This window comes from Lissotriton helveticus, chromosome 8 (genome assembly GCF_964261635.1).
Source record: "Lissotriton helveticus chromosome 8, aLisHel1.1, whole genome shotgun sequence".
Classification (NCBI taxonomy): domain Eukaryota; kingdom Metazoa; phylum Chordata; class Amphibia; order Caudata; family Salamandridae; genus Lissotriton; species Lissotriton helveticus.
Genome location: NC_136069.1, coordinates 550,570,594 through 550,710,312, shown reverse-complemented (window position 1 = coordinate 550,710,312; position 139,719 = coordinate 550,570,594). Strand labels below are relative to the sequence as shown.

The following is a 139,719-nucleotide window of genomic DNA, read 5'->3' as shown; positions in this document are numbered from 1 at the left end:
CGGGCCCGGTTCCTGCCTTCCCCTGATTCAGAATTGCCGGAACTCATGGAGGTATGTCTGACCCTCTCCCTAGTAATCTGGAGGAAAATTACCCCCTTTCTTGTAATCCGTGCACAAGAGGTGACAGAGGGGACCCAAGGCGCGAAAGTACCTGACCTCCTTGAGCCCTCCCTAGATCCGGGAGGCAAATGGCACCTCATCAGGACTTCCAGGGAAGTTCGGCCATCTGGTTGCCCCAGAGGAAAGCATTGCGGGTGACTAGATGACCGAGGGGATCTGGACGACCAGATGGCCGGGGACGAAAGGGAAGCCATCTGGACACCCTGCGCCCCAACGAAGGAGTGAGTGGGCGCCAGTGCATGGCCTACTGGAGGTCCAGGGCCCCAGTTGGTCCCCAGTCATAAAGTCTGCAAGGGGGGCCCGACAGGCCCTCCTACCCGGGGCCCGCAGACACCTTGACAAGCAGGGGAGGCCTGCGTGGGACCGATGGACCCCAGTCCTGGGCCCTTGGTAATATATATAATAATAATAATCCACATTTGTATAGCGCACAATCACCCGTTAGGGTCTCTAGGCGCTGGGGGCCGTCGGGAAGATTAAGCAAGCTATTGCCCAGAGTCGCATGGTGCTGGGCTAACCTGCCGCCGGAGCCGGGGATCGAACCCTGATCCCCAGATTCCAGCGTCAGTCGCCCTGGCCGCGGCGCCACACCTCTCCCAGCATCCCAGGTGACAGGGCCCTGGGCCCGAGCACTCGACCCGGGGCCCGGCCGGGCCCCTGGACCCAGCCAGGCCCCTGGACCCAGCCGGGGCTCCCAGGCCCGGAGGCACAGGAGAAGCCTTCCCCGGCCCTCCAGACCACGTCCCGGGCACCCTGCCATGTAGCAGGACCCAGGACGGAGCCCAGGGTCAGGAGACGGCCCTCCCCGGGGCCCTCAGGGGCCCCGGCCGGAGCTCCTGAACACAGCTAAGCAAGGGGAGGCTGCCCCAGCACAAGAGAACCCAAACCTGGGCCTTTGGCAGTGCAGCAGGCCGGGGGACGGGGCCCAGGGCCGTAGCACCTGTCCCGGGGCCCGGCCGGGGCCCTGGACCCAACCGGGGCTCCCAGGCCCGGAGGCACAGGAGAAGCCTTCCACGGCCCTCCAGACCGCGTCCCGGGCACCCTGCTATGTAGCAGGACCCAGGACGGAGCCCAGGGTCAGGAGGCGGCCCTCCCTGGGGCCCTCAGGGGCCCCGGCCGGCGCTCCTCAACACAGCTAAGCAAGGGGAGGCTGCCCCAGCACAACAGAACCCAAACCTGGGCCTTTGGCAGTGCAGCAGGCCGGGGGACGGGGCCCAGGGCCGTAGCACCTGTCCCGGGGCCCGGCCGGGCCCCTGGACCCAACCGGGGCTCCCAGGCCCGGAGGCACAGGAGAAGCCTTCCCCAGCCCTCCAGACCGCGTCCCGGGCACCCTGCCATGTAGCAGGACCCAGGACGGAGCCCAGGGTCAGGAGACGGCCCTCCCCGGGGCCCTCAGGGGCCCTGGCCGGACCTCCTGAACACAGCTAAGCAAGGGGAGGCTGCCCGAGCACAACAGAACCCAAACCTTGGCCTTTGGTAGTGCAGCAGGCCGGGGGACGGGGCCCAGGGCCGTAGCACCTGTCCCGGGGCCCGGCCGGGCCCCTGGACCCAACCGGGGCTCCCAGAGGCGCAGGGGAAGCCTCCCCGGGCCTGCCGGACCCCGTTCCCGGCACCCTGCCACGCGGCAGGACCCAGGGCGGAGCTCTCAGGGGCCCCGGATAGAGCTCCTGCACCCAGCCAAGCAAAGGGAGGACGGCAGGCGGGGGGACAGGGCCCAGGGCACAGGGCCCGAGCATCTGGCCCCTGGACCAAGCCGGGGCTCCCAGGCCCGGAGGCACAGGGGAGGCCTCCCCGGGCCCTCCGGACACCATCCCAGACAACCTGCCACGTGGAAGGACCCAGGACAGAGCCCGGGGTGGAGAGGCCACCCTCCCCGGCGCCCTCAGGGGCCCCAGATGGAGCTCCTCAACCCAGCCAAGCAAGGGGAGGCTCCCTGGGCACAACAGATCCCCGTCCTGGGCTTTTGGCAGCAAGGCAGGCTGGAGACAGGGCTCAGGGCCCGAGCACCCGACCCAGGGCCCGGCCGGGCCCCTGGACCGAGCCGGGGTTTCCAGGCCCGGAGGCACAGGGGACGCCTCCCAAGGTCCTCCGGACCAGATCCCGGGCACCCTGCCACACGGCAGGACCCAGGACAGAGCCCGGGGTGGGGAGGCCACCCTCCCCGGGGCCCCTGGACCCAGCCCATTAGGGAAGTCTCCCCAGGCCTACGGACCCCATCCAGGGCATCCTGCCACTCGGCAGGCCCAGGGACGGACCCAGGGCTGGGGCGGCATCCTGGCCCATCCAGCTGCTGGCTGAGGACCGCTAGGCCAAGAGGGTTACAAGAGTACCTTGTCCCTAGTAATCCACATGAAGGCTACCCATCTTTCGGGAACCTGTGCGCACCGCGAGGCTAAGGGGACCCTCGGCGTGAACGCACCCGACCTCCTGGAGCCCTGGCTCAGATCGGGGAGGCAAACGGCACCTCATCAGAACTTCCAGGGAAGCCCGGCCATCTGGTGGGACCAGATGGCCGGGATCGAAAGAACTCCCAGCTGCCCACCCGAGCCTTCGTGGTAGGGCTTCTGGGCACTCGACCATACCGTTGGCCCTGGAGGAGAGAGCCCCAGGGGCCCGGGGGAGGACTGCATGGGACCCATGGAGCCTGTCCCAGGCACTCTGCCATGCCATTGGCCCTGGAGGAAGGAGCCCTGAATGCCTAGGGAGGTGTTGCCCAGGCATAGCTCATTTGGTCCCCAGCAGAGAACCTCTGGCCTGGGAGGAGAGTCTGGGCATACCCTGCCCCTAGTAATCCAGAGGAAGGCTACCCCTCTTTCTTGGAACCCACGCGCACAGAGTGACAGAGGGGACTCAGGGCGGGGATGCACCCGACCTTCCTGGAGCCTTCACTGGGATCGGGGAGGCAAATGGCCCCTCATCGGGACTTCCAGGGCAGTTCAGCCATCTGTTCGCCTCATTGGAAAGCATTGGGTGCGACCACATGACCAAGGGGAAAGGTGCGACAAGATGGCCAGGACCGAAGGGACTCCCAGCTTCCAACACCAAGCCTTCGAGGTAGGGCTCCCGCCTGCCGACGCAGGCCAGGGCTCTGGGGCTCTGCTTCCCGGGGACTCTGGGACCCCGGCTGGGCCTCAGGCACAGGGAGGACCACCGGAGCTTTTGGGCCCCAGACGCCCCGGGGAGGACTGCCTGGGACCCATGGCGCCTGTCCCGGGCACTCAGCCATGCTATTCGCCCTGAAGGAGGTAGCCCTGGACGCCCGGGGGAGGACTGCCCCATAACCATGGAGCCCGCCCCGGGCACCCGGCCATGCCTTTGGCCCTGGAGGAGGGAGCCCCAGACGCCCGGGGGAGGACTGCCCGGGACACATGGAGGCCATTCCGGGCACACTACCATGCCGTTGGCCCTGGAGGAGGTAGCCCTGGATGCCCGGGGGAGGAATGACCAAGACCCATGGAGCCTGTCCCGGGCATTCAGCCATGCTATTTGCCCTGGAGGAGGTAGCCCTAGGTGCCCGGGGGAGGACTGCCCTGGAACCATGGAGCCCGCCCCGGGCACCCGGCCATGCCATTGGCCCTGGAGGAGGGAGCCCCAGATTCCCGGGGGAGGACTGCCCGTGCCCCATGGAGCCCGTTGCGGGCACTCTACCATGCCGTTGGCCCTGGAGGAGGGAGCCCTGGATGCCTAGGGAGGTGTTGACCAGGCATAGCACATCTGGTCCCCGGCAGAGAACCGCCAGCCCGGGAGTGTCTGGGCATACCCTGCCCCTAGTAATCCAGAGGAAGGTTACCCCTCTTTCTTAGAACCCGCGCGCACCGAGTGATGGAGGGGACTCAGGGCGCGGAAGCGCCAAACCTCCTGGAGCCCTCGCTGGGATCGGGGAGGCAATTGGCCCCTCATCGGGACTTCCAGGGCAGTTCAGCCATCTGTTCGCCTCATTGGAAAGCATTGGGTGCGACCAGATGTCCGAGGGGAAAGGTGCGACCAGATGGCCGGGACAGAAGGGACTCCCAGCTTCCAACACCGAGCCTTCGCTGTAGGTCTCCCACCTGTCCACGCAGGGCAGGGCTCAGGGGCTCTGCTTCCCTGGGACTCTGGGATCCCGGCTGGGCCTCAGGCACAGGGAGGACCACCGGAGCTCTTGAGCCCAGTTGCCCGGGGGAATACGGACGCCCGGGGAGGACTGCCCGGGACCCATGGAGCCTGTCCAGGGCACTCGGCCATGCTATTCGCCCTGGAGGAGGTAGCCCTGGGCGCCCGGGGGAGGACTGCCCGGTACCAATGGAGCCCGTCCCATGGAGCCCGTCTTGGGCACTCGGCCATGATGTTGGCACTGGAGGAGGGACCCCTGGATGCCTAGGGAGGTGTTGCCCAGGCATAGCCCATCTGGTCCCCGGCAGAGAACCACCGGCCTGGGAGGAGTGTCTGGCCATACCCTGCCTCTAGTAATCCACAAGGAAGGCTACCCCTCTTTCTTGGAACCCGCGCGCACCGAGTGATGGATGGGACTCAGGGCGCGGATGCGCCAAACCTCCTGGAGCCCTCACTGGGATCAGGGAGGCAAATGGCCCCTCATTGGGACTTCCAGGGAAGTTCAGCCATCTGGTCGCCTCATTGGAAAGCATTGGGTGCGACCAGATGGCCGAGGGGAAAGGTGCGACCAGATGGCCGGGACTGAAGGGACTTCCAGCTTCCAACACCCAGCCTTTGCAGTAGGGCTCCCGCCTGTCCACACAGGGCAGGGCTCGAGGGCTCTGCTTCCCGGGGACTCTGGGATCCTGGCTGGGCCTCAGGCACAGGGAGGACCACCGGAGCTCTTGGGCCCGAACGCCCGGGCGAAGATGGCCCGGGGCCCATGGAGCCTACCCCGGGCACCCGGCCATGCCATTGGCCCTGTAGGTGGTAGCCCCGGACGCCCGGGGGAGTACTGCCCGGGACCCATGGAGCCTGTCCCGGGCACTTGGCCATGCTATTCACCCTGGAGGAGGTAGCCCTGGGCGCCCAGGGGAGGACTGGCCGGGACCAATGGAGCCCGTCCCGGGCACTCGGCCATGACGTTGGCCCTGGAGGAGGGAGTCCCGGACGCCCGGGGGAGGACTGCCCGGGACCTATGGAGCCGGTTCCCGGGAACTCCACCATGCCGTTGGCCCTGGAGGAGGGAGCCCCGGATGCCTAGGGAGGTGTTGCCCAGGCATAGTCCATCTGGTCCCCGGTAGAGAACCGCCAGCCCGGGAGGAGTGTCTGGGCATACCCTGCCCCTAGTAATCCGGAGGAAGGTTACCCCTCTTTCTTGGAACCCGCGTGCACCGAGTGATGGAGGGGACTCAGGGCGCGGATGCGCCAAACCTCCTGGAGCCCTCGCTGGGATCAGGGAGGCAAATGGCCCCTCATTGCGACTTCCAGGGAAGTTCGGCCATCTGGTCGCCTCATTGGAAAGCATTGGGTGCGACCAGATGGCCGAGGGGAAAGGTGCGACCAGATGGCCGGGACTGAAGGGACTTCCAGCTTCCAACACCCAGCCTTTGCAGTAGGGCTCCCGCCTGTCCACACAGGGCAGGGCTCGAGGGCTCTGCTTCCCGGGGACTCTGGGATCCTGGCTGGGCCTCAGGCACAGGGAGGACCACCGGAGCTCTTGGGCCCGAACGCCCGGGCGAAGATGGCCCGGGGCCCATGGAGCCTACCCCGGGCACCCGGCCATGCCATTGGCCCTGTAGGTGGTAGCCCCGGACGCCCGGGGGAGTACTGCCCGGGACCCATGGAGCCTGTCCCGGGCACTTGGCCATGCTATTCACCCTGGAGGAGGTAGCCCTGGGCGCCCAGGGGAGGACTGGCCGGGACCAATGGAGCCCGTCCCGGGCACTCGGCCATGACGTTGGCCCTGGAGGAGGGAGTCCCGGACGCCCGGGGGAGGACTGCCCGGGACCTATGGAGCCGGTTCCCGGGAACTCCACCATGCCGTTTGCCCTGGAGGAGGGAGCCCCGGATGCCTAGGGAGGTGTTGCCCAGGCATAGTCCATCTGGTCCCCGGTAGAGAACCGCCAGCCCGGGAGGAGTGTCTGGGCATACCCTGCCCCTAGTAATCCGGAGGAAGGTTACCCCTCTTTCTTGGAACCCGCGTGCACCGAGTGATGGAGGGGACTCAGGGCGCGGATGCGCCAAACCTCCTGGAGCCCTCGCTGGGATCAGGGAGGCAAATGGCCCCTCATTGCGACTTCCAGGGAAGTTCGGCCATCTGGTCGCCTCATTGGAAAGCATTGGGTGCGACCAGATGGCCGAGGGGAAAGGTGGCACCAGATGGCCGGGACTGAAGGGACTTCCAGCTTCCAACAACCAGCTTTTGCAGTAGGGCTCCCGCCTGTCCACGCAGGGCAGGGCTCGAGGGCTCTGCTTCCCGGGGACTCTGGGACCCTGGCTGGGCCTCAGGCACAGGGAGGACCAGCGGAGCTCTTGGGCCCCAGACGCCCCGGGGAGGACTGCCTGGGACCCATGGTGCCTGTCCCGGGCACTCAGCCATGCTATTCGCCCTGAAGGAGGTAGCCCTGGGCGCCCGGGGGAGGACTGCCCCAGAACCATGGAGCCCACCCCGGGCACCCGGCCATGCATTTGGCCCTGGAGGAGGGAGCCCCAGACGCCCGGGGTAGGACTGCCCGGGACACATGGAGCCCGTTCCGGGCACTCTACCATGCCATTGGCCCTGGAGGAGGTAGCCCTGGATGCCCGGGGGAGGAATGCCCAAGACCCATGAAGCCTGTCCCGGGCACTCAGCCATGCTATTTGCCCTGGAGGAGGTAGCCCTAGGTGCCCGGGGGAGGACTGCCCCGGAACCATGGAGCCCGCCCCGGGCACCCGGCCATGCCATTGGCCCTGGAGGAGGGACCCCCAGATGCCCGGGGGAGGACTGCCCGTGCCCCATGGAGCCCGTTGTGGGCACTCTACCATGCCATTGGCCCTGGAGGAGGGAGCCCCGGATGCCTAGGGAGGTATTGCCCAGGCATAGCCCATCTTGTCCCCGGCAGAGAACCGCCAGCCTGGGAGGAGTGTCTGGGCATACCCTGCCCCTAGTAATCCGGAGGAAGGCTGCCCCTCTTTCTTAGAACCCGCGCGCACCGAGTGATTAAGGGTACTCAGGGCGCGGAAGCGCCAAACCTCCTGGAGCCCTCGCTGGGATCGGGGAGGCAATTGGCCCCTCATCGTGACTTCCAGGGCAGTTCAGCCATCTGTTCGCCTCATTGGAAAGCATTGGGTGCGACCAGATGGCCGAGAGGAAAGGTGCAACAAGATGGCCGGGACCGAAGGGACTCCCAGATTCCAACACCGAGCCTTTGCGGTAGGGCTCTCGCCTGGCCACGCTGGGCAGGGCTCAGGGTCTCCGCTCCCCAGGGACTCTAGGAGCCCGGCTGGGTCTCTGGCACAGGGAGGACAACCGGAGCTCTGGGGCACAGACGCCCGGGCGAAGACGGCCCAGGGCCCATGGAGCCCGCCCCGGGCACCCGGCCATGCCTTTGGCCCTGGAGGAGGTAGCCCTGGATGCCCGGGGGAGGACTGCCTGGGACCCATGGAGCCTGTCCCGGGCACCCAGCCATGCAGTTGGCCTTGGAAGAGGGAGCCCCGGGCGCCAGGGGGAGGACTGCCCAGGACCCATGGAGCTCGTTCCGGGATACTCGGCCATGATGTTGGCCCTAGAGGAGGGAGCCCCGGACGCCAGGGGGAGGACTGCCTGGGACCCATGGAGCCTGTCCCGGGCACTCGGCCATGCCCTTGGCCGTTGAGGAGGGAGCCCCGGGCGCCCGGGTGAGAACTGCCCAGGACCCATGGAGCCCATCCTGGGCACTCGGCCATGCTGTTGGCCCTGGAGGAGGGAGCCCCGGACGCCCCGGGGAGGACTGCCTGGGACCCATGGAGCCTGTCCTGGGCACTCGGCCATGCCGTTGGCCCTGGAGGAGGGGGCCCCAGACGCCAGGGGGAGGACTGCCCAGGACCCATGGAGCCCACCCGGGCACTCGGTCATGCTGTTGGCCCTAGAGGAGAGAGCCTCGGGCGCCCGGGTGAAAACTGACCGGGACCCATGGAGCCCATCCTGGGCACTCGGCCATGCCATTGGCCCTGGAAGAGTGAGCCCCTGCACAACCGGGGAGGACTGCCCGGGACTCATGGATCCCGTTCTGGGAACTCTACCATGCCGTTGAACCTGGAGGAGGGAGCCCCGGATGCCTAGGGAGGTGTTGCCCAGGCATAGCCCATATGGTCCCCGGCAGAGAACCGCCAGCCCGGGAGGAGTGTCTGGGCTTACCCTGCCCCTAGTAATCCGGAAGAAGGTTACCCCTCTTTCTTGGAACCCGCGCGCACCGAGTGATGGATGGGACTCAGGGCGCGGATGCGCCAAACCTCCTGGAGCCCTCACTGGGATCAGGGAGGCAAATGGCCCCTCATTGGGACTTCCAGGGAAGTTCAGCCATCTGGTCGCCTCATTGGTAAGCATTGGGTGCGACCAGATGGCCGAGGGGAAAGGTGCGACCAGATGGCCGGGACTGAAGGGACTTCCAGCTTCCAACACCCAGCCTTTGCAGTAGGGCTCCCGCCTGTCCACACAGGGCAGGGCTCGAGGGCTCTGCTTCCCGGGGACTCTGGGATCCTGGCTGGGCCTCATGCACAGGGAGGACCACCGGAGCTCTTGGGCCCGAACGCCCGGGGGAAGATGGTTCGGGGCCCATGGAGCCTGCCCCGGGCACCCGGCCATGCCATTGGCCCTGTAGGTGGTAGCCCTGGACGCCCGGGGGAGTACTGCCCGGGACCCATGGAGCCTGTCCCGAGCACGTGGCCATGCTATTCACCCTGGAGGAGGTAGCCCTGGGCGCCCAGGGGAGGACTGGCCGGGACCAATGGAGCCCGTCCCGGGCACTCGGCCATGACGTTGGCCCTGGAGGAGGGAGTTCCGGACGCCCGAGGGAGGACTGCCCGGGACCTATGGAGCCCGTTCCCGGGAACTCCACCATGCCCGTGGCCCTGGAGGAGGGAGCCCCGGATGCCTAGGGAGGTGTTGCCCAGGCATAGCCCATCTGGTCCCCGGCAGAGAACCGCCAGCCCGGGAGGAGTGTCTGGGCATACCCTGCCCCTAGTAATCCGGAGGAAGGTTACCCCTCTTTCTTGGAAATCGCGTGCACCGAGTGATGGAGGGGACTCAGGGCGCGGATGCGCCAAACCTCCGGGAGCCCTCGCTGGGATCAGGGAGGCAAATGGCCCCTCATTGCGACTTCCAGGGAAGTTCGGCCATCTGGTCGCCTCATTGGAAAGCATTGGGTGCGACCAGATGGCCGAGGGGAAAGGTGCCACCAGATAGCCAGGACTGAAGGGACTTCCAGCTTCCAACACCCAGCCTTTGCAGTAGGGCTCCCGCCTGTCCACGCAGGGCAGGGCTCGAGGGCTCTGCTTCCCGGGGACTCTGGGATCCCGGCTGGGCCTCAGGCACAGGGAGGACCACCGGAGCTCTTGGGCCCGGATGCACGGGGGAAGACGGCCCGCGGCCCAAGGAGCCCGCCCGGGCACCCAGCCATGCCATTGGCCCTGTAGGTGGTAGCCCTGGACGCCCGGGGGAGGACTGCCCGGGACCCATGGAGCCTGTCCCGGGCACTTGGCCATGCTATTCGCCCTGGAGGAGGTAGTCCTGGGCGCCCAGGGGAGGACTGGCCGGGACCAATGGAGCCCATCCCGGGCACTCGGCCATGACGTTGGCCCTGGAGGAGGGAGCCCCGGACGCCCGGGGGAGGACTGCCTGGGACCCATGGAGCCCGTCCCGAGCACTCAGCCATGACGTTGGACCTGGAGGAGGGAACCCCGGACGCCCGGGGGAGGACCGCCCGGGACCCATGGAGCCCGTCCCGGGCACTCGGCCATGCCATTGGCCCTGGAGGAGGGAGCCCCGGATGCCTAGGTAGGTGTTGCCCAGACATAGCCCAAATGGTCCCCGGCAGAGAACCGCCAGCCCGGGAGGAGTGTCCCGGCATACCCTACCCCTAGGAAGGCTACCCCTCTTTCTTGGAACCCAAGCACACAGAGTGATGGAGGGGACCCAGGATGCGGAGGCACCCCACCTCCTGGAGCCCTCGCTGGGATCGGTGAGGTGAATGGCTCCTCATCAGGACTTCCAGGGAAGCCCGGCCATCTGGTCGCCCTATTGAAAAGCATTGGGTGCAACCAGATGGCTGAGGGGAAAGGTGCAACCAGATGGCCGGGACCAAATGGACTCCCAGCTTCCAACACCGAGCCTTCGCGGTAAGGCTACTGCCTGCCCACGCAGGGCAGGGTTCAGGGGCTCTGCTTCCCGTGAACTCTGGGACCCCGGCTGGGCCTCAGGCACAGGGAGAACCACCTGAGCTCTTGGTCCCGGACGCCCGTGAGAGGACTTCCCAGGACCCATGGAGCCTGCCCCGGGCACTTGGCAATGCTGTTGGCCCTGGAGGAGGGAGCCCCGGACACCTGGGGGAGGACTGCCTGGGACCCATGGAGCCCGCCCCGGGCACTCGGCCATGCTATTCGCCCTGGAGGAGGTAGCGCTGGGCGCCCGGGGGAGGACTGCCCAGGACCCATGGAGCCCCTCCATGAGACTCGGCCATGCCATTGGCCCAGGAGGAGGGAGGTGTTGCCCAGGCATAGCCCATCTGGTCCCGGGCAGAGAACCGCCAGTCCGGCAGGAGTGTCCGTGCATACCCTGCCCCTAGTAATCCGGAGGAAGGCTACTCCTCTTTCTTGGAACCCATGCGCACAGAGTGACAGAGGGGATCCTGGGCGCGGAAGCGCCCAACCTCCCGGATCCCTCGCTGGGATTGGTTAGGCGAATGGCACCTCATCAAGACTTCCGGGGAAGCCTGGCCATCTGGTCGCCCCATTGAAAAGCATTGTGTCTGACCAGATGGCTGAGGGGAAAGGTGAGACCAGATGGCTGGCATCGAAAGGACTCTCAGCTGCCCACCTGAGCCTTCACGGGAGGGCTCCCACCCCGCCTGCCCTTGTAGGGCTCCGGGGCTGCAACACTCGGGGCTGCAGGGCTCGTGGGCTGGAGGGCTCCGGGGCTGCAAGGCTCGGGGGCTGCAGGGCTCCGGGCTGCAGGGCTCAGGCTGCAGGGCTCTGGGGCTGCAGGGCTCTGGGGCTGCAGGGCTCTGGGGCTGCAGGGCTCGTGGGCTGCAAGGCTGCGGGGCTCCGGGGCTGCAGGGCTCAGGGGGGCTCCAAAACCCCACTCTGGGCCTCAGGCATGGGGAGGCCTGCAAGCGCTCCTGGGGCCCAGCCGCCTGGGGGGCACTGCCCGGGAGCCTTGCAGGTCTCCGGGGCTCTGCACCAGGGACCCTTGTCCCTGGGCAGATGGACTCTTGGCAGGCCGTAGGACGGGGGATCTGAAACCCAGGCCACGGGGCCGGTCCCTCCTTTCCAATTCAACCAGGCTGGGGGGATCAGGGAGTCCTCCCAGGCATGAGGGACCCCTGTCCCGGGCACACAGACCCTCAGGACGTGCCCTTGTTTTCCACACATTTTTTCCAAAATTCTGCGTAGTGTGCATAGTGGCGCTACGCAAACTACGCCCAGCCCTGGTTGTGAAATACAGACCACAGGTCTCACTTCTGTCTTCTTTCTTTCCAAGGTTGGCCAAATGTTACAACTATATTGATTATTAGTAACATCTGTAATTCACAGGGCTTAAAACACTGTGAAAAAGGTGGTATTATTGCCCATATAAAATAAATTATGGCATTTCCTCATTATCAGGCACTTAGTGGCCTAGCAAATAATTTGGTCTTGACTACAAACTCAGTCTGCGATCCTTGCACTACGCCAAAATGTGCTTATAAAAGTCACTAGTGGGGGGCGAGAACAACTATCATGGCCAAACGGACGTAACTATGCTCAGCTCCACACCAGGCCTGATGCAGTTTGCCTGATCAGACGCACAATTCCTCCTGCAAATGTCCGCAACTGGGTTCCCCAAGCTGCTGGAAACCGGGGGGGGGGGGGCCCTCAGAGGCAAAAATATTGCTTTGGAGACCGTCTGGTCAGCAGTATGGTCCTAGGCTGCGGGACTGACTCCAAAATGGCGGCCCGGACCTGAACAATGACTGGAGGCTCCATTCGGGGGGATGCGGCTGTGCCTGCGAAGGGCAATTAATCCAGACAAGGTCTGAAGGGTGGCCTGCCCGATAAATTACATGGGAACCTTCACCGCTGCTGCCCGGCCGGATAAAGCGAGGCCCCCAATGGGCACCCGAGGTGAGGTGCTGGAGCCCACAAAGTGCAGAGGATGTCCTTGGGCATAGCACTGCCCACCGCTGTGCTCACGGGGGCAAAAAAGGGGTTCCTGGCATAACTACCTCTGTAGCAGAACTCTATAACTTGGATTGGAGATAGAGCACCTCAGAGCTCCACGTTCTAGTTTACACATGTTATTGTTGAGTGTGTTATTGGTATCACAGATCTCTTCGATCAGTTTATTGTGTTAGAGATGGGGTGGGGAGGCTTCTGGGGAGGGGGGATTCTCAGATTCTCATAGATGGTCTCTGAGGAGTAGAGGAGAGTATCTCTACATGAATAATGTCGGTTAACTGCTTATCTTGGAACATGAGGGGACTCAACTCCTCTAAAAAGAGGCATAGCATGTGGAACTATACTAGACCATAATGTACACATTATAGCCCTGCAAGAAACACACCTACCAAAAAAAGATGAACAGTGGCTGAAACACAGGGCTTTGCCACAGTGTTTTCGTTCTTCTGCTGAAATGAAGCATAATGGGGTTGCGATCCTCTTCCACTCCACTGTGCTATTTCTCCTACATGAGTTAAAATCTGACAAAGCAGGGAGATTTCTGATGGTCAGGGGTGGGCTAAGGGGCAGACCATGTACTGTCGCAACAGTCAAGACACTCTAACAAAACTCCCTCATGACCTATATTTCTTTTTCTATGATTCAACTATGAATTCAAACATGGGCCATTCATAAGATGAACCACAGTAAATTCCATAAACATGTCTATTATAATATTTGACTTTGTTTATTTTTTTTTATTTGATTTGATTTGATTTGAAAGTAATTTGTATCGCGCAAACCAAAACCCTAAGGTGTCAGGGCGCCTAAAAGTAAATCAGAAAGATGGCAAATCAAACTACACATATGCGAGCGCAAAAAGACGAGTCTTCAGGGCCTTTCTAAAAAGCTGCAGGGTGGGGAGGGATCTCAATTCCGTAGGAAGAACATTCCACCACTTGGGTGCCAGATTGGAAAAGGCTTTACCTCCCCATCTGGCTTTCCGGATACGCGGGACCGATAGGAGAGCCTTGTTAGAGGAACGTAGGTTCCTACAAGGATTATAACAAGACAGGATGGAACCGATTCCTATAAGGCTGTTTCTTGCTAGAGCCCTATCGATTAAACACAGGGTTTTAAACAGAATACGATCCTCCATGGGGAGCCAATGAAGCTGTTTCCTAGCCAATGTGGCCGAGGTGCCCAGTGGTAGATCCAGAGCGAACCTAGCCGCTGCATTCTGGACCACCTGCAAGCGCTGCAGCAGGCTTTTGTTCAGTCCCGCATACAGCGCATTGCAGTAATCCAGGCGAGAACCCACTAAAGCCACTGCCAGCTGTTTCCTAGCCTGCTGCGAAAGGTTTATCTCTTATCAAAATTATTTTTAGAACATGTTTTATCACTTGAACATACCATACTAAATATTGTCAGCATATACAGAAATCTTTACAATGTGAAAACGTTTTTAATATATCAACATCATCCACCCCCAGGTAGAGAAACAATACAAACATACCAACCAACTCTAATACACTCATACCTCTTCTAATACATTCATAACCCATTCGCAACTACATATATCTGCAAAGTGTGAGACATAGAGTTGTTTTCAGTCTCCGTGACCATTTGGGGCAACTGCATGTAGCAGGATCTGGATAGCCTTGTCGCAGCAGTCTATGCACCCAATGTTGGGCAACAGGAATTCCTGAATGCATTTCTGGTTACATTGAATGGATTCACATCGGGGATATCTTATTGTTGGGAGAGTTTAACCTGTTCTGTGCTCATGACTGAGCTGAGCTCGTCATGAGGCTCAGTGCTCAGGCGCTCATGACGAGCTGAGCTCGTCATGGCCCGTGGAACGCTCACACGTGGGGATAATTCCTCTGCTGTGCTGAACGTTCCATGGGAACGGGTGTGGCCGTGACGAGCTCAGCTCGTCATGAGCACCTGAGCACCGTGCCTCATGACGAGCTGAGCTTGTCATGAGAATGGGGGCGCTGTGCGTGCCCCCCAGCACAACGGGGGGACTTACCCACGCATTCAAGGGGTTAACTCTGTTTGGGACCCGCATCTAGACACTACCCATCCACATAGTGCAACAGGGGTAGTGTTTAACAAGACACTCAAAGCAGCATTACAAGGCTTTGGGTCTGGTGGATGCTTGGAGGGACCTGAACCCAACAACAAGGGACTTCTTCTTTTTCTCCCACTCTCACAGGACCTAATCAAGAATAGATCATGCATTCACTAGTCATTCCCTATGCCACACGCTCTCAGGATGTCAGTTCCATATGATCTGTCTCTCGGACCACACTCCCTTAGAGCTGGTTTTAGATTGGCCACCCGTGTGCTAAACAAACCAGATGGTATTTCCCTAACTTTTTTAAGCAGAGATTGTCTCTTTAGGGACGAATTAAGGAACGCAATCATTGAATCCTTTGACCTCAATGACCCCGCAATGACTTCTGTTGCCAACTATTGGAATGCCTTCAATCCAGTCATTAGGGGTACATGCATTGAATTGGCAACTACAATAAAAAACCAGTGCAAGGGGGAGAGGATACTTCTAGAGGAGGAACTACAAACCGCAGAACGGGCCCATAAGGCCAACCCCTCGATCCAAAACCTATGAAAAGTCACACAGCTTAAAGGAAAATTGCAGGCCATCTATACCAATGGGGCGGAAAAACCATCCTGCGATTACGAATCCAAAATTACGTAGGGGGTAATAAGATGGGCTCCCTTCTGGCCAGACAACTAAGAGCGAGGCAGGAAAAAGAGTATATAGTGCAAATTGTAGATACAAATGGGGTCGTTCATAGAAGTGAGGAGGAGAAGGCTAGAGACTTTGGGGAGTTCTACTGGTCAATATACACAGCAGGCCCCCTGGCAGCTGAGGGCCAAGAGAAATATTTAGAAGCAATGTCACTGCCCCAGATCCCTGTCTCCACGAATGAGGACTTAAGCAGTCCCATTTCCAGTAAAGAGGTACAAAGGGCAATAGACTCACTTAAATTGCAAAAAGCTCCTGGCCCTGATAACTTAAATGCTCACTTCTATCGTACCTTCACCCGAGCTGGTTCCCTGTTTGGTGTCCTTATTTAATGATATTGCAACCACACAGCAGGTGACCTCATCCATGGGAGAAGCGTTAATCTCTGTCATCTCCAAACCAGGAAAGGACCATTCAAATTGTCCCTTTTACAGACCTATTGATCTTCTGAACCTCAATACCAAATTATACTCTAATATTCTGGCCACGCACTTGGAGAGTGTCATGCCATACCTCATTAAAGCGGATCAAGCAGGGTTCAGAAAGGGGAGGCAAACACATGACAACCTAAGGAGAGTCATGGCTTGGCATTTCGGGCTGGACTGTTCCCATGAGGCACAGGGTCAGACTGATTTGCATATGGCCATGTCTGAACTGGGGTGGCAGAGTGGGCTAAAGAATGGTGATGGATCAAACCCAGATCTGTAGACTGGGTGTGAGTGTTTGATTGGTTCAGATGCTCCGTCCATCACCACCCCCTTTTGTAACCTGAGGAGAGTAGCACATCTTATTGAAATAGTGCAGAAAAAAGACATTCCTGCAGCCCTTCTCTCGCTAGACACAAAGAAAGCCTTTGATTGGGTTGATTGGGCCTTCTTGTTGCTGACAATGAGGAAATTTGGCTTCAACAAGACCTTTATAGGTATGGTGCAGGCTACTCCGCTCTTCGATCGCGGGTTCCGGTAAATGGGGTGGATTTGGAACCCTTAGGTCTTTCGTGGGGAACCAGGTAGGGTTGCCCGCTTCCCCCCACTCTTTGCCCTCAGTATTGAACCCTTCGCGTAATGAATCAGGGATAATCCAGACATATGTGTGGTGCCTTATGGGACAGAAGAACACAAAATCTCCCTTTTCACATACAACGTGTTGCTCCCAATCACAAGGAAGATGTCCTCTCTCCCGGCCATCCAGAACAAGCTCATCTCCTTGGAAAAAGCCTCGGAGTTTAAAGATTACTTATCAAAATCCTATCTCCTTAATATGACAATGCCCAGAGAAACCATGAGAGCTGTGGAAGACCTGTCCCCTTTTCAAAATATGCAAAAAGACATCAAGTACTCGGGCATCAAACTTACTCCTAGGATATCGAAGCTCTAAGGAGATAACTATCCTCCCCTGCTTTGGCAGCTTAAAGACCTGACCAGGTGGAGAAACTCCTATACCTCCTGGATAGAACCCATCAATGCCGTTAAATGAATGTGCTGCCTAGGTTACTTTACCTCTTTCAGGGCCTTCCAATACCTGTGGAGAGGACCCTATTTGGGGACTTGAATAAATAATCAGTAAATTCATTTGGCTAGAGCAAAGGGCTTGATATCCTACCTGTTGCTCACTAAGGCGAGTATGGAAGGGGAACTGGCACTCCCGGACTTCTTGGGCTACAATAGGGTGGCACAACTCCGGGTGATCTCAGACTGGTCTCTCTGCAAATGGGAAAACTTTGGCTCCATATTGACCGACACATAGTGGGTAGGACAATCTGGGATCTCCTTTGGAAGTCAAAACAAAAGCGGCCATTAAATGCATAGATTTACACCCCCACATCTACCACTCTACGTATATGGGATGATCTTTACAGATCACTTCCGCTGACCACTTTCCCTTCTCCCTACACCCCATACACTATAATTTTGACTTCACTCCAGCTCATCGAGAGGGTCAGTTCGAAGCTTGGCAGGAGGAGGGTTGCCCTATGACCTCGGATCTCTTTAAGGAGGGAAGTTGCTGACCTTTGAGGAATGCACCAATACCTTTAAGCTTCAGCCCAGTGAAACATATCACTACATACAACTTACGCACTGGGTAGAACAACCCCAGATCCGGCTAGCCGCAACCACAAGACTTACTGCCAAATGAAAAATTCGCCCAGTTGGGGGCTTTCTCAAGGGGGACCATCTCTTTCCTTTACTCATACGGTTGGTGGGTCCCCACTCCACCCCTAGACACCAAAGATTCTGGGATTTTCTTCTTAATACTCTGGTGGGGGTAAAAGAGTGGGGCTTCTTGTATAAAGATATCTCCAAATGCAATCGCTCGATGTTTCTCCGAGAGGCCCTCTATAAAATTATATTCCCTTACACCTCCGATAGATGTTGGAGAGTTGCGGCCTCTTGGGATATCTTAAGCACATATGGTGGGACTGCCCCTCTAACCAGTCCTTCTGGAAAGACATTTTATCCCAAATCAAGTCGATGCTGGGGTACCCAATTACCGCTACACTAAAGCACACTCTGGGACCGCTCTGTTATGTGGTTGTGCTTAGGGGCCGCCAAAATGGCAATAGCTGCAGTGTGGAAGAAAATGGAGGACCTTTCTGACACAATGGCACGCTAGGCTATGGTTAGCCCTGGCAATGGAAAGAATGGTGGACATCGTAGATGACAAGAGAATAGGGTTTAACTATACTTGGGCCCCACTAGTTGAGTATCTGTCTGCAGCTCTGCCTCTGTTCGCTTGTGGCCTCAGGTTGAATGCTCTGCACCTTTTTCATATCCAGCACCTGAGATGAATGTGGAATAAGAGGCATGGGGGATCTGTCTCTGTTCCTCCTCACGCCACGGATCAACCTCAACTTTTTGATACTGTGATACTATTGTTTGTTTTGTTCTGTTTTTTGTGTTATCGATGAAGAATTGTTCGGGGTGGGAGTCACTAGCTCCAAGTTGACACCAAGTCTCACGCAAGGAATTAATAAACAAGATATTTCTTAACAATTTATTATGCATCAGGAGGATGTATACAATGTTTCTAGATATCACAGGTCGAGTCCTAGTCCACAAGATGAACATGTCGATTGAGCTTCTTTCTTCTCTTTATCTGTACGATATGCTGATGTCTCCCACTGCTTTTTGTTTGTATGTGTTTTGCAAAACTGAAAACAATAACAAAAATATTTTTAAGAAAAAGTCACTAGTGGTAGGGTTACCAGATGAGACAATCAGACCACCACTTATACAGCCTTGAGCATTCTTATAACAATAAAGTGGATTCTAGGTTTTAAACCTTTCAATTAATTCAATTAGACTGTGGCACCTAATAAAAGTGTTATGTCTATAAGCCGATTCAGTTTGCGAAATTTTCTAAATCAACATGACTGAGGCAAAATAATTAACATGCTACTGAAGAATGTATGATTGCTGGATCGCACTGGGATGACTGATATAGGGTCAAGCTGTAGCAGTGTAATACAAAACCAATTGATTTTTCCTTTTCTTGTGCACTGGTAGAGGAGAACAAGGCTCTCAAGATAGATGAGAGCTCTTATACTGTCATGTGGCAATAGTATGGCTCACAATGTTACAAACCCACCAATGACATTTACTGTTGAATACAGACCATAAGTCTCACTTCTGTCTTCTTGCTTTCTGAGGTTGGCAAAATGAATCCAACTACATTGAGTATTAGTAACATCTCTAAAACACTGAGAACATGGTGGCATTATACCCCATATAAAAGAAGTTATGGTATTATACTCATTATCAGGCACTTAATGGCCTAGTAAATAATTTGGTCTTGATTACAAACTCTATTTATCACCTTTGCACGATGCTGGACTGGACTTCTAAAAGTTACTAGTGGTAAAGTTACCAGATGAGGCAATCAGACCACCACTTCTACAGTTTGGATTATTCATATAACAATTAAGTGCATTCTAGTTTGTAAACTTTTCAATCAATTCAATCAGACGTTGGCACCTAATAAAAGTAATATGTATATACAGCAACTCAATTTGCGAGATTTTCAAAATCAACATGATTAAGACAAAATAATTAACATGATGGCATGTTGCGTCTAGATACTTACCAATGTGACAGACATATGTATGGTCGCCTGATCGCCCTTGGAGGACTAATATAGGGTTAAGCTGTAGCAGTGGAATAAAAAAACAATTGATTTGTCCTTTTCTGGTGCACTGGTGGAGAAGAGCAAGGCCTATCTTTTAGTGTTTTCACTATTAAAAGATAAATGCTAAACTGTGTTTTTTTGTGATTTTGAGAATTGATATTCCGTATCCCACACAGGTTTAGTTAAAACCTGCTCCAAATTTATTTATTTGAAGAGTTTTATATAGAGTGAACACGAACCTCGCTGGTATCAGAGTGCTTCACAATTGTTAGAGAGGATGTAGTTATACAATGAAACATGAAGAAAAATTAGAATAACTAGAACAATACAAGATACAGCAGCACCCCAATAAGAGGGTGGTGGACTTTCAGTGTTATGATCAATAGAATAAACGAGACAATACCATAATAACCATGTAGTAAAAATTGTGTTATAATCTAGAACAGTACAGTCTGAGACAACATCTTGGTTGAGGGTGGTATCATCTCTGTGATAGGACAATTAGATCAGGAAAGACAAAAACATAAAAGGAAGCAGTGATCATAATATCATAATCTAGCACAGTAAAGGATTTAACAGGCAGCATCCCATATAAAGATGGGGTCAACTCAGTGTTGACACAAAGAAATCATAAATGCAATAGTGAAACAGGCTAGAGGTCATCTTTAGGCGTGGTTCATAAATATGGACTGCTCAGAGAGTGAGTTACTGGGGTCCAGGGCAAACATTTACTCATGAGTAATAGTTTAACTCCTTTCTTGAACGATGTGGTTGAAGGGTGTATCCTTAGATGCAGGGGGGAGGGAGTTCTAAATTCTTGGTGCGATACCCAAGAAAGCGCTGTTATGGATTTTCCTTTCTAAAGAATCTCTGAGGTTTCAGTAGTAAAGTGTGGGAACTTCTAGAGGATCTAGGAACGCCCAAAAGTTCAAGCTTCTGAGCAAGGTAGCTTCGGGTATTGAAGTGTAGAGCTTTGTGGGTAATGCAAGCAATTTTCTCTTGAATTATTGCTTCATAGGGGATTCAGTTTAGGGCTTTCAAATCAGGCATTCTTTTTGATCCTGTGATGAGCCTTGCAGCAGAGTTGAGGGAATCTCTTAATGGGGCTGTTTCGAATTTGGTCAGACCGCAGAGGGTAGCACTTCCATAGTTCAACTTGGGACTCACTAGGGCTTGGACTCCAGACTTGAACACATTTTTGGGGCAACATCTCTTCGCGGGTTAAAAATAAAATGAGGGTTCAGTGTTAGACCTGTCAGTCTTAGGGTTGTCCCCCCACAAACCTATTGCATATTTTCCATTTTTTAGCAGAAATTCATTCTTGTTGGTCTTAGGACTCTGTGCACGCATAACAGCTAACCAATGCTAAAGTGTGTTTGCTCACTCTCCTAAACATGGTATGATTTGCCTCACCTAATTGGCATATTTAATTTACTTATAACTCCCTTTTAAAGTGGTAAACCATATACCCAGGCCTGTATATTAAATGCTACCAGTGAGTCTGCAGCATTGTTGTGCCACTCACTTAGGTAGCTCCTTAAAACATGTCCCAGGCTTGCCACTTCAGCCAAAATGCAGTTTTAGACTGAAATAAGTAAAGGGATGAAAGGAAAAGATCAGTTGGATCTCCAAACTTCCCTAAAATTTCCTATAAATTAAAACAAGGGATCTCCTATGAGTCGCGTCTATCTGGGCGGGACTGGCACATGCGTTATTTTTACAATAACACTCTCACCCTTCAGTAAAACCTGAAGACATGCTTCATCATAGAGCTTACGCAAACTAAAACTTCCACCGCATGCTTCAACTTGACCTATTTCAGGGTGCACTTACAGATATTTCAAGGCATCCTGGCTTTAAATAGTTAAAAGGTTGCATGAAGCATACCTGCAATAAACTTTAGTATCAGAATATTGCCTTAGCTTTGTTAAAAATAAATGCAGACAGTGTGGCGTTTAATGGTAATCGCCTTGTCGAAAGATTAACAAGACCAGAGATCAGAGAAACTCAGGAGGAGATCGGATAGTCTTCTCCCTTGCCACTTGTTTGCCTACAGGGAGGTTCCGCAGAAAGGAGTAGCAGTTCATCCCTTTGAGTTACTCTTTAGGTACCCTGTAAGGTGTCCCCTAAGCTTGGTAAGGGAAGGGAGGGAAAGAGCCGAAACAGGACATCCTAGATTATGTACTAGGCTTTCGCTCAAGGATGGCTGAATACATGAAAAAGGCAAGCAGAAATTTGGAGGGCAGCCAGGAGCTTGTCAATCACTGGTATGACCAAAAGGCTTCCCTGGTATACCAGTCTGGGCAATTGGTTTGAATGTTGGAGCCTCTATCACCCAGAGCCCTTGAAGACAAATGGTCTGGGTCTGATCCTATCTTGGAAAAGAAAAATGAAGTCACATACTTGGTGGAATTAGGTGCTCCATGAGACCCTCAGAGGGTGATACATGTGAATAGGCTCAAGTTATATAATGGCTGCTAGAAAGGGGATCTCTTTTTGGCCTCGGCTGGCGCCAAAGCCAGGCAGAGACCACCACTCTAGCAGGGCAAGGGAGTTACACGCCAAAGATAACCCCTGCTCACCCCCTTGGTAGCTTGGCACAAGCAGTCAGGCTTATCCTGGAGGCCATGTGTAAAGCATTTGCGCACTCACAAAGCAACAACATCCCAGACACACTACAAAAGGAACTCCACACAAGGTTATATCAAAAATAGCCTTTGTATTCTCAAAACACATTATAATAGTAAACACATAATATACATGGTGCCACCTGTCACTGGGTCATATCTACAAGGGAATTACTTACACGTGACAGGGCCCACTGGACCACTGTCAGAAGTATCACAAAGCGAATTTAGTAGAAGTAAAACGTACAACCAGTAAACACTAGTAATCACTGTACTTAGCATCTGCCTGTACCATAAACTACATCATGCACAGTATCACATCAGGCGCGAATTACATTCTGCGCCAACCTCACCCGCATAAACACATTATGTAATCATCTCAGAAGTCTAAACACATTAGACCCTAACCTCCTAAGCACAACTCACAATAGGGGCGTAAACCACACCGTAAAACATAATCTCACTAGCATAAACCATAATATGCAAAACAACCTCATAATCATAAAACTACATTTAGAGGTATTACACAGGGTGCGTAATCATACTACATACATTACATTTCGTAGCACCACATTACATTAGGGCCTGGTGCCCTACAATTCTAACAGTTCCTCTTTCCAACTGGCCATCTCAAAAAGGGGCTCAAATGCCCTATGTCCAAAAAGTCAGGGCTGCTGCCTATGCAGCGAAACTCAAGGGTGCGTCACTGCACAAACCTAAATGTAGCAGATGCCCACTACTTGCTGGGCAGCTGGGAAAGAGTGGGGCAAAGGAGAGCATCTCACTCCTAAATTCACAAGAATTGCCCCTAACTATGGTAACACCTAGGATCTTAAAATGATTGGGCCAGTGTTGGAGCTACACGGGCTCTGTAGAACAAATGATGCCCCATCGTGGAGCCATCTGGCTCTGAAAATAATCATACCCACGTATGGAGCGGCCCTCTTGCAGGGGGGGCCGCTCAGGGGAGAGGCACTGACCTTGGGTCTCGAAATGCAGGAGAACACGGGTCCTAACAACCATCTGGCCATGGAGGGCGGGCATCGACTATATGCCCCAACATGCCCCTCCTTTCAGGGACTCTAAGAATAATTGCCCCCATCGTTGGAGCAGCCCGCAACGGCGGGTCCGATCAGGGAATGCTGCGGGGATAGCCCTATGCCTCGAATAGGCACACACAGAGAAGCACTACGAAGCCCTACTCACCGGCTCCCACGTTGTGCAGCTCCGGTCTCCTCTCTCCGCATGCGGTGGGGGCAGGCACCGGCAATGTGCCTCGAGCCCCTTCCACCTGCAGTTTTCAATTGCTGGCACCCGCGGGGCTCTCCCTCAGCCATGGGAGCCCCGCACAGGCAGGCGCCATCTCCTTCACCCCGGGCGGCTTCTCAGGCGGCGGTGAGCGCGGGACTTCATTTGCAAAACCGAAAGTCCCGCCCGCCACCAGGCACATCGTTACCTGACTTCCGCCCTTGTCGCGACTCGGGCCGTAGCAGTGATTTCTTTACGGGCAGTAAGAGGGGTAGGCTCCCTCGTAATTAAAAAAATACACCGGGGTGGGCACCCGCTTGGGCTCTAATAAGCGGGGCGGGCACCCGCATTAATTAAAAATAAAAATGAAGATGTAGGGTGGGCACCTGCGCAATGAATTCCAAAAACAAGCGGGGTTGGCACCCCCGCTGCAGGCATTACGGGGGAATCCCTAATCTGGGGATTCCCTCTGTCTCTCTCAGCAGCGCAATGCTGCACAGCCCCAGCTCCTCTTCCTGGGGAAATTAAAATAAAAGCGCTCACCAGGCGCTAAAAGGGGAGTCCTTAAGAAGTCTTCAGGGAAAAAGGGGCAGGCAGGGCCCAGGGAGGCCAGCCCTCCCCTGGGCCCCCCAGCAGCAGCGTGCCCCGCAGGAACAGCACAACAAGAGTGGACATTTACATGGGGTCACAGCCCCTTCTTTTATAACATGTAGGGCAAGGGGAGAACCAGATTCAACTGGTTCAGGGGAGCTTTTGAGCACTTTGTTTTGCTCAGCTCCTCTCTCCCTTTCACAGGACAGGCCAGGGATATCAGACGCACCACAGGAGGTGGAGCCAGCATTGGAGGGAAGGCACAGCCCTTTTCAGGTCCCAGGTGCAAATCCTCCCTCCCATCTACATGCAGATCTCCCTATTCACCACTAGGCAGACTCATCCTGGCTCCTGGAGCCATCCACATCAGCCAGCACCTGTCACTCACAAGCCAGACAAGCAATTCACATCAGGCAGGCAGACAAACAGCACACAGAAATGCCAACTCTAAAAGTGGCATTTCTAAAATAACCACAATAAATCTGCGCACACTATTGCGCAGCATTTATTCTCACGAGTTCGAACATACTAGACTTGACCCTGCACTCCCCTCATAATCAGAAATAACCATGGGCACACATTTCCCCCATGCATTCCTAATGGGAGGGCAGGCCACTCTCACCACACGCACTCGGAGCTCAAGGCAAAAAGTTCAGGGGTGAACCTGCCAAAAGGGCCAAGTCCAACAATGGCAGAGCAGACATTACGCTGCTTATGCTGACAGACAGTGGAGAAGAGGAAAAAGTGACCTCTCCCAGACCTCATGTCAAACAATGTCAAAGATGGCTCAGTGGAGGGAGTAGTTCTCTCTACTACTTTAAGTAGTCAGCAGCAGAGAGACTGTTACCACTTGTTTGGACAGTTTAGTGACTTGTTTTCGTTGACCTCAAATTTACCACATGGGGCATACATGATGTGGACGCAGGTAACAGTTTACCTGTCACAAGTAGAATATACAGATTGTCAGAGCAGGTTGAGGCTAGCATCAAAGCACAGGTTGCCAAGATGCTAGAGTTGGAGGTGATTGCGCCCTCTAGTACTCCCTGGGCCAGCCAGGTAGTTATGGTGGCCAAGCCAAATTCAAAAGAAGGAAAGCCATAATTAAGATTCTGTGTGGACTACAGAGGCCTGACTACAGTCAGCAAGACACCCCAGACCAAGAGCTGATGAGCTCATTGATACGTTGTCGCTGCCAAATATCTGAGCACCTTTGAAGTGACATCGGGCTATTGGCAGATATCTCTCACACACGGAGCCAAGGAGAGGTCTGCCTTTTCATCACCAGAAGGCCACTTTCAATTCAAGTGCAACTCCACTTTCCAGAGGTTGTTGAATAGAACACTCTTTGGCTTGGAAAGCTTTACTGCAGTATATCTGGATGATATTGCGGTCTTTATTTCTACCTGGTCGGATCACCTGATTAGCCTCAAGGAAGTGCTTTAAGCACTTCAGCAAGCAGAGCGGACTCTGCCAGATAGGCCAAGGGTCTGTAGCGTACTTGGACCATTAAATAGAAGGAAGACATGTACAACTTCTTCGGGCCAAAATCCAGACAATTATGGCCTGGGAAGCTCCAAAGACTTAGACCCAAATCAAATCCTTTTTAGGCTTAACTGGATACAATAGGAGGTTTGAAAATGACATGGTATTATAGTGGTACCTTTAACAGAGTTGGCCTCCAGGAAACAGCCAAGAAATGTCATATAGACTGACTTATGTTAAAAGGGCTTTGACACACATAAAGACCCTTTATGATTAGCACCTGTCCTAATATTCACCTGACTTTAGCAAAGAGTTTGTTGTCCAAATTGATGCTTCAGAACATGGGATTAGGGCAGTACTATCACAGCTGAACGGGGAACATCCTTTACGACGCAGATGTTACCCCGCGCTACCATTACGACGCGTCTCTCACAACGCAAGTCGTAACCACGACTTGCGCTGGAGGGCGCGCAAGGGCAAGGAATAGTTAATTTACTATTCCAACACCTTCCCTACTATCCACGGGGACTGGTGTTGGAATAGTAAATTAAACTATTCCTGAGTCCGCACCCTACAGCGCAAGTCGTGGTAACGACTTGCGTTGTAAAACACGCGTTTTAATGGTACGCGTGGTAATAGCCCGCGTCGTACCGTCATACATCCCAGCTGAACAACCAGGGTCAAAATCAACCAGTTGCCTTTATTAGCAGACAACTACTCCCCAGAGGGGAGTGTTGCAATGCCATTGCCATTGAGAGGAAAGCCTTTGCTCTGGTTTATCCCTGAAGAAACTAAGATCCTACTTGTTTGGGACTCACTTCATAGTTCAGACTGACCACAGGTCTCTCAGGTGATTGATGCAGTTGAGAGGAGAGAACGCCAAACCGATGAGGTGGTCTAACCACACATCAGTGCCAGGGTGCTAACCCTATACAAAATATATATTGAATTGGATACACCCAATTCACAAGGTTTGACTTACTAATGAGTCCCTAGTATATGGTACCCAGATCTTGTAAGTCAGAGGGTTCACACAGGGCTTCAGCATTGGTTGTTCCACTCTGCATGTGACAAGGATAACATGGACCCCCAGCCTTCCACAGCAGATTGAAAGGGCAATGTTTTCACTGTTACTTTGACTTTGCCATTGCGACTGATGTCAAAACCCTCACTTCCCTTAATATTATATGTAAGTCTCCCCTAAAAAAGGCCTATGAAGCCCTACGGCAATTGAGTTATATATTATCAAGTAGGGCACATATATTTCATATGTTTCATATGTCTTAACAGCAAAAGTTCCAAATTGTCATTTTGATGTGGAAATGTTAGGAATGGCTAACAAAGGGTTACTGACAGGCATCCCAACCTGGCTAATTTCTGAATGGGACTACCTGAATGGTTCAAGTAAGGTATAACATTTATTGTGGCATTAAACCCGACCTTAGGCCCAGGTTGAATTTAATGTCACTATTAAAGAAAGCAATTTTATTAAAGTTGACACTCTGCACTACAGCTATTCCTGCGACCTCACAAAGACCCCAACAGAGACAGCATTCTGCATGCTTGTGGAGACAGGTGAAAGACTCCTCTGCCCAGGAACAAAGACAGTTCCAGCAGAGTGAGGTGTTTCCTCCTCTCCCAGGATGGCCACACAGGGTGTTAAAAGGTGAGCTTCCAAGGGCAAGCAGCTTTTGAAGGGCTGACTGTGACAACACCCCTGAGCAAAATGCCTTTTATTCCAGCAGACAATTAGGAGACAGAGCCGGAGAGAGGAAAGTCGATCTCCAAACCAGTTCTTCCATGGGCATGTAGCCAGCTAGTAGCCACACCTTTAGGGTGGATTACTGTGCTCTTGATGACCAAAGGATGGGTTGTGCCATTTTAAAAAAGGGGTAGAAATGGGGCACATTGGGGCTGCTAGATGTCAAATACATTTCAGGAAGCACATTACCAGGTAGGATGCGACTCAGTAGCCCATTGGCTAGTAACTGTTTGGTTCCCCTCGGGGCTCCTCCTGGGATAAATGTGGAGCCCCTGGCAGCCTGCTCTCAGGTCATGCTGGTAATAGAGAGATTTCTGAAGAAGGACTGTCTTGCTGCCCTTTAAAGCGCATTAAGAGAGGCTGCACCGTCAGAAGAATTAACCCTGCTGCACTGTTGGCTAGCGAAGTATGAACTGTGGCTGCGACTCCTGGCTTGGAGGAAAAATGATTCCCATTGACGCGCTATTGAAGCTGCTTATACCTTACCTCACACTGCTGCCGGGACATCCAGCCATGAGGGGAATAGCTCTGGTGCACTCCAGGAGACTCCCGCTGTGAGGACAACGGAGTTTACATCCCAGACCACATCCCCCAGCAAGCACTGCCTGACGCTTGCTGGGGACGTCACCGTGGCACCTGGAGGCGCGATATTAGCGGGGAAGCCCTCCTGCAGTGTGGGACCCATGCGGGGGCTTTGCCCCGGGCCAAGGGCGGGCCCGTTTGAGCCTGTCAGAGCCAGGAAGAGGCTGGGCTGGCACACCCCCCTTAGTTCCTTCAAGGGGTAAAACCCGTCGTGGGAACCTCACCGCCTTAAACCATCCACAAAGGTTAGTGACCCACGAATCACGGGCCCCAGCTCCCTCCTGGACAAATACCCGTTTCCTCCGCAAAGATGGGAAGGCGTGACGGGGCTCCCAAACCAAACGTTGTTCCACTAAAGACAGCATCTACTATTAAACAGGCTTCCATAGATAAAATGCTCCAGAAAGCCATAGACATAGTGGCAAACGAAATAGAACTTACGGAAAGACGTGTATCACTTACACCTAAACTTGCCGTCGCTAATAGCCCTTATGAAATATCAGACAGTGCTCTCTCTAGAGATCAGCAAACCCCCGAATGTCTCTAGCCCTTTCAAGCAAAACCTGAAAGATATACCACACCCAGGGGGGGCTCGCTCAAAGAAAGGGAATACTAAGGCTAGCAATACGAGAAGAACAAACAAAAAAGTACATGCCCGAGACCCCCAATACCATAAGGACCAACTCTCATAGTCCTCCACCTACTGATGATTAGGTACAGCCAGCCTGGGTTATGGACGTGGTCGTAGATATGCAGGTTCAACTAAGGACCATAGTGAGGGATAAATTAAAAAATTTCTGGGATCGGGTTGACAAATTGGCAAAGCTAGTAGAACGGTGGGCAGACAGGGCTGACGTTATCCTTAAAGAAAAGGTCATAAATAACACTCTGGCACATACAACACCTGGCCCCCAAGCCATAGAAGTGAGCTCGCTCGCCACTAGCAAAATATTCCAATCAAATAAGGAGAATGAAGGAAAGCAGCACAGTGGCACAAAAGAGCCGGAGAATTACTTTACTAATCGAGATCAGGCACCTAACCCTGGAGCCCACAAGGAAAAAGCTATCGGGGGGGGGGGTTGTAGGACCCTGTGAGGATACTCCAAATAGCGTAAGGGCCAGGCGAAATAGTAAACATCTGGTGCGTTGATATGAGGTAGAGCATGCCCAACCATGTATTAATCTCCCCCCGCTTCAATCTCCTTTACAATCATTTTAGCAGGAGTCCCTGAACGGAAGAAAGGCACAAGGGAAACGTATCATTAACTGAAGAACAAATGTGCTCACTGGTTAACCAGTAACAATCTACTCAACAATAGGGATATAAATGAAATTATGATGATTCAAAGGGTGAGATGGGTAGGCTGGAGATCAAAAGACATTCTAGGAGACTGTGTAATTTTAAATTTCAGGAGCTGGGGATAGTAAACTATCTCTTAGGCCACCATCCAGTTAGACCAGGAGGTAGTATCAATCTACTCCCCCTAGGGTATTTTTACCCCCCGACGGTACCCACATGAGTTTAGAAGAGGTCTGACCCCCCACACTTTCACAGGAGTATTCCACCCCGCAAACTTTTAATATCCCAGTGAACAATAGATTTAGTTCCCTCGAGACAGTAGACTGACTATCATTATGGCCAGACCCTACATTAGATAGAGCGCAATCTGCTACGTGCACTAAGTTGGGAAGCAGAGTACCACAAAGGGGAGATCACTTAGAAACTCTTAATACCAAAATGCATCCCGTAGAGGCAGACACAAACGTCAGATTAATAGAATATGCATCAACCCAATACTGTAGGGGACAGCAGAAAAAATCTAAAACCCACAAAGATATGCACTCTAATGAACCAGAAGAGGTGGAAGCCTCACCCCAACCAGAAGCGGTTCTACTTCTACCATAAATACAATTCAAGCCACATGCGTAGAGTGCAGCAAGGCCAGCCTCAACTCAGCCCAACCTATAAATGCAGTCACTGAGCACACCCAGAGCATGTACATACTTTCCTGGAACATAGCAGGAATATCATCTAAACTGGGGAACCCTGATTGGGGTCTCTTTATTGAACAACATGATATCTGCATGTTCCAGGAAACATGGTACAGAGCTGAACTGAACTGCGAGAGCCTATGGCACAGATGTATCATTGTTTTTTTTAAAAGCTTAATCACACTGTAAATATGTAAAGTACTCGTGCGTTTTAAGTTTCTTTTTTAATAATGCACTGTATATTGTGTCAATATTTTGTACATCTCCAGATCTGCATCTGCTTAAACCTAGCGCTGTCACTACAATTGTCTTGTGCTTATCTACACTTCCTTAATCTGTCTTTTGATTAACACTCCACTATCCGCTCTGGAAGACCTTACTCCCCATTCTAGTCTGTCTACAGTGGAGACGGTTCCACGTTGATTACAGGATTTTAACATAGCGTAACCGGCAGTAGCGTGCACGTTGATGTCACGTACTGTATTTAAATAGCTGCCTCCTGGCATTACCGCGCAGTCTATATCGACGGAGCCATGATGAAGACTTGCGCATCCTAGTTACAAGGTATGTTGTGGTTATATCTATGGTCCTGTAGACATTTGGAGCTTTGATCCATTTCTCGGTATATAGTGGCACGTATTGAGTATGACTATGCGCATCTCTTTACAGCAGCAATAACTGGACAGTTGGATTAATGATGGTTGTGTGGAGTCGCCTGCCATCACATGTACAGTGGGTGAGTGATACACCCGGTTTTGATATGACTGATGTGGTTACATGTAGTTATATGATGTGAGACTAGATCATTCATTGATCGGCATGTGTTTCTCTTCTATAGCTTTGAGAAGCATTTTTGGATGTATCGAGTATGTTTTTGGAGCTTTGGCAATACTACAGTGGCACACCATTAACGGATGAGTGCCATTATCACCAAGGGGTTTCATAGTAAAGAACACACTGTATGTCGGTTTAAGATGGCTAGCCCTATGTATATATTATGTTTTACAGGTTGCCCACCGTATTGATGGCATTTTTTTCGGGAAGAAGTAGGTTAGTACCCTATACCCATATGGTCTAACTTTTGGAACTATTTCTCTAGTATTAAGATATTGAGGGTTTTGTTACTTCCCAGGTCCCCTCCTCATCCTGATGAAGACCCGTAGCTGAGGAATAAATCACCCTAAACGCATTTGGGTCGAAACATTGACGATAATCCCCCACCGGGCTTGGCACCCTTGATACCCCCTTCCCCCAACAAGGGTCACAGATGAACTCCCACTGTGACACAACATAACTATGAATATTTTGGGGCAGGCCCGCTACAGTCACTAAGGACTGTTTAACCTTAGAGTTATTATTTCATCAAAGAAATAGTTCCCTTTCTTCACTTTTTTCTTAGACCTTCTTGGTATATATATATCAACAATAAATATGTGCTTAAACGAAGAATAAAACTGTTTGATCAGCTATAATCATACCTGCGGTCATCGTGGTTGAAATATTTATGAATGCATTGGGCTGTTGTTGTTCTTTTCCCCCTTTTCTTTTGTTTTCTACTGCAGGATTTCATCACACGAGGAGTAATACTTATGTTATTAATTTAAAATGACTAGAATTTAGAATCAATATCTAGGACCATTATTGTCTATACTAATTGATACCCAGGTCCTTTGACTTTTTCTGGGTCAGCCCATTTTTATTAATGATACTGGCACTTTAACGGCAGCAATCCTTGATATAAAAATCACCTACAGTTTTGAACAGGCACTCAACGGTATTCAACCCCTTCTTGCTAAAAAGCTATTCATCCAGTTCAGACATGGAGTTCTTCCGCTCCGTGCCTTTACTCAAAGTTGGGAGGGGTCTTTAAACATGAGTAGCACGGCCTGTAATTACCCCAAAGAAACTGAAATTCATGTGTTGTTTTTCTGCAGAGGTTATTAGCATCACAAGTCATTGTATGTTTTGTCCTTCATGTTTGTCCTTGTTATTCTTTTTCCCACAGGTGCAGAAACCGTAAGTTCGGAAGCCTCCTAAACCAGGAGTAATTAGGAAGACGCTATTTTCTTCCTAATTTTTTGCACTTTTCACTTTTTTGTTATTTTTCACTTTCACGCCCCTAGGTAAGGGTGGGCCTTAGAGAGTCCATACCACCAGGGTTTAATATACACTGAGTCCTGATGAATGCCAGGTAAATTCAAACCGTTTCGTGGCTGAAACATGTTGACTGATATTAGGAAACTACCACTTAATTAACTGTGGACGAATTTCCTACACATAATTTTTATCTATAAGTCCTTAGTGATCATTATAATAAAGTTACTTTTGATACACTACTGACTCTTTTTATTAATAACCACTCACCACTCACTTAATTTTCTTTGCACAACACTGCCTCAACCCACCAACCCGCTCCGCAGTAGATCTGGCGTTGAAGCACACGAAAGAGACGCTAGGTCTCTTTTGTGGGGCCCGATGATGAAGCATGCCATCACTAGGTGGTGAGTGAGGGCTTTCCTTAACGCCTTAAGTGAAGTCGTCTACCTGCTCCTAACGGTGGTTCATTACTACCATGGAACTCTCTTGTCTTGTTTATTGAGGTTATGGAAAGGCCAGAAGCTGCTGGCTGATACAGCCTTGCAGAAATTTGGGGTCTAGACGCTGTAGTGAAGTATATAGGATTTTGAGAAGTAATATGCAAATACCTATTGTTCACTCTGTTTCTCGTTTCATCTTTTAACATGTGGCACACTTGCAGGACCTTTCTCAAGGGCCCGCAGCAGCAAAAAGATAATGTAGGATGATGTAAATTTATAATTGTCCCACTGTGATGTATTGGGGGATGTGGCCGGGCTTTTATATTCTTATTATATTTTTATAAAATCGTTACTTTGATTAACTTTGTATTTAAATAATGTTTAAATATTTATTTATCTTCCCTGTGATTACAGAAGGATTGTATTATAAGTTTTAGCATGATGCTTTTATGGCAATTGCTTGCCGAAATAAAGTTTAATTGATTCCCAGCTCCGGTCTACTGCAGTGACTCAGAGGATCAGCCCGCTGATCTCCTTAACCAGTCCTATGGAAAAAAGAGCTGAAAGACCCCAAACCTACAAGTTGGTAGTCACAGCAGACGTTCTGCCACTACCAGCCACCGGGGGCAAAAAAGACAAATCAGATAAAAGTTGCAACTGTGTCTAGAGGACCCAGGAGTGCTATCAAAGTCCATATTTGTCATACACAAGGGACACTAGCCATCACCTAAGGATTTCGCCGAAACTGTGTTGCAAGGACACCAGTAGCACAGCATCGACTGGCCTGTTACTGCAAAGTACAGGACTTTGAAGGACCCTGATCTCTTTGGTCAAAGCTGCCCCTCATCACCCTGATCTCTTTGGCCAAAGCTGCCCCTCATCACCAGTTGACCGAGGGACCACCACAAAGACACAACCAGAGCAACCATTGAGCAGCTTTTGCCTGTAACCTTAGCATCAGGACCACTCCATTGATGTCTATGGCAGTCGCCCTGTAAAGTTTGGAACTTGCCTTAAAAATATTCTGGTGGTCAGATAACTGTCCAAAGTAACCTCGCTGGCTCCCTAGACGTTTTCCCTGCCAGATTTGTAGGCCCAATGCAGATTCATGGTCAGAGTACCTCCACTAACTCTTTCAAAGTTTTGAAAAGTTTACAAAGTTATGTTGATTAATGCTTGCTAGTGGTTGAGTTTAAAAGTGCTAACAACTTCTAAAACCTGTATCTTCAGAACCGGTCAGTGGATTTTGCTGATCAAAGTGTCTCAAAATTCATAAAAATACAATCTATTTTTATGAATTGGTGGTGTGTCTCTTTATTGGTGTGTTACTTTCTTTTGTCATTTTTTGGTGCTGGTAAATTTTTACACTAAGCTTCTTTGCCAAGCTTTACTGCTCACAGCCAGAGCTACACAGGGTTTACCTAAGGTTAAGCAAATGAGACTGACTGGACCCAGGATGGCATCTGTGACTGTACTCCACAATAAGGCCCCCAGCCATATCATATAAAACACCCAAACCCTCACAACATGTCATCAAAGCCAGTATTTCAAGGATCCCAATGGACTGCCCAATTTTTTCTAGATCAGCCAAGTGGGGAATTCCCCTCCTTGCACGTCATACTTCCATTCATACAAAGCATAGACTGTATGCTAATGTCCCAACCAGAAAAATCATCACACACTTTAATGCTATTTTACTTGGTATATATTTGCATCGACCGCTTGTCTTTTACTTAAACCTTCCACCAAACATCTGTGTATAGGGTCACACTGCACAGACTATCGGTAAATATAGCTACTGGCTCCTGATTCTGGCCTACTCTCCTAGAGAGTGGTAGGTCACCACAATCTCACTGTATCCATATCATTAGTAAGGTGGTTGTGCACCCCATACATGGACTCCAGACACACTCCTTGCTGATCTATTTAGCTCTTCACTCCTTTTTTTTTGACGAGGGAGGGTTAATGTTCTTATTGTCACACTCTAATTTTATCTAAGAGGAATTTAAAAAATAGAAAGAAAATTGAGGTATATGATCAGTTTATCACTACTGTTCTCCTTCTTGGAGATAGAGTTGTTGCCTCCATCACATGTGTCTGTAACTTCTTCCCAAGCTCACAGCTACCCACAAAACTGCCTTCATATTACTTGCAATCCTCTACCAAGGACAGGCCATATTTCACTCCCCACTTTCTTTTTCTAAGAAAGTTGGTCTCTATCACCTACGTGTCCTCTCTCCTCACCGGGCGGTTCACTACTGTATAAATGCATCTACCGGTCTTACAGCTCCATGGAAACGTCTCCTTCCACTTCCTGGTCGCATGAGATTAGACTCTTCTGCATCTCACTTCCATCAGCTGATAAGATAGATTATGTATTCTTTCTTGTTCATTCTCTACTCGCAAGGTCTCTGACCAGCTGGTCAGAGACCTGCTCTGCCCCCCAGCAGCTCCGCTGTTGTGCTGCCTACACCTCTCCTGGTAGGTGTTCGAGTTGCCTCTCCTTTTATTGTGCCTGTATCTGTCTTTTCTTTTATTGTGCCTGTATCTGTATTCTGGTTATTTTTGCACTGTATTTGTTATTTTTGTACCTGGGCCCTTTTTTCCTCAGTTTTTCACTGCCCTTTTCCGTTGCCGCTACCCCTGGGACCCCTCCCCCCTGCCATTTCCCACTCCCGTCTCCAAGCAGCGTTAACCTCCCTTTTCCTATTTAATGGCAGCCGCTGCTTGGGTGTCTGAGCAAGACCTCTGAACTCCTCGTCAGAGACCTGCTCTCTCTCCCAGCAGCTCCACGCCGCTGCTGCCCTGCGGCCCATCTCTCCTGCTGTTTCCTGCTCCCACCTCCGCTTACATCCCGTTCCCTATTTAATGGCAGCCGGTGCACGGGTGTCTGAGGAAGACCTCTGACCTCCTTGTTAGAGACCTGCTCTCTCCCCCAGCAGCTCCGCTGTTGTGCCGCCTGTGGCACCCCCTACACCTCTCCTGGTAGGTGTTTGAGTTGCCGGTCCTCTTATCGTGCCTGTATCTGTCTTTTTGTTTATTGTGCCGGTTTCTGTTCTGATTATTTTTATATTGTAATTTGTATTGTATTTGTTATTTTTGTACGTGGGACCTTTTCTTCTCTGTTTTTTGCTGCCCTTTTCTGCCCTGCTGCCCCCTTGTTCTCTCCCCCTGCCGTTTCCTGCATCCCAGCTGTGCTTTTTCCCCCTTCCTATTTAAAGGTGGCCACTGCGCTACAGCGCTGCTGCCATGCTAAAGGCATGCCAAAGGCAAGCCAATCTGCACCCATCCGTCACATGACGGCATACAGCCCCAGGGACCCTGGATCTCCGAACACTCACTGCTACGACTCAGCTGCCCTCCTTGCACTCAACCCTGGAAGGAACAACAACTGCATGCTGTCTATTCCACACTCAACCCATGGGCAGTTCACCTTCTGACACTGCCACCTAAGCTTGACCACCCTCCGCTCCCCCTTTACCGCCTCCCCCTTGCCGGATGCCAGCACCCCTGAAGCCCTGAGGTGCATCCTCCTCAACGTGCGCTCCCTGCACAGGCACAGTGTAGAGATCTCACCCTCTCACCAGACGTCGCCTTCTTCACAGAAACCTGGACCAACTGCACCTTCGCCCCCAACATCGCCACCACCATCCCCAGTGGATGCAAGATCCAGAGGAAGGACCGCCCCAACCACCCGGGAGGAGGACTAGCCATCACACAGAGTTCCCTCCGACTCATCACCTCCAGCACGATCGACAGCGCGCTCACCACCGAAAACCTCCACTTCGAAATCCAGCCCAGCCCCAGAATGACCCTGCGAGGCACTCTCGTATACAGACCTCCTGGACTTCAAACCGCGTTCACCACTACCATCGCAGACCTCATCATGCTCCTCGCCATCACCTCCATGGACTACATACTGCTCAGAGACCTCAACTTCCACCTCGACAACCTCAGCAACCCCAACTCCGCAACTCTCCTGGACTACCTCGCCAACCTCTGACTAAAATAACTGTTAGAAAGGCGATCCCGGGGGAGGCAGAAGATGTCTGACTGACCACCCCTAGGTCCACCCCTCCGTCGGGAAGTAGCCGAGCGTTATCGAGAGGCCGCCTGGGTGAGGGTCCTCTCCTAGGATCGTACAGCAGGGTAACCACAACACTACAAACGGACACCACACAAGAGGTTAAAGTCTTAGGCTTTATCAAGAATAAAGGTTGCTGGGTCTCAGCGGTATATACAGGCAGATCGAGGGATCTATAGAGTCTCGTAAAAGGGACAGGGTAGTGGGACAGTCTCGGTATGGATACAGGAAGGGATACCCTGCGCACAGCTCTCAATCCTCGAGCCGGGGGTTCCGAGAGGTCGAGCCGCGGCAGCGCCAGCAGGACTCGACAGGTGGTCTTAACGGAGAGGAGGCCGCGGCAGCGCCAGCAGGCTCTCAAGATGGTTTCGCCGCGGCAGCGCCAGCAGGCTCTCAAGATGGTTCAGCCGCGGCAGCGCCAGCAGGCTCTCAAGATGGTTCAGCCGCGGCAGCGCCAGCAGGCTCTCAGGTGGTTCAGCCGTGGCAGCGCCAGCAGGCTCTTAAGATGGTACAGCAAAGGTGGGCCGCGGCAGAGCCAGCAGGCTCTCAGGGTCTCTTCAGGTTTACAGGCAATCAGTTCTTCTGGTGTCGGCCGTGACAGCGTCAGCAGGGCTTCCAGTCCAGGATACAACTGACGTCCTACTCCGGGGCTGGCCCAGATATAGGACTGGAGTCCTTTGATGTCCGGACCCTCTTGCCTGGGGGTCAGAGGGGCCGGGATGAAGGTGTCCAGACACCCAGCAGGGGGGTGGAGCCAGCGCCCAGGGAGGCCGGAGGGCGATCGATACTAGGCGTTCGGGGATGGCTGGAGGGGCATCAAAACTCTTTTCTCCGGGATCTGTCGAGTGGCCACTCGACCACCTGGGTGGATCTTGGTGCCTCGATGTCTGGGCTTTGCTGGGGCCTGGGCCGGGGCCGAGGCCACGTGTTCGTGACGTGGTGGGCCCAAGATGGAGTCGGGCGCGGCCTCGTGCTTAGGTCGTGAGGGGCCCACGATGGAGCCAGGCCGGTAGTGGGGGTCCGGGATGGTGACCGGACCAGCAACGTTGGGGCGTGCAGTGTCGGGCAAAAGGGCTGCCCGATGCTGGGTGGAGGGCCGATGTCGTCCTGGGCCCGCCATGCGGGAGGGGTAGGACCACGCCATGAGGCCGGGTCCAACACGCGTCCCTCCCAGCTGAAAGCAGGGGAGAGTCACCCATCTTCTTGGGGATTCTCCTCGCCGAGGCGGAAGAATCGGGACAGGCCGTCAGCATTGGCGTGGTCGTTGCCGGGGCGATGCTCCACGGTGAAGTCCATCCCTTGCAGGGAGATGGACCATCGCAACAGTTTCGGGTTTTCTCCCCGCATCTGCATCAACCATCGCAGGGGTCGGTGGTCGGTCTGGACCCGGAAGTGGGTGCCGAAGAGGTAGGGCCGGAGCTTCTTTAGTGCCCACACGAAGGCGAAGGCTTCCCTCTTGATGGTGCTCCAGCGCTGTTCTCTGGCCAGCAGCCGCTGGCTGATGAAGGCAACGGGAAGGTCGATTCCCTCAGGGTTCACTTGTGAGAGGACCGCCCCAATGCCGTGCTCCGAGGCGTCGGTTTGGACCACAAACTCTCGGCTGTAGTCGGGGGCCTGGAGCACAGGGGCGGTGCACATGGCAGTCTTTAGAGCCTCGAAGGCGGCTTGGCACTCTGGGGTCCAGCGCACCTTCTGGGGTAGCCTCTTGGAAGTCAGTTCTGTGAGGGGCCACACAATGCTTCCATAGTCTTTTATGAAGCGCCAATAGTATCCTGTGAGCCCTAGGAAGGCTCGGACGGCTGTTTGGGTGATCGGGGGCTCCCAGGCCCGGATGGCATCAATCTTTGGCTGGAGGGGAGCCACCAGGCCGCTCCCCACTTGGTGTCCCAGATACGTCACGGACCCTTTGCCGATCTGGCACTTGCTGGCCTTTATTGTTAGTCCGGCCCGTCGGAGGGCCGACAGGACCTCCCGGAGGTGGGTCAGGTGCTCCCCCCAGTGGCGGCTGTACACCGCAATGTCGTCTAGATAGACGGCACTGAATTCTTCTAGTCCGGCCAGTACCCGGTTCACGAGTCTCTGGAAGGTGGCCGGGGCGTTTTTCATGCCGAAGGGCATCACTTTGAAGTGGTAGTGGCCATCAGGGGTCGAGAAGGCCGATCGCTCTTGTGCTCCAGGGGTGAGGCCGATCTGCCAATACCCAGCCGTGATGTCGAAGATGCTGAGATATTTGGCGGCTCCCAGGCGATCAATCAGTTCATCCGCCCGGGGGATGGGATGGGCGTCGGTCCGAGTGACTGCATTCAGCCCCCGGTAGTCAACACAGAACCGGAGCTCCGGGGGTGTGCCAGGGACGGTGGCTTTAGGGACCAGGACAACAGGACTGGCCCAGGGACTGTCGGAGGGTTCGACTACCCCCAGAGCTAGCATCTTGGCCACTTCGGATTGAATGCAGGCCCGAACTCGGTCGGGCACTCGGAAAGCTCGGTGTCTTACAGGCGGGTTGTCTCCGGTGTCCACATCGTGGACACACCACCGGGTGACTCCAGGGGTGAGGGAAAATAGGTCTGCAAATTGCCCCAGCAGCTCCCGGCAGTCTTGGTGCTGTTCCGGGGTCAGGGTAGAGGAGAGTGTGACCCCTTCGATGGAGCCGTCTTTCTCGGTGATGCTCATGAGATCTGGTACCGGTTCGGAGTCGTCTTCAGCTCCATCATCGGTCGCTAGCAGCAGACCTAGTTCAGTGCGGGCGAAGTGCGGCTTGAGCCGGTTAGCGTGCAGAACCCAGAGGGGGTTCCGGGGGGATTCCAGGTCCACCAGGTAAGTGACGGGGCTCTTGCGCTCCACCACTTTGAAGGGCCCCGTCCATTTGTCCTGGAGGGCGCAAGGTTCAACCGGGGACATGACCCAGACTTGCTGGCCCGGCTCGAATTCGATGGATGAGGCGTTCTGGTCATACCATCGTTTCATCTCCTCCTGGCTGGCCTCGAGGTTGGCCTCGGCAAGGTCCCGGAACTTCCGAGTCTGGTTGCGGAGTGTCAGGAGGTACTGGTAGACATCTGGTGGGGCACCTCGGACAGCCGTCTCCCAGCCTTCTTTGACCAGGCTGAGGGGGCCTCGGACCGGGTGCCCATACAATAGTTCGAAGGGGCTGAACCCCAGGGACTTCTGGGGCACCTCTCGATACGCAAACAGGAGGCAGGGCAGCAGGACGTCCCATCTGCGTCGTAGTGGCTCTTCTAGGCCCTTGATCATCCCCTTCAGTGTTCGGTTAAACCGTTCTACAAGTCCATTTCCTTGGGGGTGATACGGGGTGGTGAACTTATATCTGACCCCGCACTGTTGCCACAGGGATCGCATATGCTTGGAGATAAAGTTTGTACCCCGATCACTCACGAATTCTCGGGGGAAGCTGACTCTGGAGAAGATCCCCATCAGGGCTCGGCCTACTACTGGGGCCGTGATGGTTCGGAGGGGGATGGCCTCAGGATAGCGGGTGGCATGGTCCAGAAGAACGAGGATGAAGCGGTGCCCCTGAGAGGTGCGGGGGTCCAAGGGTCCCACAATGTCGATCCCCACTCTCTCGAAGGGGGTGGTGACCACAGGAAAGGGCTGGAGTGGGGCCTTAACTTTTCCCCCGCTCTTCCCGCTGGCTTGGCACCTCGGACAGGATCGGCAGTGGTTGTGCACATCGTTGCGCATCTTCGGCCAGTAGAAATGGGTCACCAGGCGGCTGTAAGTTTTATCCTGCCCCAGGTGCCCGGCGAGGGGCACGTCGTGTCCCAAGTTCAAGAGGAAGTCTCTGAAACGGAGGGGAACGACCAGTACTCGGCTGGCCCCTAGTTCGGCAACTTTCTGCTCGCTGTAGAGAAGGTCGTGGTCCCAATAGACCCAGTGGGACCCCCGAGGGGCCTCCAGCGGCTTGAGTGGCGGCTTGTTGTCGGATTCTCTTGAGGGAGGGACATGTTTTCTGTTCTTGCCGGAATTGTTCGCGGGTGGGGCCACCTTCTTGGCGCCATTGAGCTAGTTCTGGAAGGTGGCCGAGCTCGGTGAGGTCTTCCTGGTTGGGCCCCTGGGGGCTAGGTTCAGGGTCGGCGTCCTCGGGGACGGCGGGCGGTGGCGGTGTGGGCCACTCTGGTTCCTCGGTCGGAGCATCCTCCGGCGGGGCGAAGGCTCGGGCGGACATGGAGCAGGTGGTCGCACAGACCCACTCTGGAAGGCCTAGCATCCCCAGATGCTCTCTCCGCTCGACGCTGGCCATGGGGGAACTTTCCAGGTCGTTCCCGAGGAGGCAGTCCACGGGGGCATCGTCCCGGACGGTCACCTTCAGCATACCCGACACCCCTCCCCATTCGAAGGGGATGCGGGCCATCTGGCACAAACTCTCGGAGTTGTCCGCCGTCCGCACCGGGCACATGATATTGGGGAGAATTTGCTCTGGGGTCACCAAGTGGCGCCGGACCGCTGTTATGCTGGCTCCAGTGTCTCGGAGGGCTACGGCCCGGCGGCCGTTGATGGTGACCCATTGGCGATATTTCTGGGTGTTGCCTGGGATCGGGTCTCGGGGGACCATGTCTCGATCACCCAGGCATGCCAAGATCATGGCGGCGGGCTCCCACTCAGCCTGTTCGGGGTCGTTGTCGTCTTCCTCACCTCTTTCTTCCCCCAGGGCGGCGGCCGCGATCTGGCAGTTGGGAGGATCGGTGGTGCCGGGTCACTGGTTCATCGGGCAGAGAGGGTCATTCGCGTAGTGCCCCTGTCGCTGGCATCTGTGGCATGTCACATTCGGGCGGGGCCTGGTGTCGGGCTAGGGGAACCCCCCTTCGGCCCAGGGCTGGTGAAGTGGAGGTAGGGGAGGACCCCGTGGGGGTGTCTCGTCCCCTGCTCTGGCCTCCTCCGCCGCCTCGTGGTCGGTGGTTCCCCGGGGATCCCCGGCCGTAGTCTCCCATCGGACTCCGGGGGACTCGGGTGCTCACCCATCTATTCGCCTCGACAGCGAGTTTTCGGGGCTCAGTCAGTTTGCTGTCGAGGAGGTGCTGCCGGAGTTCGATGAAGCAGTTGTTGGACAGATGTTCCCATATAATGAGGTCGACCAACTGCTGGTAGGTGGTGACCTTGCTGCCTTTGATCCACCCCTCGAAGGCTCAGCTGTAAAAGTTCACGTATTTCACCCAAGTGGTACCGGGGATTTTTTTACAGTCTCGGAATGGCTGCCGGTACATCTCGGGGGTGAGCCCATAGCGAGTGAGGAGAGCGGTTTTCATGTGCTCGTACGAGGTCATCTCGGCGTCGGGGAGCTCTAGCAGGGCGTCTCTCCCTTCATTGACGAACTTCCCCCACAGGCCGGCGCCCCAGTCCTTGAGGGGTACTCGATGTATGGTCATGGCGACCTCGTCGGCTTTGAACCACTGTTGGATGTCGTCGTTCTTGTAGTATTCCTTGACGACATCCTTGGGTATGTGCACCTTTGTGTCCAAGCGCGGGGGCGAGGTCTTGCCCCCGGAGGCGTTGGCATCATTCGTTTTGACCTTGAGTTCTAGTTCTTTTAAGCCGCGCTCATGCTCGAGCATGAGTCTCTTTTCTTCGAGGTCTCTTTGTCTTCGCTTCTCTTCCAGGTCTCCTTCTAGCCGTAGTTGCTCGAGTGCGATTTTCCTTTCCGCCAGCTGTAGTTCTCCATCCAACCGGAGTCGGGCGAGCTCCAACTCGTGGAGCCGGTTCCTCTCTCGCTCTCGGGTGTCTTCGTGGGGGCTCGTGTCTGGATTGGCGGGTCTCTCCCCCGCTGGGGTCGCGTCGGTCTCCGGGCGTCCGCTCGGGCCCGGGTTGTCTTCATTCCGGGGTGGTGTATCATCGGCGTCCACCCATGCTTGTAGGGCTGATTTAAAGTCTTCCTTGGTGCTTAGCCCAGTGGTAGCGATACCCAGGTCTTTGCAGAATTGTTTTAATTCTTTGTGACTGTAATCTTCCATTTTTTCTTTCTGGAATTCCGTAGTCGGTCTTGTCTCTTGCGTAGTCATGGTCGTAGTGTGTTTCTCGGTAGTGAGTGAATCACCCTCTGTACGATCTGCGTCGGCTCGCATCCCGTCGCTTGCCACCAATGTTAGAAAGGCGATCCCGGGGGAGGCAGAAGATGTCTGACTGACCACCCCTAGGTCCACCCCTCTGTCGGGAAGTAGCCGAGCGTTATCGAGAGGCCTCCTGGGTGAGGGTCCTCTCCTAGGATCGTACAGCAGGGTAACCACAACACTACAAACGGACACCACACAAGAGGTTAAAGTCTTAGGCTTTATCAAGAATAAAGGTTGCTGAGTCTCAGCGGTATATACAGGCAGATCGAGGGATCTATAGAGTCTCGTAAAAGGGACAGGGTAGCGGGACAGTCTCGGTATGGATACAGGAAGGGATACCCTGCGCACAGCTCTCAATCCTCGAGCCGGGGGTTCCGAGAGGTCGAGCCGCGGCAGCGCCAGCAGGACTCGACAGGTGGTCTTAACGGAGAGGAGGCCGCGGCAGCACCAGCAGGCTCTCAAGATGGTTCCGCCGCGGCAGCGCCAGCAGGATCTCAAGATGGTTCAGCCGGGGCAGCGCCAGCAGGCTCTCAAGATGGTTCAGCCGTGGCAGCGCCAGCAGGCTCTCAAGATAGTTCAGCCGCGGCAGCGCCAGCAGGCTCTCAGGTGGTTCAGCCGCGGCAGCGCCAGCAGGCTCTTAAGATGGTACAGCAAAGGTGGGCCACGGCAGCGCCAGCAGGCTCTCAGGGTCTCTTCAGGTTTACAGGCAATCAGTTCTTCTGGTGTCGGCCGTGACAGCGTCAGCAGGGCTTCCAGTCCAGGATACAACTGACGTCCTACTCCGGGGCTGGCCCAGATATAGGACTGGAGTCCTTTGATGTCCGGACCCTCTTGCCTGGGGGTCAGAGGGGCCGGGATGATGGTGTCCAGACACCCAGCAGGGGGGTGGAGCCAGCGCCCAGGGAGGCCGGAGGGCGATCGATACAAGGCGTTCGGGGATGGCTGGAGGGCCATCGAAACTCCCTTTTCTACGGGATCTGTCGAGTGGCCACTCGACCACCTGGGTGGATCTTGGTGCCTCGATGTCTGGGCTTTGCTGGGGCCTGGGCCGGGGTCGAGGCCACGTGGTCGTGACGTGGTGGGCCCAAGATGGAGCCGGGCGCGGCCTCGTGCTTAGGTCGTGAGGGGCCCACGATGCAGCCAGGCCGGTAGTGGGGGTCCGGGAGGGTGACCGGACCAGCAATGTTGGGGCGTGCAGTGTCGGGTAAAAGGGCTGCCCGATGCTGGGTGGAGGGCCGATGTCATCCTGGGCCCGCCATGCGGGAGGGGTAGGACCAGGCCATGAGGCCGGGTCCAACAATAACTCATCACCAACCTCACCCAAAAGGTAGGACTCACCCTCGACCCCATCTTTGCAGGAGGTGACAACATCCACTTCAGCCACACCACACAACCGCCTTAGACGGACCACCACAGCGAACACTTTCATGTCGACAAACCCACCGCCCCTAAACCTGCACCTGACCCTCTGCGAAGAAACTGGAGCAAGGTCACAGAGGAGCCACTCAACTTCAGCCTCAACCGCAAAGCCCCCTCCACTTTGACCGACGCCAACCTCGCAGTCATAGAGCTCCACAGATGGGTCTCCAACTGCACAGGCGAGCTTGCACCACTACACAACCCTGACAGACAGCGCCCCAGAAAGGCCACCTGGTTCACCGCTGACCTCCAAGAAACCAGACGCACCTGCAGATGTCTCGAGAAGAACTGGAGAAACAGCTAATCACTGTAAGACGGCACCACCTACAAGAACACCACAACAGCATACCACCAACTCATCAGATCCATTAAAAGGACTTTCATCCAGAAAAAGATACTCGCCACTCCAGCAACTCAAAGGAACTCTTCAGCATCATCCAGGAATTTGACAACCCCCTAGCAAAACCACAGTCATCACCCCCTCCCAGGACCACTGCAACAAGCTTGGCCCCAACTACCATCTGAAAATCAAGTCCCTCTACTACAACTTCAACAAACAGACACCTTACTCCGAAACCACTCCCTCCTCCAGCAACACCAGCCAGCTCATCATCTCCTCCTGGACCCCAGTGATCACCAACGACACTGCATCGACCATGAAAGGCATTCACTCAGGAGTTCCCACGGACCCCTGCCCTCCGCACATATTCCACAGAGCCATTGCTGCATTCGAACCGTAACTACAATGCACCATCAACACCCTCTTCAACACCGAAACATTCCCTGACGACTTGAAATGCACAGAAGTCAAGCCCCTACTCAGTAAGCACTAAGCAGATTCTAAGGACCTCAAGAACTACTGACCCATCTCCCTCCAACGCTTCACGGCCAAAGTCAAGAGAATACCGTCAACATCCAAATAACGAAATTAATCGAAGGAAACTCCATCCTCGACCCCATCAAATCTGGACTCCGCAGCAACCACAGCAGTGAGACCACTCTACTCACTGCTACGGACGACATCTGCATCCTCCTCGACCAAGGACACACTGCAGCCCTGATCCTACTCAACCTCTCTACAGCCTTTGACACCTTCTCCCACTGCACACTCACTGCCAGATTCCTCAACACCGTCATACATGGAACTGCCCTAGACTAGCTCCGCTCTTTCTTCACCGACAGAACCCCAGACACCCACCCTTCTTCTCCAAACCTACAGAGATCAACTGCGGAGTACCCCAAGTATCGTCGCCCCATGCTCTTCAACATCTACATGGCCCCCTTTGCCACCATCGTCAGACAGCATGGGCTCAACATGGTATCCTACTCCAACGATACCTAGCTCATCCCCTCCCTCACCAAGGACCCCATCACCACCAGACTCAGTTTCCGGGAAGGAATGAAGGAGGTCACATCCTGGATGAGCAGTAGCTGTCTGAAGCTCAACTCAGAGAAGACAGAGGTCTTCATCCTCTTACCCTCCCCCTTTGCAAGAGGTAACACCTGGTGGCCAACCGCCCTCAGCAGCCCCCCCATCCCCAAGGACCATGCCCCGAACCTTGGCATCCTATTCAACTCCTCCCTCTCCACGACCCAATGGATCAACGCTGTTGCCTCGACGGTTTTCAACTCCCTCCACATACTTTGGCAGACCTTCAAATGGATCCCCAATGAATCCAGAAAGACACTCACCCACGCGCTCATAACCAGCAGACTGGACAACGGAAATGCCCTCTATGCCTGGATCAACAAATCTCTGCTCTGCAAACTCCAGACCAAACAGAACACAGCAGCCAGACGCGTTCTCAGCATCCCTCGACGCAAACACATCACCCAAAACCTGCTAAAGCTCCAGAAGAGAGTAACTTTCCAGATACTTACCTATGCCTACAAATTCCTCCACAACACCGGACCGCAATATATCAATGAAAGTATCTCCTTCCATGTACCCAAGATAAACCTCGGATCCGCCGAACTCACCGTACCCCAGCGCATTTGCAGAGCAAGAACGGGTGGAAGCACCTTCTCCCACATCGCGGCTAAGACTTAGAATGGACTCCCAGTCAACATCAGATGTGCCCCACTCTGCACAGCTTCAGGAAGACCCTCAAGACCTGGCTCTTTGACTGACCGGGGCTGCTCCCCTCCCCCAAGTGCCCTGAGACCCTCAGGGTGTGGAGAGCCCTTCAAAAACCCCTGATTGATTGATTGATTGAAAGTATACAGTCCAGTATGACACACCTAATCTGCCCCACATAATTTCTTTGTTCATTCCGGTCTTACTGGTTGACAGACAGAATACCCACATTTGTTTTATTCCAAACTGTTTTTTTCTCTGTGTTGTGTGCCCCTGGTTTAAACTGTTCTATGACTGTCCACTTCAAATCCATGGATGTATGTCCTGATGTGATATGGTGGTGGCTCATTTTGGTTGTAATTCTGGCATGCTGTACATTACTCTGGTGCTCCATGAACCGTTTCCAGAACTTATACATTGTCATCCCTATGTACTTCAAACATCAGGGGCAAGTAATCATTTGGATGACTCTGCTAGAGTCACAGTTGATATGTTTCCTCTGTTATAATCTCTTTGATAAACCTAGGTCAAGCTCCATAGTGCCTTTTGTACAATTACATATTTTGCATTTACCACAGGGATAATGTCCCTGGACTGGTGATATTTGTCCATGTAGGGCCCAAGGATGGATGCTTGCCCTCCATTGTATCCACTAGTATAGCTCAGATGTTGGGGTTCCGGTGATGGAAAAATAGAGGTATAATCTAGCGCCGACTCCTCCCTTGCAAAGACACACAGAGGAGGAGAGTCTTTGTCAATCCCGCAGAGGGCGAGGTTGCATGCTAGCAGCAGCACCAGCCTTCACCACAAGGTGTTATTTAGTGGTGGGTGCTGGTAAACTCCGCTATGCTGTGCAAGTAGAGTTTTTGACAAACTCAGCCCTCCAAGCAGAGTGCGGAGTCACAAACACTCCGAGAACTCCACCGGAGGAGCGAAGTTTACTGCCCACCCTTAACCATAAGGTAGATTCTGCCATAGGGCCCTTGGGTGGGAGAATCACCCCTTAATACCTTGTTCCTGTTAGTTGGTTTTACATGGGTCACAGTTTTCAACTTCCCCCTTCTGTTGTGATTTTCACATCAAGAAACCATTACTCTGCTGCTCACAGTGAAAGTGAATCTGAGGTTGTGGTTGAACGCATTGATGCAGTCAATAAATGAGGCCATATGTGTGTCCCCCTCCCACAACTATCGCACATCATCAATAAACCATTGACATATCACTGTCCTTGATTTAAAAGATTAGTCTTGTTCACAAACCTTGATTCAAGGTTGTGTACATACATGTAGTAGTGAGCCTCAGCAAGGCCTACCAGTGCTAGGGGTTCTCCCTTCTCTGCACAGAGTCCTCAGACCAATAGAAAGAAGTTGGCACAGAAACTGGAATAGAAAAGATAAAGTTTATTAAACCTCATGAGGTGGAACTAAATTCACACAACAACTTTCGGTAGTGTATGAGGTGGCCAGGGAAAAATCCTTTACAACGCAACTTTTACCATGCAGTGCTATTACAACGCAGGTTTTACAACGAAAACCATTACAACTCATTGCGCTGGGGGCGCTATAGGATAGGGAATAGATTTCATTTACTATCCAACACCTTCCCTAGTGTCCACGGGGACTGGAGTTGGAATAGTAAATTAAACTATTCACTATCCAGCACCCCAAAGCGCTATGCGTTGTAATGGTATGCGTTGTAAAAACTGCGTTGTAACAGCATGCGTGGTAAAAGATGCGTTGTAACGTCATACATCCGGTAGCACACTGACTGAAAGGAGCTTGGTCCTTTTATACCCACACAGGGCCTCCAATGAGGGCGGTACAAGGTACAGAATGCTGGTTTCAAATACACATAAGGTCATACAGAGAGTGTGCTAGCAACAAATAGACGGGGTTAACAGTTAGATTATTCTGGTGGGCACATCATGACAGTTACAAGTTGAGGACAGCTGTAAGCTCAACTGAGCATGTGCAACGCAGAAGAGGCTAAATATATCTTGTCTTCAGGCAGATTTCAAGAGCAGTTAACATGAAGGTAGGACAGAGCACATGGCAAGCACATGGCAAACAAAATGGCAGATAGAAATACAAAATGGATTCCGTAAAACTGACAAGATAGTCTCTAAATATAAGATGTCTTCTGCTAATGCTTAACCTAATCATTGCTAAATTACAACAGACGACCCTTTCAGCATTAGCTGAAGACATTCGTCTATCTGGGTAATCTAAATATGCATCCTGTACATTGATGTTCATAATCTCAGTAATTTCGTAATTTAACATTTGTTGTTCTTTTGCAATATTTCTTTTTGCAGGTGTACAAGCAGTGATGCACATGGAGCAAAGCATAGGACCGCATTGTATACAAGTACAGCATGTAAATAGTATCACCAGTAGTATAGACTGTAGCTTCCAGCCCCAAGTAACAAAGAGTGTCCATATCCAGTTAGAAAATGTCGATGTACCAGTCTCTGGGTGAATTCCTGCAGAAATTTTATGAACTATAGAGACTGCATCATAAACTGAAGGTGAGTGATCAGGTATGAAAACACAGCAACTGCTACCGATGATGCGACATGCTCCACCTCGATCAGCCAAAACCACGTCAACCACCATCCTATTCTGGAGTGCTACAATTCTTGAAATTTATAGTTATTCTGTAATGTTCCCAAGTGCAATGGCTGTCTGATTGGTGACAGCTTCCACAACACAAGTCAATCGTCTGATCTTTCTGCTTTTCAATGCATCACTCACAAAGAAGAAAAAACCTGAATTGAAATCGACACATTGTTGTAAAGTGGTATCTGTCTGGTCGACTTCATCTGTACTTATTGTTCGTTTGTATCTATTCTTAGAAATATCATTGTACAACTTTAGGTCAAGGTGATATGATGCGTGTGCTAAAAACACAGGGGATAACAAAAATGATATGTAACATACCCCGGACCACCCAACAGGCAATTGATAGTATCCTTTATTACCATACACGAAGTATGTATTGTGCGACGTTGTAAAACTACTGTTATTAGCACCTTCAATAGTTAATGTAGAAATATATTCACTCCGTCCTACGGGAATTCTCCCAACACTGCCAATACATAAATCTGCTTTAGCTCTAGTTACAGAAATCACAAAGGGTCCAGTGTTTTTCATATTCCTTATATTTGTAAAGACATACGGTGTTGAAATATTGTCTGATTGGTACTCTTTCCATTCCCATTTAGTCCCTTTAGCTTGAGGATAACCATCTTCATCTTGGTAGCATTCTTTATTCAACCAAAAAATGATTCCACTTACTAAGGGCTTTCCGAAAGCAAACAAAAGTGCATACCAAGCTTGACATGAACCATTATGGGAAAACGATAGAGGAATAAAAGGCTTTCTTCCTTTCTTTTGGTGTGCAGGTATCATCCCACACACCCAACAATTGGTAGTATTCGTGTCATTGTGTGCATGATGTAACATCTGGATGAATGTGTTATTCAGGTAGGATTGTCGATGCTTCTGCTCATGATAGGGAAGCGTATAATAATGGTGTTCCACTGGAGCTGCAGTAGTGGCAACGAAAAGCTGTCGAGCAGGAGCCACTTTCTCAACAAACCAGGTGATTATTGCCATAACCACCAGGGCAACAACAAACCCTACAGCACAAATAATTCTTTTGTTATTCATTTCAGCAACAGTGATGATTGATCTTTCTACAAACTTGTTGAAAACAATCGTTGGAGCTCTTCTCCCAGGGAAGCCGTTGATTTCTTCACCACGGGCCAAGACGGGTGTCACTACACTAATGCAGGGCTGACCCCCCTTGCCACATTGGCTCTCCGTTTCACAAGCCCAGGGCGTTAGCTCAACCAGTCTCGTTCAACACTGCAGATTTTTTCCTCGGTCTCAAGTGGTATAGCGATGCTCCAGGAATCGCGTGGTCCGGGAAGACTTCCCCAGATTCGTCAGGTGAGATAGCTTGACCTTTCTCCGTCTCCAGAATCTCTCAATGGTCGGTCAGTGCAGCAGGTTCCACCAAGGCAGGCGACACACGCTTGCAATGGGTGCTGTGGACCCAGTTCTTTTTCTTCATCACTCAAGCTTTTGTCCTTGTAGCCAAAACCACCTGCTCCGGACCTTGCCACCCCGGTTCTAAGATGTTCGATCTGTCGCAGACCTTAACCATCACATAGTCGCCGGGACGGAGTTCATGGGCCTTACCTGTAGATCTGTCAGGAAGAGCTTCTCGAACCTGTTGATAAATAGAGATCAAACTGTTGGTTAACTGTGCCAAATAATCATTCAACAGAACACAAGGTACATCATGTATGGGGCGTGGCTTAGGAACTGCCCAAATGTCCATCGGTCTCCCAAATATCACCTCATATGGGGTAAGACCCGATCGTGAGTGTTGCACCGATCTTATGGATAAGAACACCAAAGGCAGTGCAACTGGCCACTTTAGGGACGTGGAAGCCAGTATTTTTGCCAGCTTCAATTTTAAAGTAGGGTTATACCTTTTCACCAATCCTGCTGATTGCGGGTGGAAGACTGTATGGAATTTCTGTTTGATCCCTAACCCTTTCAGGACATACTCAACAACTTGCCCAATAAAGTAAGGTCTGTTGTCACTCCACAAAAGCTTACAAACACCATACCTAGGCAAAAACGCCTTTAGAAGCACCTTTGCTGTGGTGAGAGCAGTATTAGTCTTTGTAGGGTATGCCTCTATCCATTTACTGAAGGCACATACCACCACTAGGACATATTTTAGATGATTGCAGCGTTCAAGTTGGATGTAATTTATCTGCAAGACTACAAAAGGTGCGGTTGGTGTAGCAAACCCTCCTGTAGGAGTCTGTGTCCCTTTTCCAGGATTATACTGACAACAGATCAAACAGGACTGTACCACTCTTTTAGCTGTGCTGGCAATTTCAGGATGCTCCAAACTTGTGTAAGCAATTTAGTTATTGCTAGAGCTTTAACATGTGCCAGCCCATGTGCCATTTGAACTATAGGTTGTAAATAGGCTGCAGGCAATTTCCACTTATTCATTTCTTTGTTACGCCAACAACCTCATCGTCTAACATTCCTTCTTTAGACCATTGCTCAAGCTCTTCCACAGAGGCAGATCTCTGTATATCCAATACTTCCTCTCTAGCGTCATGCCAACGCTCAGCTTGAGACTTCACTACGTACATGGAAGTAGTGTTTCGCTGCATCGCAGTTTCACGAGCTACGCGATCTGCAAAGGCATCGCCTTGTCCTATTTTGTCAATGATTTTCTTGTGTGCACTACACTTCATAATAGCAACTTTCTTTGGGTATGTAGGTGCAGTCAAGAGATTATGTACTAATTCTCAGTTCATTATCTGCATCCCGTGGGATGTAAGGAAGCCTCTTTCCTTCCAGAGTAGGCCAAAATCACGAACAACTCCAAAAGCATAGCGGCTATCCGTGTAAATGTTCACACACAAGTCAGTGCTAAGTTAAGTTCACACGCTTGTATCAAAGCTATTAGTTCAGCTGCTTGAGCCGACTTCTGAGGTATGCGAGCTGTTTCCACTACTGTCTCAAGCGTGGTGATTGCATAAGCAGCTGAAGTCGTGCCATCTGGTAACTTCAGACAGGACCCATCAACCCACAGTTCCCCATCTACATCTGGAAGGGGCGTATCTTGCAAATCGATGCAACCCTTTGTCTATTCCTCAGTAAGGAATATACAATCGTGAGGTTCCTTTGACTGGGACTGAGTCGCAGGATATGTTAACAAAGTGGCTGAGTTCAGTGTCGTGCACCTCTTCAAGGTAATATGAGGTGCTAACAGTGTCCATTTGTATCCTGTCAAACGAGCACTAGTTAAGTGTTGTATCTTAGTCTGATCCAAAAGGGCATCTACTGCATGGGGCACTAGCACCAACAGTTTGTGTGACAAAACTATCCTTTCACTCTGACGTATAGACACAGCTGTTGCTGCAACTGAACGGAAACATCCAGGCAACGCACGAGCAACAGGATCAAGAACTGCAGAAAAATATGCACAGGGACGCTGCCCGTCACCGTGTGTCTGTACTAAAACTGACAATGCACATCCATCTTTCTCGTGTACATAGAGTGTAAAGGCCGTCATGTAATCTGGTGTGCCTAACACTGGTGCAGAGCAAAGAGCTTGTCTTAACTGACGAAAAACATGTTGACATTCATTTGTCCATGGAAGGGGAATCGGAGTGTTCTTAGTCAAACGTGCTAGCAGAGGTTTAACAATGTGTGAAAAACCCAATATCCATCGCCTACAAAACGAAGTCAAACCAATGAATGCACGGACATCTTTCTGTGTGGAAGGTACTGGGGTGTCTAAAATTGCTTGAATATGATCTGTTGTCAGTGCACGGCCCTCCTTAGACAGAAGGTGTCCTAAATAGGTCACCTTCGGTCTACAATATTGCAATTTCTTCCATGATACTTTATGGTGGTGTGTAGCAAGAAAAAAAAGCAAGGACAAGGTACATTTTTCACACTGCTCAGGCGTATCAGCTGCAAACAAGATGTCATCGACATATTGTATGAGAGCCACTCCTTCAGGCAAAGTAAAGGAATCAAGCTGTCTCTTCAATGCTTGACTGTAAATACTAGGACTCTCAGTATAGCCTTGAGGAACTCTACAAAATCTACACAATCAATTATTCAAAGTAAAACCGAACAAATATCGACTTTCAGGATGAATAGGGATCGAAAAGAAAGCCTTCTTCAAGTCTAGAACAGAGAATGTAGTTGCTGTCGGAGGAAACAAAGTAAGTAGTGTCGTTATGTCAGAAACCACAGGGTACTGCGGTACTACAATCTTGTTTACTTCTCTCAAGTCAATGATAAATCTATAAATCTTAGTGTCAGTATCTTTTTTCAAAACGGGAAGAATCGGACTATTGCAAACATTGTAAGGAACTTCTTCCACAACCCTCACTTTAATCATATCGTGAACAATGCGCGTAAGTGCTTCTTCTCCTTCTTTAGACATTTTATACTGAGACAGTCTTGGCAAAGAGGCACCCTCCTTGACACTAATATGCACTGGCGGAAAAATCATTTGCCCTACATCGGTGTCTGAAGTAGCCCACAAAGCACTAGGGAGTGAGGCTAGTGCAATGTCTTCTTTAACAATACAAGATCTCTCAATCACAGGGTAGTTGTCATTCAAAATAACACATACTCCTTCCGGAGAACATCGTATTGTAGCCCTGAAATATTTAAGCATATCAAGACCCACAATATTGTCTGGTGTGTTTGGAGAAAGCAAAAACGGACATGGAGCAGTAAACTTATCAACATGAAATGCAAGTGGTTGTGACAATGGGCTAAGGGAAGGTGTTCCATCGAAACCTATCATTGTAATCGTTAAGCCAGACAGGGGAGCCCTTAGACAAGGCATTACGAGTAGGTCCTGTATCAACCAGAAACTGATCAGTAAAACCCAAAACATGTACTGTAACATAGGGACCCCTCTGATCTACTGGAACTTCAACTGATTTCTTACCCCATCCTAGGCAATCCTATGCATAAGCAGAATCTTGTAAATCAGACGGCACATAGTCGGACATTTGATTTTGGTTCCTTCTATCAAAAGTGTTAAACCGATCTTGCCCACGTGTATTAGCATCAAACCTAGCGCGATCATTCGTGCTTCCTCTAGGCCCTGAATATCCTGAGCGATTTCTCATTTGTCCCCGACCACGTGGACACTTCTGAGCACTCAGCACTGGACAATCAGAAAGCCAACGTCCAAATTTCTTGCAGTACGCACACTGGTCAACAGATAAATTCGAATGAGTACAAGAAGGAAAAGACGAACCATAAGATCCACGTACGCCTCTATCATTACCTCTAGAAGGCGGTCCATATGCTTGAGCTAACATAACCTTTGCTTTCAACTCTGAGATATTTTATCCTCATTATTTTTAGATTCTAATTCTTGTCGCTCATAATACTGAGCCATGGTTAGGAGAGAAACCGGAGAAGAGGTAGTCCATGAACTCTCACTGGCCTTTAGGCGACGAGCTATTCCAGCAAAAGGTTTGCAACATGTTTATCGACAAACAGATGCCTACCCGTGTCATCTGTTAATGACTGGCCACTAAAATTGTGAAATGCCTCTTCAAAGCTTGTAAAGAAATCTGAAACCGATTCATCTGCCTTTTGCTTACACAACGCTAATACAGTCCAATCCATCTTTTTAGGGGGAATAAACCGGAAGGTCTAAAATAGACGGGAAGGTCTAAAATTAACTGACACGGTTTCTGTGCAGGTTCTCTATCTTCCTCTAACTGCTCTAAATCTTTCCATAATGCTCCAAATGTCGCACAGTCATTAACTTTACGCACAGTTCTCCACATATCAGGTGGTAATATTAATCCAAAAAACAAATCAATATCAGGCAAAGTCATAGTACAAGAACTAATTGCACCCTCAACTTCCTCATAAAAGGCTGCTGGATTCTTTCGCGGATCAGGCAATGCATTTTTAAGGGCCATAATATCTGCTCTATTCCAAGGAGTGCAAACCCAATTATAAATAAAATACCCTTCAGTATCTACAGAAGTCTTATCATTATTTGTACCCCTTCCCTTAGGAGGAACATATAAATGCGCGGCTTCCCGCATGGGTTTCACATTAATTACAACATTCTTATCTGTTTCAAGATTAGAAGTTTTTGCCATGCTGATCTGAGATGTTGGTGCAGCTGCGTCTGCTGCCTTTTTCTCCTCTCACAAACGGGCTGCTTCAACACGCAGTTTAACCAAGCGTCTGATCGTGTCAGCAGAAGACAACAAGACCGTCACGTAATTGTTTACAATCAGCTGCTACATCATCGGGCTCCATTTCTACTGAATGCTTCCTAAATCGTTCAATAACCTCTGCAGCAAATACCTCAGTAAAATATATCTGCTCCCTTTCCTGCCAACTTTTATACTATTAAGAAGTTCAGAAGCAGTAGTAGTACTACAAACGGCTTTATGCCCAGCAGATCAAATCTGAGACGCAAATTCAGCAGATAACATTGAGCGAGTTTCTCTAGCTTTGTCCTGGTCTGTAGAGGAGTCCTCATCTGACTCATGAGGAGCAGAAGGAGGAGTATACAGAGGTGGACAACGATCTAATAAGAGAGTCATTTTGGGGTTTAATAAGAATAGGATAAAGAGGTCTACGAACAGCGTGTTGGCCATTTACCTGTAAATGACGCTTCCTATCTTCCCTCTCTTTAATTTCGTTAATTTCCCTATTTTTAATTTCCAATGCTTTCGCATGGATACTCTTTCGCTGTTCTTTTTCAATCAAGGCTTGCTCACGCTTCACTTCTTTCTCCCACATTCGTACACAGTCAAAGATATCTTGCCTAGCCTTTCGCTTAAACATCCGTTGCTCCACATACTGAATCTTTCGCAAATCAAATGACCCATGGATAGGCCAACGCAACTCAGGATCTTTACTAGTATATTTATTCCATAACGTGCTGTACATTATGGAAGAAATATCATACTTAACATACATGTCCCTATTAGGCGTCCCCTCCGGGGGTGCTGGTTGTGCTTCGTCGAGTCTCAAATTGGTACCACTACAAAAGCAACACATCTTACGAAGTGTGCTGGAAACAGGCATGCCCAAAAACGTGCAAAATATGCATTATTATAATCAAAAGTAACGCTTAAGGTAGTCTTCGTACGTTGCGCTGTTCAAACAATTTTAAATAGAGAAAAATCTCAATACCTGCCTATTTGTATTGCAACACATATATATTTATCAAACGAGATTCAATATTGGCCAATCATACAAACAAAGCCGCAGTAAGTGTTACTAAACTACCTTACCAATCAAAGGCGTCAAACCAACAGCAAGTGCCGCAGAACGGTTCTTACCAATCAAATGGTGTCCAGGTTCCAACTGCCAAGTTCTCAAATCGACCAAATGGTCACTGCACAGCAAATCAACAGAAGAGATCTCAGGCGAGGACCGGCGCCACCTGTATGGTCAGATCAGAAAGAAAGGAAAAACGCCGTTGGTGCCAAGACTCGGGTCTCCTCAGGCAGCGATGGTGTCCAAAGCGAGATTCCAATCCGTCTCGACCAGTCCTTCGGGGATCCGAGTCGCCGATGAGCCCCGTGTTGGAAGCACCAATTTGTAGTAGTGAGCCTCAGAAAGGCCTACCAGTGCTAGGGGTTCTCCCTTGTCTGCATAGATTCCTTAGACCAATAGAAAGAAGTTGGCACAGAAACTGGAATAGAAAAGACAACGTTTATTAAACCTCATCAGGTGGAACTACATTCACACAACACCCTTCGGTTGTGTATGAGGTAGCACACTGACTGGAAGGAGCTTGGTCCTTTTATACCCTCACAGGGGCTCAAATGAGGGTGGTACAAGGTACAGAATGCTGGTTTCAAATACATATAAGGTCATACAGAGGGTGTGCTAGCAACAAGTGGGAGGGGCTAACATTTAGCTAATTCTGGTGGACACCTCCTGACAGTTACAAGTTGGGGACAGCTGTAAGCTCAACTGAGCATGTGCAAAGCAGAAGAGGCTAAATATATCTCGTCTCCAGGCAGATTTCAAGAGCAGTTAACATGAAAGTAGGACAGAGCACATGGCGAGCACATGGCAAACAAAATGGCCGATAGAAATACAAAATGGATTCCGTTAAACGGACAAGATAGTCTCTAAATACAAGATGTCTTCTGCTAATGCTTAACCTAATCATTGCTAAATTACATCATACAGACCCGCTAGGTTCGGGCACAAACAATGCCCAAAAAAGTCCAGTTGGTTGATAGGTACATCTGATCCTCAAACTGAAAGAAGTTCTTGCAGTGGGTCAATTGGGAGCATTCCAAGATTAAGTTTCTGGTTGTGGCATATTTCCAGTGTTCAGAGAACAACACCTCTCCCAAAAACTGTATGGTGTACATTTATGGGAGGCTTGTGCAAAGAATTTCGATGTCTAAGTAAATCAGAGGTTGCCTTCTGCATCAAAGTCCAGGTCCTCAATCAATCTCATGAGATCTTTTGTGTCTTTAAGATAAGTCAGTCTTCTGGGCAATGGGTTTCAGATAGAAGTCACAGAAGTGTGATAAGGGTTTTAACACTGACCCTATCCCTGAAACTATTGGTCTCCCTGGTTGGGGATCTTGTTCTTATTGATCTTGTGAAGGGAATATAAGTAGCGGGTGACTGGATGGGGGTTCACAAAGAACTCTGCCTCATTCTTGTTCTTAGAGACCCAACTGCCTCTTTATGCCTCCTCGACCAAAATGTAATCTCATTGCAAAGGGCTTTTGTGGGGTTAGTTTCAAGGGGTTTGTAGTTCTTACTGTCATCCAACAGTCTTAGATATTCAGTCCTAAAATCTTCTTTTGTGAAAATGGCCACTGCCCCACCCTTGTTGAATTGAAACTTATGTTTTGTACCCCCATTGTATTAAGACAGCTGCAAGTATTTTCCCCTTGAAGGCGGGTCTTTGTGGGCTCCACAACATACATAATGTAACTCTATGCTTGTTAGAGTCAGTCCCTTGTCAGCCATCATAAGAGGCCGGTCAGACTTGACTCTACTGCAGTGTATTTTGTGAATAAACTAGTTTGCTTGTATTATCTACTGCGTCACCAACTCTTCATACTTGGAAGGCTCGATGAGGTTGAGAGTGACCCGGGTGGACCTAGTTGGGTCACTTCCTTCAGCGGGACGGAGCTTAGTACAGCCCCATTTGCAAGTGAAAAAATTGTGATCTGCCTTCACAAAAAGGACACAAAACCTAGCCATTGTCACAGCAGCCAGCTTGGAGCTAGGGCAGGGGAGTCAAGAAATGTCATGTACTTTAAAGAACCTTTCTAGAGGCTTGTCTCACCTTCCAGAGGAGAGGCACCAATGTATAAGACTAGAACCTTCATTATGACTCTCCAATTCACTGCTACACCTGCTGAAGGACTCTTAGAGGATTGCCTGCTGTTGTGACTTGCTGGACACTCTGCAAGACTGCTGCTGTACATGGAAGGACTGCTTTGCTGCCTGGAGCCTGCCTTGAACCTTCAGAGTCCAGCCCTGCTGTTCAGACCTACGATGAAACCTGAACATGGGCATAAAAAAGTGACTCAAAAGGCTAGTTTGGTGGCCTCTTGTTCAGAACCACAGGGTCATAAAAGGCTCCCACCATCTCTTGCCTCACCTGGACCCAGCCTGAGTATGTCCCATACGTCCAAGAGGTGTTCCACCAGCCCCGAACCCTTGGTTGTTCTTAGGTGACCTCATCCCGAAACTGAGAACTTTAAGAATTTTGGCAAAAAAGTGCAGTGAGAACCAGGAGGAGACCGGGACCAACTTGCTTGCCTATTTGCCTGTGGTGCATCGCCACTCAGATTCTCCCACTACTCTCTTCTCTGCAGCAGCAAATACTTTTCAGTGGCCCTCCGCCTAAGCAGTATCCAGCCTCATGGAATTGTCTTTAAATTAAGCTCTCTGCCTCAAACCGTTGGAGATCTTTGGCTTCCATTTCATAGACTAAGCCTGAAAGTAGAACTCTTCATGAATTTCTTTCCTTTCTAAATGTAAGTACCCCTGCATTTTTTTTCTCATCACGGAGATAGAGCTGTGCAACTTTGATTACCTCAGCTGGGAATAGCTGCTAAAACTCTGCAAACTGAGGGGGCTGAACGCAGACAGGAGCTCTAACAAACTGGATCACCAGAAAGCCATCTGAGCCTTTGAGAAGGTGCCAAGATGGCAATCCACCTTAGGAGAGGATGATGTCTATTACAATGAAGAGAAAAGATCATGGCCAGAGGATGAGGGGAGGGAGGACCAAGGTCAGGGTCCTGAGCTACAAGTAGAGCCCAATCCAACCACAGTAGATGACTAGGATGCCCAGGATACAGCATGGAGAAGTGTGTTTGCCAAGGACCTGACCCCAGAGGAGCTGGAGGACATGACAGAGGAGAGGAAACTCAAACTGGAGCTGACCTGGATAAAAACTAGCTAAGAATAAGGCAGAGGCGGAGGCTGAGGCTGATAGAGCCTTGGAAGAGACTAAGCTGGCAATAGAGGAGAGGAGGATGACCCAAAATCTCAGTCTCAAGCAAGTTGAGTTTAGCAATATTAGTGGCAGCATACCAGCAGTGCCCACTGAAGAGGGGATGGTCTGCATACCCAACCTAGTGCTCACTTACATGGTAGAAGATTATATAGTTCTCAACATATGAGGGAGCTCTTAGGGAACACAAGGCCCCAGAGGATTACTGGGTGGCAGCTTGTGGAGGTATATGCCCACGTTGAGGACAGACACACTCCTTTTACTTGGGACTGAGGGCCAGACCCCATATTCACCCATGAAGGTCAGTTTTCTATTGGAATTTGGACTGACCCCTGAGAAATACTGTCAGAGGTTCAGGTGCAGCCACAAACTCCCAATCTAGTCCTGGGTGGACTTTTCAACCTATTCCAGAAAGGCACTGAGGGGCTGGTTAAGGGGCAGCAAAGTGGATGATTTTATTGGGCTATACAACCTAATTCTAAGGGAGCACATGCTCAATAACTGTTTTACAGAGCTGTGTCATCACTTGGTAGCTAGTAAGCTGACTGACCCCAGAAAGCTTGCTGAGTAGGTAGACTTATATGTCCACACCCAATTGTCCAAGAAGGCATCTTGGGGGACTCCCAAAAGGGTGGAGATAAAAACAAGAAAGTGTTCTCTGAAAGCCCCCAAAACAGTTCTCAGGGGAAAGGGTCCCAATCCCAATCTGGCCACCAAAAAAAAGGCTGCTTTGATAAGAACACTGGCACGTTTGTCCCCAAGTGCTATGAGGGATAACAGCATAGGCTCATCAAGGGTGATTCCAAGTGTCCCAAGCTGCTCCCCTGTAGTAGGCAGACTGCAGTGCTTGCTAGTGTAGTGCTTGAGTAGGAGATGGCCACAGTTGGTGTGAGGGAGAGTAGTAAGGTTACTGTAGTGTCCTTAAGTGACAGATAGATGATGCCCAAAGCACCGTACAGGCAGTGGGTAGCTATCAATGACCTGAAGGTGAAGGCTCTGAGGGACACAGGAGCTGGTATGACTGCAGTCTCATGTCATCTTGTCTCAGAGCAAGTAATTCCCAATACATTCCAACAGGTTGAAATAGCAGACAACTGGGAGACCACTGCCTACTGGCTCGGATTCACTTTGAACGAAAAGGTCTTAGGTGTTCTGAACGTTTCTGTGAGCCCTGCCATGCATGCAGATGTTTGTTAGGGAATGATTTGGAGCACACTGCCTGGAATGAGTTGAAGCTCAAGTCACACCCGGAAATGGTGGGTTTGCTTGAATGCGTCTGTGTGACCACCAGGTTCATAGCTGCCCATGAGAAGAGTCAAGGAGGTGTCTGGAGCCTAGAAAATGGCCCAGACACCTGCCAACATAGGGAAGGGCAAGGGGTGTAGGAGGACAACTCCTAAATGTCCCATGGTACAGGTGGATGGGGCACCAATAGAAAACCCCACTGAGCCTACAGGGGGGGACATTGCCTAACTTAATGACCTGTCTGAGCTTGCTGGATGGTAAGCAGAAGGGGGACCCATCATGGAAGAGTCATGTACGGCACAGAAGGAGTGCCTGAACCTTGAGAGCATCACCCAGCAAGCTGAAGCCCAGGCAGCTGGTGATACCTCGGGAGATCACCTCATATACTGGGAGAATGACCTCCTGTTTAGAGAGCCTAAGGCACCTGTGCATGGGGCAACGCATGTGTTGGTACTCTCCCAATGCTACAGGGCTTTCTTACTGGGGTTGGCTCATGAGATACCCTAAGGATTGGGAGAGACCCCCTTTAGATTTTTAATCTGTAATCTGGTTTTCTGTATAGCAGCCAAACTAGGTTTTGGCTGCAATTCACCGTTAGTGCATATTAGCATTCAAAGGCATATTTATAAAAGAGTTGCATCGCCCTTGGCCACGCAATGGGGCGCAAGAGTGACGCAACTCTTAAGTATGATTAATCAAGCCATGTAAGGTCACCTTGCGTCGCTTGGTAAATCTAGAGAAAAGCAACACCATGCAAATCACTGCATTAAACTACTTTGCCACAGGGAGGTATTCCTTATTTTATTTATTTATTTTATTTGAAAGGTTTTATATAGCGCTGGCTAGACCCGGAGGTATCAGAGCGCTTTACATGAGCATCAGATCATAGTTACAGGTTACATCTTTACAAAGGTTACACAGTTATTAGAGCATGGCAACATAGTTACTTGTAAGGACAAGATAAACAATAAGCACAAATACGAAAGGGGAAAAGCAAGCAAGGGGAAAGATTCAGGGGAGGGGGAAGGAGCTGGGGAAGTAGACAGGTAATGAAGGTGGGAAAGAGGAGGGGAGGGTGAAGGACATCGCATGGAAAGAGGAGAGGAAGGGCGACAGGGACACAAACCGGTAGACGAGTCAAAGCAACGTCCAAAGTCCAGTAAGCTGTGATCCCAGGGGAAGTGGTATCACTACCCTATCTCTGTTGCGGGAGGCTCCCTTTACGCAGTGGACTCTCTCAGAGGGGTCTCTGAGACTCCAAGGCCTACATACTGGATACTTCCCCATAAAAGGGGAGAGGGAGTGCTTTGGCAAGGGGTGCCATACCATACCTCAGCTGTCAGTTGCTCCTTTAGCACAGTGGACTCTCTCAGCGGGTATGCGGAGACTCCAGACTATAAATATTGGATCTTTCCCCATCAAGGGGAGGAGTGCTTAGTCAAAGGGAACAAAGGACAGGGGGCTAGGCAGACTAGCAGGCAAGGTGAGGGATTTGGGGGAGAGTGGATAGGAGCTAGGAGCTAGGGAGGTAGACAAAGGGAGAAAGAGTACTAAATGGGAACAAATTTAATTAATGAGTTATTATATAGTGCTGGCTAGACCAAATGGAATCAGAACGCTTTACATGAGGGACAATAATGTTGCAAATTACATTAGTTAAAAGTTACATAAGTATCAAGAAAAGCATTTAAAGAACATAGGGGACAAGGTGAATGGAGCAGGAATGGTAAGGGGATAGGGTAAAGGGGTAGGAGGAAGACAGGACGTAGAGACGAGGGGAAAATAGTCACAAAAGATACCTGAAAAAACTTCTTAGGAGCATAGAAGAAAAGGAAAATGGGGTGAGAAATGGAAAGTGGGTGAGGGCAAAAGGGGTAGAGTATAGATACAGAGGAGAGACGAAGGGAAAGTTTGTTCAAGGTCCGGCTGGGTAGGTGACGGCTGAGGGGGAATCCTGGGCCCATCTCCTCTTCAGCTATCGGGTAGCTCCACCGGGCATCGGTCAAATGGCTAGGTCAAAACAGAAAAACATTAAAGGGGAAGAGGGCGAGAAGAAGGGAGCATAGAGGGGGAAGGGAGTGGGGTGAAAGGGTAGGAGGGGAAACAACAGAGAGACGAAGGAAAGTCTGCCCAAAATCCGGCGGGGTAGGTGACGGCTGAGGGGAAATCCACAACCCATCTCCTCTTCAGCTAACAGGTAGCTCCACCAGACATCGGTCAAATAGCAGGGTCTCTACGATCGCGGGAAGGTTCAGAGTACATGTCCAGGAGGGAGAGCAGGATCAAGGTTAGGTGAGGGATGTGGTTAAGCTCAGGACGCTGACCAGTTCTATTGTCCGAGAATGTTAGAGCATCGTGGAGAGACCAACTGAGGCTGACAACTTGAGGTCAGGCAGGGGGATTGAGACCTTGGTGTTAAGTCAGTCGGTCCCCAAAATTCACAAAGCATAGGGGGTGTAATCTATGCCGTGAAGCGGCAGGAGGACAGGGCCAGCGTCCGCATGTCTACAGAGGGGGTGAGTGACAGGTCTGGCGTGGCGTCTCCAGAGTCATTCTGCAATAATCAGGGAGCCCTCCCATTCTGCAGTCCCATCGAGCATACCAGCTCCTCGCGTGCATAATTACATCAAAGAACAGGCACAGTAGCATATAAGGCGAGAACTCTATTCTGCGCCAACCTCAAAAGCCTAAATCTAGTAGACCACAACTCCTAAACATTACTTAGGAAATAAACTTAGTAACATAACCTGCAGTAGAGAATAAATCAAATCTAGATCACAGTAGAAAGACAGTAGGTAAAACCTAGTAAGCATAAAAGCACATCTATAAGCATACATCAAGGTGCATAAATCACACTACAAACATTACATTTGCTAGCATCTATAAAAAGTACACTAGGGCCTTGCGCCCTACAAACCTAATAGTCTCATGGGCCAACTGGCCATCTATAAGGGGCACAAATGCCCGCTGTCCAAAAAGTCAGGGCGCGCTGCCAATGCAGCAACGGTCACGGGGGCGCACTTGGCGCAAACCTAAACATGGCAGCTGCCCACTACTTGCTGGGCAACTGGGAATCTTCAATGAAGGGCCAAAACGTTGCAGCTGGCACTAAGTGCTGCGCAGCTGTGCCGGCCAAGGTAGGGATGGGGCAAAGGAGTGCGTCTCACTCCTGGAGTAAAAAGACATGTCCCCTGAAATAAAGAAGAACCTAAATGGTGCAGCTACCCACTACTTGCTGGGCAGCTGTGAAAGCGAAAATGCAGCATAGGGTCTCACTGGCCCTCAGGACAAATGTGTCCCCCTTTGTTGGAGCCACTCGGAGCTCAGTAAATAATTGTCAAAACGCTGGAGCCATCTGGATCTGAAAATAATGTTGCCAAACCTAAGAGCCACCTGGGCTCTGTAGAACAAATGATACCCCCAAGAACGTGGATCGCACTAGCGCTTTTTAAAATGAAGTATGTCCGAGGCTGGGGCAATTGCGGAAGAAAATCATGGCCCTCTCTGGGCCAGCCATAAAATAATAGTGCCATTGTTGGAGCCACTTGGGCTTGAAATACGATTGTACCCCACGTTGGAGCCTCCGGGTGCTCAGTCACCAACTACGCCCCCATGCACAATGAAAGAATGGGCTCCTCGGGTCTCGGGTAAGCGGGGTGTTAAGCGGGAGTTAACCAACAGTGGCCGCCTTCGCAGTGCCAGTTTTCACCCGGTCCCCCATCTCGGGACCGGGACTCGGGATGTGGAGCCCTCAAGGCTCCGGGCTAACTTCCCTTCTGGGAAGCTTCCTCTGCGGTGGAATGCGCGGGACTGTACCTTGGGTATACCCCATGGTGGTGATGATGAGGGGTGCCTATGTGCCCCCCCTCGAGGCTCTTGAGCAGGGTCCAGTCTGCAGTGCGGTGTCCGAGTGTGTTCGCTGGTCCAGGGTGGGGGGCGGCCCGGACTGTCCGTGCTCAGATTTTAGCCCCGGCCTACACTCCACTCCCTGGTGTACCAGTCAATTTCTTGCGAGCCAGGGCTGCACAAGATGGCGGCCGGGCCCAGGGCGCCATCTTAAAACACCCCCAACCCAGATCATGACCATCCGGACCCGCCAGTCGCACGACCCCGTACCCATCTTACCCCAGCCACACGACCCTGTACCAGACGCAATACCTCAGAGCCGCCTGTCTCATGACCCTCCATTCCCGCCCTACCCCTGGCCACACGACCCTGTACACGATGAAATCCTCCAGAGCCTCCAGCCACACGACCCTCCGTACCCGCCCTACCCCAGAGCAGACAGTCACATGGCCTTCAGTACCCACCCTACCCAGTAACACTACCTGTCAGTCATACCACCCTCCGTTCCAGCCCTAACCCGGTCCCACGACTCTCTGTACCACCAAACACCCCAGAGTCGCTAGTCACACAGCGTTTCATCACCACCCAACCAAATCTCAGTACAGCAAAGACAGAGGCAGTGGCATTGTAAATCAATCCCCACCCCCATTCACCCCCTTCCCCACCCGCTACAAATTTAGCAGCTAAATCAATAGACTAAATCCAATGGTGACCATAACTGGTAAACCTGGAAATGTGTCAGAATGCTATTCTACCTCAGGTGGGGCATAACAAGAAGAAATAACTTTATTTCTCCTTGTTACTTCCTTTTTCTAATTGTGCTGCATTCTGCAGCACACATAGAAAAAGTAATATACCTAAGGGGATTCTTTTTGGGCAGAAGGCGTTTCTTCCTGCACAAAAATTATCCTGCTCACAACGCAGGCACTCTAGTACCATGATACAAGGGTGCCTGCATTGTTGCTAGGCAGCATATTGCGTGCCAACCTGGGAAATGCCAGGAATGCACTGTATGTTGTAAGAATGGTGCATTCCTGCCCTTTTTCTTTCACGCAACGCAATCCAGCAAGGAGACTTGCTGCGCTGTGTGATTATTTGTTAATAATGCCCCTCAATTTTAACATGCCCTACTTTTAAATACAATACACCATGCCTTGTGGGCACAAAGCCTACATTGGGATGGCTTATTATTATCTGGAAGGGAGCTTTTTGACTTATCAAAAGGGTTTATTTGGCACGTCAGATTGCACTTTTTATACTGCTACAATCAAGCTACTCTTGTAGGCTTCAAGCCATGTTTGCACTACCAGTATAGCTGATCACACAATAGGTGGAGCAGTCCATTAGTGGCATTTAGCTTCAAGGCCCAGAGTACATATTTTACCATATGCTAGGAACTTTTAAGTAAATTAAATATACCAAAGGAATGTTTAATTTGACCATGCTGAGAAGGGAGCACAGTCACGTATTACTTGTTAACAGGAGTAAAGCGCACAGAGTCCTAAAGCCAGCAGCAAAATACAGTCCATCAAGTTAAAGCAAATGTACTGACCTAAGTTTTGGGTGTGATGCCGTCTTTTTTAACAGATAAATCTGAACCCTAACAAAAAAATCTGTGGATGGATGGATATACAGACAAGCGTTGGTGAATACTAGATATACACACACTGTCATCATGGATTGTTTTTTCAACTCCGAACAAAAGAGGTACAGTCCAGATGTATGGATTACCTGTTTCTATGAGATTAGAAGAATTACTGTATTGCCTAAGGAGGAGGAAAGATTCTTGACATTGAAGTTACAGTAGTTCCTGTTCTCACAGAGGATGTTACAGTCAGCACAGATAATCACACGTCTACATTATATTTGAAAACATCTTCCTTGTGGAATAGAATTGGCGAAAAGAATTCTATTTTTCTTGTAGAGAAATTAGGTCTATGCAAACGCAATCCCCCATTACCTAGAAGTGAATGTAGATAGGATAAAAACCATAGCAAAATATACTGACCGGCAGAGGAGTTATATACTGTAGTATGTGAAAATGATTGAGACTTTCAAGGAGCCCGTCAAAAGGATCTCAATTTAAGATATGCTCTAGTAGAAGCAATTAATGTAGAGAATTGAAAAGAAAAATGCGAAAAAACTGTTGGTGTTAACTACACCTTTAATGAAAAAAAAATCTACATTTAAGTGAAATATGTATGGCATGGGTTCATCTAGGAAAATAGAAAACAGAAAAATATATACTAAACAGTTTTTTATGGCAAGGCATTTCTGCTCAGACCAAGCAGTATGGTGAAGTATGTGTTGTACGTCAATGTTATAAGGGAGAACAAGTGCCAAAACACTTCTTCAACCCTTTCTCATCATAAGAACCCCATTCCAAAGAGTAGTGATGGATTTCAAACCACATTTACTTCTTTTCACAAGTAGACATACATATTTGCTTGTTGTAACTGACTATGGACCTGATTTATGAATGTGTTTCAAAAATTGTGCACCATTTTTGCAAAATTAGATTCCAACTTGTAGTTGATTGCAATCCAACCTACTTTATCAATATTCATGAGGTAGGTCACAAATGGATGGCATCAGAGAGACTGGGGACTGCTGGGGTCTGCATGTCTGTGATTGCATTTTAGATTCAGGCAAATTTTTCTCTTTAAATATAGCCCATTCTCTTTAAAGTAAACTGGACCGCATTTAAAAAGCAACGCTTTATTTTGTTTGAAGTAGAGTTGGCAGTGGTCCCATGGTCCGTTGCATACTCCCCAATACATTTTTGGGATGTTCTCAAAGTAGAAGGGTTTTCAAATAGACACCTTACCATTTGTAAATGAATTGCCACCATCTTTAAGGGCTCAGTAAAATTTAAAGGTTTTGCAATAAGTTCAGTTGCAAAGTTAATACATAATGAATTAACAAATGACATTTTAGAATGGACATCCCAAAACCTGTCCCTTACAAATAGCGATTTTTTTATGGGTTCCTAAACCCATTTTGAGATTTTGTAACCTGTTACTGAATTGCAAAATGGGGCTAATACATAACAATAGGCCTTTCTGTGGTTCCAGACCCTGAGATTTTGTCAATCAAAGGTTTGCATCCTCAGATAGCTTTGTACATCAGGCCACATGTTGCTTGATGTCCAGAAGCTATTCCGTTATGTAGCATGAAAACTCTGCAAGTGGCATAGGCCACCATTCAAGGGTAAATTTCTGTATTGGAATATCAGTGGTTCAAGGGACCATAATTGTATCTAAACACATGACTTATATTTTTACTCAGCTAGAAGTAAAACAGATAAGAACTTCAGACTATCATCCTTTAACAGATGGGCCACAATTAATGTATATTTAGAGTATTAATAACATCTTAAAAAGATAACACAAAAAGATGTACATAATGGGGCTGGATGATAACTTTAGTCTTATTTGCTTTTCATGGTTATACAGAGAGCTTGACAAGGCTTATTCCATTGAGCTCTAGTTTTGAAGGAAGCCTCAAGCCTTACTTTATATGCCAGAGGACCATTGAAAATTCAGAACAATGTGTGGATGCCCTTATTAAAGTAGATCAGTCAATTAAAGGATAGTTTCCGGAATATCTAGAAGCTAAAGAAAGAAAATATGGTAAGTCTCAGCAAAACCAACAAGTTCGCTTTAGTTATAGTAGTAAATTGAGAGACTTTCAACTTGATGATTGTGTGCTACTTGTGGTGCCAATAAGCTTGATCAGATAATAAAAAGCAAGTTGTAGATTGCTCTAGAAATGGGAAAGAGCCCCTCTTCTATGGGAGGAATGATTGAACTTGGAGGTTGGCCTTCGTTCCCTGAGGAAATAAGATATCTCTGGTTGAGATTTTTAAATTATTCACAAGCAGCTTTAGGACCACAGTTCAATGAATGCCAACACAATGAAATACAGGACTACTTGAGAACCTGCTAATTCACAATTAGAACACACATTGCAAATTATTCTAGTCATGTTATGCACAAGTGTTGCTGCTGTTTAGAATGGCAGAAAGTTAGTGGCATAGGGGGAATGGAATGGAGTAGAGTGTTGTTGAATTGAGTGGAGTGGACATTCTAAAACAAATAAAACCAGAAAATAGAAAGCAAGAATATGTGAATTAAATACTGTAGTAACGTAGTCCACGCTGGTAGATGTTGATTAAGCAGGTTTAATCAAGTTACACAGAGCAGAGTAGATCCAATACAGCAGCCCCACCAGGAGCAGTCTGCTAGTTGCTGAGCCCTTCCACCAACTGTTCCCACTCATACCCAGTCACTCAAGCATTCCACTCATGGCCCACACACCAACATTCCACACAGAACATTCACACTGGCTGAGCAGCTAGGAACAATATAACATAGAACATAATAACACAACATGAAGATACTACATTAGCTCCTTCCTATAAAATAGAAGAAGAATGAAACTAAACTTTAAAAACTATAAACAATGTACACAGGAGTAAATGATCCATAACCCAGGGATGAACAATAGAAACCACACCACAAGAGAGAAAAGAACTACACAAGAAGAAAAGATACATACAAAATACCCATCCTCCTCCTTCAATAAATAAAGTAATTTACCAACACAATATGAATACTCCCCATGTAAGGAGAAAGACTATGAAAAAATGTGGAAAAAAGGACTGAGACCCAAATTCCTGCCCCTAAATAAGGGACCAAAACAACCAAAACCCCATTGAATAGTAGTGAAAAACACCACTACCACAAAACAAACGTGCGGTACGTGGTGGCACACAAGGTAAAAAATCTTGCAACAAGTGGCCAAAAATGTCCACTCATGGCCCACACACCAACATTCCACACAGAACATTCACACTGGCTGAGCAGCTAGGAACAATATGACATAGAACATAATAACACAACATGAAGATACTACATTAGCTCCTTCCTATAAAATAGAAGAAGAATGAAACTAAACTTTAAAAACTATAAACAACAATGTACACAGAAGTAAATGATCCATAACCCAAGGATGTACAATAGAAACCACACAGAATATTCACACTGGCTGAGCAGCTAGGAACAAGATTACAGATAATAACACAACATGAAGATCCTACACATACCACAAAGACAATGGTAAGCAATGGGTGGAATACATTCCCAGGGAAGCTTTCAGAAAGTCCCCAAGATGTCTTTTCACAACCAGACAGCACACTTCACCTAAAAAGGGGTTGCCATGCAACAGGTGCCCATCCCTGAAAATAAATGAGCCCAAAGATCATTCCAAGCATTTATTGGTACTATTGAAAATGAGTTGCCTGGCTTGGTCACCATAGCTGCAAGAAAGCTATGTCTTTCAAAATTACCAATATAGACAATACGACTGCTCATCCATTTAAGACTTTAATAAATAGGATTTGTTAGAATCCCATTATAAGCTGTTCACATTACACCAAGCCCTTTCATACTTAACAGATGCTTAAGAATTCAGACTGGGAGCTATCCAGACCATTACTGGAATGAATTAGAGACAGTCATACACTGTACCCATAAAAAACTAAATATTCCACTTTTGAGGATTAATTTTGAACTGCTAAATGGTGCCATTGACACATTACAATTATATTTGGGATAGACCCATCCATCTAACTAGTTATCTTGCAAAACAAGTTACCACTAAATAATAATAAGATGATTTTTAGCCTTTTAAATATTTACACTGAAATACTAGACACATAGCAGGTAAAGAACAAACAATGTGGACTTACTTTCATAATATCTTATGTCTTTGCACAGCCAGTGAAAACATGGGAAAATGGAATATCATGGAGAGGACTTGATTATCGACAGCAAGATTGTTGAACCTACCAGAGAATAATGTAGATCATTGCACATCATAGAAATGGTAACAAATCAGAGGACATATCAGGAGGATAGAGAATGCCTGCTCAGTGATGTGTGACACCAGAGGGAGGAGAAAACCACAGAGAAACACCATGAAAGTGTTTGGACAAAAAGGATACTCTGCATAGAGCTGTGTGGAGAGAAGAAGAACTACAGTGCCAGTTTAACTGAGGGAGAGTTAACCACTGCCAAACTAGATGAAAATGTTGAGTGCTGTAGATGTCATCTCACCGTGCGAGCCATGTTCCATCTTCCCTTGTTGTTTCCTGAGGGGCAGACTAGAAACGCTGTGTAGTACCTTTATGGACCCATGCGTACTATGGGTAAATAAACAGGGCCAAATGAAGAAAAAGGCTTTGTATTTTCTTAATAGAAAAGTAATTTGTCTGACCCTAAGCGAACAGAGGGACAATGCATAGCGAAAATTGGCAGAAAATAATAGCCTATTATAAATACAAGAAATTGTTCTAAAATCAGGCCACCTTGTTTTCCAGACTGTATTATATGAAAGAGATTAGAAAAGACTATATCATAGATATATAGACTGTTTCGGTAGATGAGGAAAAAAACATGAAAAATGTTACATAGTCTTTGTCCTTTAAATAATGCCTTTATAGACAAAAGACTGAGCTACAGTACAGAAAAGATCAATAACTTTAAATAAGAATAACTGATTGTTAGTCCTGGCATCCTTGGCGTGGTTTTTTCCCTGTATTTTTGCCTCTGTCTCCTGTATTTTAGCTGTTAGCTGATTTTCGTTTCAGCTGGTGTAAATGCTTTGTGCACTTTGCCACGGCAAAACAGTGCCACAGTGCCAGTGCTCGCTCTGTAAATTGTGAATATGGATTGGTGTTTGCATGATTGGGTTGTTTGACTTACTATTAAGCTCCTGTTGCAGTACACTGTGTGTGCACAGGGCCTGTAAGTCAACTGATGATAGTGGGCCTGCAGTCCTGATTGTGCCACCCAACATGCAGCCAAAGAGGTCTCAGAACTGCCACTGCAGTGTCTGCGTGCAGTCTCTGCTGCCATGTTGACCTGGCAAGTGCCCCTACTTGCAAGGCCCAACCTTCCCTTTTCGTACATGTGATTCACCCCTAAGGTAAGCCCACGGTACCCCTAGGAGCAGGGTGCACTGTATGTGAAAGGAAGGACATGTACTGATGTATTTTTTTATAACCTCATATTGCGAGGAGAAAGTGAATAATAAGGTGTTCGGGGGAAGTTGACGGTCTGTTCAAGTTGTATACCTTCACTGCCCCGGAATTCTGTTGAAAATCCTGGGGGGAGTTTCCCAGCTCTTTCTCAAGACCTGTCAAAATTCTCCTCTTTACCTTTATCCAACACATTAATTCCAACGTTCTGAGATGAGCTAGCCCTAGAGCTACTCGGCAGAGATCCAGTCCTGCCAGGAAATTATTGTCTCCGCTTTAATCATTGGTAGACAAGCAAAAAAAAACAACAAAAAAAAACTGGCCAAAGCACAATAAAGAAGGTCTAAATAGTCACTTAGGAGTAAAAAGAATTTACCCATATCTCCCAGTACTGTATTCTTTTTGTACTATTCCCTTTCCTATCCAACCTACATATCCTAATTACGGAGTTTAACCAGTCCTCATATGACGGGGGTGTCGGTTTTATCCAGTTTATACAGATCTCCCTATGTGCCAGTAATATCAGTACAAACATTAAATTTTCCTGGGGTTTACTTAATCTAATGGTATTTGAAGCGATCCCAAAAATAATTAGAGATGTACTTACAGTTATTGGGGTTCTCATTAGAGCCGAGAGTGTCTTACCAATCTCTTGCCAAAAATGCGCAAGTGCCGGGCAGTGGTGGAACATATGGGTATCATCTGCCTTTTCTTCGCTACATTTACTGCAAGATTTTATTGATGCGCCTTTGAAACTTGATAACCTCTTTGGAGTCCAGTATGCTCTATGTATTGAGAACAGATGATTTCTTTTTAGAGCAGCGGGTCCTACACACTCCCAGCATAGTTCCGAAGATTTTTTCCAGATCATATTTAAATTAATCTCTTCGTTGGTAAACTCTCTTCTCCATATTTTTTCAGATATAGATTGATCTTCTCCAGCTTCAATTAATGCCCAATACCATTTTGATATTTCTTTTGTTATTATGGATTCCTTTGTCATTTCCTTTTCAAAGTTTCCTGGATCTGTTGTTTCTTTCGGAATGGTATTCGCCCAGCTCTTTAGTTGATAATATTTGAACTTCGACACTTTCCCTTCTGTTATTGTGTGTAGGTGTTCCCATGATATTAATTCATTTTCACATAGAAGTTGTCCCCATTTTTTCGAAACCCAGTTGTCTAAGTACACTGGATAATGCATCTTTGAGGCATTCTGGTGTTCCAGGTGAGTCCCAAATTGGGGCCATATTGCTATAGTATGGGATCCTCAAAATACTTTGACCGCCTTAGCTAGCAGCTTCAATTTTACTTTCTTGAAAAATTTGGGATGGCCAAATTTGAAAAGGAAATAGTCTTCTCCATTAGTAATATGTTGAAGGAAATTTGGGAAATTACCGTGCTTCATTAGCAACGTTCTAAAGTTTTTAAACTGAAAAGCCCTGCAATATTCAATAATGTCAGGACTTGCAATGCCCCCTTGGTTCTTCCTTCTACTGAGTTTGTTTCACGCAATTCTTGTGCTTTTCTCCGACCAAATAAAGCTGGACAATTCTCCTTGTATTTTCTTTAGGGCAGCTTTATTAAACTCCAACGGAATCGTGTTAAAAAGATATGTGAATTTGGGGATGATGGTCATTTTGACTGCGTTTGATTTACCCAAAAAATTTAGTGGTAGACCAGACCATGTTTTAAGAAGTCTTCTCATTTCTTTTACTACTAAATTTAAATTTAATTGGGGAATTTTATTCAGATCTTCAGTTAGCGTGATCCCTAAGTATCTTATTTTTTCCTTTGAGAAAGCAGGTTTTGTCGTACTGTTCCAACTCATTGCCTCTGTCTTATTAATATTTATCAGATAGCCTGAGACCCTGCCAAAGTCATTCATTACTTCTTTAATTGCTGATTCTGAGTTATTGTAGTTGTCTGTGAACACCATAAGGTCATCTGCATATAATGCCACTTTCTTTTCCCAATTTTTATATTTAAAAGGTGTTATTTGGATATGATTTCTAATTGAGCAAGCTAAGGGTTCAATATATAAATTGAAAAGTATTGGGGACAAGGGGCAGCCTTGCCTCGTACCCCACTGGATAGTGATATTGCTTGTCAAAGACCCGTTCACTATTATTTTTGCTCTAGGGTTTGTATAGACTTCCTTCACCATATGACCAAAATTACATCCCAGGTAATTTTTCTCTATGATATTGTTTAAGAATCGCCAATTTACTCGATCAAAGGCTTTTGCTGCGTCATAGGTGATGATCGTGAGGGGTGACTGTTCTGATATGGCTACGTCGATTGTCGCTAGTAATTCATGTGTTATTTCTTGAATTTTTCTGCCCTTTATAAAACCCTTCAGATCCTGATCAATCAGATTCGGCATTAGCTTTGATAGTGTTTTCGCTATTATGTTCATAAACAGTTTATAGTCGCAATTAAGTAAAGATATTGGTCTGTAGGAGTCACAAATTTTTGGGTTTTCCCCGGTTTTAATATAAGACTTATTGTGGCGTCGTTCCATGAATCAGGGATTTTTTCATGCTCCACGTAAATCTTATTCATGACTTTTGCAAGATGATCAATTAAAGGCTCTTTTAAAACTATATAAAATTCATTGGGTAGGGCGTCCGGTCCTGCCGCTTTACCCTTCTTTAGGCTACCTATGGCAGCTCTAACTTCCTCGGATGTTATATCACTATTTAAGAAAACGACTTCCTCTTCCGTTAGTTTTGGCATTGTTATTCCTTCTAGATATTCCTTAATGATCTCAGTTGTTGGATTTGTATCCTCTTTGTGTATTGTTGAAAAGAAATCTGCAAATTCTTGTCTTATTGCGGAGTCATCTTCACATAAGACTGATTGATCTTTGGTATACACGGATAATATAGTATTCCTTGTCTGGTCTGTTTTCAACTTCCAGGCTAACATTTTCCCGCAGCCTTCCCCATATTCATGTTTAGCCAATTTACTGTTCTCCCATTTCTCTTGTACTATATTCTCCAAGTAATCTGTTAAGGTCTCTTTTAACTTACATACCCTCTCAGATAGTTTTTCTTTAGAAATTGGTGATGGGCTGGCTCCCAGTTGTGTTTCTGTTTCCTTAATTTCTGTCTCCAGATTTTTTATGTCGGTTTTCCTTCGCTTATTTTTATGTGCACCTAAACTAAGTAAATGTCCTCTTTGTATGTGTCCCATTTAATTCTCTCGGAGGTTTCTTCACCATTGTCTGCAAAGTAATTAGTTGTTGATTTTAACAGTTGATCCACACTTTCATCCGTTGTTAGAATTGATCGATCCAGAGTCCATCTAGTTGGAGTTAAACTTTGTATTAGTGAGAGTTTTAATTGGACAGCCGAATGATCTGATAAGTGAGCTGGTTGATGTACAATACTTTTAACCTGATCACGAAGTGAGTTGCTTATTAAAAAGAAATCTATCCTAGATTTATGTCCTAATTTTTTATTGTGGAAAGTAAACGGGTATGCTTTTTCACCTTTTTGTATCCACATATCGTCCATGTTTAGATCTCTCTTAAATATTCCCAACCATTCCCTCATCTTTGGTGAATTCCTTTGTTTAGAGGGAGGTTGCCTCTCTATGGTCGGATCTAATATTATACTATAATCTCCTCCTAAGATTATTGGGACTGTGGATGTTATTAATTCTGAATATAATTTCTTAAGTGTCGCCGGGTCGTCAATGTTTGGGCCATAATAACCTACTATCATAAGTGTCGAGCCTTCTATTCTAATTTTGGCCATTGCCCATCTTCCCTTTCTATCAACCTCTTCTGATTCCAGTTTAGCATTCAGAGATTTTTTTATAATAATTGCCACTCCTTTTATATTGCAATCTTGTGATGTATGAATGCTTGAGCCAATCCAATGTAAGTTTTTCACAATTTGAGACCACTCTGATTTTATTAAATGAGTTTCTTGAAGGATAATTATCTCACTTTCTACCTCTTTTAGGTACTCCAAGATTCTTCTTCTTCTCTTGGGAGATCTAAGACCGTTGACATTCCATGAGAGTATTTTTGTCATCTTTTCTTTCGCCATTCCGTTTTAGAGAAAAAATTGGAGTAATAAAAAAAAAATGAAAAGAAAAATGTTTACCAAATTTGAGGTTATTTTTTTGTTTTTTTTCCCTATTTTGCTCCCCACCCACTTATGGTTATATCTTACATGTTTACTGTACAGTGCAGGCAAAACGTCCCACCCTGAGGAAGCCTCCCTTCTTCTTTTTTCAGGTGGTATTTTCCCACCCTTTTCGTGCTCCGCGACGCCAGCCATTCTATTGCATATTAAGTGGTTGTTATGCCTTCACATTCCCCTTTCATTTTAAATTTGTTTGGCTTTTTAGATCAGTTTCATGTTTTGCTGCCAAAGAGTTGGTTAAGTTTCTCCTGCTATTTCATTAGACTTGATTCATCTTGTCGATTTCAATTTGGTCTTTTATCTGCTGGATGAGGTTTTCTACCTCTTTCGGCTCTCTTAGATTGTGCATTTTGTTTCTCCACATTATTCTTAAAGCAGCTGGAAATTTCAGTTGGACATTTGCTCCCAGACTTTTTAATTCTTGCATGTGTTGCCCCAGCTCCCACTGTCTATCTTGCATAGCCTTGCATATATCAGACCTGACGCGAAATGACCAATTGTCTTTATTAAAAGATCCGCTTTTTAGTCCCTCATTGAGTAATCTTTCCTTCAGGGAATAAGTCCTGAAATTTATTAGTATTTTCCTTGGGGCTTTTCAGTCTTTACTTTTCCTGAAGGGATCCCTATGTACTCGCTGAATGTCCGTTGATAACTCACAGTCCTTTGCCCATGGAAAGAACTCCTCTAGCAAAGATATAACATATGATTTTATATCTGACCCTTCCAAATTTTCAGGAATATTCAATAGTCTGAGGTTATTGCGTCTTCCTTGATTCTCCAAGGATTCAAGTTTTTCTTTGATGGCCCTCTCACTGTCTTTTATCTGTCGTATCTCTCTTTGGTTTGCATCTACTTTTTTTATTAAAGAGCCAGTCTCATTTTCCACAGCCGTTACTCGTACTCCTAGATCGTTCAGTTTCTGATCGAGGTTTTCGACTACTTCTTGAATTTTAGATTGATTCCCTTCCGATATTGAGAATTTCTCTCTCATTTCCCCCAATATTTTGTCCATCATTTTGTCCAAGCATGCCCCCATTATTTCTTCCATCTTACTTACACCCATCTGATCCGTATCCTGCTCCGAGTCTTGCTCCCCTGGCCGTAATTCTTGCCGGTCTACATCCTTTTCTTTTTCAACTTGTTGCCTCTCTGCTCCCCCTTGATGTTCTTGTGGGGTTATATCCGCTTCAGGTTCAGCTTCATTCTCTTTGCCTGTGAGTTGTGTCATTGAATTACTCATTATTGTTATTAATATTGGCTGGTGTAGTGTCTGTAGTGATTCAACTGAGGATTGGTAGGCTTTTTGTTGTATACCTTCTTCTTCTTCCTCTTCTTCTTCTGTGCTTTCCTCCAAGTACTCTAGAGCAGGTATCTCTTCTTCTTCGTTCTCACCAGTAAGTTCTTTGTCCTTGCCTCCAACTTCGCCTGGGGTTGACGTAGATGTAAGTGTTGAAGTATTCTCAGCTACAGTCCCCGCCACGGGTTGTCCACCTCGTATCTGCAGTACCTGTTGCACTTTAAAATATGATCTTAGGGACGGAGTAATTTTAACTTTTTGCCTACTGGTTTTCGTTTTTGAAACTCTGCCTTTAATACTTTCTGATAGTTCGTCCAGTCGCGGTAAGTTTCTTTTCTTTGTACTTCTTGGAGTGATATTCTTTTTCTTCTGGATTAACGATGTATTTTGTTTAGGTAGATTCCGGCTTCTTAGGGAGTAGACTGATCTTCCAGTTACCTCTTCTTTTTTGTCTAATGAAACTGGGAATATTGTTTTGTCGACCTGTGTTTTTTTTGACCTAGTGGTGTAAGTAAATGCAGGGGTAAAACCTTCTCTGATATTTTTTGCCTCCAGGACAGCACCGTCCTCTCCTGCTGGAATATCTTCTTTGGCGTTCTGGCAATGCTCTTTTTTTTTCTCCCCCTGTGAGATATTATACGGTAGTTTAAGTTCAGTTAAATTTTTGTCCTCAGGAACAACCCAATTTCTTTTTCTAATCATCCAGTACCAGTCATTTAATATTTGTAAGTCTTTATAGTGTTCCTGATTTTTGTTCGGTTTTACACTTATTTTCACGTTTAGAAAGCACTGGAGATTAGCTTTTTTCGCTTTATTATATTTGCGATCGTTTGTGTTGTCACTTTGTTTTTCTTCGTGGCAGCGTGTTTCCTTGCAGCCTCCGAGAACAGCGCCGCTGACCCCGCTGACTCTGTTCCCTCTCCCCCGGAAGAGGAACGTGATTCCTCCAAGCGCCCTTCTGCAACACTGGGCGGCGTTTCTCGCTCTCACCCAGAGCTCCGCCACCGCTGCTTGAACGCAGCGCTCTATCCGCTCCAGCATGCGGTCCTACGCTGACTACAACCCCTGGCGCCCTGACAGGCGCCCGCCGAGCACCGCAGCAACACCGCCTATCGCCGTGCAACGCTGCAGCCAACTCGCCTTTCCTTGACCACTGCGCCTCGGTGAGTTTGTGTTCCTCGTTCACTCTCTCTTCTCTTTCCAACAGCTAGACTCCCTTTTACGTGCTGCTGAGGCGAGTTACTTCGGGGGAGAGGGAGAGTGCTTCTACTGGGGGATTACTTCAGTTGTTTTTAAATCTGTAGACTATCGGATAACGGTAACGTAGCCCTCACCTTGACCAGATCATTACTGGCTGAGATCACCCATTTGCTTCCTCTGGGGAAACGCTGGCATCAGCTTGATTGCTGGCGTTTCAGGAGCTCGCGACCGAGCGTCTTAGTCGGCCGCCATCTTCCTCGATGTATGTGAAATGTCCTGGTAGTGAAATACAGTGTATTCATTTTTCACTATTGGAAGGCTATCTGTACAATAGCATAGAATGGGAGTTTATTTATAACATCTTATAATTACAAAGTCCCATTGGGACAAGATTGAACAATGGAGGTTAGCATGCCTGAAGTAAGAATATAAAAATGCATCTGTTAGTAAAGATGATTTTTATATTGTGAGTTGAAAATACCACTTTCAGAAAGTGGGTATTTTCTTGCTTAGCCATCCTGTGTGCCTATGCTGGTTTGTGGATTTACTGTCTGGCTTTGGAGTGACAGGGGCTGGGGATGCGCATTCACTGTAGACAGCCACTGGGGTTTTGAGGTGTGTCATGCCTTTCCTGGATGAGTCAGGGCTGGCCTAAATAGATCTGGGCTGCATTTAGAGTAGCGGGATGAGATTTCCTTGCACCTGCATTGGCCTGGTCTGACTTACACAATGCTGTCTCCACCTTGTGCCGGGAAGTTGGACCAGAGAGGACAGAACTGTTTTTGACTGAGCACAGAGCCTCTCTGCCACCAGAGAACAAAGAGAAATGGAATATAAATATTGGGCCCCAGACCCCAGAACTTTAGATTACTTCTGGACTCAAGAGAACCTCTGCCAATGAGAAGAGCTGGGAAAGCTGAAGGAGAAGTACTGCCCATTTGCTGTGTGCTGTCTGGGGTTAGCCTGCAGTGACTGTCTCTGTCACGGAGAGGATAAAGAAGTTGCTCTGTGCTGTGTATCCTGCTTGAAGATCTCCAAGGGCTTGAAGTAGAGCTTGCCACCTGTTCTGAAGTCACAGGGACACAAAGACTTTACTACCAGCTCCACTGAACTCCTTTACTGGGAGTTCCGACCTTCCAAGAGGTGTGTGTTGTTGTGTTGGGCCTCTAGAGGTTGTTCTTGCTGTTTGGAGCTGTAAAAGAGACGCAACTAAGAGAAGCGCAATGCATCCACACCTGTTTCAGACATATTGCCACTGTGCCGCTGAAGGAACCTTCCCAGTGCCTGCCTGAGACTGGAGAAATCGCCCCTCACAGAATCCTGTGCCCCCATCTCTGAAGTCCTAGATCACCACACCAATTCTGATGCAGGCCATGCTGTACATCTTCAAGAACCAATGCATCGTTGGGTCCACAGTGGGATATACCAATGCAGTGCCGTTGTCCCCACTGCCGCATCAAGAACTAAAACATCCCAGAAAGAGCAAAAAGAGAGAACAACTTTAGAGTGCAATAAAGATTATCACAAACTAAGATCAAACTGTCCATGGTAAAAGTAGATGTTAATGAGGTGGACACAGGCCTGGGGGAAAATGCCTCTTGATATCCAGCACTTTGCTTGGCCCATGTAGGCTTAGAGGGCGGTGGTTCTTGTTTATTCTTACTCTGGTCTTGGTATTCGCTTCTCCTTGCACCAGTCTCAGTTGGCCCACAGGAACAAGGGTACTGTTGTGCAGGGGCCACATGCAAGTACCCTCCCATGCGCCTCCTACATTGACCCCTGGGGGCCTTGGTCATCCCTTTGGGTTCAGGGACCTTCAGGATTGAGGCAATTGCCTCTAAATGTTTTTATATCTGTGGGATATTGATTTTGCTTTACTTTACCTCCATACTCTGATGTGTCCTCTTTTCAGTGTCCGCTGTAAGGCAAAATACTATTCTTGCCTACTCATTGCAGGTCCCATGGCCTCTTTGGCCTCTTGAAGGGCCCTCTGTGTAAGAAGAAGTTAGGGGGCCACTGTCTGATGATAGTACTCACCCACAGGCCCATTCCTCAGGGGTAAACCCTTCTCTGGAAGGATCCCCACAGCAGGTCCATTCTTCTACTGTCCCTTAGAGGGTTTAAGTGGGGCAGCACAATTGGCCCTGGAAAGGTGAATCCATGGAGTGTCATCCAGGCTAAGCCCAGGGTGCTACTTAACCCAGAGAGGGGTCAAGTCATCTTCAGTATCCTGCAAAACCCATCATATTTCTCCCCTTCGCTCTCCTGTGCAGAGTTTTTAAGTGCAAGCAGAAGGATCCAGACAGTAGTCACCTCTGTCCGTTCTTGAGATGACACAACATCATTCCACCCTTACTCCAACCCTCCTGGAAAGCATTTTGTGACATACCAAAATGGTGATTATAAGTGGTCTTTTGAAAGACCTTCTGTGAGAGACTAAACCATGCCCCTACCTGCATCAGATGCCTAGTCCCTTCCCTCCAAAAAGAGAGTAGCCCTCCTATTGACTCCAGAGGTCTGACTGTCAAACCTTTTACTGTGGGGATAAGCCATCTCCGGTCATGTGAACAATGAAAAATGCTCTGTAAGTGGGAGACCTGCACACCTCTCTAGTTAATTGTAATCAAACGTTAAAACAAGTTTAAACAAATAAGGGAGCAACCCTACTGGGGGTTTTGCCCAAACCCCAATGTGGAAACTGCACTGTCGAGGCCTGGAAACATCCAGGTCTGCAAGGTGCTCAGCCCAATGACCCTAGGGTTTCATTAACTATACCAAAATATTAAATTCTATTTGCTCTACAAAAAATGTATATTGAATATTTAATGTAGCAAAGTAATCATTCTAATTCCAAACTAACCTTAATATCAGTCACAATTGACTAAACAAAATTGTAAACAAAAAATGTGCTTAACAACATTCAAAGCATGTTGGAAACATAATCACATGTTATAATCATGTTTTCACAAATTATCAAATCTCTCAACATAAAAGCCCAATGCATTTCGGGTTTGAATAAACCCTTCTTCAGGGGTTAATGTACGATTTCATGTTTCATATAAGTTTCCTTGACTTTTAGTTCCGTAGCTGGACACTACAATATAAACAGTAGAGAAAATTGCTTACTATCTTAATGCTAAAAGTTTGTATATTTACATTCATTGTATATCTATAATTTGCACACATTTAATAAAAGGAAACAAAAGGGAGAAACGAAAGATAAGGAATAGTACTAGGGAGCCTGTCCCGTGATTTGTGTGTTGCCAATAGTTCTCAGTGCATCCCCGTGAATGTTAAGAGAAAAGCAATTTCAGACGTAAGCACGAGATAACTAAATGCGGTGCATCCCAATGAATGTTAAGAGGTAATCGCTTGCCAGACGTGAGCACAAGATAACCACAGCCCCCTTCATCTGTGATGCGTGCCGTGTCATGTGAGAAAACCTGCTTTACTTCTCAAATGTAGTTACTACGCCAGTGACTAATGAACTCTCTGAGTCTACAAAAAACGGTACATAAGTTCAGTCACAGTGGCGTAACGAAACTTGAGGGGGCCCCCCTGCAAACTTCATGGAGGGGGCCCCCCATTCTCCGTGCCAGTCTAGAGCTCTCAGGCCAGCGACCCGCCATACTGCAGGGGGTGCGGGGCGATTGTTACGCCATTGTCACCAATACAGCCGTTGTAAGTAACACTGGATGGTGGAGTTAGAGGTTGGGCTTAGTCTGCCAGCAGGCTATCATAGGAGGGGTCCATTCATTACAGGGTCCCTGCCATCAGTGGGCCGGGGAAGTTTGCCCAATTTTAGGTGGGTTTCCTGATGCAAACTCCAGTCATGATATACAACACCGGGCCCACTCATCGCTCAGTTTTGGAAAAAGTGCATCCACTGCTCCTTCTCGTTTCCGACAATGCAGTATTTCAAAAGCAGATGTAACTACAAAGAGCACATTTTGATAATACATTTTTATTAGTAGACAATAGCAATCTTAAGAGGCATTGCATAGGTTCATACACACTGTGACCCCAATTCCATCACAGTCTCTCTCTCTCTCTCTCGCTCAGTCAGTCAGTCTCTCTCTTTCAGTCTCTCTCTCTCTCTGTCAGTCAGTCTCTCTCTTTCAGTCAGTTAGTCTCTCTCTCTCAGTCAGTCAGTATATCTCTCTCTGTCATTCAGTCTCTCTCTGTCAGTCTGTCCGTCAGTCGGTCTCTCTCTCTCTCTCTGTCAGTCTCTCTATCTCTCTCTTTCTGTCAGTCTTTCAGTCAGTCAGTCTTTCTCTCTCAGTCAGTCAGTCTATCTCTCTCTGTCATTCAGTCTCTCTCAGTCAGTCAGTCTCTGTCAGTCAGTCAGTCTGTCAGTCAGTCCGTCTCTCTCTCTCTCTGTCAGTCTGTCAGTCAGTCGGTCTCTCTCTCTCTCTGTCAGTCTCTCTCAGTCAGTCCCGCTCTCTGTCAGTCTCTCTGTCAGTTTCTCTCTCTCTAAGTCTCTCTCCCTGTCAGTCCCTCTGTCTGTCAGTCTCTCTCGCAGTCTCTCTCTCTCTCTCTCTCTGTCAGTATCGCTATCTCTCTCTTTCTGTCAGTCTCTCTCAGTGAGTCAGTCTCTCTCTCAGTCAGTCTCTCTGTCTGTCAGTCTCTCTTTTAGTCTCTCTCTCTCAGTCAGTCAGTCTCTCTCTCCCTCTGTCAGCCTCTCTCAGTTAGGCATTTTCTCTCTCGCAGTCAGCCAGTCTCTCTCAGTCAGTCTCTCTCTCCCTTAGTCAGTGACTCTCTCTGTCAGTCTCTCTCTGTGTCAGTCAGTCTCTCTGTCAGTCAGTCTCTCTCTGTGAGTTTCTCTCAGTCAGTCTCTCTCAGTCAGTCAGTCTCTCTCTCTGTCAGTCAGTCTCTCTTTCTCTGTCAGTCTCTGTCTCTCTCTCTGTCAGTCTCTGTCAGTCAATCTCTCTCAGTCAGTCTCTCTCTCTCTCTCTCTGCCAGTCTCTCTCTCAGCCAGTAAGTCTTCCAGTCTCTCTCTCTCTTAGTCTCTCTCTCTGTCAGTCAGTCTCGCTCTCTCCCAGTCAGTCTCTCTCTCTCCCAGTCAGTCAGTCTCTCTCAGTCAGTCAATCTCTCTCAGTCAGTCAGTCTCTCTCGCAGTCAATCAGTCTATCTCTCTCAGTCAGTCAGTCTCTGCCTCTCTCTCTGTCTCTCTCTCTGTCAGTCAGTATCTCTCTACCTCAGTCAGTCTCTCTCTCTGCCAGTCAGTCTCACTCTCAATCAGTCTCTCTCTCTCTGTTAGTCAGTCAGTCACTCTCTTAGACAGCCAGTCTCGCTCTCTCTCTCTCTGTCAGTTTCTCAGCCAGTCAGTCTCTCAGTCAGTCAGTATTCAGTCTCTGAGTCAGTCAGTCAGTCTCTACTCTCTCTCCACTCTCTCTCTCCATTCTCTCTCTCAACTCTGTCCACTCCATCTCCACTGTCTATCCACTCTCTCTCCACTGTCTCTCTCTCCACTTTCTCTCTTTCTACTCTCTCTCCACTCTCTCTCCACTATCTCCCTCCCCTGTCTTCCTCCACTCTCTCTACTCTCTTTCCACTCTCTCTCCACTCTCTCCACCCTCTCTCCCTTCACACTCACTCTCTCTCTAATTTCTATCCCCTCTCTTTCTCTCCACTCTCTCTCTCCACTCTCTCACTCTCTCTCTCCACTCTCTCACTCCACTCTCTCACTCTCTCACTCTCTCTCTCACTCTCTGTCTCACTCTCTCTCCACCCTCTCTCCACCCTCTATCTACTCTCTCTCCACCCTCTTTCTACTCTCTCTCCACTCTCTCTCCACTCTCTCTCTGCACTGTCTCCTCCACTGTTTCCCTCCACTGTCTCCCTCCACTCTCTCCCTCCACTCTCTCCCTTCACTCTCCCTCCACTCTCTCCCCACTCTCTATCCACTCTCTCTCCTCTCTCTCACTCCACTCTCTCTCTCCCCACTCTCTCTCTCTATCTCTCCACTGTCTCCTCCACTGTCTCCCTCCACTCTCTCTCCACTCTCTCTCCACTCTCTCTCTCCTCTCTCTACTCTCTCTCTCTCCTCTCTCTCCCCTCTCTCTCTCTCTCTCCTCTCTCTCTCTCTCTCCACTCTCTCTCCCCTCTCTCCACTCTCTCTCCCCTCTCTCTCTCTCTATCCACTCTCTCTTCTCTCTCTCTCTCTACTCTCTCTCTCTCTCTCTCTCTCTCCACTCTCTCTCTTTATCTCTATCTCTCTCTCTCCACTATCTCTCTCCACTCTCTCTCTCCACTCTCCACTCTCTCTCTCTCCACTCTCTCTCTCTCCACTTTCTCTCTCTCCACTCTCTCTCCTCTGTCTAGCTCCACTCTCTCTCCTCTCTCTCTCACTCTCTCTCTCCACTCTCTCTCTCCACTCTCTCTCCACTCTCTCTCTCCACTCTCTCTCTCTCCACTCTCTCTCTCTGTCTCCACTCTCTATCCACTGTCTAGCTCCACTTTCTCTCCACTCTCTCTCTCAACTCTCTCTATCTCTACTGTCTCTCCACTCTCTCTCTCCACACTCTCTCTCTCTACTCTCTCTCCACTCTCTCTCTACTCTCTCTCCACTGTCTTTCTCTCCACTCTCTCTCCACTGTCTCCCTCCACTCTTTCTACTCTCTCTCCACTCCCTCGCTCACTCTCTCCACTGTCTCCATGCTCTCTCCACTCTCTCTCTCCACTCTCTCTCTCCACTCTCTCTCTCTCCACTCTCTCTCTCTCCACTCTCTCACTCTCTCTCCACTCTCCATCCACTGTCTAGCTCCACTTTCTCTCCACTCTCTCTCAACTCTCTCTCTCTACTCTCTCTCCACTCTCTCTCTCTCTACTCTCTCTCTCCACTCTCTCTCTACTCTCTCTCCACTGTCTTTCTCTCCTCTCTCTCTCCACTCTCTCTCCACTGTCTCCCTCCACTCTCTCTACTCTCTCTCCACTCTCTCGCTCACTCTCTCCACTGTCTCCACTCTCTCTCCACTCTCTCTCTCTCTTCACTCTATCTCTCTTTACTCTCTCCACGCTCTCTCTCCACTCTCTCTCTCCACCCTCTCTCTCTCCACTCTCTCTCTCCACTCTCTCTCTCTACTCTCTCTCTACTCTCTCTCCACTCTCTCTCTACTCTCTCTCCACTGTCTTTCTCTCCACTCTCTCTACTCTCTCTCCACTGTCTCTCTCTCTCTACTCTCTCTCCACTCTCTCTCCACTCTCTCTCCACTGCCTCACTCCACTCTCTCCACTCTCTCTCCACTCTCTCTCTCCACTCTCTCTCTCCACCCTCTCTCTCCACCCTCACTCTCTCTCCACTCTCTCTCTCTACTCTCGCTCTCTACTCTCTCTCTCTCCACTCTCTCTCCACTCTCTCTCTCTCCTCTCTCTCTCCACTCTCTCCCACTCTCTCTCACAAAGTAGTGTGCGCTCCATGGGCATCCGCAGAAATGTCCTGGGGGGCACATTTTTTACTTCATCTCCATCCCCCTTGCACCCTTCTCCCCTCTGCCTTGCAGCACCCTTCTCACCCTCCCCCTTGCACCCTTCTCACCCTTCCCCTTGCACCCTTCTCCCCTCCGCCTTGCACCCTTCTCCCCCTCCCCGTTGCACCATCCTCCCCTCTGCCTTGCACCCTTCTCCTCTCCACCTTGCACCCTTCTCCTCTCTGCCTTGCACCCTTCTCCCCTCTGCCTTGCACCCTTCTCCCCTCCGCCTTGCGCCCTTCTCCTCTCTGCCTTGCACCCTTCTCCTCTCTGCCTTGCGCCCTTCTCCTCTCTGCCTTGCGCCCTTCTCCTCCCTGCCTTGCAACCTTCTCGCCTATGCCTTGCACCCTTCTCCCCTCTGCCTTGCACCCTTCTCCCCTTCTCCCCTCTGCCTTGCACCCTTCTCCCCTCTGCCTTGCACCCTTCTCCCCTCTACCCTGCACCCTTCTCCCCTCTGCCTTGCACCCTTCTCCACCTCCGCCTTGCACCCTTTTCTACATTGCACCATTCTCCCCTCTGCCTTGCACCATTCTCCCCTCCGCCTTGCGCCCTTCTCCTCTCTGCCTTGCACCCTTCTCCTCTCTGCCTTGCGCCCTTCTCCTCTCTGCCTTGTGCCCTTCTCCTCCCTGCCTTGCAACCTTCTCCCCTCTGCCTTGCACCCTTCTCCCCTCTGCCTTGCACCCTTCTCCCCTCTGCTTTGCACCCTTCTCCCCTCTGCCTTGCACCCTTCTCCCCTCTGCCTTGCGCCCTTCTCCCCTCTGCCTTGCGCCCTTCTCCTCTCTGCCTTGCACCCTTCTCCTCTCTGCCTTGCACCCTTCTCCTCTCTGCCTTGCACCCTTCTCCCCTCTGCCTTACACCCTTCTCCCCTCTGCCTTACAACCTTCTCCCCCTCCGCCTGGACTCCAAAACGAAAGCTGATCACTTTCTTCAAACAAAATAATTTTGACCTAATAGACAAGCTTTTTATTTTTAGTAAATGCATGGCAGGTGCTCTACTATCAGTTTGCAGTTTTCATCCAGTATCCATATGTACTCTGGCTATACAAGGAAAGTGCCACCATCCCAAGCCAAGGATACACACTAAATACTAAGAACTACCAACAATATATCGCCCAAAAAAGGGTGGGCAGAGAGCACATCACCCTCACATGCATTCATGTTTTAATGAGGATGCTTTTCTCTCACAATAAAATTAATGTTTGTACAAATGCCATTTTGACACCTCTATGTGCTGTACATAACGATTGTCACTGAAACTGAGCTTACCGAACTCAGAGGGTAGGTTCACTTGGTACACCGAGAGAATAACAAATGACTTGGATGACTTAAACAGATGTCAGGGTGAGCGTGAAACTGACTACGATAAATCAAGCAATTAAAATTGTATTTTGTTTAAAAGAACCATGACTTGTCGGAAAACACAATTTCTATTATGTATAAAAGTTCTTAAAAATGTCACAGTGATTACAAATTATATTACACAGGCACGTATGTTGGAGAAAGGACCTACAGGCTGCCTGAACAGAGATACTCTTCCCTTATTTGCAGGCCCGTTATCGCATTACACCGAGACCCCTGTTTCACCTTTCAACAATAAAAATAAACTTACTAACTGTCTCGTTCCTTGTCCCAAACTTGGTGGCTGAGGAAGTGCTTCTGCATCTGGAGCGTTCTTTCTAATAATCACAATTTACCATGGGCCAACCTGTGAACAAGCACATAGCAGAACACTGCGTCTTCGCCACATGCCAGCATGCCAGCTCTCCACATTTACCGAGGCCCACTCAAGAGGGGTGTGCAAATCGCTTTCACTTTCGCATGTTAGACATGCGTAGTCGAGCCGGCTGAAATCATCCAGAAAAGGTAAGCATGCTTTTAAAATGCTGATGTGGAAACACAGAGCCAGCTTCAGCATTGTAATTGTGTCTTTAGATAACTTGTAGAGGGGAGGCAGGGAAGCAGTTTTTTTAAGGGGGCCACAATCACATTAAGAGGTCCCCAGCCCATGTAGGCCCCCAAACCCAGACAACCCCCCCCTCCTCCACCCCTCCCTCACAGCCCTGGTCTCCTCCCTTCTCAAAGGAATAGTGCCCTGAGGAGAATGCACTATCTTAGGGCCCCCACCCCCTCCTCTTTCCGGGCCTGGCTCGTGGCTTTGACTGAAGAGAAACAATGGAAGTTGATACTTTGTTTCTCTTCAGTCAAAGGTCAGCAGCGCGAGGAGCGAGGAGCAGGCTGCAGACAGCAGCAGCTGCTTTAGAGAGAGAGAGACACAGCTCTCTACCAGAGAGCTCAGCTGAGGGGCCCCCTTCATCTACTGGAGACTGGGGGGCCCCCCCGCACTGCGGGGCCTGCGGGGGTGTTTGTTACGCCCCTGTTCAGTCAGTGCCATCCCGGCTAATGATTCCGTCTCCCATTGCATTTGTCAAAAATAATAAGTCTTACCCACTCCATGTATGTTAATGCAGTCAGCACTGTTAACTCAGCCAGTAAACTCGTGCGATAAACTGAAAATCAATGGAATATGAATGTGTTATGCGTTTCTTCGTACCCTCTAAACTGCCCGTTACGTTTCCCATTACATGAATCAAAAATTAGTCAGTCTTACCCACTCCGTGTGTGTTAGTGGCGTAAGCCTACTGTGGCTCGGACTATCAACTCTTCCTATAAACACGACATGTTATACGTGTTTTCTTTCCTGCTACAACCACATTCGTTGAATTCGTCTGTGAGAACTAAGAAAATAAGTCTACGCGAGATTTATCTACTACAGCGCAATACAGAAAAGCGCCTATTGTGGACCCGTAACGCCGCGTACCTGTTGAGCTCCCCATGTTAGCGTCCAGCGTGCACCGACTTCCACCAAGTTACTACTTCCGGTGTAAACATCCGATCAATTCCTCAGCCACGTTCTTATGTGTCGTGGTTTCAATAAACTTTATTTGTCCAGCTCAGTGTAACACACATTGTGCCATGACTAAAGTAACAGTAGAAAACATGACTACAGGCCTACCTACCACTGTAGCCTGTCTGTGCAGTTATTAAATAAAAAAAATAACTTAACTTGACAGGCCTGCAAAATTCATTTTAATTAGTATTAAATTATCCCTAAGTATTTCTTAATGCCCAGTAAGTCAGGGTGCATGTTATTTAAAAGAGTGACGATTAAAAGTTTAATGTAAAACATGTTGTTATAGTGGCAAGCCAACAAATGGTATTTTTCCTGTAGCAGGTTTAGCTGTTTCATAGAAATGCACTGGGATATAATATTACAAGTAAAAAATGTTACCTCTGTCTAAGAACCAGTTACAAAGGTAATTCCCGGACTTTAAAAAATATTTATTATAAGCCCAAGTCAGTGGTAAAGTTGGGGTAACCCCTTAGCCCCAGTGGAGTGCTCACAAATGTGAATATTGTTCCTTGTGGCACCTCAGGAAGGGGAAGAGCACCACTAGCATCAAACAGAGTATGTAACTGCCAGGAGTGAGGTCGTTCCTGAGGACTCCTGCCATACATCTTACAAAAGGAGCAGTCTTCTGTGCGGGATAACTTCTTGTTCCTCAGACTAAAACCAGTATGTTAAGCCACATATAGCTCATTTCCCAACTGTCTGCCAAGTTGCACTACATTGACATTACTCCTCACTTCCCAATCAAATGAGAGACGTGTTACAGAGATGGCCATTGAAATACAAAAAGAAGCCCTTCTATGCATCCTGCATGCTAGAGCAGAGTGGGAAAGGGAACTGAACACTTCCATATCAGATAAAGAGTGGCAAAGCCACAGTGGACAAATAGTCTCACTTACCCAAATGGCTGACTCTGACTCATTCACTTCAAATTTCTGTACTGCATATATCACACCCCAATTAAACTGCACAGATGGGGACTATGGGCAAACTCCCAGTGTGCTAGATGTTCTGCTGAAGATGTGGACTTCATGGAAGTGGGCTGGACTTGTGACCAACTAGAGATAATTGCATAGGATATTCCAATGTATGTCTTCTTATCACTAAACAAAGGATGGCATACACTTGAGGTGGTACTGTGGCCCTGCCAACTGAAGAATGGTTACATGACTTATTATACTGCAATGAGCAGCTCAGAACCTCATACCACTGTCTCATGTGCACATCAACCCAAAGATATGTGGGACGCACTACGACATTACTTATGAAATCATAACAAAACTAATTTCCCAGACAGCTAGTAGAAGCACAGCAATGTTAAGTATCACCGGAATCAACAAAGTTGTCCACACATTGTTAATCCATTTTACTAAGATGTGCCCACTCAAAGAACAAAGGTGAACCCCTAGAATGCATACGACAACACCAACTTTTGACCCCCAACTAAGTGGGCTAGCTCTACCCAATAAACTTCTTCTTGTGTATTATGTACTCACCATCCATGTTAAAACAGAATTGGGAGCAGAGCATATGGGGGGAATCATTGAGACTCGACTTCCTATTGTTATTGATTGATTATTTCTCTTTTCTTTGGACAACTCTACTTCACAATAGTCAATGTAATAATTCAAGTTCTGAAACTTGTAAGTGCTCTCACTACAGTGTATACATGGTGCTGGACTCACTTCAGGTGTTAATGAACATTAACAAATAAAAATTCTTCTAGAGGGTTAAATTGATGACCTCAGCAGAAGCTTCATTTTTTTTTAATACTCGTGAAAACTGTAGTGCAGGGACCCCTGTTTGTGTAACTTAAGGATGCAATGCAGAATGTAAAAATAGAAAGAATGACTCATGCACATTGGGGTTTATTGAAATTGATTTGATTTATTGACAATGTCAAACCTAACAATGAATTAATATTTTTCTTGATGAAGCCCATTGAAATTCTTTATTGGCAATCACAATGAGTTAGCAATGAGTCATTACATGACCAAATTGAGTTATTGTAAGATTGTACCAACCCAAGTGATTTTAACAATGTTGCATTATTTATAATTAACTATTTCTGCTTTTGTTAATGTGTTGATACTCTGACAAAGCTGGTAGATCTTCCTTTTGATTACTACACCCCCTTTTATTATGTCTCATTTATGCACTGTAGTTATAGGAGTCAGATTTTGCTAGGAGTGTGGATTGTTAGAAGAGTATCACTCTAGGTATTTCCTCCTCCAATCATGTGTACGTTTGTCCATTCATTTGTAGTTTTGAGTAAAGTGCACACAATAAAGTACTTTCCCTTTATTATTAGTAAAAGCACTGACTGGACAAAGATGTATTGGGTGTTTGCTAGGTGCCAGTGGGCTGGGGTACTAGCATACATCACTGGAGCAGGCCTTGGACTGCTCTGACTGACAACCCATAAGTGAGGCAAGTGCTGCAACCGGGTACTTGTTCCCAGTAGATAGAACGTTGTGGGCTTATTACTTGTGAAGAAACCCCTTTACAACTAATAACCCACTTTATACAATCACCAGCCATCAGTCAATGATAAATATACAATGGATATGGGTAGAAAATTACCTTGTCTTCTGTAGCGTACCAACAGAGTTTTCCTTTGTCATGTTTTTCTTTCTGTAATACTCTGTGAAATGTACCCCTGCAAACCAGTAGCAAAGTGTCTGTATTCCCCTTTTAAGAAGGTTACATTTTCATATTTAGCTTACCTATATGTTACTAGTACATTATACAAGGTGTACCCAGGGCTTGTATATTAAATATCTCCGATGTACTCACGGGATGTAAATTAAATATATCTAGTGGACTGCAGCACCTATTGTCCAATCTACTACAAAGGCAAGGGAACCAATCCTTTTCCCTGCCAGAAACTCCTAAGAGCTAATTTACATGAGCCTTTCAAGTGTCACTGAATGTGGTGTGAAAACTGCTCCCAAAGCAGGAACAAAGGCCTGAATGTGGGGAGCTGAATGTGTTCCTTTGGTAGGATCACCATTCGGGCTGTGCCAAGAAACTTCATTAGCCTCAAAGGGACCTCCCCTGTCAAGGGCAGGGTTCACATGACACCTAAACAGATTCCTTCCTTTACCCCGCCCACCCCAGTCAGGCTAGCACCAATCCCAGTGGGATGGGAGCTGCACTTATAATTAGTTTGAGGTGACCAAAGAGAAGGGGTTTCTCATTATTCTCCTTACTACTACCCCATGTCCCACTTATGGGCTGGCATACAGGTTCTACACAAGGGGGAAGGGTTTCTCCATTTTGGAATTTAGGGGTGAGGGACACTGTGGGATTGTTTGCAGTAGGGTAAAGAAGATCATCTGCAGACATATGTAGAGTTACCCCTGGGATTTCCCCCCCATTGGTTAGTAAAGGGCCAGGAGTCCCTTTGCCCACAAGTTAGTGCCAGACATAAATATGGCATCCTCTTGCAATCTCTTGAGAACATGTTCTGAACCTGAGGAAGAACAAAAAAAGACTGGACCAGCTGTATGTTACCTGAAAGGAGCTCTGAACGACTGGATCTGCTCTCTCATGTACCTAGGTCAAAGAAGGAGACTCCAAGGTTTTTACGGGTCACCTGTTCAAGCTACAGGCTCACAAAAAGCTACAAGAGTCCTTTTGCTCCACATGCCCATCTAAACAGTTCCACCTGGACCTGTCCTGGACCCTACTGTTGGCCTCTGCTGGAGTGAGTCCTGACCCCAAGTTCAGTTCCTGAGGCTCAGGATTCTTTTGCTGAGTGTCGCTAGACTTGGCCTACCACTGCTGAAAATTTGGAAAACCAGATACAGCTGGACCTCTTGGAGAAGGTATAAAGACTCGTAGTGCCATCTTCAGATACCGAGGGCAGCCTTCCCCCACTGAAGTATTCCAAGTTCTGAAAAAACAAATGCAGTCCGGGTGAACGAGTTATAGTCTCTAGTCTGCAAGGGACCTTCACAGGACACTAATTTGAATTTCTCCAAAAACCAACTGTTTGACCAGAATCGCATCCAACAACTGGCGAACCTTCTGGACACCTGTTCATTGACAGCCTGCTGCCTTAGACACAGGAAATGTTTGACTTACACTTTTGCAACAAAGTTCCAGGGCAATTTGTCTGACTGGGTTGAACCTAGTCCTTGAATAATACCTGTTCTCCATTGCAGTAGGCCTCAAATCACAACTATGTGCCAATCTACCATGCCCAGTTGACTGCAGCTGGTGTTTATTACTTTTTGCACTATTTCTATTTAAACCTTTAAAAATTCAGATCTCCTATTTTATTAATCAGACTGTCCTCTCTTTTACTAATTAGGTGCGGGATTTTCATTGTATTGATTTGGCCTGGACGGAGCAGAATTTGGTTAAATTGTCGGAAAACTCTGTCAGATTCTACAGAGTTCCGTGAGGTAGCAGAGTATTGCTCCGCCACCCCTAATGAAGTTCCCTTGGCTGCTGAGGGTCATTGAGGGCCCCAGTGCCACCATGAACCACTTTTGTTGCCACAAGTAAGTCCCATACAGCAAGACTGCTGAGACATTGTAGGAGGCCCATAGCCTTAATCAACCATTCTGAAACGGGGCCTCCTGGTGCACTACTGGTTAGGGGATGAAGTCTCCTTGGCTGCTGAGGGTCATTATAGGGCCTAGAACCTCTATTGTTGAAATAAGTAAGTCCCCCACAGCTGGGTTGCTGAGATGTCATCGGTGTCCCCACCTCGTTTCTCAATCACTCTGCAAAGTGATCTCCTGGTGCACTACTGGTTGGGGGATGAAGTCCCCTTGGCTGCTGAGGGTTGTTGAGGCCAAGAATCCCTATTGTTGCGACAAGTAAGTTCTCCACAGTGGTACTGCTGAGATGTCATCAGAGGCCCTGCCCCCTTTCTCAACCACTCTGCAAAGAGGCCTCCTGACACACTACTGGCTGGGAAATGAAGTCCTCTCTGCTACTGAGGGTCAATGGGGGCCAAGAACCTCTATTGTTGTGATAAATAAGTCCCCCACAGCAGGATTGCTGAGACATTATTGGATGCCCTCTCCCCTTTCTCAATCACTCAGCAAAGAGGCCTCTTGGTGCACTACTGGTTGGGGGATGACGTGCCCTTGGCTGTTGAGGGTTGCTGGGGGCCAAGAACACCTATTATTGTGACAAGTATGTCCCCCGCAGCGGGGCTGCTTAGATGTTGTGAGAGGCCACATTCACTTTCTCAACCACTCTGCAAAGGGGCCTCCTGGTGCACTACGGGTTGGGGCATGAAGTCCCCTTGGCTGTTGAGGGTCTTTTGGGGCCAATAAGCCCTATTCCCACAAGTAGTACCGCAAAGCCAGATTACTGAGACATCATTGAAGGCCCAGCCCCCTTTCCCAACCACTCTGCAAAAGCTCCCTGCAGAAGTTGTATTTGTGTTTTGTTGACAGCACTATAAATGTGAGTCCCGGTCTGTCTCTTCATACCACCACAAAGGTATGTGTTTAGATTGCTAGCGAGCTAGAGTCAAAGACATCGTTTGCCAGGGTTAAATGTAGGCATCCTGGTTTTAATACATATTTTATCACTCTCTTCCTACAAAAGACCGCTAAATCTTCATTGCTTTCTCTAGGCTGGTGATATTTAGTAAGTGTTTCAAATGTAAAGCATTCAAGCACGTTCCTGCCTTTACCGCGGACAACAGGGTGTTGTGGGTCAGTAACACCATCTGTTGCACGCACGCTACAGGCACGAACATCCCTTAGAGGCAATTGTCTTCAAATCCACCATCCACAGAACGCACCTGCCAATTTATATCAGCTAAAAATAGACATGTTCATAGTCGTCCAGTACGTTACCTGTAATTAAGCAAGCAAAGTGGAAGCTAATCAAAATGTATGAGAGAAATGTTCTTGTGCGGTGCAAACAATGCCTTTGTGTACTGTAGTTTTAGTTATTCTATAAAGGGGGAAAGAGAGAAGGAGAGAAAGGCGCAAAGAAGAGAGGGAGCTAGGGAGATGAGAGAGACAGAGTGTGAGAGGAGCACCGATATTCCCAGGATCACACAATTAAAAAAATAAAAGTACCTATGAGTTCAAGTAGCATATCACATAAATTATACATCGTTGTTTTCCTGTGATGTGCTGTGCTTTGCTGTACTCTACCTGCAGCACAATTAAAGGCAACATAATTTCACAACATATCTGGCAGAAAGGCCACATGAAGAAAGACTCACGCATTCCAAACGTGAAAAGATGCATAGAACCATCGCCCAAAACACACAAGGGATACAACAACAATGATAGCAGCCAGCGTGGACAAAGACAAGAAATGAAGAAGCCACAGTCACCAAATCAGAAACTGTGAACCATAGTTGCCAAGTTGTAAGCTCGCTTTTGTGTGGCATTTCCATGTTTTAGCGTGTTTATATGTGACATTTATGCATTATGGGTGACACTTAGAGTGACACTTTATAGTGAATAGAACAAAGCAGCTATGTTATTCCAATGAGATAAGTATCACAAAAAGGTCCATTCTAAGGAAGGCAATTGTCAAGATATTGTTAGTAAACATGACGTGATTATGCGCGTTTACTAACCTATCCCTTTTATAAGATGACACGGGCCATCTAGCTATTATGGCACCTACATGCTTCGCCTACTACATAAGTCTAGTCATGGCGTCCGTAGACATTTTTCCTGGGGGGGGGGGGCAAAATGTTACCGTCATCACCATCCTCCGACATGATGTGTGCCAGGTGGGGGACAAGAAACACTGGGTCGCAGAACTGGGATAGACTCAATTAAATGCCAGGAATCCAGGACATGTGACTGACCCTGCCACAGGCCAACAAACACCGCCTGTAGGGAAAACGCTAAACTTTCTGACAAGGTGCTTTATCTCTGTCTGCTAGGTGTGCAGACTTCCGGGTCCTCGATCCAACACCAATCAAGGCTGTCTTCAGCACGATTTGATTTTTATCAGAATACTTTAAAACAGCCTATGATTAAAGCACCAGATTAAATATACTGTATGCACAGTGTATGTTAGGGATTATTTGTAGCACACATAATTACCAATATTGGCTTCCTGTTGCTAGAATTCATGATAATTTTAATCCAAAGTTAAAGCACAACTTCAAAGTTAGTAATAAATAATGCAGCAATCACACCCGCTAGTGATTCGCCAATGGGTGCTCCCTTTACTAGAATTCCCCAGGCATTGCTAAATTATACACACATTCAAATATTTGATACGAAATAAAATGTATAGGTCCAAATGTTAGCTATATTTTTTAAAAGAAACTTAGAGTCCCTCTACGTGTAGTCAATGTCAAACTGACAACGTGCTCACGTTTAGTGATACAATAACGGCCAGCTCCCTTATGCCGAAGCCCGGCACCGTAAATGTGTGGCACATGCAGCACCCGCAGCGGCAGCACATCACAGGGCCAGGGATGCTGAGTCTTACACAGTGGTCGAAGTGGGGGGAAAAAAGTTGGGGAACAGTGGGCGGAGAATCAGAGGGCGGGAATAACCCAAGAATTGGATTTGTGGGTGGAGCCAGAAGTGTGGCCAGAATGCGCAGACATCCCAATTTTTAGTATTTGTTTGGCATTTCACTGCCCAGTTTAATCAACCAATGGATACACATGGTTATTTAAGGTTATCATGAGTTATTGACATTAAAATTATTCACAAAGTGGGATATGCTTCTAATCACAGAATGTACCAAATACGATAAAATGTGGAAACACAAGCCATTTGTCTCCGAGCCATGGAGTTTCTGTCATCAGCACTTCTCCCTTTTTTCACAACAGCAGATCAAACATGAATGGCAAAATATCCTAGTTTGCAAATGTTTTCTCTAAAATTATGGCTCTGCAATATTTGCCTCATAATGCAAGATCTGCTGCATGATCTGACCATTTAAACTAATAAATAGTTTGTAGCTCAAACATATCGAAAGTTAATATAAAATGTGACTTGTGTTGCTGTGGAGTGGATGGCCTATTGCAAAGGTTGACTGGTCACCTTTCTCACTGCTGCGTTTGTATGTTACACGGGTACTAATAAGGTAAAATCTTTCCAGAGACTGTTGGCATGTGTACAAACATCAAAATATGAAAATATCTGAAAATATACTGCATTACGGTACAGCCTTTTTTTAATGCATAATTTGGTCAACACTACGGAATAATGTTGTCATCCTTTGCTGCATAATTAATTCCAGTGGCCCCACAGCAGGCAGCACGTTAAAAGTGCTTGTGAATGAAGCAGGGAGACTGTGAAGTTTGTGAACTTAGTTTGGTGTGTGTGCAAATACTGCATTGCCAATCCCTCGTTAGTTGCAGCTACTTCTGCTGAAACAAGGCCAATGGAGGTACCTATGGGTGAGGCAGACTGGCCTCAAAGGCAGGGCCAGCCATAGCACTGATGGTGTCCTGTGCATTAATGTTTGTTAGTGCCCCCCAATGGCCACCTCTGCCATGGATTCCTTCACTGCCACCCTTTACCTATGCCCCCCAAGTCTTCATAACCACTCTCTCTCAGATGCATTTAATTTGATTTACAGCGCCACTCATACCATTGTAGGGTGTCAGAGCACTTTACATCACACACATTACACAGAGACAATCAATATGTGTGTAAATCACTGTATAGAAAATGTTACATAAGACTAAGGACTACAAGGTGTAGGAGTCACATGACAACCATACTAGTAGCCCGTATAGTTTTATAGTGATTGGTCTGGAGAAACACAATACCCGGAATTTAAAACCTAATACCATGGTTGGGGGTTCTCCTTAATAGTCAGAATTGAGTTCTGTCCAAAAGAACACTTTTTGGGACATTAGGATAATCAAGGACTGGGGGTGAATGGGGGAAACATAACGCTCTGCAGTTTGTATGCAGCTCTTAGATGATAGTTAATATCTCAATGTTCTAAGTTAGGATTTTAACTTATAAACTGCAAGTAACAAAAGCATCTCTCTGACAAAAGCAGTAGCCCACTGACCTATTTACATTATGTGCACTTTGTGATCTGCATGGCGCATGTTCTTTGCAGCCGGTACATTAACCCTCTGAGCTACCTTTCCATGAGTCAAAACGTCCACTAGACAAAATTCTGATCTCTCTCTAGGAAGAACATTAATCACCAGAGTCATCATGACATTTTTATTGTTACCGAAAATTGCTGGAGGCCAGGAAGGAGGCAGCAAGCGTTTTTAAAACCATAATATACTTGCAAACATGATGCCTTCACCTAAAGTCAGCACCCGGTGCAGTCACACTGGTTGCACCGCCCTAGAGCTGGCCCTTCTCAAGGGTCCTGTGACCTCAGTGACTGTTGTTCTAGGGTGTGCTGCTTCATAGGCCTGCCCGCAAGACTGGAGGTAAACTTCAATATGGATAGTGGTGGACAAGCCTTGAAGGTTAACCTACACTTGTCATGCTAGGGTCCACCTGCTGGTGCGAAGACACCATAGTAGTAAGTAGTAAATCTTTATTGTACAGTTAATTAAAACCATTGCAGACATTAGCAAATAAAAAGAGGAGAACATTAGTTAAATACAATTGTTGTGAAAAAGGTATAAAATGGAAATAACTTCGTAAAAAACTAGTAAATAGAACAAAAAGATTTATGCTTCTTTCGGGCTGAGCGTAGTATAAAAAATGAGAGTGAGTAACTTGCTTGGCTCCTCGATAGGAACTAAACTGTGGTGAATGCTACAAGTGTAAAAAAAATGCATGATTTTTTTTTTCCGTAAAGTCTGATGGTTCTTTTTGTGTCCCCTACTGCTTTATTGTGTGTTAGAGGCCCATCCGGAGATATTTTTTTTTTACCATTTGAGAGTTGCTTCTTAAGTTAGCCTCATCCTATTTTGGCCCTCTGTCGCTCTTGTTTCTTTTCTGCCTCTTCCAAGAATTTGACGACATGGCTTGCTAATTGAATGTTCTTTCCATCAAAGCAAGCTATTATAGCCTGCCGACGTGTTCTTATACCCTGCTTGTTGAAATGCTGTTTTAGATGGTGTCTACGCTATGTGTCCAGGCCTTTACAAGTGCATATCAGGTGCTGGATATCTTCTTTTGTACTCCCACATACTCGGCAATTGATTGTTTCTTTGGGCCTTTCCCATGGGGGAGATGGTTTTGTACTGGAAGTTGGCCCAGCCATAAGCATAGGAACTTCTCCTTTGTACGCCTGGTGAAACCGACTCCTAAATAGCTTTGGCTGAGGCTGCTTGTGTAGCTTTGGATAACTGTCCAGCAATGGGCCCGGGTTGCTAGACTTGCTTTATCTTCGATTAGCGACATTGATCTAACTGATTTGTTCACTAGCTGTTTAAAGGTGTTGTGAGTTCCACTGAGCTTCTAGGCTTCTTGTAGGCACAGGGAGTTTATTGAGTGCTTGAGGTATTTCGCGGCTGCACTATTCCTCTTTTTTTCCATCTCATTCCATAGATAGTAATTTAGGGTTGTGGCATTTCCTCTCTGGATCTTATGCCATCTTTTGGCGTAGGCACCCATTCGCTCCAGTGTTTGATTTCTCAGGCCAAATTCCAGCCTTATTTGGGCCTGTAATGTATAGTTGGGAAGGCTAAAAATCATTCTCATGGCCTTCGCTATTGTGCTGTTCAGTTGCTGGGCGTCCCTTCCTCGAAGGCATTCGCTACCGAGGTTAGAGCCGATGTTAGTTTTGCCTGAAGCACTTGAAGCAGGGGGGTAAAGCTTTGGCCGACTGCTTTTGTTTTGATGCTCCTTAGTGCGATCCCTATACTAATACCCCTCCGTTCTATTGCTTCCTTTTGCTGGAAAAAAGAGCCCTTTCTGTCAAGAATTACTCCCAGGTACCTGTACTCATCCACTATTTCCAATGTGGACCCACCCATGTGCCAGTGAAACCCTGCAGGCAATGTTTTTGCGTTTATCCTCATTCTTTTAGTTTTAGAGAGGTTAATGCTTAAGCTGTTTTCTGTCGAGTACTTGAACGTGGTGCTGATCAAATGTTGTAGCCCTATCAGTGTTCTACTGATTAGGACGATGTCATCAGTGTACATTAAATTGGATATGGTGAGTCTGCCTATGCTTGGAGCATGGGAGATAGTATCATTCAGCTGCTGTGCAAGGTCTGACATAAAGATGTTAAATAGTGTTGGCGCTAGCACGCAGCCTTGTTTTAAGCCTTTTGTGGTCTTTATTTTTCTTGACAGGAGATCCCCTGGCCCTAGCTTTACTTGGACCCATGTATCAGTGTGTAGTAAGATCAGCTGTGTGAGAAGGCCCGATGGAATGTTCCTTTCTTCCAGCTTTGACCATAGTAAGTACCTGTTGACGGTGTCAAAAGCTGAAGTAAAATCGAGGAAACAGGGGCAGATTGGCTGCCTTTGTGGCATCAATGAGGAGCGAGAGTGCTAACCTATTTGATGTTGTGCCCATTTGTGCCCATTTGTTTGCGGAATCCTGTCTGGGTGATAGGGATTACTGCGTTTTCTTCTGTCCAATCCAAGAGCTCCTCTAGTAGGAGACCAGCGTAGTACTTGGCATCGTTGTCAATTAGGGCTATTATTCTGTAGTTTTTTTGGTCATTTACGTTGCCCTTCTTGTGCATAGGTGCAATTATCGAGCCTTTCCATGACGCTTGGATTGTTGCAGTATCTGTTATCTGTTTGAAAAGTGGCAATAGGGCCGCTGCCCAGTAATCCGGGTTTTGTTTATTACTTACTACTTACTACCTGCAGGTGTGAAGACACCAGAACTTCTAAGGTGTTGCAAAGTCTTCTAAGGTCTAGCATGTGATTGTGCTCTCGCATGAGAGTGGTCTGATGGACTGGTTATTAAGGCTGAACCTGTTTCCCAGTTCCAAATTCAGCAGCTCTGATCATAGTGCCACATCCTCTTCCCCACTGAGAAAAACTCCCACTGTCTTCAACTACAACCCAATTGTTGCCCGCTATAAACACCTGGATGCGGCTCAATTTAAAATACGCACTAGACAAGAGCAATATGCGGCCTACAAAAAAAAAAAAGTAACAACATCCTGGAAAAAGCAAACACTTATAGGGAATGCAAAATTTAGCAAATCATGGGAAATGTAAGCAGGAACAACATGGTTACCTTAATGCTTTTACACTCACTATTCAGAAATCAGTGAGTGCTTTTGCCTGAAAAGTTAAGGACACGACTACAGGGCCCTGAATGGACCCATTTCAATGGCCATTGCTTATATCCTTACAAAACGTAAGCAGTATGGTAAAAAGACCACATCCCTGGACGCAGAGCCACAGCACATATTTTGTTTTCCAATCCACACATTGCAGTACCTCCAGGATTGGTGCACTAGTTCCAAGTCCAGGGAAAACAAAGACAAGAAAACAAAAATAGCGCTTCACTGGCAAACTCTGTAAAAGTGGCGCTAATGTGTTTCAGTGTGAATACAATCAGTTTGGCCAGTTTGCTACCACTCTGTCTTACTTTATTTAGTTATTTATCTATTTTTCATATTTTTAGCCTTTTATTCCCAATGCTGCACTTAAAATGTCAGAAAAATAGGACGTTTCCAGCAAAAGCGTCTTTCTTTTTTGGATCCATTTCACAGGGAAGCAAATAAAAGAAAGGAGAGGAAAGAGAGTGAGAACCCCATCTTGAAGTCATGGTTTTCATGGGCGTCCGGGGGGAGGGGGTCAAGGAGGGTCGCTCCAGGGGGGTGCAAGTGCCCCTCCTTGCCCCCCCCTGCGGACGCCCATGCTCTAGTCCCTGTGCTGGGGAAAGAGTTTAGACCAGGATGGAGAGTGAGTGACAGACATGATCTTTCCTAAATAAGCCCGCGCAGTAACAGTCAGTGACTGCCTGCTGTGGCGAACACTGACATTCGCAGATTAGGAACAATCTTCCAGACTTTCAATGCAACTTTGGTGTCTCGCATGCCTTGAGCACTATTCATTACCCTCTCTCCATCCTTCACTTTGCCATTCACTCCTCTCTCCCTTTGTCTTCCATTCTTTACTTCACTTCCAAACCTCCTTCATTCAACGTTTTTCACTTTCTCGTTCTTGCTTATCCTCTCGCTCATTTGGGTTTCTCCTTTGTCTCTCCCTCTCTTTATTAAAACATCAATCTGCTTCTCCTGCTCTTTAATTACTCCTCCGTCTCTGCTATCTTTCTTCTCTAGATATCCAGGGAGACAAAAACAGGCATGAAAGCATCCTTAAATACAAGGGTTGAACGAACGAACTTCTAAATTATTGGTATTTTTGCCTCTTCTTTCAATATTGGGCTAGGGGGGCGGCTCCTGTGCGAATTACTAGGCCTCTTTCCCAGCACAAGGAATGCGATAATTTTCTGATATTTACTACTCGCCTACAGGTACCTGAAATCTGGTGGCTATCTTTTAACATTATAATTTACAGCTGAACTGCATGTTGGCTAATGCAGGAACGTTACTTGCTTGCAAGGGAATGCGGCGCTCATGAACAGGACTGAAAACTCATAACACACTTAGGATGGGCTGTGATTGTGGGCTGTGATTGTAGGGAGCTGGGCATTATAATAATCCTGGCCCCCTGATAATACCGCCTTAAAAAAACTGATGTCCAGAGATTTTCATTTTTGATTTGTGTTTTTGGATTATTAGAGAGATAATTTAGCTTGAGTAGACATTGTTGATCCAGACTTATTTTTTCTGGCAACATTTCTTAAAATGGGACTGTGGGGAAGGAGATCTGGAACGAAGACAAGACAACAGTTGAGTTCTAGTTCTCAGTTTCAACTTCTATTATATCTATATACATATAGGACACATGATGTAAATGACCATTACCTGTGAAAGGAAATTGAAGGGTTTCAAAGAAGAAAAAATTATTGTTGAATAAATCCAGTAACAATTGTATCCATACCAGTCTTAAGTAGCTTCCTAGAGAATACTTTCTTGGAGAATGTTTACAATGCCACTAGATTCAGTAAATACAGGGCTAATATTGTTGAGCAAACATTTCACTGTTCTTGATAATTTCCTGTATTTTTCTCAATAGGTATTCCTAGATAAATACTTTGATGTCATTTTATTATTTATATTCTTAACGAAATAAGTGAGTCATTAAATGCGCTTTCATAGTCAAATGTATTTGTGTTTCAACACTCAAACATACATTGTTCAGTAAATATTCAAGGGCATTCGCACTGTGCGCTCAGTTTAAACATCCTGGGTACTTCTGGTTAACTCAGCATACAATAATGCTTCACCTTCAATCTTACAAAGACGCAACACGTTGAATTTCTACGTGCGCTTTGAATGGGCCATTAGCGAGGCATTCAAAACAGAGTCTCTGAGATCTAGGAGCCGTCATCCCCTATCTGAACAAGCATTAAAAATGCAATTGGTCTCGCCTTTCATTAAGTTAACACCATTTGCTTTGCTATACAATACCATTAGCAAAGCAAATGGCTTTAACTTAATCAAAAGCGAGACCTATTGCATTTTCGATGCTTGTTTCTCAATGTCATCTTTCTAATTCATCTGTCCCCAACCTCTAGATAGTAGGGTACAAAATATTCTACAATTGCATTATTTCTCTTACTACCATTAACATTCTCTTTGTGAGTTATCATTAATTTAAGGGAGTATTGACAATCAATTGTGATCAAACTATTCTTGTAAATCTCTACTTACTTGTCCTAATGTACTCATATGGATGACACGCTGGGGTCCTTACAGTCTGCACATATTGTATTTTGTTCTTTCTTAAAACATTTTTTTATTATTTTAAATCCCTCAGGATTCTCACACTAGGCGATATCATGCAGGGTCTCACCTCAAATCATTTCAACATCTGCAAAACGAGTTTCAGCAACACAAGTCGTAGTTCTACAAATATCTACAGATGAGGCATGCCCTGACCCCTCTGATTCATCCGCTGGACAAACTACCAGAATTTCACCCCCTAGAGGGCCGTCTAATGATGGGAGACCTGGTAGCACAAAAAATACGACAAATATACAAGACCCTAACAACTTACACCCAAACCACATTACACAAGACCAGGGAGGCATGGCCGATAGATTTGCCAACCATGTCGGATTATGACTGGACCGAGGCCCTTTCCAATCCCCGGAGTGCTGCTGTTTCCACACAATACTGCCTTATTCAGTTTAAATACCTTCACCGCGCATATTATACAGGGTTTGGTCTGTGAAGAATGGGTGTCATCCAGTCTTCCATATGCCTTAGATTTGGGGACAGAGAGGGCACATTCCTAAATATGGTCTGGAGCTGCGAGGCACTACAACCATATTGGCAGAAAATCTCGTCCTGCCTGGGCCGTGTCCTGTCCTGGGATCTCCCACTTGACCCCTGGCTGTTTTTACTCCACAGGACTGAGGAGATTGTTGGGAATCGCTCCAAACAACACTTACTGTTCCTGGGCCTCACACTGGCCAAAAGGGACATCGCTCAGGCGTGGAAGGCGACCTCCCCGCCGATGGTGGGTGGGTGGAAGACGGCTATGGGCATATGTATAGGGGCCGAGATTCAAGTCTACCTGGCAAGGGGCTGTCCGCAGAAATACAGGAAGATATGGTCCGGCTGGGCGTCATATCGGGGTATTGATCTACCCCCTTTGCCATAAAACTAACCCCTCGTAAATTCACCAGGTACCATGCCCTACTTTATACTATGTTTAAGACGAGTAACTCTGGATTTGATACGCATACGTATGTCATTTGTGTATGAGGGACTTTTGTGATGATCTGTGCTACATTTCAGTTGTTAGGCCAGCTGTATGGCAGGCCAGTTTGTTGAGGTATTCACAAATATGGTACTTTCTACATCAAACTGTATTTGCAATGTTGCTTTGGGCATTGTCCATCCCGTACCTAGGAAAATGAATAAAATCTGTTTTGAAAAAAACTATTTGGAATCAAAAACAAACAATGAGGGATGAATATCATCTTAGGATATGTATATATTAAAAAATATATGGTATGTTTCTACACAGCGCAGCAGTTGTATCTGTGAACAAAAGACAAGTACACTAAGCAGAGATTTTACCTGCTGCTGCTTTCCCAAGTTCCAAAACAAACTACACCCAATTTACTGCCTGTAGGCACCATGAAAACACCGAAAGCCCATAATTCTCTGGGACATCCATGCTCAGGAAATCCAGAGGAACAAAGTTGTGTGTCAATCCTATAACATATGTCCTAGGTGGGTATCAGCCCACTAGTGCTGACAGAAGGTGAGGCGCTCCTGGAACTCATGTTGTCAATTGGTGCACTCATAGTTAGGGGTGAGGGAGAGAATCCTACATTAGTGACAAACAATGCTGTTTGCTGGCCTTTAGGGGTGAGACAAGCTACACAGGGGCTAGGGACATAGTGGGAGCGTTGTTATGGGCACTCTAGCATGCCCATTTTGGTTTAGTACTTTGTTGAATGGTCTACAGCTGGGGTACCAAGATTCCAGTGCGTGTTCAATAAGAGGATTGGCTGCATAACCTTCCTAAAAAGGTGATGTATTTTAATGTGATTATGATCTTTCGATAACTGTTTACTGTATTCCTGAATCAAAGCTATTCCGTTGCAATTAGTGTGAAGATACACAGTATGATAAAGTATGAGGTAAAGGAGTGGTGTAGTTTGCATGGTAAATCAAAATAAGTTGAAAGCCCTGAGAGCAATGCATGTTTGCATGCTTGGAGGCATAAGAGAGGGCCTGTGGAGCATAAAATAAACATCCTGGACACGGATTGTATTCACTATTCAAACAAAGGGAAGCCAAGTGGATAAGCAATGTCGCTCAGCACTACAAGGAATCAGATACAGTTTTCATTTGAATTAAATTAAGAACTCTTTCGGATAACCTAGACTTAAATTAGAAACAAATCATATTTGATGCACCACCTTTTTCAATTATGTTATTGACCTTGGAATCCCCTTCTACTTCTGTCAGGAACGGATTACTGAGACGTATGCGATGGGATAGCAGAGAGAGAATTCTGTCGCAACGATCTACTTATATAGCAGCGCACTTGCTCGATTGCGTACCCTCACGTGGGAAATTCTTACCCGTATAGCTTCAAGCGTTCACACATTTTGAGATCAGAAAGGGCAGTATGTGCTGTAAAGTTATTCCAGCTATGAACAAAACAAAATATGTGTCACATTGCACCTTGGGGTGAATGATGGAGGCTCGCGAAAAACAGGTCCGTGTGCGAGTTACTTATCTTCATGTTCATTGGACATCTGCCAGACCTCTGAGGTGCAACTTCAAGGGGTCGTTCGAACCCAGCTGTCATTGGGACATGCAGGGTATATATTTGTTCTGTTTTTCAAAGAAGAGCACTGTAAACGTGTTCAAATTAAAATGTTCAGTTAAGCTCAATGGCATTTCTGCTTTTTAAGAACTGAGTATTTTATGTCGCAATCGCAGGCGAGGGCACAGTTACTTCACAAACTCCCTTTTCTCTTAACGAGTAAGCTTGAAAAAAAAAGTGAAAATCAATTAACAAAAAAAGTCGAGTTAAAACGTGACCTTAACTTGGGGACCTGGCGCCATCACATTTAGTCAGTGGGGTGCTTAGGGGTAAGCCAAGTGTACTCATATAACACACATAGTTTATGACCACTCATGAAGAAGAAAAACAAATACAATTTATTTCAACAACTTCGGGCATGGGCAGTCCGTTGCAGATCATCGGTAATGGTAAATGAACAGTTTCTGCTATGTTGCACCTTAAAACGATGGGGTTAATACATTGTTATTGGTGGCGAAAATCAGTGCTGTGTGTCCAAAAAGAAGGCATGGAAGGACCTACATATACAAAAGCTTGCAATCCTACCAGTGCAAATCGCACCACTTGGACCATTTCCACAGGGCACTGCTCCAGATGTATCCACCAGAGTGCAGTTGTAAACCCCCACCTCTCCCATTTCACTAACAGAAACTGTTTGCAGTTGTGTATGGATACCCGATATCCCTACTGATTAGAAGCAGAGTCATGTGTGCATTACATACATCTAAATTGCAGCGTTTGGATAATCAAAGTTGAAAATCTCCCAGCGACCAAAGGAGACCCACTCTCATCGCTATGCCTGTTACTGCCATTGCTGTATGCGCAGTCTGCAACACTGAACAGAGCTTCTGCAAAAACGGACGCCCTAAAAAGGTGTGATATGGGAGAGGCGATGTTGCGCGTACACTGGACACAGGTTCGGTGCTCAAGCAAGAGTACAGAATGAGAAGGGCCAGCAGTATTATTCAAATAATGCTTTTCAGAGACAGCATTTACAAACACCCAATACTTTTGGTGAAACTGCAGTGATGTGCATGTACTAGGTGCAGAACAAATTCAAAATTGCAACCAAAACATCCTTTGACTAATTAATGCCACTTGGAAATTTGCACACATTGATTATAAAATGACTGAGAGCCAGGGACGTTGATTCACTAGACAGAACATCACAGAAGGTGTGTATATAATAACAAGCACAAGACCTACCAGAAGAGCCCGAAACAAGAAAGCGCTGGAGCACGCACACCGCAAGTCGGCCTGGAGCGCGCCTTGGAACAGACGCGGGAGGACAGGAGCGTGACGCAGTGAGCGTGCACGTTGGCGATCCCTGCAGCTCGCGGGTTCACAGACCGGTGTCTGCTCGTGCACCGGTCTGTACCACTTGGGAGGCCTTCACGGCGACCCCTAAAAATGGGCACTTTTAATATATACTTAGCAAATATTCGGCAGTACTAAGGTGAAACGCTGCCATGTGTTAAAGAAATACTTTTTAGAAATTTTAAAATTTGAAGACATCTACCGTACTTTACCATAATATTATATTTGTTGCATGATTTACATGCCAGCTATTTTCAGGACTCAGCTCCTGCACAAGCTATGAGAGCCAGAGACCACCCTTTACTCAGCTGTCCCAGTTAATTTGTTGGCTCATCCATCTCTTTTTAATGGATGAGGAACACTTAATGTAAATCCTTTGCCTGGTCTTAGCCACACTCTTTTGAAAATATACATAGAACATATACATCATACATTGAATGCTTTAGGTAATTCTCTCCATCCATTGGTTCGTTGCAGTCATCTACATTTTGATTCTGTCCACCGTATCATAGAGCATAGCGCAATGAGTATGCCCACATCAGGTATTGACTGGCCTCACTGTGAATGATGGCATTCTGCACGTGTACATTGTGATTTTCCACATTTGTCTACCCGCCGGAATATAAAATAACTCGTCTCGCCGGTAAAAAACTGGCAAGGTGGAAAACCTAATGGTCAGCCATCTAAGAATAGAGCAACGAAAACAAGCGTTGAATGAGCCGATAGGTCTACAATCACCGTCAGGACTATTTAGCATTCCCTATACTTAACATAGCATATTTGCCTCTCTTTTAATGTAGAACGATTAAGACAGCCCTAAAATATTTCTAAGTGAATGTGGCACATATTTATTTTTCAGGTTTCGAAGAGAGGTAACAACCATCTTTTGCTAGTTTCCAAAAACTTTTAAAGGACATAACACTACCGGCCAGGAACCAACTCAGCTCAATAAGCCAGAACACTGGCAGTTAGTTGCGCTTTGGTCATAAATGCTCGTGGCTTCACAGTAGCTGCACTTAACTCTGTAGCTGCCCCCTCCAGCTGAACATGACAAATGCTAGGCTTACACCTGAAAGCTGATGGGTAGATTCGAGAATGATCACCTGAGGAGGAGCGTAGAGCAGGCACTTTCAAGGCAGCCATTTGAAGACGCGCCTTCACAGGCGCCGGCAGAAAACTTAGTGGGACGACTCACTAGAGGACAGATAACCGTCAGCTCGCCCCGCCACGCTCATAGCTGCGTCTCCCATTGGTTGGTTGCTGCCGCCTCGCGGGAACGAGTGCGCGCTGCTGCAGTCAGGCGCCAATTAAGGTTTGACGTGTCACGTGCGGACTAGAAGAACACTGTTCTTACAGGCGCCGTCAGTGCGTCGTTCCACTGATGTTGCTGCTCCTAAGCGTTTCCTTTGTGGAGAAAGAAGGTGTTTCCTGTCACTATGATGTGATTCGTCTTTGATAAATTCCCGTTAGGAACTCCTTGCAACCCTTACGGGCACCCATCTCCGATTATCTTGGGGGAAGTGGATTTGCAGTCTCCTTCAAAGCAGCACTGGAAAGGAATAACAGCAAGGTACAATGGACATGTATTGGTGTTTTTTGTTTGAATGTCGTGTTGACAGTGCTGTGTACACTGGCATGAGTTTTATGAATTAAGAAGGCACCAGGGTTGACGCCTCTTTCTTGTCAGTCACTGAGACGAACATAAAAGTGTTCTTTCATACATTTCAACAGTCGTGATTTAGCCAGGAGAAAAACAAAGCTTGTAAGCCAAAAATTACTTTATTTTTGCTTTTCTATGCTCAAAACTTCCATTGCTTCAGAGTATAAGGGGAAATAGCTTTTCACCGTTCCTCATTTTAAAATCCCCATTTATTCTGTTCCTGATTGTTGCTATAAATGACCTCTGGTTCCTGGGGTGTAGTTATGGAACCGTTTAAACCATCCGCTTACAGTATTGTCCATGTTCTGGAGCTATAACGTTTAACTCTTGTGCTACTTCCCAGTGCTGAGCCCCTGTTCTTGATGTTAGGAGAACTTCTTGCTTAAGCCCAGACTTTTTTTTTGTAGGAAACCATGATAATAGCCAAACTATAGCATCTGTTTTTGTGTAAAAGGTGTTTTATTCTTCTTTAAAGTGACATCCACAAAAAGTTTACTCTGTTAAGATTGCTCTTCGCTGGCGACTGCGTCGCCAATGTGCGAGACCTAACAAGAGCCCGGTGAGGTAAGAGAGAGGAGGGGTGTGTGTGTGTGTGTGCCTGCGTGTGTGTGTGCGTGCACACGCGTGTGTGTGTGCTTCCATGAGTGTGGCTGTGTGTGCGCGCGTGAATAAGAGAGGCTGACGCTGTGAATGTGCAACAAGAGATGTGCTGAGGTAAGGGGGAGGAGGGGTGTGTGTGTGTGCCAGCGTCTGTGAGTGTGTGCACACGCGCATGTGTGTGCTTCCGTGAGTGTGGCTGTGTGCGCGCGTGATTGTGAGAGGCTGCCGCTGTGAATGTGGAATGTGGAGCAAGAGATGTGCACGGCTCCTTGAGGCTGGGCATGTGCGTCCACCATGTGAAATCGACGCGCGTGCCCAGGTCTGTCTCCCTTGAGAGCCAACTCCACAGCAATAGGTCTCGAGCGAGACCTAAAAAGGACATCCCCGAATGATCTTTCACTCCAAGGGACCAGAGGGACCAGAGGACCAGAACGGAAGTGTTTACCTGCAGATGTTGCCGGAAGAGAAGGAGAAAGCCTACCCACTCGTCGTTGCTGGAATAATCCGCAGGGAGTGACTGGGTGCGGCTGCTTAAATAGAGCCCACGTGACGTACGGCAGCCATAATGCACCACGATTTGGCAAATCATGAGCTGGCTACAAAATAAAGGATATGCAAATAAACGAATCAAACTAATAAAGGAAACAAACAAAAAAAAATTAGGTATTATGTGTTTTTTTGTTGAGTGGTCTCTTTTCTTCCTGTATGGTTCTTGTGGAACAATTATTCTTGTTTCTATCTATGGAAGTACTGAGTGTACATAGAGCATAGATCTTGATTGTAAACAGGGAAGATAGCACAGGCAGTGCAGAGTCATGCAGGATTGTTTCTGTCTATGGAAGTGCAGAGCCACGTAGTAAATCCTCAAGAATATAGCAAAGTATAAGTAGAGGATCAGAGAGGATCCCGACATATTGCCACACCCCCATCACCCACAGATTACTGAACTGTCAGGCCAGTGTGTGGCATTCTAATTGAAGCATACCAACTGGGATGGATCTTGATTACTTTCACTAATGGTTACTAGGTAGAGTCTCATAAATGGGTTAAGCTTGAACTCTATGCAAAATATAAAAAGTGCTGGCTGCTCTGGTTTTCTCATCAAAAGTATCTTCAATCACTGTTGTATATGGCGCTACTGCTCACTAACATCACTTCTAAATAACAAAGCACACTTAAGCATTCAAATGTTTAGACAATTAATTAAGCTGCCTATAGGGAGGCACAGCACACACCTATCTGTGTGTAATTGGTTTCAAACATACTTTGCTGTGACTTGTGATATTTTTTTACAGGGATACATGTTGCTGTTGTCGTGCAAACCGTGTTTCTTCATTGAAGGACTAGAAAAGCACCATTTTTAAAAATTATTTTGTGGGGATTAACTGCAACTTAAGAATTTGAGTAGACTTTCAACCAATGGAAGGATCATTTTAGGAAAATTCTTGAAATTCTAAGTTATAATAATTATGAAGGGGATATATTTTATTTAAAAATAACATTTTGTTATTCATTTGGCCATGATGTAAGTTGATATTCCCTCTGATATATGAATTACATACTAACTTCCTGTTATGATGACTGTGATGTACGGCAGCAATGAAGCACCTGCACTTCTGTCTGCCTGAAGCATGTTTCTGTATAGTGCCCAGCAGTGGTTCAAGAGGTCATTTCTGTTACTACAGTTTGCCTCTAGGTGCTCGTTGGCCTGCTGCTATTCAGGGAACCAGTAGAGAGCAATTCTTATGATGGAGTATTTTTCTCTTCTTATGGTGTGTCATATCGATGTCCATCATGTTCCCATAATAATAGTGTTCGAACTCCCTTGCTTGCCTCTGATGAGAAGGTCCTGGTTGGAGATGGTTCACTTCCAGAAAATTCTTCTCAGATTACTGGTGTGGAAGGCTTAGAGTTTGCTCTTGTAGCTTTTTGTCATCCACAAGCACTCTGAGCCATACAAGAGTGCGGACAGAATGCAGCCCTGAAGACATTCTTGGCCTTCTTCAGTCTGCTCTTGATGTCACTTCGTGCCCTTCCATTATGTCTGATAATACTGCTTAGGTAAATGATCTCTTGAGTATGGCTACGCCCTCTCCATTCACTCTGGTTGGTGAAAGGTTTGGGATGTTGAGTGGCTTGCTTTCTGATTTCTTCCTATTGATCTTCGGACCCACTTGCTGTGCATAGATGTTGATGCGAGACAACTTTTCGGACATATGTTGGTGTGTGTGATAGACCAAGGCTTGGTCATCCACATGGTCAGGGTGCTCTAGTGTAGACAATTTGGTCCATATGATGTCTCTGGCTTAGTGTTCTATTGTGGGTCATATCACTCACTCGATGACAAGGTTGAAGAGCAATGCTGACATCACATATCCTTGCCTTACACCAGCCTTGACTTCAAAGCTATACTCACTATCTAACCCTTGCAGGTAAACTTTTCATAGAAGCTATTGTTGAGAAGAACTGTTTGCTGTCGTATTCCATATGATATCAGTACATTGCAGAGGCAGTCATGGTGGATACTGTCATGGGCTTTCTCATAATCAGCGAATTTGATGTATAGGTGCGACTGATACTCCTTGCACTGCTCTATGATGTTGTTTAGAGTAATGATCTGATCAACACACCTTCTTCCCATGCAGAACCAAGCCTTTTATTTTTCTGCTTGTTCAAAGCATCAGAAATGCACTGTATAATGATTTTCATCAGGAGTTTACTCAGGATTGACAGAAGGGTGCACTACAGTTGTTACCGTTGGTAATACTTCTTTTCAATCTTGACAATGATGCCTTGGTCCCAATCATCCAGCATGTGCTTTGCCTCCTAAACCAATGTCAACAGTGATTAGAGGAACGTTACTCATTTTTCAAGTTCTGCCTTGAACATTTCTGCACTCAGGTTGTCTTGGTCATGAGCATTTCCATTCATAAGAGATCAGATGGCAGCTACAATTTCTTCTCTCTGTGGTGGGGCAGTGTTCACACCCAAGTCTGTCTCTGCTTCTTTGATGTCCTCTTTGCTTGTTGGTACTGGTCTTTTCTGAGGTTGATACATTAACAACTGAATTGGGTGAAGAAAACATATGTTAGTTATGATTCTGTGAAATGGTAAAGCTGCCATTGCTACTTGTACATAAACATCACGTTGGTCTTTTAATATTTACACATGCCATCCTAAAGAACTCTCATAGTTTCAGCTCTAGCATTACTGACTCAATCACGCCTGTATGAATAAGGGACCCCTGGTGAACTTTGGTTTAAACATATATATGAAAAACAACTCAACTGTTGCGGGCGATGAAAGGTAAACTATCTGCAGCAGTCTCAAGCAGCAAATCTGAGTACAATGATCCCTGTATGTGAGTCTTGCGTTAACAACATCATCAACTTGAAGCACAAAATAGCTACCAAAAGTATTCTGAAATATTTATTAAATGCAATTAGTTTTGGGACTGCATCATGCATAGGTTGTAATGCTCATGCTTTAAGTGAAGTAGTCAAGAGAAGGGAAGAACTTAAGTCCTTGTGTAACAAATAGTTTCTCTATTTCAGTGCCTTAAAGAATATATATTGATTCCCAAAAGCTTTAGTGGTTTAAAATCACAAATGGACAGCTATTAGGGTGTCTACTGGAGACCATTTGCTCACTCCTTATTATGTGGGCAGATGCACACTAATGCAGGAAGGCAGAATATGGTCATTTGCTAAAAACATTGCACCATGTGCGGCTCATTTGTGATTACTTTAACTCAGCACAGTAGTGCATTTGCTGCAGTAAATACTACACACAAAAATTTAGCGGTGGCTGAAACTTCCTGACTCAGTGAATATTTATGCACAAGATGATCCTAAGCCAGCTGCTTCTTTAGTTTATCAATTGTCCAAAAAAGTGCTGACCTTCCACATATTTAAAAATTTAATTAAAACACCTTCAAAGCTACTGTTATTTTTTTTATCATTTATTTCTCATTACTCTCATTAATGCTTCACTAAGTCTGATATAAAAGAGTTTCTCAAGGTCAGTATCTGAAGTGTGGTGGACTGAGGCACATTTTTAATACCACACCACACTTGCAAAGGAAGTTTCCATAACAATTGCAACGTGACCTTATGTTTTTTTAACATATAACAAAACATTTTTGACTGTAACTATTTCATGTCCATTGTAATAAGGTATGCAGTGCTTGATCCATACACCTTTTGCTGCCATAATATGAAAAGCAATGGGAAGGTGGTAATGTGTGACAAGAATGTTTGTATATATTTGGGTTTTTTTGTCCTGCTATGTGTTTATCCTGTATTATTGCAAAATGATTTTGTTGTGTTGTTCTGTGTTTATTCCAATTAGTTATGACGATTTTTGTGACATGCAGTGTTATGTTTTAAATATGGTGTGCTGCTTTGAGTATGCTATTGAGTTATGAGCTGTTGTTTCCTTCAGACATATCAACAATATTGCTACATTCATCAGCTAATATCAGCACATGCCTTTAAAGTTTCTGTGACAATCATTTGCCTCTGAAGTGAATATATCTACACTCAGTGGTGGGGCTAATGGCTACCTACCACATGTGGACACTATGATGGAAATATTCAATAGTGTGGTTCAGTAACCCATAGAGAGGGATTGAGATGACCTTAGCTTGTTCTGAACCTTAACGCAAGGAAAGCTGCCACCTTTATGTGTACGCATTGGGTATTGCAGCTCCGACCCAATGAGGAGCAGGTCCAAATGATGAAGCATGACATCTAGCTTGCTGGGTGTGTGAGGACCCTAGTTCCGACAGAGCGGGATGCCCACCTATTCTTCTCCTATGTCAGTTTCCGATGTCCCTATCATTAAGGATGATAGTGGTTGGTCGCCTGTCTTTTTTTTCTTCACTAGGAACCACCTATTGAGGAACAGCATACTGATTTCAGAAATGCCAGCTGTGATGCAGACCTGCAATGTTGCCTCAGTCACACGGCTTTAGTATTCTGTCAATATGCCCACTCAAGAGTCTCTAAGAGAATGTAGTGCGAAATTGCCACATCCTTCGCAAATATTGACAAATGCTTCCTAAAAATCCAACTATACATGCATTTTTATACAGAATGTCAAGCATGTTTTTTACCAAAAACAATACTATTTTTCATGGACAATAAACTTCAATTGAATCTTTTTTGAGGAATTCTACAGAATGCTCGTTAGGAGCATATCTTTTGATGGTCCAGGAGGTATATAAGAACCACACCAGTACACTGCAGCTATTTTGTCTGTTTATATGCAGAATGGTAAAATGCATTACCAATGTCGCTTAGTGATCAGTCTGCGACATATTGCTCAATTTGTTTGAATATTTGGTATTTAATGTTCAAAATATTTAACTGATAGCTTATGCAGACTTACTGGTCATTAGCAAAAGGAAATTGATTACTGGGCTGCTGATCTGTGCTTTGTGCCTCAGTCAGTAAAATCGCTGACCTTTAGCTGCCGAAGCGAGCAAGAAAGGCCCTGGGTTTCTTCTCTTTCTTATATGCAGTCTGAAACGAGGCAGATATAATTGTGTTTTCTTTTGTCATTGACGAATATGAAAAGCTCTGCTGGCCCCAAGTGATTGCAAGACTATTCTTATGCCTGTAATTAATTGCTCATTTCCATTTTATTTAATAATTTTATTCATTAAAGTATGCACTGTCCGTTGCATATAAATCAATTAGCCTGTTATATCTTATACCTAAAATGTTCTCAGTAAAAAGTAGGTGGAAATCAGCACAACATGCTTCTGAGGGTAGTAGAGCACAATGTTTTACTTATTTGGTTACTGTTTTCTGTTCTCTGTTTTAGTTGTATATTGCACTCATTTGTTCGAAGTAATTCTGCCTAATTGTGCATTAGTGCATGTTTCTATGATGTTGTGGTGTGCATAAAAATGTAAATTGTCACGTTCTGTGGCATTACGTTTGATTGTTTTCAAATACTTTACTTTCAGTATGCGCATTTTCAATCCCTTACTACTGCCTTATTACAAATAAAGTTGATTCCGACATATCCACCGCTCCGCTCATTACTCAATAATTCTGAGTCCTAATGGTCTGCACACGCAGTTAATAGGTAGTTTTGTTCACTTCACGGGACCCCCACAATTCCTTAGTCACATTTTAACATTGTTTTTTAATTATAAGACCGAACTGATTGCATCAGGACGTGCCTGCATGCTACCATTCAAGATACAAATGGAATGGGGTAGCTGCCATTTTCTTAGAAATACACTTTATTGTGAAAGCCTATTCTTTTTATTTAATATTCTGTGCATTTACATTGAAAATCAGTTTTATCCTTTTTCTAATCACATAATTTACGGATTATTGTGCTCTCTGTTTTCGGATTTTACGAGCTGTCCAATTCCTTTAAAAAGAGCTACATTGATGATATGGCTACAATTCCAATCCTAAAATACTACAGCGATTCATGGTTAGGATAAACTATGAAAACAATAATTCCATCACCACAGTGGACTCCCCTTGACCCTAAGCAGCATCCTTGAAAACTGTTTAAAGGAAACTGATGGCATTAATGACGACATTACAAATGGTAAGATTGATGTTCTCATGATGAGATCACAATTGAGATCATCAATGACATCATCTGCCTGGTCATACAGGGAAGGAGTGCTGGCCTGACAGTTCGCGTGGGACTTTTCATATTGGAGCAGGATGAAGACTGATTTGCATTGGCGGGTTTTCTGTCCAAGGAACGGAATTGTGGGAGAAAAAAAAAATGAGATTACGGCAATAATTCCTTCTATCACTTAGTTGTTTGCAACGAATATGACATCGCTTATTCTATCACTCCTTCTAGTATTAAGGTCATCACTGTTAACAAGAGAAAGTATCCATTCATCTGGAATCTTCTTATCTCACAATACCTACTAACAATGTACTACTAACAATGAAATTTGCGAAACCTATACCATTTGCAGGCAGAAATGGGGTTTACCTACTTGATCTGCATTCTAGCAGCTTTCCCTCACCCCCTCCTTCCCACGTGGATGGTTTGCAAACAATTGCCCTCTTGAATATCCTGCTCTTGCTCTCAGACACTAAATACTAACCAGTCACTTGAGCCACTGTTTCCACGTCACCCCAAGGGCATATTAGGCATATCCTTACGCAGTGAATAGTTTAGTATGCAGTGATATAATATTTTATTTCTTTTTCACCCATTACACAATGATGATGTATTTAGGCTTAGTAATGGGCACTCTCATTTCATTATTAAAAAAAAAATCGTCCTTAAACTTAAAATGTACACGTTCAGTTTAATTAATACTGAGTAATCATCCATTCTACAAAGTAGAAGGCTGATGACACATCGATCTGATCAATCTCTGTACGCTACCTCATCACGGTATGCAAACGCCCACCCACTGTGCTGGTGCCTTGGAGGCAATACTTGCCAAATTGGATCTTACACTGACAACTATGACCCTCTTCCTGTGTCATGTGAGCACAGGCCTATTTTGTGACCGGTAAATTGTTAAACAAGCAGTTTATATTGCAAGTGTATCCTATAATCTCACTCCGTTAATATTGCAACTACTATCCATTGTGTAGAGCCATGTTCAATTACTTGGAGAATATACATTGTGGTCTTCCCAAACCTTTTGGGCTTTCTACTGCTGCACACAGTCTGCCTCCCACATAAACTATGTTGAAACAAATATATTATTAATGATGTCATAGTAGATGTCATAACTGATCTCTTTTGTGATGTCACCAATGAAGTAATTTGTTATCAGTAATGTCATGTTTGAGGTCTTGAGCAGGGCATGGCAGGGCATTAGGTTCGATTTATTCAGTTAATTTTTGTCTTTTATGCATCATTATTACAATAGTCCACGCCCAGGGAGAAGGGTGGGGCACATTGATGGAACTGAAGAAATTCATTGTTAAAACCATCTTACATGGGGCAATACTAACAGAGTACTTAAAAGCGAATGCAGCTCCATGGGGCATAATAGTGAACAATGAACCCTTGATTTTCCTAGAAGATGTGACATTTAGGAATGACGGGGCACTCATAGCCTGGAAATGCACGCGGGACTGGCTGATCCTTATTATCACCACAGCAAAAAAGATAGCTGATACCCTGTACATACAGATACAGGCTAATGAGCAGGGTCTGAAAGCCAGTGTCATTTTAGCTACATGTAAGAGAAAACTGGAAGAGACTAACAGCGAGCTAGGTGAATACAAAGACTAGCTTATGTGGTCGAAAATAAACAAACTACAAAAAGACCTTAAAAAATTCTCGAGCGCGAGAATATATCCATACACCACAGATGAGTATATCCAGAGAAAACTGAAGAAGATGAAAAAGGGAACTCAGGGGGGAAGAAGAGATGTAGACACCATGAGTTCCAGTAGTGACGGAAGTGACTATGAAAACAAACCAAGGAGAAGGGGAAGAGGAAGAGGTTACTATCAGGGACCTCGCCCAAGGAACGCCCCAATGCTCCCAGATTACCCGGGTAAGTGATTTGGCTGGCCAACTATGTTTCAACCATTCCAACAAATGTAAGGACCCCAGAACCCCAAAACCGTCAAATATCCAACCCTTTTTTAGGAAGAGTCAGGGAAGAGGAAGGGGGAAACAAAGAGGATCACAGAGAGCACCGTGGGAGGACCTGAACCAATGGGCGACGGGGAGCATGTCAATGGACTACATACCCCGGGACAAGCAAGGAATTACAATAGTCATGAATTTGACAGATGTACCCCTCACTGAACCCCAGCAGAGATTGTTGAACAAGGGCCTTGGGTTCTCCTGCCAATACTCTGAACAGCTTTCAACTTCAACAGGAATTAGCTAATTTCTTTAGGAACATCAGACTAAAGATATTCTTTGAAGGAAAAGATGATTCAGGAGCTAGGAGAGGAGGCACCACTTTCCGTCCTAAATCTAACGCCCATGACTTCAACACTTCCTCTAGAGGTGGCTACTTTTGAAAGATCAGTTATCCATCAAGTTAAGGAACTAGCTAAAAAAGAATCTTGTCCTTATAGGAATCTGACTAAAGATGAGAAAGAGGCATTGGAACAATTGAAGGGAAATTGGGCCATCGTCATTCAGACTAAAACAGTCTATGAAAGAGAGTGCAACAGACTACTCTCGGGTAATAAGAATAACAGCACCCTCCCACAGGACCCAATGCCAGGAATAAAATCAGAGATAGCTACATTAGTTGAAGAAACTATTAATAATGAGTGGATCTTAGAACAGGAAGGGCGCTTCTTCTGTATCCAACACCTTGTTACTCCGTATTTTTACACCCTCAGTAGGGGACACAAACTCACCACACCCCCTCCAGGCAGACCGATTGTTTCTGGAATTGGATCCATTTTGGAACCTCTATCACATTCTGCGATTTCTTTCTCAAACCATTAGTACAGAAAATGAAGGCTTGTGTAAAGGACACCAGGGATATTTTGAATCTCGTCAAGGACATGGATTTTGACCCTACCAAATCATATTTGGTAGGCTTGGATCTTGAGTCTCTCTATTTCCCCCAGATGGAAACATTAAGGGTTACAGAGGAACTATAAACACAGGATTGGACGCACTGTACTACACGAGCATTTATACTGCATTTGGCAGACATTGCACTTAAAAAAACTTCTTGAATTCTAAGGAACCATCTACCTACAGACACATGGGACTTCCATGGGCTGCACCTTTGCCCCAAGTTTTACGGATCTGTATGTGGCATCATTCGAACAAGAACAGATGTTTGATATAAGGATGCCCTAGGATGACAATGTCAGACTGTGGCAACGTTTCATTGATGATGTGCTGCTTATTTGGAAGGCGGATAAAACATCTGTTAACGACTTCAAACATTGGTTTAAGAGTTGTAGCTCCCTACTACATTTCACATCCACAATCCCCAAGACTTCCATGTTTAGACCTTGTGGTTGTCCCCAAGGGTGGGAAACTTATGATATAGGTCTTTCACAAACCCACGGACAGAAACAAGCTCCTACTGTTTGATAGCTTTCACCCAAGATCATTGAGGGAAAACCTTCCAGTAGGACAGTTTCTCTATCTCCGGTAGTACTGCTCAGATATAGGGGATTTTAAAAATAGTCAAGGGCATTGCTGAGAAACTCCAGACCAGAAACTATCCGGGGAAGATCATAAGGAAAGCCCAGAATAGAGCGTTGAATTGTAACAGAGAGGCACTTTTGGAAAGTACACAAAAGGACCAGTAAACAACACTATTTGCACCACAACCTTCAATACTGCTCCAAGTAACATCAAATGCATTATATTAAGAAATTGGCAAATTTTTTACTCAAATGGACTCAACCTGGAAAAACTTATTTTTTCCTTCAAGGCAGTCCAAATGCCAATGCCAAAAATAGTTAAAAAATCGATCAGCATAGCATCCATGCTTCCAGTTGGAAAAATCAGAATGATGTTTCCCCTCCTTTGGGGTTTCTTCTTTTATAAAATATATTAAGATAGTCCCAGTGAGTTGGCATCACACCAACATCAGAAGACTATCACATGTCCATAATCACATAATGTCACCTAGGACACTTGCAACAATAAGAAGCTTTCTCATCCTAGTCATGAGAAACTAAAGATTTGAAAGTCCACATAGGCATAACACTGACGGAAAAGAAATACAAAATTGCTATCCAAGGTATTGAAGAAACGTTCAGGAATGTCGAGGTGTACACATGTACAGGACAAATAAAGCAACATTTCACTAGAAGAAAATGAACCATTGTCCTAAGTCAGGGGAAAATACAGCATTAAAAAAAACATTTAGAAAAGGTCTTTAAATTATAATCACATGTTTAAATGAAATGAGCTCTAACTCAACATCACTTATAACAAAATTAAATAAACTAAAATAAAGAATGTATAGAACTTTTGCAAAATGTATATACATGCATATTTTTCATAAATCATATTGATATTTTCATAAACTATAGAAGGTCTAGCATTACTGTGCAAAGTTTTAAACTTATAATTCATTTCTAACCATTTTAGCACCGACTTGTCTAACTGGTGCATTCTCAGCAGAAAACATTTGAAACACTAGGGTCAGATGTAGGTAAATCTCATTTACTGATTCTCAAATACCGAATTTTACCGATTCGGTATACATGAATCAGTAAATGAGATGTAGATAAAAAATCGTTATTTTTTACTGATTCGGTAAAATTCTGAATCGGACTTTCGGAATTTACCGAATCGGTATTTACCGAATCGGTATTTCCCATTCATTCCTATGGGCCAAAAGGCCCATAGGAATGAATGGGAAATACCGATTCGGTAAATACCGATTCAGTAAATTCCGAATCGGAAAGCAAGCAAAAGTGAAACTTAAGAAAACAGCCAATCAGGTGCTACCACCCTCCCCCTCCCTACCAGGAAGTGCCTACCCAGGCAGCTGCAACTAATTAGAAGGTTCTGGAGAGGCAGTCAGAGCTGAGCAGAGACACAGAGCAGCAGGGAGAGTTTTTTTAAACTTTACCAACTGAAAAATGGCAAGCAGCAGTGATAGCCAGAAGGCAGATAGAAAGAGGAAAATAAAGTTCAGCAGCATGGAGCTGCAGGTACTTGTGGAAGAGGTAGTGAGAGTGCACATCAAACTTTTTGGCAGGCACTCCCTCACTGTTTCTGAGTCTGCCAAAAGAAAAATCTGGCTGGCAATTGTTGAAAAAGGGAATGCTGTGGGAGTCACACCCAGGAATACTTTGGATCTCAAAAAAAGATTCTATGACCTCAGGAGCCTCACCAAGAAAAAAATGGCTGAAATCCACAAGCAGGCTGGCCTAACCGGTGGAGGCAGGAACCCAGCGCCCCCCCTGACTGACCTGGAGGAGTTGGTGGCCTCAACCATTGAGGCAGACAGATTCTGTGGACTGGGAGATGTGGACAGCTCAGCCAGAGCTGCAACAAAAAATGGTAAGACGCATTCGCTGCATTACACCCCATACCAACCTGCTTCCCTTTACCCTTTGTGGACAAGCAGACCCCAGTCCAGTACTGCTATCACTACACAGGAGCAATGCATTATGGGAAATGTAGTCAGTAAATGTCAGATCATGTGTAACAGCGCAGACATCAGCAAGTTAGTGAAAGTAATGCAGATAAATGAAAGTGAAATGTGTAAAGCATTTATTGTAGTGACTGTGACACAGTAGCACTCAGTTGATATACGCTTATTTATACCTAGGGGCTAAATCAGGCAGTTGACCCACTGACACAGAAGGGACTGCACCTGCGAGGGAGGAGAGTGAGGAAGCAGGTCCAAGCCAAGTGCAAGCCTCGCAGGAGGAAGGTGACACGACTGGCATCTCCCATGAAGATGACACTGTACAGACCCCAGAGTTGCTGCACTCCCCACAGCTTTCCCAATCCCCTCCCTTGGTTTTCTCACCAGAAACTTCACCATCACTCCTCCAGTCCACTCCTGCAACCTCACCAGCCAGGAGGCATGTCGTGGCCCCACTACCAGTCATGGAGGCAGCAGAGGGTGAGGGGGAGGCTCAAGTCACCGTAGATGTGAGTTCAGCAGCACTCCCGTCCACAAATGAGACAGTCACAGCTCGCAGAAGACAACGCAGACCCAGCAGTGCAGGTGGACGTGGTGATGGCACTGTGTTCCATGGGCTTGAGGGCAGCATGGTGCGCATTCAGAGGATGCAGGGCAAATCCATCCAAGCCTGCCAACGCCAATTCAGATCCCTGAATGTGCAAATAGGAGACATGGGGAAGGGCATGAGAGACATTGTGGAGGCAAATAAAGAGGTTGCAAAGACAAATACAGACATTGCAGCAGGGATGCAGCAGATGAGCAACTCAATTACGCAGCTATGCTCCAAACTTGACAGTCTGTCACACACAAGGCGCAGGGATGCCCGTGCCCACAATACGGCCATCAATCGCTTGGCCACTGCCACATCCCTGCTATGCAGGAGGGGCATACATATGCAGGAGGCTTTGACACACAATACAGCTGAGGTCACCAGGGGCATGGCCAGAATGACAAGTGCACTAGAGGCAATGTTGATTTCACACACAGCACAGAATCCTGCCCTGGACGTGGCAGAGGCTGAAGATACTAGTAGCCGGAGCAGCCTATCAAGCACTATTGTGGAGACACGGAGGAGTACCAGGCACCAAGCTGAGGCTGCAGGGCACGCTGAACAAAGCGAACAACATCCTAGTGGCTCAGGGAAGCGCGGGCGCAAGTGACATTACCGGTCATGGGTGAAGTAACCCGGGACATACAGTCCCCACGTGAATAATGTTTATTTTTGTTGCACTTAAGTGCTTGAACGTTGTGGCACCATTAAAATACGTTGGTCGCATACACAACCTGTCTGTGTCTCATTACTTACTCAGAAATAGTTGCGTGTAATCTCCTCACGTCTGTATCTGCCATCACTTGGTGTTGACACTCCAGCAGGTTGTGTTTCAGGCACAGCAATCTCGTCATCATGATCATCAAAGTCTGACAACTCCACCTCAGTGCCCTTCTGAACAGCAGGTTTGTGCAACATAGCACAGGCAGCAATTATTTTACAGCAGGTGATGGGGGTATACTGCCGGGCACCTCCGCTCTTGTGCAAGCACCTGAACCTGCTTTTCCATATTCCAAAGGTACGCTCCACAACATTTCTTGTGCTCTTGTGGGCCCTGTTATTTCTCCTTTGGCTGGGTGTTGAGGGGTTGAGGTAGGGGGTGAGTATGAAGGAGCGGAGGGCATATGTACTGTCTCCTAAAAGCAAATGGGAATACATTACTCACATGCATACATGTACTTCTTACAGCAATAGGTGTTAAAGGGGTCGCACACTGTGTCTTACCTAGGAGGTATCCTTCACCAAATTCCCCTGCTGTCAGCCGTGAATAGATACCGCTGTTTTGAAATATAAAGGAGTCGTGGGTACTCCCCGGAAATTTTGCAACAAGGTCAGTGATGGCGCACTTGGCTTTGCAGATCACCTGCACATTGATGGCGTGGGTGGACTTCCTATTCCTGTATATATATTTGGTGGCAGCAGGGGGACAAATGGGAATGTGGGTGCCATCAATGCAGCCAATTATATTGGGGAAACGCGCCATCTGGTAAAAGTCAGATTTTGTTTGGACCAGTTCAGCATGGGTTGCAGGAAAAGATATATAATGGTCCATCCTCTGTAACATGGTATCAAGGAATTTGTGGAAAAACCGTGACAGGCTGCTCTGGGCCACCCCACCTACCACAGCAACCACACTCTGGTAGCTCCCAGACGCAAGCAGGTGTAGGCTGCACAGCACCTGCACGTGGGGTGGAATAGTGTGTGCCCTTGGGGTAGTGTGCTCCAACAGTGGTTGGAGGCCCCTGATGAGGTCCAAGATGGTGTCTGGGGCCAACCTGTACCTCTGGAGTATCTCTGCCTCTGTGAGCATGAACAAGGTGATCCTCTGTCTGTAGACCTGCTCCTGTCTCTGCCATTCCCTCTCTCCTTCCTCCTGTAGCCGTAGCCGTCTCGCAATGACATAAAATGTCGCCATTGTGAAAAAAGTATTGCATTTTGGGTCCTTTTTTATAGGCTCCACCTGGTTACCACCTGATTTCAATCCATGGTAAATACCGACTCTTAAATAGCGAATTTCAAGAAAATTCGGTATTTAAGAGCTTACCTACATCTCAATATTCAATTTTACCACTTCTTATTTACCGAATCTGTAAACATTCCGATTCGGTAAATTTACTGATTCGGTAAATTTACCGATTGTGTAAATTTACCGATTCGCAAACCATTGCGATTCGGTAAATTTACCGATTCGGTAAAATTTCCGATTCGGAATGTTTACCGATTCGGTAACTTTACTTTATTCGGAGCATTTACCGAATCGGACGATTTTCTGTCTCCGACATCCCAAATGCTCAATACCGGTCGGTAACGGCCGAAATTCGGTATTTTCGGCCGTTACCGACCGGTATTGGGCTACCTACATCTGGCCCTAGATCACTTCACTTCACATCGCAACAATCCATCAGTATACATTAAAAAGCAACATGTGCACTAGAAATGTTTCATTGCATTTTAATTTATATGAATTAGTATTGTCTTGTAAATATGTTTTCATCATCCCACGTTTTAAAGCATTCTTTTACGGTACTTCTACTACACTTGTCTAATTTTCATGCATCACCACGTGTAGCGTGTGCGAAGTTTACTTTCAACTTTTTGTCTCTTCAGTCAACAAATGCGCTGTGTATTATGATTTTTAAATTGTGCTGCATCACATGTTTGTCTCCATTTTCCACCCAAACTAGCCTTGCATAGCCTAAGGAAATGAGCCATTGGTGTTGAAAATATTGGTATGAGAATGTGCGCTTTAGGATCACACCATGTGCCCAGTCCCCATTGTGCAGGGTTTAAAGCCATAGAAGGTAGAAACAGACAGTGGCTTATTCCAATCCATGTGCTGTTTTGAGCAGGTGCACATGGCCCTAGATGGTGTAGCAAAACCTGTCTGTACACGGTCATCATATCCACATAAACTCCTTTGCATGAAATTGGGTCATGTGGAATCGAGACTGGGAGAGGTGCGTGTTTTTTAACCAGACCCTGCACTCACACTTTCCTATGGCTACTGAACCAGCAGCAAGTGGCCAAATAATGTGTGGAGTTTACTTTGTGTGTACGAGACCCTGCAAATTCCTATAGAACTTAAAATGGAAAGCACTGTGTTTTGTTCAACCTATCTCTTTAACATTGTTCCCCGTACATATTTGCATACATCCTTTCATTACAACTAATATGAACATGCCAATTGTGTGGCAAGTGTATTCTGTCAAATTGTACCAATGTGATTAGCACATCAATGCTTTATGAAGTCGATTTTTAATGTGGTGCCTCTCTGATTGAAAGATGGGTACCCAAACCAACCTACCCTTGTTAAAGGTCTATGGCATGCTGTGCAAATTTGTCAATATGCACTTAAGTTATAATCAAATCACAGAACATTTTTTCAACAGACGGATTTTAAATCAAGATTTTAATGGAAAAATGCAATTCTATTTAGAAATTGTGTGTATATAAATTGTCATTTTTTTTCTGCCTAAAAAGTAGTCTTTTTACATCTGTACATTGGTCTGACACCACCAAAACTTACATCATACCTATATTATCCGCCTTGATCATGGAGATTTCTTTTCCACCTTTCCAGGTTTTGCATGGTCACCCCCACTATTTGCAAGGTTTGCTGCTGGGTTCTGAGTCTGTGCACTGGGACCCAGATAAACAGGCCCCAGTGCATGTGTTTAAATCCTTAAACATGTTGAAATTGGCTATACTACTAAAGGGCATTTTTCATTTACCTGTAAGTCCCTAGCATTTGGTACAACGTGTTAAATGTCACTAGTATCAGGCAACACACATTGTGCCACAACTTGAGTGACAGAACAAAACATGACTGCAGACCTACTACTGTAGTCTGTCTGTTCAGACTTGAAATTGAAAGTTTGACCTGTCAAAATGAGATCTTTTGACAGACCCACACCCTCCAATTACATTTTAAAAAGTCACCCCTCATTTGGCGTTAATGCCCATTAAGGCATGGTGCATGTATTGCAAGGTAGGACAAGTAAAAGTTTAATGTGACACGTCCTTAGAGTGACTAGACCCCAAAAGCTATTTTTGTCATTATAATGTCAACCAAACAGAGTAGGAGAGTTTTGCTCTTGATGAAAAAGCTGTTCTAGGTTGATATACTATGTCTCCATAAAACACCAGAGGTTTAAGTTCTAGAAATCGCAGTGTCAATTTTCATCAATCTTTTTGGGACTTACATTTACCATGAACCAAAGTGCATGGATTCCAGAGATGATTTTTTGATTGATGGATATAGACTGGTATAGCCAGTGCTAGGAATAACTGATGAAGGAGCTTTCACACACCCAAATCTGATTGCTAGATGAGTCAGACTAGCTAAAAGATCTTCCTCTGCCTTTGTTCCAAGTAATCTTTAGTCTTAAGAAGTTACCAGGAGAGCTAGTAGAAGCCTGTTTGACAGATTTTAAAATTGTGAAGTGTTTTAAGGTCAGAAATCATGTTTTGTGGTAGTGTGTGTTGTAGTAGCAAAATATCTAGAAATAAGCACAGTTTAATGAATTTCACTTTGATATGTTACTTACAATGATGAGTGGTTTTATGGTTTGATTGATGACAAAGTTTTAATCTTGTTTTTTGTGATGGTTTTAACTTAGCATGCAATAAAGACTTCCATGATATGTTTGAGATAAAATATTACATTTAAATAACATCATCTCCGCTTAGGAATACCTACAAGGTTCATTCTTGGACTTTTAAAAATATGTACTAGAAACCAATTAATTGGTAAAGTAGGATTTATATAACATATTTTACAAAACATACTTTGATATAGAAACCCTTTGCCAGCCTGAAGCCTCTAGAAGCCCGTTTGTATGAGGCTCCAACTGCTCCAAGGGGCTGAATAGCCTTTTCATGAGGTGTGAGCTTGCTACTAGAGCTAAAGAAAAGGCCTTGGGTTCTGTTCATCTGACAGGGTAACCATCTGAGCAGTGCCTAGGAACTTAATTGACTACAAAATGTCCTACCCTGTCGCAGGCAGATGTAGTTAACACTTGGGCCTGCATCCTCCCTTTCTCTCTAGTCTTCCAGGCACCAATCTCAATAGGAGAGGAGCTGGCTATGAAAGACCATTGATGAGGGATTATTCATTTCCTTTGCCACATCCCGAGGGTTGGAACAGGTGCTCTTCACAGGAGAAGAAAGGTTCTGCGATGTTGGCTTTAGCTATAGAGGACTACTTTAGGAGTGTTTGCATTCGGACACACAGGTACTGCTGCAAAAGTGGGTATGGTTACTCCTGGGAACTTTATCCCTATTGGTTGGGGAAGAGCCAGGAGTTAACCCTCCCCCTGCAGGCTAATGCCAGTGATAAATGTGGCAACCCTGGGCACCCTCCTTAGAACACTACTCAATCTGTGAAAGGTAGAAAAAGCATTGTACCTGCTATTAAGACTTGTAAGGACCTACAGTTAAGCTACATGGACACAAGAGGCTGCTAGAAGCATTTTTCTAGAAGAGTCCAGCCGACCAACTCCAACTGGACCTGCCCTGGACCTTGCCGGTGGCTTCTGCTGGAGTGAGTCTTGACCCCAAGTGTAGTCCCTGAGATCCTGGGACACTCAGCTTTGTCATAGTGAACTTGTCCTAAAATGCTGAAAAACCTGGGACTTAAAAGCCTTTTGGCTCTAAAGACCTCCAGAGGGCCGGGACAAATCTGTAATCTCAATCTGAAGAAGATATGTAGCTAGTGGGTAAGGATTCAAATTTCCACAGCAGCAAATCCATTTCAGCAGGATTTCACAGAGAGTCTATATGGCCTTGTGAAGCCCCTTTTCGGCTACATCTTTTGGCCTTGCCCGGCTGGAGGAGTGCTAGTTCAATAAAGTGACTAAGTTTGAAGGTAGAAATCTTCACAGGTTGAAGGAATCAAAAGTATTTTGCTGGAGAGGGACTTTCTTTGGGCGTGAATTTTGAATTTTGCCCTCTCTGAGTTTTTTTGACATAGGTCAACAGCTACTGCAGGATCTAGTCTTGAGACTATCCAGCCTCATTGAGCACTTTTTTACCATAGCCTGCTGCCTTGCCCTGCTGAGGATTTTTGGCTTCCATTAGAGAGACTTTGGACTAGATCTACAAAATGTTACTGAATGGGTAAACAGTCGCAAACTGGTTACCAACTGCAAAAACAGAATTTTCAAATGTATCAAAAGCATTTATTGCTCTATTTTTCAGAACCGACAAGTTACAGAACCAGTATTTTAGCAACCAGGGTCTGGGAGTCGCTGATACAGATTTCAAAATACTGAATCGCAAACAGTATGTATCAACCATTCGCAAATACCGTATAGTCGCAAAATGTGGATTTAGCACGCACAAATTACCACCAACGCTGATTAGGTGGTAACCAGGTGCAACCTATATAAAAAGTCCCTAAATGCTTTAGGGTGTCCCACAACGGCAATGCTGTACATCATTGTGAGGAGGATATAGACTCTCAATGCCCTGCAAAGAAGGAGGAAGAGAAAAGAACGGATTTTCAGAGTGATGCTGACACTCTACCAACAAACAGAGGAAGAGATTTTTGATAAGCACAGGCTGAATAATGCAGTTATTATTGACCTAATTGCATAAATACGGCCTCAACTTAGGAGAAACACTCTCAAAAGCAATGCCACACCCATCCACGTGCAGGTACAATGCTTACTCCATCTTTTAGCCTCTGTGAATTACCAAGGTGCCATTTCTGCTGCAGGTGGGGTCTCACAGAGTGCCAACTCTATGTTTTTAATAATTTCCTAGATGCAGTGATAAAGAGAATACTTTCCCCAGTACAGCAAGTGAGTTGCAGGTAGCAAAATGTAATTTTTACAGCATCACCCAATTTCCCCATGTAATTAGTTTTATTGATGGCACCCATGTTCCCATATGTCCTCCCTCTTACAATGAGTATATATTAAGAAATAGAAAAAAAACATTCACTAAACATGCAATTGGTTTGTGATGCAAAACATATCATCACATATCTTGTAGCAAAGTACCCTGGCAGTACACATGACTCTTTCATGTTCAGGCACAACAGTATTTACTCACGACTTCTCAGAGGAGAGTTTGAAGATGGCTATCTACTTGGTAAATATGGCTTATATATATGACATATATGTACTAAATTGTTTAAAGTTGTATATATCCTAACCACATTCCCCAAATATTTTGTAGATGACAATTAATATGCCCTGTGATCATGTATAGTAACACCATACCTGGATCCAGCAAGCCAAAGGGAGGTTCGCTTCACTGGAGTACACAAATAGACCCCGGCTGAAATAGAAAGGACATTTGGTCTACTGAAAAGTATATTTCACTGTCTACACAAACGTGGGGGTGCCCTACAATATTTCCAATGGATAAGTTGCAAGATAATTGCTACTTATATAATCCTCCTCAATATTGCAATGCAGAGAGGATTTTCTGAGATAATGACAGAATCAGATTCCGATAAAGAGGAACGACGAAACACACCAGCACAGGCAACACAGTAATGTACATTGGCAGCAGAAGGAAGAGCCAGTTGTACGGCCAGTTCAAACATTAATTTTTAAGGTATGTGAATGATGATGTGTGTTACATTTTGCACAAAGCTAAACAATAGAAGTTCAGTGTTAAAGAAAAAAATAACCTTTATTTCTCAGGTTGTAATGGGAGTTACCATATACTTTCCATTCCTCAAAATGTTCAAATGAAAGTCCATCAGTACACATTACTGAAGTATCAAAAAAAGACAAAACAATATGTGGTGCAAATGTAAGAGTTATTACTGTTTGCTTTGACTGCAAACTGAACTGTATTATACAGGTGTAGTGGAGCCTTTATAGCAACAACACAAACTCATGATCTACTGTGACACCCATTCATTACCTTTTTCACAGAGACGCTGCTTATGCTCGATAGGTTCACAGTTCCTAAAGAAACGAAAAACAGAAACACAGACAGATTTGTCCTAGAAACCTGATGACCCAGAAGGGGGGGCATCTGAGTCCTCAGGAGCAAGAGCCCTCACACACCCAGATGGGTGTCATGCTTCATCATATAGTGTTGTTCCTCATCGTACTGGCGATGCAAGACCTGACAGGCACTCGCAATAGGGCTATTTGCAAAGATCTTTTGTTTTTTGCCGTATGTGAAGCTAGGGTGTGTGTAGATGGGCTCTCTCGAGTATATTGGTGTTAATGAGTTAAAATAGGCTAAAGGGTACCTTAACAATATTTTTACTCTGTAGGTCTCCTTGTCTCAGTTAAAAAAAGAAGTTATGGCTGTAACCAGAAGTAATGGCACAGTGGTTGGGAGTATTAGCTTGATCCATGTATATTTCTCCAATCACTATCATCAAATTGTGGCAGAAAGATGTATACCTTTACTGATGGTAAAACAACAACCCACTTAGGGAAGGTGGAGGACCCCCTTGGGTGGATGCAGAGACCAAACTAAATTTTAGGAGCTGGAAACACAATGTGTCTTTGTGCGAAGTGGGGAAGAAAACCTACTCAATCTCTGCCATCTCCCTCCCACCACGCAAACCATCCTTCTGAATGGTCCGAGATTGAGAGGGATCTCCATATGTAAATATTGAAGCTCCCTTAGTGGGTATGTCGGGAGACCAGGTCACAGACTAGCCAGAAGGGAAATACTGGACACTTGGACCCTGGAACAATGGACCAAGCTTCCATTGACAAGAGCACTAGGTCTGCTGAGTCAGCCCAGGGAACTCCAGGGGTGCAGAAGGAAATTGACCCTGAGGGGGAGGATCTGGCCTCTGAGGAAGGGACTCCACCCCTGACAGAGCTGTCCAGCTTGGCAGAACTGACAGGAGCTGGTGGACCTTCCAGAGAGGAGTTATGTCAGGGCCAGAGAGACTGTCCCACCCTTGAGGCTTCAGACAGAGTACCGTAAAGCAAGAGGAAGCAAGAAGAGGGGGATGACAGTGAGTTCTACAGAATCTACTGGGAAGATGAACTGCTCCAGACTGAGGCCAGAAACCTCAAAGAAGGGGCCACCAGGAGGTTGGTGGTGCCCCAGAAGTACTTTGAATCATGATATCCCCTTGGCAGTTCATTTGGAGAGAACAAGACTTGGAGCCGGTTGGTGAACCATGTCTACTGGCCTCATATGCCTGAGAAAGTAAAACAAGGTAAAGTAGTTCAGTCGCTCCTGTGACAAATGTCAGGCCAGTGGTATACCATGTGGCAAGTCAAAATCTCCCTATATACCACTGCCAGTGGTTGGAACTACCTTTGAGAGGGTGTTGGTAGACATTGTTGGTCCCATAGAACCTCCAACAGCAGAAGGGGATAAGTATATCTTAGTGGCAGTTGACCACACCACAAGATACCCTGAGGCAATACCCCACAAAACAGACACTGCTCCTACAGTGGATAGGGCCCTACTTGGTGTGTTCACCTGAGTGGGTTTTCCAAAGGAGGTCATTTCCGAAAGAGGCACTTCATGTCCAGCGATCTGAAACACTAATGGTGTGGTGGAGAGGTTCAATAAGACCCTAAAGGGCTTGATCATTGGTTTGTCTTACAAACTCTGGAGGAGATGGGATGTTCTACTCCCATGCCTACTGTCTGCCCACAGAGAGGTCCCACCGAAAGTGGTTGGTTTCAATCCCCTTGAGTGGTTTTTTGGGCACCCTGTGAGGGGGCCATTTTGCCTGCTGGGAGATTCCTTAGAGGAACCTCTCAAGAAAACAAAGGACAATGTGCTTGTCCATGTGCTAGGACTGAGATCTTGCATGGCAGAGTACGTGAACAAGGCAAGCAAGAAACTGGAGGCCAGCCTGGAGCTCGTGAAACACTTGTATTATCACAGACTAAAATGCCTGCAAATACTCCAGGACAGTTGGTGTGGGTGTTGGAACCTGTAGCTCCTAGGGCCCTCCATGACAAGTGTACTGGGCCTTATCTTATCATTGAGAAAAAGGGTGAGGTTACCTACCTGGTCGACCTTAAAACCCCAAGGAAGCCTCATAGAGTCTGGCTTGTTAAGGGATATAAACCCTACCATTACAGGGAAGACATGAGGGAGAAGAGGAGCAGACTAAGCCAGTGCCTTACCACCTCTCTAACAATGTGAAAAATGGGTCAGTGGAGGTAGTTATACTCTCCCCCAAATTGACAGGCCAGCAGCAAGGAGCCCGCAAACAGGTGCTGGGGCAGTTTGCTGGTCTATTCTCTTTAACTCCAGGCATCATTGATTGGTGTGTGCACCGCATTGATACTGATGACATCCCACACATCAAAAATACAATGTACAGGTTGTCTGACCAGGTCAGGGTCAGCATCAAGGTGGAAGTGGCTAAGATGCTGGAGTTAGGGGCTATTTAGCCCTCTGACAGTCAATAGGCCAGTCCAGTGGTGCCGGTGCCCAAACCTTACCCCCCGTGGTGAAAGATGGAGTTAAGGTTCTGTGTGGACTACAGAGGACTGAATGCAGTCACTAAGACTAATGGTCACCCTATGCCTCATAGGGCTGATTTGCTCATTGATAGGTTAGGGGCTCCTAAGTATCTGAGTACATTTGATTCTGCTACTGGCAGATTGCTCTCACTGAAGGAGCTAAGGAGAACTCAGCATTCTCCACACCAAAGAGACTTTGTCAGTTTAAAGTAATGCCCTTTGGCATAAAGAATGCCTCTGCCACGTTCCAAATGTTGGTGAACAGGGCTCTGTCTGTGTTGGAGTAGTTAAGTGCATCTTTTTTTGAAGATATAGCTGTGTATAGTTTCACCTGGGAGTATCACTTAAACCATCGTAGAAAAGTGCTTCAGCCATGCAGGCTAGTCTGTCTATTAAGGCCAGCAAGTGTAAAATAGGGCAGAGTTCTGTGGTGTACCTGGGCCACCTGGCTGGTGGAGACCATGTATAGCCTCTCCGGGTGAAAATCCAAGCCATTCTGGATTGGAAAGCTCCAACCACCCAGACACAGACCAGGGCATTCCTTGGTCTGACTGGGTATTATAGAAGATGTGTTCAGAACTATGGGACCATTGTAGCTCGCATGACATAAATTATTTCTAAGATGAGGCCAAAGAAAGTGATTTGGACTTAAGAGTTTCAGAGGGTCAGTGTTAGTGGCACCTGACTAAAAAGAGGAATTTGTGATTCAGACAGATGCTTCAGAACAAGGGATTGGGACAATGTTGGTACAAGTAAACGAGAAGCCAGCTAGGTTTATTAGCAGGCAACACCTTCCCAGAGAACAAATAAGGAGTGTAATTGAGTGGGAGTCCTTTGCTGTTTTTTTGGTTCCTGAAAAAAGCTGTGACCATACCTCTTTGGTACTCACTTCCGTGTTCAAACTGACCACAGACCTCTCAGGTGACTCATGCAGATCAGAGGGGGATACCCAAGCTATTAAGGTGGTCCGTTCCTGTACAGCGGATGGACTTCACACTGGAATACAGACCTAGGGATGCCCATGTCAATGTGGATGGACTTTTTACGTTTTTCTACTTAGCTGATGAGGACTACCAGGGTTTAGGTTGGTTACCAATCACCTTTTATTTCGGGGGCCCTAATAGAAAGTCATCCTTTTGCCCTGTCCACCCCCATTGTATTGCTGAACGATACTGATGGTACCTGACTCTGACGGTACCCTGGGCTCTGCTAACCAGGCCCAGGCACAATGCTATGTTTAAAAAGGTACATGTAATAGGGTATACTTACAATTGGTAATGACAGACCAAATAAGCCCCTATTGGATAATAAGGTCTGGGGTGCAATCTACCTATTAGTCCCTGGTATATAATTGGGCAAGGAGGTCTAGAAGCCCAGCAGAAGTCCTACGCCTGCAAAGGTGTGCACTGTTGTGTGCCTTCTGTCCTTTTAGAGGCAGTCCTTTTCTTGCAGCCTGTCTTTAACAATAAATTATCACAATTGGTATTGACATACTCTATAAATCCCTACTATGTAATTGGGCTAGGGGGTTCATGCTACCTATAATTCCCTAGTGTATAGGGCATAGAATTTTAGAGGTCCAGAAGATTTACTGCACTTGCTTGTGTGCACTTCTGAGTTTCTACTGTCATTTATAAGGCAGCCTGGCTTTGCAGACCGTCTTCAAAAGAAATTTGTATGTATACTCGACTTTGGTGGTATGGGTATTTTAAAAGTTACAATCTATCTTATTATTTACATATTAGGCACCCCCTAGGTATCCTTTATGTGTCCCAGGGGTGGGATGTCATGTAACTATAAGCAGGGACCTTATACACACTGTTTTATATATCCTGATGAGAAAAGGACTGTCCATTTCATTTTCCCCATTGTAGAGTCTTAGCTCCATAGGCTAACATTGCAATATTTTATTTAGTTATAACTATTGCTAGGCAAGGAGTGGAACTATCAGTCAAGAAATTAAAAGATCAGTATTTATAAAGTCAACAATGTGCCACTGTTGAATTTATCACAACTAGTACAGAAGAGATGTCACAGAACTTTCTCTTCTGTAAGCCAAAATCCAGCCTTCTGGTGGTCTCTGCTGATTGGTCAGCCTTAACAGGCTTAGTCTAGCTGCTTTGATTAGAAGATAAGTGGCCTGACTGCAGCAGAGCGTATCTGATGGGGAGAGGTCATTAGGCTGAAGAGCATGGGTCCTGCAGAAGGGGCTGTGTATATCAAACTGAGCTCAAAGAGAGAACAGATCAGTAAGGAAAGCCAGGCATACCTACCCCTACATCCTGTGACCCAGCCAAATGGCAGACTCAGGACAGGAATTTGCAGAGGTCGGGGAGGAGAGCCAATGAAAATGAGCCACACTGTGGGTTGTTTTAGCTAGCTCTTACTCCTCTGGAGAGAAATCATCCATGTTGGATTTTGGAGGGGCAGTGCTTTGCGGGACAAGAAGATGGCACACTTTGGAGAAAGTTGTCATGCCTTGAGGTGGAACTCAGCATCTTATTGCACAGAGGTGCCCCTCTGCTTGTCACTCCAGGGCACTGAATAAATATGTGAGAGCTGCACAGTCTCTCAGATCTGCTGCTTGAAACTTCAAGGAAAAGAAGTACTGCCCTGCTGGAATCTGGATCAGCACCCAAAGGCCTACACTCTGAATGACTGCGCCTGCAGCACAATCTGGTAATATAGCACTTGGGACAGTGACTTGCTTCAAGAAGGATTAAGAAGTGGAAACCCTGTAAATTACAGGTTAACAGAACCCACCTGCATCATCTCCAACAAGAGTCCCCATCCTGGAATGTGTCCTGTGGGAGTTTAATAATTTGGCCAGGTGCATTGTGGGAATTGTCGCCCAGACATTCCAGAGCCCATCTAGATGATTCCAGACCTTTGGTTTAGTGATTTGGAAACTGTGAACCTACAAAGAGATCTTCTGCTCAAGTTTGGAGAACTTTTTTGAAAAAGCTTCATGAGGTGATTGACCCGACATCGAGAATTAAGGCAACTAGCTTCAACCGCTACCAGGACAGGATTTTAAGTTCATCACACTGAAAGCTCCAGAGTTCCAAACCTCCAGGATTTGACCGGGGCCTCACAGAAAGTCAAGCCAGAGATCCCTCTCTGAATCCGGCCTGCAGTGGAGGGTTGAACGACATCCGAAGAAAAAGCTTCAGAAAAGTTTCTAAGTGTGAAAGTAAAACATTGACTGGAGCCCCCCGCTTAGTGTATCCAAACAAGGCTCCATTGCGGTCAGTCTCAAACTTTGACTTTGTCCTAGTCAAGTGCGACCATTTGTCCCAGATTATCACTATATGTTTTTAAGCACTATAAAGTGGTTAATCTTTAAAAATGTATATTTCGGCTTCCCTAGATTGTATTTTTGTCATTTCAGTGTCTATTTGTTCACAACAATATTTCCTAATTTTTATAAATTGGTGTGACATTTTTATTGTGTGTTGTGTCAGACTTATTTGATGTAGTGGTCTTTTTAAATGCTTTACACTCCTGTCAACTAAGTCAGGCCTGACTGCTCATTGTCAGCTACCAAGGGTTGAGCAAGGGGCTGATTTTCTGAGAGCTTTACTGAACCCTACACCATATTGGTGGTCGTTTTACCAGTGGTAGGTGCATACTTACCCCTACCAATAACACACTTTTCAACAGTGAAGATGTGACTTTCATAAAATGGCAATTACCTATTGTCCCAGCTCTGCAGTTGCATATTTTCCACAGAAGGGAAATCTGTGGGTGTTAGCCTAAGCAGATAATTGCACACTATTTTCTCTTTCGTCCAAAAATAGAAAATGCTTTCATGTGAAGGAATCCCGTCTTAAAACCCATGAAAAAATGCAGGGTTGTGTGGGTGAAGTTAAATACCTGAACACAACAGGTTTTGGTCACAGCATGAATGGCCCTGGATTTTGTTCTAAAACAGTTGTTGGTGGTGAGGTACTGGGTTTTTCAGAACCGGTACCGAACCGGTAACCCAGTGGTGTCAGGGTACACACCCAAAGACCTCGAGTACTTTCCTGATTTAGACGACAGAAACTCAGAGTCTTCTAGGTGAAGTCAGGGATCGATTTTATTGGCTGCAACTAAGTAACAGGTCCTAGAAGTACAACAACACGGGATGTATATTTTCAGGAGACTGCTCAATCTTACAAAACCAGGCTTCTCTTTTTATACAAAATATTGTGTTTCAGGCAAACATTCTTGGATTTACAGTATACCATTCGCATATTTTCACTACAAAGGAAAAGCAGAGTCATGATGACAAGCCCACATTTCAGTTTGTCCAGCCCACAACAAATTACCCGGCAAGGCCCAATATTTCCATCAGATATCGGTGGACCCCCAATAAAAACGGGCACCTCCCCATCATAAAGCAAGTGAGAGAGAAAGGAGCAGTGACAGGTGTGAGCAAGATTCGGCAGGGTGTGTGTGCGATGAAAAGGGTTTTATGGCCTGTTGTGCCTTGATGCTATCTCGTTCAGGCACTGAGAGAGGAACTGACCAAACAGGTTTGGCCTGTGGCAATGGTTCCAGCTTGCCCAGGTCACAGAAAAGTCAATTAAGGTGTACGTGTCCTTTGGAATCAAATTTAGCTGTATTATAAGCCTATGTGAGGGCAACCCTCAAAAAGGCTGCCGTGCACAAAATGGAAGCCAAGGGTTCAAGACGAAAATGACGATTTCGAGGTGAAATCATCACTCGAATATGACGAAAATGCTTGTGCATAGTGTACTAGCCATTTTCGGTCTTTTGATATAAAAATCGTCATGCTACGACGAAGTTTTATTCACGAGTTCAGAATTTTCAGAACTACAAACCCTCCTTTTGCCCTTACATAGGCAATTTTAACCTAATCTCATGCTAATCTGAGTCCAGGTCTATATTCCTAAAGTCATTGAGATGTTGCTGTAACATCATTCTAGTACTTAGCTCGTCTCTTGATACAGGTTTCCTTACACATGATGTAACACAGAGGCCACATATTGCAGGAGCACACTGCACGCACAGACAGAACAGGAAAAGAATGGCTAAGACCATCCCAATGACCATCAGAATTTTCCATCCCCAGCCGGATATCAGTTCCCAGAACCATCCCATCAAAGACCAATCTCCTTTATCCACATGAATAGATTCGGAAATCTTATGCAGTTTAGAGATGGCCTGGTACACTGTTGGAGCGTTATCTGGAATGAAAACACAGCAACTCGATTGGATCAATCTACATACCCCACTTCGGTCTGCAAGTATGACATCTAATGCGACCCTGTTCTGAAGGGTCATAAGACGATCCAACTGGAGCTCAGCAGTCAAGTTACTAAGGGCCCCAGCAGTTTCAATTACGGTGGACTCAACCACCCTTGTCAATTGCCTTATGTTCCTGCTGTTAGCCATCGGTCCCCAGAACGGCAGAAAACCCTTTACGAAGTCCCCAAATTCTTGTCCTGCAGTGACTTCTTTACTCAAGACACCTCTAACTATCCTTGTCTTGTGGTAATCTGCCGCTGCTGTGTAGGTGGAGGGCAACAGGAACGAAACAAAACATGTGCCCGAAAAGTCAGGGGGCAACCATGTATAGGCTCTATCATGGCAGATGAAATAGGTACCCTTAGCTGCTAAAAACGAAGGGGAAGTCTGGGCTGCAAAAACATACGTTTTAGTGCAGATACTCTTCCCTAACTGAGCTCTGGGATTCTTGCCATTACCTTGCAGACACAGGTGACCCTGATGGGGTACAATCCCAATCAGGGAGGATCTCTTAGCTTGCTGTTTCTCACTCAGAGTAGTTCCATATCCGGTCACGTTCCATCCTATATAGGCAAGTGTCTCATCTTCGGGGGTAGTTACATAAGAAATATCTTCCTTAATCATGTCGACTATACCCTTAACTAGAGCACTATTCTTAGGATTGTCTTTTACAGAACGTAGGGGGTGGACTTCACGAGCATATATGAACATTGTTCTGTATGCCCACACAGAACCATTGTGACTGAATGGCAGGACCAGATAAGGGATACCTTTATCCGTTGTGTGAGGCATAAGACCACACACCCAATAGATAGTCGTGTTCATTACAAGTTGGTGTTGGTGCAAGAGCTGAACAAAGGAGTTATTAATAAACTCTAATCTCCTAGCTGACTCGTGTTCAGGAAGGGGCTGAAAAGAATGAGAGGAAACAGTAGAAAGAGGAGGTGTAGGCGATGTAGTGGGTGCAAATGTTACTCGAAAAGAGAATAAAACATAACCTATAAAAAATATCATCACACTGAATAACATGAAAACGCACAATATCAAAAAGCTTTTCTTTGTCATCATTTTACATATTTTGGCTTTAAAGTTCAATGATTTGGCAGGTCTCTCCATCTCGAAAAACTCCATCCTCTCTAAAGTGCTGCCCGCGATGGGAGGTTGTTTCTGCTAAGGAATGCTTCTGTCAGTCTAGGGCAACTCCCTTGGACCAACCAGAACTGTCGACCTAACGTCGTCAGCTGCACCCCAAAGACTTTGGGCAATCACGGCCCTAGCAGCGGAACCCGGATGGCGGTTCGAAAAACAAAAATAAGCAAATTTCTCAGATGGGAGAGCTGCACTTTTCAAAAATAGTAGGGAAAAAGAATTGTATTTGTCCATAGGTCTCGGCCTCAAATTATAGCGCTTTTTCCCAGGTACTGTCTGGTCCTGAAAGAGGAGTTCCGGCTCTGTAGTGTCCAATGGTTTTGACGGTGATACAGCTGGTTGCAAAATGTTGTCACTCTCTTTTTCAGTAAGTGTTCCTTTTACTCGTGCATCACTGAAAGGCAGAAAACGTGGCACAGTTTCAGTCTCTGAGTCGGCGACACCCTTCTGGACCCACTGGTCGTACGGCAGAGGTAAAGGTACCCTCTTGCAGTGGACTCCGTGGATCCAGTGCTTCTTCCCTTCCACTCGAACAGCTGACCTCGTGGAAAGAAGGACGCGGTGCAGTCCGGTCCACCTGGGCTGGTCGTTCTTGGTTCGCTGGAAGTTTTTCACGAGAACCCAAGATCCAGGGTCGATGGGATGACCTGGAGTTTCAGAGACCGGAGGCAGGGTGTCATGGACCTGTTGATACAAAACACGCAATTTAGCCGTCAATTCGTACAAATAATCAAGCAAAACAGGGTGTTCTATTTCACTGAACTTAGTGGGCCTTGACACTCCCCATATGTTGGCCGGGCGGCCAAAAACTATCTCATAAGGACTAAGTCCCACTCGCGAATGCACAGTCATTCTGGTGGATAGGAGTGCTAAAGGGAGAGCGTCAGGCCATTTAAGACCAGAACTCGCTTGAATTTTGACTAGTTTTAACTTAAGCGTGCCATTATAACATTCTACTAGTCCAGCTGATTGGGGGTGATTTGCAGCGTGGAACTTCTGCTGAATGCCTAGCCCTTCACATACTTTCTTCATCACATGACCCACAAATTCACTCCCATTGTCACTCCCGACCATTCTAGGCATTCCGAATCTGGGAAGGAACTCTTTCACAAGGGCTTTAGCTGTGGATAAGGCAGTGTTGTCTTTTAGGGGGTAGGCTTCCACCCATCTTGAAAAGGCACAAACAACAACGAGTACATATTTTAAATTGTTGCACCTCTCCATATGGATGAAATCTAGCTGCAAAACCTCGAACGGATACGTAGGAGGTGCAAAATGACCAGCTGGAGTTGGGGTTCCCCTACCAGGATTGTGTTTCAGACACACCATGCACTTCTTGACCACATTCTCTGCACACTTGGGAATTGCTGAATTTTTCCATACTGGAGCCAACAACTTGCAAATCCCTTTCACA

At 46.9% G+C, this 139,719-nt stretch overlaps 1 long non-coding RNA gene across 1 annotated transcript; it reads right to left on the bottom strand.

The window, feature by feature from the left end:
- Positions 1–18,188: 18,188 nt before the first annotated feature.
- Positions 18,189–87,955, bottom strand: LOC144771709 (uncharacterized). Its single transcript, XR_013599438.1, has 4 exons — positions 87,900–87,955; positions 70,036–70,121; positions 69,669–69,764; positions 18,189–18,332 (listed from the first exon to the last, which is right to left on the bottom strand). It is a non-coding gene; the product is annotated as an uncharacterized LOC144771709 (long non-coding RNA).
- Between the last annotated feature and the right edge of the window lie 51,764 nt (positions 87,956–139,719).